Source organism: Cyanistes caeruleus, chromosome 7, assembly GCF_971803275.1.
Source record: "Cyanistes caeruleus chromosome 7, bCyaCae1.hap1.1, whole genome shotgun sequence".
Classification (NCBI taxonomy): domain Eukaryota; kingdom Metazoa; phylum Chordata; class Aves; order Passeriformes; family Paridae; genus Cyanistes; species Cyanistes caeruleus.
The window spans coordinates 15,273,087-15,417,265 of record NC_141707.1 but is presented as its reverse complement, the minus strand read 5'-3'; the positions used below and the strand labels follow the sequence as shown (position 1 = coordinate 15,417,265).

At 40.5% G+C, this 144,179-nt stretch overlaps 4 protein-coding genes and 3 long non-coding RNA genes across 21 annotated transcripts in view; 2 read left to right on the top strand and 5 right to left on the bottom strand.

Moving 5' to 3' along the window:
• The window catches only part of PLEKHM3 (pleckstrin homology domain containing M3), a 92,620-nt gene extending 70,008 nt beyond the window's left edge, over positions 1–22,612 (bottom strand). For 6 of the 10 annotated variants that reach the window (XR_015289142.1, XR_015289141.1, XR_015289143.1 and 3 more), the window contains exons 1-3: positions 22,505–22,612; positions 12,905–13,761; positions 5,634–6,569 (exon numbers count right to left, since the gene is read on the bottom strand). Coding sequence is in view for 4 of the 10 variants with exons in the window: in XM_086897303.1 (XP_086753429.1) it covers positions 5,634–6,569; positions 12,905–13,562 (1,594 nt within the window). In the remaining 6 variants the exon portion in view is untranslated. Of the gene's footprint in view, positions 1–5,633; positions 6,570–12,904; positions 13,762–14,526; positions 14,889–22,504 lie in introns of those variants that run through there. The other 4 variants (XR_015289144.1, XR_015289146.1, XM_086897305.1 and 1 more) reach the window with 3 other exon arrangements.
• Positions 22,613–39,830: 17,218 nt separating this feature from the next.
• On the bottom strand, positions 39,831–72,812 carry CARF (calcium responsive transcription factor). Of its 6 annotated transcripts, XM_086897310.1 has the most exons (18): positions 72,678–72,812; positions 68,898–69,019; positions 67,131–67,352; positions 66,010–66,130; positions 63,662–63,791; positions 63,197–63,281; positions 59,110–59,299; positions 56,836–56,956; positions 55,810–55,953; positions 55,137–55,370; positions 54,583–54,745; positions 53,517–53,592; positions 49,800–49,930; positions 48,414–48,780; positions 47,247–47,944; positions 42,882–42,924; positions 40,938–40,991; positions 39,859–39,882 (listed from the first exon to the last, which is right to left on the bottom strand). In XM_086897310.1, exons 1-15 carry the CDS (start codon positions 72,706–72,708, stop codon positions 47,826–47,828), a joined length of 2,256 nt encoding a protein of 751 aa, XP_086753436.1. In that variant the 5' UTR covers positions 72,709–72,812; the 3' UTR covers positions 39,859–39,882; positions 40,938–40,991; positions 42,882–42,924; positions 47,247–47,825. The 6 variants fall into 6 exon arrangements, with proteins under 6 accessions (XP_023786613.2, XP_086753433.1, XP_086753435.1 ...); XM_023930845.2 differs by lacking the exon at positions 72,678–72,812 and having other exon boundaries at positions 39,831–39,882; positions 67,131–67,397; positions 68,898–68,989; XM_086897307.1 differs by lacking the exons at positions 68,898–69,019; positions 72,678–72,812 and adding an exon at positions 66,962–67,016 and having other exon boundaries at positions 39,831–39,882; positions 67,131–67,394.
• WDR12 (WD repeat domain 12) lies at positions 72,785–82,586 on the top strand. The gene is made up of 13 exons (XM_086897312.1): positions 72,785–72,947; positions 73,029–73,123; positions 74,149–74,243; positions 74,897–75,003; positions 75,835–75,950; positions 76,343–76,497; positions 77,171–77,216; positions 77,412–77,497; positions 77,684–77,824; positions 77,939–78,044; positions 80,646–80,778; positions 81,336–81,408; positions 82,135–82,586. The coding sequence occupies exons 1-13, from the start codon at positions 72,907–72,909 to the stop codon at positions 82,210–82,212; spliced, it is 1,272 nt and encodes a 423-aa protein (XP_086753438.1). The 5' UTR covers positions 72,785–72,906; the 3' UTR covers positions 82,213–82,586.
• Positions 82,587–93,780: 11,194 nt separating this feature from the next.
• LOC111931805 (uncharacterized) lies at positions 93,781–100,407 on the bottom strand. Its single transcript, XR_002865752.2, has 3 exons — positions 100,313–100,407; positions 100,172–100,217; positions 93,781–97,194 (listed from the first exon to the last, which is right to left on the bottom strand). It is a non-coding gene; the product is annotated as an uncharacterized LOC111931805 (long non-coding RNA).
• Positions 100,408–101,572: 1,165 nt separating this feature from the next.
• Positions 101,573–130,424, bottom strand: FAM117B (family with sequence similarity 117 member B). Its single transcript, XM_023930841.2, has 8 exons — positions 129,778–130,424; positions 122,767–122,915; positions 118,048–118,140; positions 117,391–117,504; positions 111,889–112,032; positions 110,664–110,889; positions 109,744–109,864; positions 101,573–107,508 (listed from the first exon to the last, which is right to left on the bottom strand). The coding sequence occupies exons 1-8, from the start codon at positions 130,310–130,312 to the stop codon at positions 107,190–107,192; spliced, it is 1,701 nt and encodes a 566-aa protein (XP_023786609.2). The 5' UTR covers positions 130,313–130,424; the 3' UTR covers positions 101,573–107,189.
• Positions 130,425–134,859: 4,435 nt separating this feature from the next.
• LOC147652211 (uncharacterized) lies at positions 134,860–142,816 on the bottom strand. Its single transcript, XR_015289134.1, has 3 exons — positions 141,680–142,816; positions 139,672–139,807; positions 134,860–139,165 (listed from the first exon to the last, which is right to left on the bottom strand). It is a non-coding gene; the product is annotated as an uncharacterized LOC147652211 (long non-coding RNA).
• LOC147652212 (uncharacterized) lies at positions 134,905–141,968 on the top strand. Its single transcript, XR_015289136.1, has 3 exons — positions 134,905–135,015; positions 135,975–136,091; positions 136,430–141,968. It is a non-coding gene; the product is annotated as an uncharacterized LOC147652212 (long non-coding RNA).
• Positions 142,817–144,179: the final 1,363 nt, after the last annotated feature.

Here is a 144,179-nt window from a genome sequence, read left to right as displayed (position 1 = left end):
TAATCCAGAGCAGCATTAGGAGGGACTGACTCCCTGTGATGCTGGCTTCTGTGACACCTCTGAGTTTCACACATATCTGCCAAATCTCTGTCAAAATTTGTTAGGACAGTCAGGTAGATCCAAATTTTATGATGCAAGAATAAAACTGAGCAAACAGCATTGGAACATAAACTTTGCTTTCTTAGGCAACTAAATTAACAGATGTGGCCAAAACCAACTCAGGAACCTGGTATAAACTGCAACCGCAGAAAAAGTTGTGCAGATGCCTATGCCCTTCTGGGAAGCCAAGGCCTTTAGTAGCAAAAGCTGGCTTGACTGATATAAAAGATGCTAGCCCAACAAATAAAGTTCTCTCTTGCACACAATTAATGAAGAACCTCTGGGTTCTCCAGAGAGGAACTGTGGGGGTGGTGGACAAGTGTTGGAGTTTTCATGCCTGAAAAATACTTCCTTTTGTCCGGATGTAGGTTTTTTCCATCTCAACAAAGGTGAGACTTGGACATTTAGACTCCCTGGTTGGGCATTCTTGTCTTTGCACTCTATGCCAGAAGATCCCTCAAGACTGATTTCAAACAAGAAATGGACCAAAAAGGTCCCCAGACAACCAAGAGTTTTTTGGGGGCAGTGGAACTCATACCTAAATCTACAAGCCAGGAAAAACAAGGCATAGCCAAGAAAAGCCCATGCTTACAGTAGAGACATGCTCACACTCAGAAGAACTGAGCTCACAACAGTACAAAAATTAGCACAAGAACATACTGAAAACCTGCAGAGTTGTTGATGGGGCAGATTAGAGCAATGGGGTCACCTATCCCCATACAGGCAGAAAAGGTTCCCTTCAAGGTTGCCAGGAGAAATACATATATTCCTCAGCCAAGACAGTTGTATCAGCAGTTCCTCTTGCAGGGCTGAGACAAAGAAGTCACTTAAACACCAGCCGATTGCAAAGTGCACATCAGGGCACAGAATAGGCACTGAACTGATCAAGCACTTATCTAAACTGCACTTCCAGGCAGCAGCAGGCCAACTCCAAACCAAATCTCATGAAGACGAAAATCTCACTCTGTGAAGGTTCCAGCAAAATCCCAGGAGGCTGAAGGATCCAACTTCTACCAGACAAAGCTGATAATTTTCACTGTCACTTCTAGTCATGCCATTCTAGAACTGCACTGAAGAACTCATCAATGAAGATTAAATGGCCTCTGTGATCATAACTGATCACAGATAAACAAGTTTAATCACCCCAGGCACGTGGTATCTTCCGATCTTTTTCCAAAACGAGCTATCATATGGCAAAGCACTGTGGCCCAGCAGCCTCGTGTTTTGAAACGTGTAGGTCCACTGCAAATAAAGTGCTCCCTGCTACGCAAATTCCAGTCACCCTTGTTTGGAAACACTCCCCCCCACTCCTCCCAACAAGTCAGTGACCTTAATTAAACATGGTGTATTTTCCAAACACTAACTTAGACATGGTTGTTTCTGCTCAACTGGTTTAGAAATCCCACTGCTAGCAGTGGAAGTTTTAGTTTTAAAAGAATAGAAATAGGGCCTGAAAGTCACATACAAGACTAGAAGACTAAAACCTAAAGTGAAGATACCTACACAATAAAACCTTTACAGTGCAAAACATTCCTAGGGGATTTTACAGAGTCTCAAATACAGGGAAGGTAAAAAGCTGCTGAAGCCTTAGAAGAAAGAGATCAATTGAAATGAAACCAAGCACAAAACAAATACAGCACTTAGAAAAAGCACAATCCTAAAAGCCCTAGACAGGTGAGAACAATGGTTATTCAGAACTAAAATGTGACAAGAGTGCTGAAAACCTTCCAAAGGACCTTATGGTATTATATTATTGTGCTGCATTTTCTATGGTTTATCCTCTAGCATTTTTATTTCAGTGACATGCTAAAAATAAGTGTTGGGTGTAATGACAGTTCACCAAGTATTTGCTAAATTCAAGGATGCTTCTCAACTATCTGTATTTGAGAAGTTTCAACTGTAAGGTTTTTTCAGAAGTTGAACAAAGTTGACATCGCACATAATTATTTTGTTTTGTTTTAAAATCACACTTGCTGGCTTGCAAGCTACTAGGAAATACTTTCTTTTCATTAAGAGGTGGGAAAAAAAAGGTATTTTACTTTTACTGCAGTAAAATTTTTATTGATTCCAGACCAAGGGGCTGAGATAGAGCAGAAATTGCATGACCCACGCATGTTGCACTGGGCTGTCCCCCAGCTACACACATGATCACAGCACTAGGTGCAGAATGATACCTTGAAAGACAACAGCTCTCCACCTGCTGCTTCATTTGACAGACCTGCAAGCTCAGGAAATAGCACATTTCCTAACCTTGGCTTCTCTGCACCTAGTCTTCAGCTCAGCCAGCCAAGTCATTCAAGCAGCATTTATCATTTTGGCAAGTGAGGAGACATGGAGAAAGCGGGGAGGAAAAGACAGGAGGCGCCCCAGAAGAGGAGCAAGGAAAGCCACACAGACAAATGAAAGGGTGCAGAGCACTTTTTACAGAAGGCAGAAATTCCCACATGCATTAGGCCTTGCTGTCTAAGTAACAAGAGTTCTTGGCAGACACGACTGACTTCTCTGGAAAAAATGTCTGTTTTAATAAAGGACAGGGGGAAAGAAAACAAAAGGTGAAATAGAAGAGAGACATCAAAAGAACAGGAGCTATGCAAAAACTGGAGGCAAGGGCAAAGGCCATTTGTCTTCCCCATCTATGGAAAATTGATGCCACATGACAAAGAAATAAAGATAGTGAAGGGCACCTGGGGATATTTGCTCCTTACAGACTTCCAGGAGAACTCATGCATGAGAAATGCCTACCTTTCCCTAAAAGCCTTTCTCTAAGTCAAAAATATAAATAATGGGCACAAAATTAAAAGGGTTTATCAACTCCCTGCCTCTCCACTGCTAATCAGTGGCCTGTTCACTCATTTTTTTTCAAATTACAACAAATAACGCCCTGTCCTCTGTAGTAAAACAGAGTTAGAAATGTGGAGAAAAGCTTTTGTATCTGCTGATCAAGCAAAAGACAATTTTTTTTTTTTTCAAACTGCTGTTCTGACTCCAGGGTATCAATAGTTTGTCCTCCCAGCCCCATGACTACATCTGACACCACTGCCCTGACATAGATCACGAGTTGAAAAGTGCTAGTCAGACTCCAAGACAAACCTGTCAATAGCGAGGCACAGACACTCACATTCTTCCCTACCTGCTTGTGAATATCAGCTGTTTGTCTGGGACCAATTCCTTGAAAAGCTTTTACTGATGAAGAAAAGGAAAGAAGGATGCAGGGAGCATTTCAAACAGAAAAAAAAAAAAAAAAAAAAACCAACAAAAAAACGGGGAAGGGAACCCCACAAAGACTGCAAAGAGAAAATAAATTTTAAAAAGCCTGTCTTCATCAGGTCCTCCCAGCAACCTTCTTTATCAGAGGTTCATTGTCAATCAATTAGCCAAGGCAGCAGGGGTCTGTAGGAAGGGGGGTAGCTCGAGAGACAATGGTCTGCCCTGTTGTATTACTATTTAATCGCTTTTCCTAAATAAATAAAGCAGCCCTGAGGTGCTGTCATGTCAAGGGAATTTATAACAAAAAACCCTTCATTTTTCATTGGTCATTACTTTTCCTTCCCTCCCACCCCTGCAGGACTAGAGAGGGTTATTACTGTAGCCGTAAGTTCCATCTTTGTGTTGCTTGCCTTTGATTCCCACTCGGACCTTGCCGCTTTCTGGCACTAATTTGTCAGGCTGAACAAAGGAGGGATTTGTACCTCCTGTAAGGTCTCAATTAGGAAAGGCTTCTGCTGTATTATGTGCCATTGGGACAGGACACAAAGACGGTAATTACAGGAATTTGCACTAAATGGCTGAAGAATTCACAGCAAAACTTTTCTTCCTCCCCCCTCCTCATCTTTCTCCAAGCTTACCCCTCCCAGCAGCCCTGGGGAGAAGGCTCTCAATGCCTGCACGCTGTAATTACCAACAGCAAGCCCCTCAGGTTAAACAGCAGCCCATGGCCGGAACGGCACAACTGCCCGCAGGGAGCAAGGAACAAGGACAGAGGCTCGGCTTGCCCGTGTGCCTCCTCTGCACGAACTTTCCTGAACCAAACAAGTTTCCCCAGTTTCTCCCAGTTATAACTAAAATTATTTATTTCTTTGCACCATGGTAACAGCTCCAAATTCCAGCCGGCTCTAAGGGTCTCAGGAGTGGCAAAGGACTCGCTCCTACAGAAAGTGCTGTGAGCCCCCATCCTCGGGGACAGAGGATCCCAGTGAGCAGCTTCCCACAGACCCTCCACAACTCAAGAGAAGTTTCTCTGCACAAGAACATTTGTTCAGTTTGGCAGACTAAAAGGACACCACAGGAGTATTGGCAATGTCTCAGGTGTATCAGGAAAAGACATCATGCAGCCCTGGTCAGAGCACCTTATTTTTACAGGGAATACATGAGTGAGTGGAGATAAATTATCCCATGTTTGGGATGATCACCCTTTCCCAGAGAAAAGTCTGCTCCCATACTACATAAAGCAAGACTAAAACCTGTTTCACACTGGAGACATGAATTTTGCCGCCATCCCAGGGCCTGATCCTATTTTAGAAGAGGTCATTGAAAAATTTCACTTGAAACTCTCCTGAACCTCAGTCAGAGGATGAAGCAAAATATAAAACAAATTACATAAAATCATACAAATGTGGCCAAGAACAGAGCTGAATTCAGGCAGAAGCCCAAATACTGTGACCAAGTCAGTAACTGAGATGATGCCAACCCTCATCATGATGCTGCCAGGGGAGTGCCATGCACTGTGGAGAGATGAGCAGGAACATGACCTGCAGGTGACTACCAGAGAAGGATAAACTCAACTGCACCCACAGTCCATTTTGAAGACAGACCAGTACTTCTAGGACCCAGGTCTCCAATGGAAGGGATTCAGGCCAGCCAGTAGGTTCTGGGCCCACACAGATAGTCCCCAGAGTCACGTGTGGTTCCAGAGCAACATGAGAATCACACCCCAAAGCAGCATGGGGAGGAGGCAGGACCATCACAGCTCCCATAATACAAGAGAAAAAGCCTCCAAAAGAGCTGTTTCTGCTTGAGCTGACAATTTCTGAGTGTAACTAAAGCAAGTCAGAGACTGTAGTTTAGGCATACAGTGCCCAAATTTGCTCCAGATAGGTGCCCTTGCTAAAGCAAAATGACAATGAACTGCATTCACACAGGTCCTCTCTATTTTCAGTACACTCCCAAACTGGGTAAAAACATGATCTTCCCTATAGGACTAGAGTCAGACAACAAATTAATTCAAACCCCTTTGATTCTGGACCACCTTTAGCATCCTGAATCAAGAAAACAGCTCAGCTACCCTGAAGGGTAGCCCTGGCCCATGTAGTGCTGTATGCACAGGATCTAATGTTTCAGCACTGCTCATCAAAAGCAAATGAACCTCTGAATATCCCATAGGTTTTTCTCCACATTTGACAGAGAGAAAGGCTAACCACAGCCACAGTGAGAGGCAGGGAACAGCTGCGCTGCTAAAACACACACATGCTCTTTCAAGTAATTTTCTTTTCCTGCAGAGGGGGTGTGGGTGCAGATGCTGCAACCTGGCTGCTCACCTGCACACTTGAAGCTCTGAACTGTGAGCCCTCTCTCTAGAGACAACGTGGTCAGGATGCTCAGGAAGCTGGTGGTCACAGACTGGCGCTTGGTCTTTCTGAGATCATTTCCAAGGGGCCGATCTCCAGGTTTGTTCCTAAGTGTCACCTGTGGGTTTTGAGTTAAACTTCGAGTAGCATTGGCTGCTGATTTCAGTGCCTCCATCCACTCCTGGGCCCTCTGACGGGTCTCTGCGCGCAGGCGCAGCACGTCTTGGGGAAAAATGACCTGAAAGCAAGAGTCACAGCCATCCTGAGTATCTGTCTGGACCGACAGGCACACATCGACATTGTAGCTCAGCAGGGGATCTTCATCAAGCCTACCAGGTTGAAATGCCATGAGATAAGACCTGTTCAAGACAAAAGTAAATGCCTTCCAGTTATTCTGGACAGTTAACCTGTAAAGAGTCCCTGATTTCAGAATATTTTGGTACTCTTTAGTGTTTTCAGTCAAATTCATGGATAGGAAGAGCTCCATAGGCTTCTCTAATAACCCATTAGTTTGAGAAAGGTCACTGTTATTTTCTGGCTTTGGCACATTCTCCAGTTTCTCCTGCTGTCTTGTAAATGCAGGCACAGAAGCACGCACTGCTTCCCAAAGTTTCTGTCCCCAGTCCAAAGTCTCCCATGAGGACTCTGCCTTCAGCTGTAGCTGTGAGCTGTCTGACAGGACAGTATCCACCACCTTGGTTTCAATGCCCCCAGTAACAGTGACCCTTTGAAAACGCATGAGTGGATACACGGTGGGAAGAGTCTGGTTGCCACTGCTGTCCAAGCAATACAGGTACAGTTTGTACTGGGAGAGCTCAGCGTAACAGGTTTGCCAGTAGCTGTCATTGTCTCTTCTAACTTCCAAGTATCCCTTCTTCAGAAGATTTGGGAATACTGTCTTGTGTTCTGGAGAAAAAAAAAATTAGAATGTTACAATTGTTTTTTTTAATTGTCTCAAATTACTACATCATTCTGGCTGCTACATCCCTCCTACCCATACACAGCATATCTGAGGATAGGATGACAGAGAGAATCTTCATCTAATAGGTTATAATTATCAAACACAAGCACTAACTCTGTATTTGAGCCATCAAGAATACAGCACTTTTTACACAGACATACCAAAACACCTTACAAAAACGGAACAAAGAAACAGAGGGACAGAGAAGCAAAGCAATTTTCCTGAGATAGCCAGAATAACAATGGCAGAGCAACAAAACACTGCAGGTCTCCCAGAACCTAGTCCAGAAGTGGACAATACTATCAAGAAATCTATTGCTAGCTAAAATACACTTTGACAGTAATAAACACATACAATTTGAAACACCTTACCCTCTCTTTCCTGCTTATTCCCAGGCTCAACTTCATGTTTTCACACACACCACCTCTGCCTCCCCCATCTTAAACAGCTCAGAGGGAAAAGGAATAGTGGTATCTGGTCAGCTCCTCTCAGCTCCCTCCTTCTCACACCTTTCCCCTGCTCCAGCATGGTCCTCTCCAGGGTCTGCAGTCCTTCAGGTTAAATGTATTCCTGCATGAGCTCTCTGTGGCCAGAGTTCCTTCAGGAAATCTCCACATTCTCCAGCATGGGGTCCCACATGGGCCTCCAGGGAGATCTTGCTCCATCCACCACGTTCTCTCCAGGGGCTGGAGCACATTCTCATCCCTCTGACCCTCAGCTGCTCTTGACACAGCTGCCAGTGCTGTGCCCTTGCCCAGATGCACCCTGCCATCTGTGGCTGATGGGCACAGCTGTGTCCTGTGGAGGGACTGCTGGAAAACCCTGCTGCCAGCACTGGGTACAGCAGCTGGCACCTGGACTGACCTGCGAATGCAGAACTGTGCCCAACACAGCAATCTCTTACATTTCAGAACAATCTGGGACCAGAACATTTTGTGCAGCTCTGTTTACTCCAGAGTTTTGCTGATTTATGAGAATCAGGCTCAGGAGTAGCAGACACAACCAAAAATGAGAAGTGAGAGGCTGCCCAGAGGGATTCAAACACATACACCTGAGCATCTCAGCACTTCAGGTGCTTTGGAGCAGACCACAAACCCCAACCCAAAGCAAAGTCAAGGGGAATTTTCTTCATCCATGATAAAAGGACTTATCTAAAGCATTTCTTAGTTTTAAAAAAGGGTTTCCATACAAAATTTGTTCCAATCTGATTTGCACCACTTCAGCCACCACAGGCAAGATTCATATTTTCACCTTGGGTTAGGCATGTGGCTCTAGACAGTTCTTGCTGGTCTCTGTATAAATTCAGAAGCATTCACTTTTACACCGTAATACCAACTGTAACCCTTGGCACCCCAAAACAACCCAGGCCTAAGGAACAAACTCTTACCCCATATGAGTTCTACTTCACCCTTCCAGTAAGGGTACCTGTGCTGGGACTTTACTTACAAACAGAGACAGAATTAGCAGACACAAGTAAAGGTTTCTGCCTCCGATTATCTGTCTCCCTTGGAGTCTGCTATTCCTGGCAAGGTAGCCACCGGGAAACAGCTCCTCATCCACGGCCCACCATAATTAGGTCACAACAAAAATCAGCATCAATTGACCTTAACACACAGTATTACAGACCACAGCAATACAAGAGCTGGCCTACTCCAGATTTCCACCCTAGGGCTGACAGCCTTTGGAACAGGGATAGCTGGAGGCATAAAACATTTTCAGCATCTCAGCTTAACCAGTTACACTCCTGTTAACAAGCCACACTCTAACAAGCTTTAGACATCAACTCTGAGTATACTGAGGATGTCTGCAACACAGAACTAAGAGAACAGAAATATCTAGACTAGATGAAGCTTGGAAACAAAACCAGGCCTGTACAGAAACTACATCCCCAGCTGTACTGGCCTTCCCAGCTAATACAGCCAAGATTGTTGGCCAAACTGCTCTCACCACTGCTGGCTAAAGGGTGAGTCTGTCTGTCCTCCCAGAGCACAAGGAGAGTCAGGGACTCTTGAGTATTTGAAGAACTTAGTTACTGTCCAGGAGCTTCTGATACCAACTGAAGCAACTCTGGGCTGTAACCTTCATTCTAAGAAGATGCTCCTGCCTTTGGCTGGAAGTATGCCTGTTGGTAATTCTCAGTTTCTTCTATGGGCAGGAGAAAGAACCAGAATAGCAGCAGTGTAAAAGGTTTTGCCAGCTCTTCAGCAAAGATCAACTTTTAAGGTTTTATAAGGATTAAGGAGACAAGCTAAACTTAACAAACATATATGAAAAGTAATTGTTTGATGTACTTAATGTTGGAATGGAAATTTCATGGGGGTTAAAAATGGAGGAAGGATGCTACCTTGCAGCCACCCTAACAAAAAGGAGGCACTTAGGTTTCGCCTAGACAGCTCAGCTTCAGCTTCCCCATTCACCCACAGAATGGAGCCTACTTTTAACACCATGCTCAAAGCACTCCATCTACAGAGATTTCCTGCAGATGTGGCTAAAACCGTAACAACCATTTTAAAAATTGCTATTTTGGCATTAGGTCTAAAAGGGTCAGTATAACTATACCTTGCATATCAATAAAGTACTCAAGAGTATTTCAGCTAAATATGAAAACTGAAAGCCTAATCTATAACCCAAAATGGTAGAGAAAAAGCACACTTTGATAGCCCAGATGGATAGATGTGCACACACATGGACACACTAAAAGAGAGACAATTTTGTTCACTGTACATCTCTGGCCCTGACATTCATTAGTATTTCTGCACTAACTCAAAAGCCATTAATTTCTCTGAAACCCACACTAATCCCTTTGTAGTGTAGATAATGGACAGCCATTCTAGAGTCATCTTCCCTTTCTATTAATCCAATCAGGGAGGCAGCGCTTCTGCAGCTCCAACTGCAATCTCTCTCGCTTCCATCAAGTACAGATGACCGTCCAAGCTTCTCCATAATAAGACAACTCATAACCTTCCCCCAGCCACCCCTCCTTCATCTGCACACAGGTTTGCTTGTCTTTTGTTGAGTTAGAGAAAGGCTATCTCTTTCACAGGGGCAACTCCTCTCCCTCCTTCACCCCGCTCCTTCCCTTCAAGCTCTGTGAAATTGGCTCCAATGGCTCTCGCTCAAACTGGGACAGAACCAGCAGCCACCTTGATTAACATTCAAATGCCTCGTATTGTTTAGGTCAGGGCAATAGATGCTGGCAGAGACAGGTTGAATCCACATGCTGCACATACACATATTAACAGCTCTGCTCCTTTATTTCCTCCACATGCATTGTGCCAGATAATACCTTTTTACTCACAGAGCAAATGGTACCATCTCTCTATCCACCTCCCAAACAGAAAGTGCATCTCTTTTCCTCCTTACAGAGACAGGCAGAGTAAATTGAGGAAGAGAAAAAAACCTGAAATAATCACAGTAAATGGCCCACATCTGAGCCATTTGGAGTTATAATTTCAAGGAAAGAGGTGGAAGAAGGCAGAGGAAAACAAAGAGACTCAGCAGCTGGGGACAGAGTAGTATCTTCCTCAGCATCTCTCCTCTCCCTTGGGAACGGCCCCTCATCCCAGCTAGGAGCCCTGCACACAGCACTGAAACCAGGACAGCCTAGCACCCACCTACCACTCACCACACTTAGGGCAGCTGCTGCAACCAGCACCTCTGGAGAGAGACCAAATGTTGTACCAGCATGTCCAGAAGATACGCACTCCGGAACAACTGACTGTACTTGCATCTCAGGATCCTTTTCAGGGTTTTAATCCTTTTCCTGTACGGCAGGAAAGCTTACTCTGTTTTCCACCACTGAAGCATTTCTGACAACAGTCATTCCAAGTAACTTGGAAAAGAGCAGAAGCAGAGATGCCTAGCTTGTGAGGAGTTTGCATCTTGACGGGGCACTCCTCTCTGAATTCTCTAATGCTTAGTAAGTGATGAGTGTAAGTTAGAGAGTTTTTGTCATTAGTTTTCCTCTCAGATTTTTACAAAACTGAGCATTTTTGCAAAACTTACGTTTGGGACTCTTTTGGGTTGGGCTAGTCACCTTCTTGGAGGGATTTGCTAGATCAGGGGAAAACTGTGCCTCATATCTACAATAACCACTATCTTCCTACTTAAAAATACAGTCTTTTCTTCCCACCTGAGCCTGCAAATATGTATCTTTCAATTTTTCAGTGTGTAGATGCTCAACACAGTGACAGCTCTGGAGTTCCCCAAGCTTACAGGCAAACAGAGCAGCTACCTGGAAAAAGTACTGTAGTATCCACACTGTCAGGAGTGGTGGTATTTGAATGACCATCAAGCCATGATGTGTTTAAAGCACTGTGTTTTAAAAATCCAAGCCAAGCTTCACTGTATGTTACAGAAGCAGTATTCTCTCTTTATTTGCCAGACCACATGCCCAGAAATACAAAAGCCTGCCTTGAATTTGCTTACAACTTCTGTCTCTGCTAGCTCTGCTTCCTGCTTGTGCCCCAGAGCACAAACAGAGTTTATTTCCAGCACATGAGCTCTTTTACCAGCAGGCCTAGGATACTGCCCCAAAAACCACAGCTTCTTTTCAGGTCCTTTTCTTTCTTAGCACATGGAAAGGATTCAGTGTCATATTATTTGTATTATGATTTAGTGGTAGAATTGGCAGTGCTGGATTAACAGCTGGAGTAGATAATCTTAAAGGTTTTTTCCAGCCTAAATGATTCTATGATTCAATAAAAGAGCAAGCAGCAAGAACAGATAAGCTCACAGTAACCGGTGTACTATGATGGTAAGGAAAAAAAAAGTGAAGAGTTCATCTATGCAGTAAATGGGACAGCTTTGGAGGACTGGGAGACCTCTGCAGGCTCCAGAGGGAAGTCCTTTACAGCAGTGAGGACTGACAGGAGTTGCTGAAGGTCCTCTCTGTATCTCACTGCACTCATTTAATTCATTCATTCTAATGCATTAATTTAATTTGGATTGAAACCCTGAAAAGGGATGTCTTTGAAGGATGCAAACACTATGACCCCTTTAACAACTGCAGCAGGTTTTATCCAACCTCCAAATATGTTCTTCAATCTTTTTGGAGAATAATTTGTAGCCACAGATACACATCTGCAAATCCTACTTTCTTGCTTTTGTGCTTCTCTTTTCAGCTCAGCTCACAGTAGCAGCAAACTCTTTGTGAGGCACTCTTGTAAACACAGAGGGAAGAAACAGCAAAAAAAAAACCAAAAAACTTGCACAGCAGCTGAACAGAACAGGTAAAGGAAACAGGTTTAAAAAGATTATTTTCAGAGCACAGAAGCTCCCCTTCCTCAAAAAAGGTACCCCAGCCTTTCAACATTCCATACAGAAAGGCTCTTGGAGGGCACACAGTAAGCACTGACAACCTGGAGAAGTGGGTCCATGGGAATTTCATATCATAGATTAAGCTTAAAACACTAGGAGGGACACGTAGGGATCTTCAGTGGCTACATTTCAACGGAGTTTCTGTGGGCATATGAAATTTTCACGCATCAAGTCAGGAGATGCCCAAAATACAGCTGACAAAAACAAAGAGCTTTGTCTCCAGGCTTGTGGGTGCATTTCTGCTCTGCATCCTTTCCAAAGAAAGGATGTAGAACAGAGACCTCACTCTACAAGAAGCAATATATCCCCTTAAACAAAAATAACAGCAAGTATACTTGCCTTTGTCAACCCAGAACACCCTTCTTTGGGATACAGCAACTATGTAACAATGTAACACAACAACCTACATGTTTAGATTAATATTGACAAATTGAATGATTTCTGTTAATTGTTTATGGACTGAAGAGTCATTATTTAAAGAAAGAGAGCAGACATCTTGGGCCTTACAGTAAAGCTCTGTACACCCTCTTGCTAATGGCAATACTTTCACTTTATGAAAAGTGCTTTTGTTTGCATTTGCCATTCTCCTAATAGCTTTAGCATTCAAAGCTTTTTTTTAAGTTTGGGAAAATCATTCAAGGAAATGATCAGAAATACACAGCAAATAAATTATTTTTTCCTGAGTCAAACTGAACAAGAAGCAAAAATTAAAACAAACTTTGTTTTTTAAACCATAAAAAGAATAGAAATCAAGGTAAGTTTAAAAAATGATCCTTAAGCAGGCAAACACACAGAGCACACATCAAAGACAAAAGAGCCATACTTATTTCTCTTCTTTTAAGAGAGATGTCACAGTTGGGTTTTGAGTGTGTTTTTTAACATCCAGATCCTCTTTCAAGACAGTTATTAAAACTAAATAGGAAACTCCTCATTTAAACATAAACAAAGCACCAGCACAAACCTGTGTTTCCTTGGATGTCCTCTCCCTTGGTTAATGCCAAGTAGGAAAGCAAAGCACAGTTATTGTCCTGACCAGGTGCAGGTGGCTGCTGCAGGGAGGTGCCTGTGAAGACCACTCTCCAGTTTACATGGCTGATATCAGAGCGTGACCTGTTGTGCCCTGGTTTGAACATGGAGGCTTCCTCATTCTGCACCAGGATGTCATTCACTGAACGAGGCCTATCTCTCCGCCGCTGGCAGATCTTGAAAATATTAAAAGCTGTGGTCTCCCCTTCCCCTGCCCAAGCAACATTGTCAGCAGCTGTTCCCCTCTGCACCATGCGTTGCTCTTTGACAGGGAACGCTGTCTGAGCTTTGGTTTCCAAGAGGCCATTTTTGCAGTGATCCCAGATGAGGCTACTTTTGGCTAAGGAGGCGACGTTCCTCAGGTTCCTGCTCTCTGTTATCTGATCAAATACCTCATGCCCAACCAGTTCAGGGACCTCCTGCACACCGTACACCTCAGAGGGCTGCACAATCTTTTCAAGCTTAGTATCAAAACTATTGAAAAAATCTTCAGTCACTTCCAAGGCAGGGCTAATGTCATCCACTTCAAGAGCCTCCATATCCTGTGCTGTTGTGGGCTCAAGGCGTTGCGAGGCGTTAAGAAGATACCACATCAATATGGAGCTAAGGACCTGCTTCACATCTGTCCCTGGCACACCATTAACTCAAACGTGGTGGGCAAACAGTCACCAGGCCCAACACATAGTGGTAGAAGTAACCAACTCAATCTGTCTTCAGAGGGAAGATCTAACACTCACTGGCCAAGTGGGCTATGGTCCCTGTATGAAACAAGTCCATAGTGATGAAGAGTACCTGCAAAGAAAAGCACAACATCACATCAGTAGGAGTCTATTCCCATAGATATCTAACCCATACATATTAAATATGTTTAATCACATCATTTCTTTCACAATAATCCCCTTCATTTAACTTTCTCCTTCAAGTGGCACCAATACTGTTGTGTATGAAGAAACCCTTCATTGTTTCTGTTGTTCACTCTGTATGGACTCTATAATTCCTTTCTGAACTGAAAGAGCAAGATGAGGCACTAGATGACAGGAAACCAAAGTGATACCATTTGTTAACCAAGCTTTAGAAAGATGCATTGAGAGGTAGCCACCTAAGGAATGCTTCATAGAGCTTCCCTTAGGGTTCTAAGAAAAAGTTGATAGACTACAGGGTCATAAAATAGGTTAACCAGCCTCAAATTGTTTGTCTTTTTGTCCAAGATTGCTTGAACTCACAATTTTATGGAAACCAACACAGGTTTTAGAGTGGCTACCTTGCCTACCTGTCTGCATGAACAGAACTGTGACACTTGCCAAATAAATCAATTCTATGAGGCTGCTGCACCACAGTCCACACAGTTTCTTTCTAGAATATCACTGTAAACCTAAGTGAAACCATGTAGCAACCTAAGTCCCAGAGACAAAGCATCCTAATAGCAAAACAGAATACACCATATCCTGCACTGTGCCAATCTGCAGATCTTTACTTCCAAACTGCTGACTAACTGGGCAAAACATAAGACCAGCAAGGAGATTTAAGGCTAGAACTATTGATAGCTGTATTGATCACCTGAGCCTACACTTGTGAGGAGGAAGGAAAGGGAGTTTCTATTCCCTATGGAGGAGTAAGGGGATGTCCTGCCACACCAAGTCTGCTGCTGTCTAACTTCTCAGTCTTGAAGCTCCATCCACAGTGCTGCCCTGCTGAAGGGAAATGCACAGTAGGTATGTTTAAATTTGGATTAACTTGTCAAATGTCAGAGTTCTTGGGACCTGGAGACCGGGCATTTGTACTGGCAGGAGAACTGCAGTACCCAGAGCCTGTACATGCAGAACAGCTTAAAGTCAGAGTTTTGAACACATCAGCTCAAGTCCTAGAAGCAGCAAAGCTGCATTAGCTCAGAGCTCTGCCTAGATTAATACACTCTTAACAAAACTAATTAGCTGGGGTGGGCCGATAATTAGCAGCTCATTAGCTTGCAAATGCTGCAGAAGTGCTACCAGGATCCATGAAGATTTACACTAAGCAGGAAAAAACATCTATTAAACAGCATCAAAACCAATCAGATAATACTTCTATTTAAGGTGGGTTTTTTAAAATCCAAAACAGTCTATTAAACTGATTTCTATTAGGAAAACTGCTTAAATAGGCACCCTTTACTATAGCAAGCCAGAGGGAGAGAGGAAGGTGGTCAGCAAACACCCAAGAAGGGAGCACAGAATTCTGTAGCACAAACCAATCTCCTCCACAATCCCCCAATGGCTTCCTCCTACCCCGGCTTCGGCTGTAGCCAGCCATGACACAGTTGTGCTCAAAAGCAGCAGCTCACCCTCCTAGGAGATCTGCAGCTCAGACTATGATGTCCACAAAGACACTCCAACTAAGTAACTTCCAGTCACATACACAACTCTGGAACATCAAGCCTCTACACTGACATCTTTCTCCCCTCAACTTTTTGCAAGGATTCACTTTGCTAACCTCATAGTGAACCAGGGGAGGATCAGCTTCAATTATATTAATATAAAGACACTGAAGATAGAGACAAAACCACAAGCAGAGGGCTAAACAAAACAGACCTGGAGTTATTTCAAATCAGAACAGTATGGGAGCAGACTCCTCACAAAGCTGTGCAACTATACCAGTTGACAGCAGTGGGAAATTAAGTCATCCTGGGCACATCTGCATTGTCAGCTTAATGCAGCATGGAGTTTACTCTTGAAGCTCATTCCTGACAGCAGCCCCAGAGTGTGTCCTGATCCCTAGTACCACAGAGCTTGGAAGCTCAAGGAACAGCCTAAGGGACATAATGTGGTGCAACCTGTCCACTTTACATCCTTCTGTAGCATATTTTTACAGCAAGAATGGTATTTTGAAGTTGGAAATTGCCAAGAGGCATTCACTTGAACAAAACTAGCACACCAACAGAATCACAGGCCTGCAGCAAAGGCTACAGCCTGGTCCATTCATTCTGCCTCATGGGGATTGGCAGAGAATGCAGCCTTTCACTCCCTCATGCAACTGGAGCAGCAATCCCTCCAGAAGGGCTTGTGACGTGCCACTGCAGCATTCTAGTGACAGCAGATACAATATTGGCCTGTTCTTTATTTTAAGCCACTAGGAAAGGTGGAAAGCAAGGGATAAAAATTGACACTTACATTTAACAAGTTCATTTTTAAATGCCGGAGGCTTCAAGCAGCTGAACGTTTCTCTGGATCCTGTGAGACTGGAGCTATCCAGAACCACCCAGCCAAGTGTGGTGATGCCAAACTACAAACTGACCTCATCTCCAGTAGGATGCTGAATCACATGGTCATGAGAAGATGACAGGCCCCTATATCACATGGTTCACAAACTGCAGCACTCATACCTTCCCAACTAGTCTGTTTGCCCAGCTCAATAAAGACGTGAAACGTGACATCAGTGGTGGCAGGCTCATCCTTTCCTACACCACTGAAAGAATTGTGCCAGTAATTCCCACTAGCACCAGGATCCTCCAATTATATATCCTCCATAAATGCAATTAGGCACCTTCTGACAGCGGCACTCAGCAAAAATTTAGTTCAGATGTCTGCATGGATTTGGTGCCAATTGAAAGCAAACTCTGACATGGCAGTAAACAGTTTCATCAGAATCTCCTCCAGGGGAGAAAGCAGTAAAAATCACTTCCTTCATGGGCAGGGTAAAAAAAAGGCAAACTATGGGATATGTTAAACTTCTTTTAAGTCACCATAAAATGCATTGCTTTATGTATTGTTTCTTGAAACACCTTACATTTTCCAAAGACATTCAGTCTAAGGCAGTGAATATGAGAGGAAGAAAGAAGCATCAGCCCAAACTATTACAGACTGATGAAGCTATGGGCAACTATAAGCTTGGATTTGTGCTCATCTAGGCCCCTGGAAACTAAACTTAGTGAAAAAAAGGATGAAAGAATACGCCACATTGTACTCAGCAAAAACTGCTGTACACAGGGATTGCAGCAGATGAAAAACAGTTTCCTGTATATCTGCCCAGCATGAACATGCAGCTGTCAGATAATTAACGTGCACTTACAACATGAGTAGTCTTTACTATCACAAGTTTATAGTGGCCCCATCATTCACATGGCTAAGGTAAACAGCAAGGATTACTGGTCATAGCACATGAGACACTGAAGTTCAGTTTAGTAAAGATTACCTCCCTTGGAGAAGCCACATGGATTTAACTTGGGTAACAGCACAGTCTGACAGCAGAGAAAAATCATGAATGACAAACACCAAGGAATATACACCAGAAGAGATCATTTAGCTTCCTGATACATTTTCTGGATCCTCATGGGTCACGGAAATTATCCAAGCATTGCATGGCAAAATTTAAAAAGCACAAAAAATGCTGTGAAGCAGAGGTGAAAAGAATAAAGGAAGAATCGAAGATCTCACACAACTTGATAAGCAATCTTGTTGGTTTTGGTGCTCAGGGGACTTGGCACCTCTATTCCAGGTAATAGAGATGCTTAACATAAGTGATACACAACAGATAGAGACTTCCCCTTTCCTCTTGTACTTGGAGAGAGAATTAGAAAGGAACTATCAATGATGTTCAAGAGGAAATGCATATGAAATGCACAGGAGCTCTCAGTCAGTAGAAGGTAGCAAAAGACAGGTAAAATTAAAAGTCCCTCAAGTCTCATTGATTCTTAATGACTCTTAGGCTCAAATTCCTGGCAAAGATTAGGGTTTCTTAGAATTTTATCTCAAGAGCACAAGAGGAGTTTTACAAGCTAGCTGTACTCAAACAAGAGAGCAGGGGTGCCTCAAACACTGGGAAGCTTGCCCTATCCCATTCTCAACACACCGGAACCTTCTGTGGGAACCAGCTGTGCTTATCTCACACTGCATTACAACTGTGGGCTGAAACTCCAAAGCCAAGAAGGAAAACAGAGAGAGATTCTTTCAGTTGGGTAACAACTGGGTAGCAGAGCAAATTCAAGCAGCCTAGGGACTTTTATTTCTGCTATGCTGTAGGCCTGGATGACTACAGTCCAGTTTATGGGCTATGTGTTGTTCAGACAAACCTGGTTTGAACAACAGGTCATCTGAAGAAGAGGTGGATGCACTGTCCCTTTGAATAAAATCCACTGGAGCTGGCACAGCTAAGTACCTATTGAGCTTTTCTACCTGTCAGTCTGAGCAACTTCAGACTGTTACCTGAATGTCTTCCAGCAGTACCTGAAACAATCACAACCTACAGGTTTTGCTGCTACAATGATTTCTGACCTGCTCTGTAAGTCACATCAGACAAGTATTGCCCTGAGTCTGAACAGGACACACTTAGGTCAATGATAGTCCTTGACAACCAGGCTCTGCTGTGCAGAATCCCTGGAAAAAGCTGTGAAGCTGATGACTTAGGTGCTACCTGATAGTTAAGAAGTTGAGCTGTCTTTGTCAAATGGGCACACCTGAGTGGACAGAAGAGGATGCACAGATGAGTCACACACACAGCCTTTACCATTGCCCATGCAGTTCTGCACAAGGTGCTTGTACAAGGAGCTGAAGAATCCTGCAAAAGTCCTGGCTCAAGACACTTCCCTTGGAGTGGTTATGACCCCCCCCCAGGCAATGCAGTGGCCAGCTCTCTGAGCAGCTGCTGAAGGCTGTACTCCTGCTTGCCTGTACTCGTCTTGGAGAGGCAACTGATAAGGAGGAATTTCACAAGGAATAACTGCAGAGAGTGAGCATCAGCTGGGACACTGTCCCTGTGCAAACATCACATTCTCTTGGATCCTAGCTGTATTTCATTCCCATGGCACGAGGCAAGCCTTTTCCCAAGTGATTCCAAAACCCCAGGTGACCTATTGGGTCATCAAGTGAGACGAAGCACATAAACTTGTTAAATTCACCATTTCGATGGCTGGAGGAAATTTACGGTGCCTTACAAAGAAGAGAAAACTACAAGAAACTTCTCATATACAGGGAACCACAGTTTCAAAAGGTTGCCATATGACAGTTAATGGTTGGTTCAACATCACCTGGGCAATTGCCCTTAGATCACATTTTTAAAACCTCTCTCCAAAAGGCTTCTTTCCTGGACAGACTGAGAAATTAATTGCTTAAATTTTTCAGATTATCCCAATTTTAAAATGTCTCACAAAAATATATTTTGACTGATATTCCTGCACAAACCCACTGGCAATACTCAAGAAAAACTCACAAAAACTGGAGAAAGAGACTCCCTGGTCAGGAATGCTTGGCTACAGGGTCAAGAAAGGGTAGCTGAATGTAAGCATAACCATTTCCATGTTGCAAACCCACCTGTCTGCCAGTCTCATTGCCCTTAAGGATGAAATTAACTGCCAACATTTATCAGTGAAGAAGAGCTCCCACATCCTGTCTGCTAGACCCAGGGAGAGGCAAACAGCAGGAACAACTGTAATTAACTTGAGGCCTAATTACAGTCAAGCTAAAAGACAGTGATATTTTCTACTCTACAGAGAACAAAACAAAAATAAACCACTGCAAAAAGATGAAGAAATAAGTGAACCCAGGTAGGAAGAAGAATGCCATGTTCTGTGAGGGGAAGCAGACCCTTAGCAAGTCTGTGAAGCACGGATTTTCTTCAGCTGCTGATCTCACCCAGTGCCTCTAACATCCATGCCAAGCATCTTCCCCACGTGGAGAGCTAATAGATCACAGCTCCAGAACACCTCATCCAGTGATGAGCACACAGCAATGTACAATAAACACTGCTTACAGTATACATTATCTTTAATTTTAACTGTCATTTGTAAACAGTGATTAAAACACAAGAAACACTAAGCTGCAAAGAGCACAACAGCCTGCACTAGAACAAAGTGGGGCCAGAGGCTGAGGAGCACCCAGGAGTGTAGGAAGACAAACCACCAGAAGGATTTCTTTTCCAGAAACTGACTGCTGGACAGCACTCCCAAGATCTTTATCACTGACTGGTTTGCCTCGAAGCCATCTGACACACATCCCTCCTGTCTGGGGAGCACCACCAAGTAATAAAGGGCTGTGTCACTTCCTGGGGATAACCAACCACTTAAAATCTTAGCAGCTGGGCTGGGATGAAGGATGAAGTACTTCAACAAGGAAAGGAACAAAAAGCCAAGCAGACTGACCACAGGGGAGCAGCTGGTGGTGACACATAGCCCAGGTTGCAGCCAGCCAAATGCATCATGGGCACTTTCTTAGGTCACATCAGACTGAAGCCCAGACCACCCCCTCTGCATGCTGCCTGGTGGCTGCCTGACCTCGCAAAATCCACAGGGACAAAAAGAACAAAGCAGTGCAGTAATTTGGCCCAAGACATGGATCTGTGGTTTTAAACACACCTGTAGTCTCAAATAAAAACCTGAGAGAGTAAATTATTTCTGTGCTTACGTTCCAGTTTTGTCCAAGTTGTCTAACTGGGATTTTATATGCTGTCCTTGTCCACAAGAACACTGCCTGTTGTGTCAGGCACACAGACACCACAAAAGAAGCTTGTCACCTCCTGAATTCAGCACAGAGTACAGAAATTGTCAAGGAACAGGATATCCAAGAGGAGCGATACAAACTCCTCCAGTACAAGAGGAAGCATGATTGAACTAGACAAGTAGGAAACTACAAACAACATGACTCAGTCTAATACTTCTAATGGTATCTGCCTCTATGGAGCAGCTTCGTTCCTGCTAGGATGTGGAACAACTTGGTATATGTCAGGTGAATAAAACTTCTCTTAAAAAAAAAGAAGAAACATTTCTACTTAATGTAAACTGAAATTTTTTAAGTATCTCCTCACTCCACATTTTCTAGGACTAGGCTGAAGAGGAAAGACAGTCAGTCCTTAAATGTTTGACTTTTTTTTTTTTTAAAGTTCAGAAATTAAAACATTTTCAATTCGTCCTTGTTGAGCTGCAAACACAAGTAAAAAGCAAAGCTGGGAATAACAGCTTGCATTTCCCCAGAGGCTCAAAAGAAGATAAGAAACCATCTCCCACAAGAGAATGAACAAAACACTGGAGACCAATTCCCCGCTGAGGTCCCAGCACAGCTGTAAGAAACACACTTGATACCCAAATCTGTACTGTACAGGTTTCTGACTAGTCCTGATCTGCAGCTGGAGCTAACTCCTCTCTCCAACTGTAGTACCTAAAGAATCAGCTGAGACAGTCGATTCACCATTCTACAGTGAGACCTGGATTTCCCAGAACTGTTAGTGGTTGCGTGCTGACATTGAGGGAAATACAATCACAAAAAAGCTTAATCACAACCTCATTTCATACCTCCAACTAAGCTCTTCTCTTGTTTTTCAAACAGCCAGAACCCCAGTGCATTGTCACATAAACTGGCAGGAGAAGAAAAAGAAGCAATGATCCAAATAATGCTTAAGTTCGACAACGTACCACAGCAACCCAAATGCTCAGGTCCTGGCAGCCCTGCCACAACAGCTGACCCTGCAGGATGGCTGTAACCACAGGCACAACAGAGGTCCGTGACTACCCAGCACAGTCTTTTCCAAACTGAACTACATCTTCACTACAGAAAATCTTAGCAGAAACCCTGTAGGAACCTCAAGGCGTCTGATGATATTGAAATGCTAACAATAATCTGACTTCAGTCTGATAAGGTCCTGCAGGAACAATGTACCTAGCTACTACAGACTGATAACTTTTATTCCCACTGTACAGTGCTCTGTTTCACATTTTAGATTTCTGATTTAACTCCTAAATTTATTAATTTTCAATAATTAAGACATTAAAGTGGCAAGATGAAAATTACAGTTGCTTAAAGTGTATGGGCATTAGACCAACTAAGATTCAGATGCCTTCTTATTCTTACTGCGAGTTTTTGTAGTCAAGTTAGTAGGGTATGCAGGGCTGAAAGTGAGATTTGTCTGTAAAGCTTTGCAGGATGAGGGCCATTTGTGCATATTTGCAGAACAGCTCAGGAGCAAGTCATGGTGCCCTACAAAAACTCGAGTAGGCTCGAGTTTCTTCCTTTACCTCACCTCGCACGGCCAGTGACCCCACATTTCTGCTGATACTCCAGCCAGCACACATTCATTCCCACACAACACAGACTCTCCTGTCAGGCCTATTTGACTCCAAAACGTATAACTCCACTGGCTGTGTCTGGGTGCCTGCTCCTTAAAAGAAGCAATTTTACTGCAAGGTAAGAAGACCACGGCAATATGTCACGCTCTGGGCTATTGAAATAGAGATGGGCGTCAGCACCCCGTGCCTACACATACTGGAGTCTGACTCGAGGAGCATCCAAATTCCTAGCGAGACCGTGAGCCGGGTGGGGAAAACGAGAGCGCGGGGCCTTTTTATGCAGAGGGGAACATGTCCTTGCAGACGAGCACATGACTACAGGCGTGTTCGTGCTGTAAATGCAAACGCGGCCGCGCCCGGGCCCTCGCCCTCAGCCCCGCACGCTCCGGCGGGCAGGCAGCGCGGCGAAGGCTGCGGGAAGCCCAGCCCGGCCGCCCGCCCCGGAGGGGCCGGGGAGCCTCGCAGCCCCTCCGGCCCCGCCCCGCCCGCGGACCAAAGGGAGGATTTATTTACCTGCGGCCGGGCCGCGCTGTGCCCGCGCTCCGGGAGGGGCCCGCGCTGGCCCTGCCCGGCGGCCCCTCCTGCCGCCGCGTCCTGCCGCAAAGCCGTCCCGGCCGCCGCGGGAAACGGCTCCGCCGCACCAAGGTTCCTGCCGCCGCCGGCGCCCGCCCAGCGTGGGGGAAACCCGCCACTCTCACTTCCCTTAAAAACACAGAACTGGAAAAACCACAGGTTTTCCTATATAAACATCAAGGGTAAAGTTGCACCTTTCCAAGTTTAAAGCGGCCGAGATTCTCAGGGAGCTGGCGCTTGGCTTCAGGAGAGATGGGAAAGGCAAAATCCTAGCGGGATTCTCACAGTCCCGAGTGCGAGATCGCTTACCTAGGCGCGAAGGCTGCAGGGAGCAGCGTGGTGCATGAATCCAATAGCGCCACGGGGCAGCAAAAGGAGCTCTAGCAGAACCTGTTACCCGAGGAAAACAAAGAGTTACAAGACAATTACAAATGGCTTGTTTCAGGTAGCATGGCAACCCACACGGCGATACTGGTCCTGCAAAAATAACCTCACGGCGAGAAATAGCCGCGTCTGGATTAGGGGTGCACGTGGATTTTGATGTGCCGTGTACACAGACCACCTCTCACTAGCACCATGCACAGGTTCAGGCTCCTGGGCACGGTGGTGTCTCGCTGGCTGTGCCGCAGGGGAGTCGGTGGTGCTGTGCTGAGCAGCAGAGATCGGGTTAGTGCTGAAGTGGAACCACAAGATGTGGTGCTGAATTGAATCCATCAAGTGGATTCACGATCCACAGCCAAAGGCAGGCGTTAGGTCAGCTTCCACCAGCTTTCATCTTCTCACATATCAACCATTTATGTATACTGTAAAACGCAACTAGCACAATTAACAAAGTGGTATTTGAATGGGTTATCTCACTTCAGTGGCAGCAAGGGTAAATGAGAGCCTTTGGCATATAAAATACCAGATAATCTGGCTGAAAATTACTTACTCTCAGCCTTCAAAAATAACATATTACTAGACCACCATACAGTCCAGGTCCCGCTCCCAAAGATGAATGATTCTTCACTGTTTTGTAAAGAAGGCAACAGTCAAGGATTGATGTTTTTTATTCCAACCCAGCTGTATCCACCTAGATCCCACAAAGGACAAGGCAGTATCATTACCTGCCATGTTGTTTATCACTATCCAGCCTTTTCTCAAATGGTACTTAGACATCTCTTGGGCTCCTCAGAAGGAAAGAAACTCTCTAGGACTCCTGTGTCTAACAGTGTTTCAGAACTTTGCCTCTCTTCCAGGTACAAACTAAAAGTTTCTTTTCAGGCCCAACCAAATCATACACAGGATGTGCCGGTCCGCTCCCTGTGGGGACACAGCTGTCAGGGGAGAAAAGCAGGTAGCGTGCACTGTAAAAAAAAAATTAAAAATCTATTTCTTCCTTGCTTCTGATTCCTCTAGTCAATTTCTCTAGTAGACATTTTTCTTCCTGCAGTCTGTGTGCCAATGGAGACAGAAAAAAACCACCCCAATTATCTACATTATGTTTCAAAGCTCCAGTAAAACACTCTCAGTTCTGAAGAAATAGGAACCTTTGAAATTTTTTTTTGTTTTTACTATATATATTTCAGAATGCAAGCTTCAGATTTTGCGATTTTCATTGTTTAAGCATATCATTGTCCCCCAACATGAAATTACAAGCTGTTTCCAGTAAGATATACTGGTTAAAGACATAGTGGTGGCTGTTTATCAGAACCTTCCACACAGCTTGACTTCCAGCTTTGTCCTCATTGCTCACCATCAGCACATGGCCTAACACTGAACTGTTCATGGAGCCATATGGTGGTTACATGTATGAATAAAATAATTGTATATTATTTGTCCATATGACAAAGACACAAGCCTGGGACACATGGATTCATCTTCCTTCTACTTGGAATGTGTCAAATGTCATTTTTCTCCTTAGTTTCAAAACTGTGTTCAAAGAGGGAAAAAATGCCCCTCTTTAGTTATACTAGAAACTTAGATGCTTTCCTTTTGGAAGAGTTTGCTGGACCAAGTGCTCCTTCAGTCTGAACATCGTCTGTGAGTATTCCAGAATCATCTTCCAAAGACCAGATCATTGCACCATGTGTTCCTCAGTTTGGCTCCTGTTGACAAGAATCCAAACCTCGTTCTCAAACTGGGAAACTCAGCAACTCTCTGGGCACATCCTTTGCTGGCATAATGTGGAAGGAGCAATGCCCATTTATTTTGGCCATTGACTGACTTGACAGCTCATACCAGCTGAGCATTAGACCCACCAGTCTTCCACTGCCTCTGAAAAAGTGGCCTTTTTTCACACGTTTTAATTACTGACTCCCTACATAGAAGCTATTTCCTCACAGAAAGGCCGTTAACTGGAGCGTTCAGCAGAAGATGAAGCCTTTCTGATAATAGTTGCTTGAGTTCATGTTTGTGAAAATAAATATCATCAGATGATTAAACACCACAGCCAGCCCAGCTATACACTATTTTCACTTATCATGCAGAAGAGGAGATCAAAGAGAAAGGCTCAGGTAGAATTATTCCAACTCTTCCAAGTTTGGCTGACAGCTACCCATTGAACACACTAATTAGCTTCCTGCTTGGGGTGTGCGGCTCAAAATTAACCCTCCCAAAATTGGCTGGTATAGCCATTTTCATGCTCTGTAATCAACTGCATGCAGAAGGATGAGTGTCTCATCTCCTCTGTAAAGCAGCAGCTCTGCCCGATTCTGATTTTGGGGGCTATTGGGCCTCCGTCCTCTTAGAATTTTGTGTGGGCACAAAGAGAGCTGTGCCTGGGGAACATGAGGAAAGGCTGGAGGCACCCCAGTCCTGCGGGATTTCTGCTTGCCAGCTCTTCCCTCCCCTTCTGTGAGCAGCCATGCAGGAGGTCTCTGCGCTCCTGCAGTGAGTAGCAGCACGGCTCTCACAAGCCCCCCGGCACCGGGGCTGCTTAAATAGGGAGATGGTTTCCCAAATGGAGTTTCGCCCAGCGCTTGCCTGCTTTGCTTCCTTGGGCCCTGAAGGGCAGGGGGAGAGGAGGAGAGCGAAGCAGTGGGCAGCGTAGTCTGTTCCCACTGCGAGCCCGCTGTCCTCCCGTGAGCACACACACCCACACAACCAGAAAGCTCTGCTATTCTTCTGCTAATGGGATTGGCACCGCTTAAAGCAGTCTGCGAGGGTATTGTCTGCAACCACAGCAAGAGAAACATTATTCAAAGGCTATTCAGGCTCCAAAAGAAGCGGCAGAGCAGAGTAATTATCGAAGACTCTCCATTAACGAGGGCATCTTTGCTCTTTGTCTGTGTTGGTTTAATAAGGGCCACTAATGGGGCCGGGGGAGGGGCTCACTAATGCTTCTAAACAAACCTCCTTCCCTTCCCCACCCCCGCGCCGTGAGGAGAGCTGCCTTTATGGGCACTGACAGCCGGGCTGGGAGTTACCATATTGCAGAGTGACCTTCGGGAAAACTTAGTGTGAACCCAGCCGCATTCAGCTCCATCCCCACCGAGCCGCTTGGAGCATCGTTTGGGTAGCTGTTCTCTTTTTAGCCTTTCCATGTTTCCCGATGCTCGCCAGACCCTTTTGTAGACCCCCTGCCCGACCTCTCTCATGTCATCTTGTGACCCTTCATGGCTGGACACGACGGCACTGAGTGGCAGTAATGAGGGACGACAGTGCAGATTAAGTTCTCGCAGCAAAACCTGGGGCTGCTGTCCATTATCCAGCAGCTGTGACTGGGAGATGCTGCTGGGAAGGCACGACTGGAGCAGCCTTCCCTTCCCACACTGCCAGAGACGGCAGGCTGGCTTTTAGCATGGGCCAGTGTCTCCCACCTTCTGGCTGTGGGCAGTTCTCTGGTGATGAAGAGATGGACTGAGGCAAAAACAAGCATGAACATCGATCCCAGCATTCTTCAGAGCCACTTTTGGGAGCATGCAGCTAAAATTCTTCTGAGAGCTCTGAAAAACTGTCCCCATCTTCAACCACCAGCTGTAAGGGGCCAGCAAGTTTTTGAGGCAATTTGAAATATTACAGGGTCAGCTGCATGCCGGTCACTAAAATGGTGAAATGGGGCCAAGAGATCTCAGATGGTCTCTGCAAAAAACAGCACTGAAAGAGAGAACTGCAATGTACACACAGATAAGAATATTGAACAATACAGCCTGTTCCAAGGTGTTATGGATACAAGGTTGAGAACTCCTAGATTCATTTTTAACCAGTGAGGAATCTCAAGAACAATAAAAGGAAATTATTCCCCCACTGCTTGGGAAGATCTTTTACTGAAGCCAAGCTATGGACACTGTGCTACTCTATCTCACCTTCAAGTGGATGGTTGTACTGTACAACCAGTCCATGGACTGCAGAGACAAAGCAGTGCCTTTGTGCCTGTAGGCATGAAGAGTTCCTTTAGCACTCTTGGGAACCTCACAGCTGGGCCTCTTTTGTTATGGTAAATTATTTCATTCAGCTGAGGTATGGAATGACAAAATTCTCTACACAGGCAGTCCTGTCCACTTAGGCAAATATCCTGGTGCTAAAGGCTTATCACCAACAGAGGAAGAAAGATATGTGGGGACAGACTCCTCACTTAAACCACATGACTCTGGTTTGAAGAAACAGCCTCCACAAAGGAGTTTACCCTTCTTTCCTCAGGGCTTGGTAGTTTTGAAATTTTCAAGATTTTGGCCTTTTCAACATTTCACCAGTAACTGTGTCTCTTCTAACAAAAGAAACTTCTCGGAGGTGGTCCTCTGAACACCATCTCTATAGGATCAAAACATCTCAGAACAATCTTGCAAGTCAAAGAAAGAACAATCACCCTTTACACACAGAGAGCTAAGCCTCGGTGAAATGAAATAATACCTGAGGTCATCTTACCATGGCAGAGCTAGGAAGTCGATACAGTTCTTTCTCCAGAGTCTTATTGCAGTGTATGAAGATCACTGGTATTCCCTCACCCTCTTTTGAATCACATTTCAGGATCATACTCCTGATACAGAAAATCCATCCTGTTTTCAGCATTTCATTATTCATGTTAATCAGTTTCTGTTTATATTATTTCTTCTTCTTTTTCTTAAAAGAATAGTCATTAAACATACATAAAACAATGATTACTAGTAGCACAGGACCTGGCCTCTAGCATGAGTTTTGCTTTTTAAGTGTCTTTAAAAGTCCTCCTTTTCCACTAGCAGATAATACTGCCAGCTTTATTGCAAATAAAGACAATATTTGAACAAAAACAAAGCAGTGATTCAGAGGGAAGAATTGAAATCTCATTGATATCCAAAGCAAGGGGAAATTAACAGGAAGGTGGAAAAAAAATGGTTGGTTTACAGCTTAGAAGATACAGATACCACAAAACAACTAATTGCAGCATGTAAAAAAGGGATGGTCAAGGCAGAGATTTGTCATGAGAAGGGGAGTCTTGAGACCCTGCATGAAAGAAATCTCAGTGAGCACCTTGTGAATGGCAGGCTGAAATGAGATGGTCCTTTAGAAAGTAAGAGAGCTCACAGTATCTTATCTCCTAGTGACAGAGATAGGATGGGCAGTGAGAGACTGTGGAACTTTAGCCAGACTAGGACAGCTGAAGGTGAGGCATCAGGTACAAAAGAGATGGAAACTCAGCAAGTAAGGTCCTGGAAGCAAAGCGTCAGTCTAAGAGCCACCATCTTGTCTGCAAGTCTTTGTCCAATTTATTCTCCTCCAGGTCTAGTTTCTGTAGTGAGCAGGGAGTGATTACATCAGATCTCATCAAGCCAATTCTATTTAGACTTGCTCATTAACACCTATAGTTTAGTACAGAGATATTCTCTCACCACCCTCCCCCTTTATTTATTTATATTATTATTAATAATTCTACTGGCATTTGAAGCGAACACACAATGAGCTTAAGTGGATTTCTCCAGGTTCTTTTATTTCACTCTACTGCTGTTATCCTGTTCCACTTTAAATAAAATATCTAACTGAGAACTGGTTTTAATCCTACTAAAACAATGAAAAGGCCTTCATTGGCTGTATAGTTTTGGATTGTGCCCCGAATTTTGTTTGATCTCATTTAATGTAGACTTGACCCATTTATTCAATTGCACCTGTGTCTTGAAACCCAGGGGAAACTGGACTGGAGTGAGAAGTAGTATGCATTTCCAGAAAATCCTTTGTGTATGTTTGCAAGGAGAAGACATTATACGGGACAGGAAAGCAGCTATTAATCTCTGCAAGTGCCATCCTGGTTTAGTTCAATGCAACTTCCCTGCTTTGTCTCTGTGTCCTTAGAACTCTTCTTTCTCTACTAAACAGGTCTTGTTCTGCCAGCTTAGCAAAATCCTGTCCCTCTAATGCCCTCAACTGGTGTTTCCTGCACCTCCTTTTCGTTCTTGCAGGCCATTCTCCAGGATAACAGGAGTGGTACAGAGAAGCACTCACTCAGCAGCCTGGTAAATCAGGGGTCCACTAGAATAGGGGGGACAGTAGCAACTGTGTGACATTTTTGCCTGCCCATGCAGCCCCATTTGGAAAGGCTTACTGGCAGGAATGTCAGATTAGGGTGGTGACTTTCTTCCTTTACTCCTCTGGTATGCCACGGGCTTCCTGTGTGAGTTTAAGCAAGCTGCTTTAGCCTCCACATCTCCATTTCCCTGTCCAGAAAGGGGAATGCTGCTGCAAGGGTACATTTGAGAACACTTAAACTCTACACTGATAGGGACAGAGAAATCAAGTTTTTATGAACTCCTGTCCTGACCAGGAGTGGCTTCTGTATCCCTGAACCATGTTTGGCCTCCCCATCTTATGGGGGTATAGGCAGCCTTAAGGTATACAGCTGAATGTTCAGTACTCTTTGTTTCATGACATGTCTTCTGCTCTGCTCTACCTGCCTATGAACTCTCCCTGCCTGCCTTTGCTCCAAGCCCATCTCTCTCTCCTTGTCCTGACCCCACACAGTGTTTTGGCCTTTTGTGGCCTGTTTTGGTGCAGCCCATGGTTTTTCCAGTTTCCCAGTCATGGGCACTGACCATATTCTAGTGTCAGGACATTGCTCACTCGCCCTGTGAGGCATTTAATACAGCAGAAGAGGGGAACATCTATACCATGGGAGGCAGCTCAGTGCAGCAACTCCCCTATCCAGCACCAATCCTGCCAGCTTTGGGACTGGGAGGAACACCGACACCTCAGTGCTGTGCAATACTTCACTCACCTACCCGTGGGGCCCTGTGAGCAGCCATCCTGTACCCAGAGCTTGAGCCAGTCCCTCTGCATAGCAGCACAACCATCTGGAGCCTCCAGCCAATTCAGGGATGTCTCACAAGACACTGCTTGCATTCAGTGTGAACAGAGCCTATACAAGCTCCTTGCTGGGATGCAAATGCCATGGGTAGGAAATACTGAAGCTGGAGCGAGATGAGTGAACAGATGTTACACAGCAATAACTTCCACCCCAGTCCCCCAGGAAAGGTTTGGATAGACAGCCCTGACCCAGATCCCATCTAAAAGAAGTCTAAGATGCCAAAGCTTTCACAAATAATCTGTTGACTCTACCTTAAAAAAAAGTTTACAACTGACCACTTATAATTGTTGCTGCTAGCAAGTTGTTTTTATTTTCTCCTATGAAGTTACAGCCAGACATTCAGAGTCTGCCTCTATATTTCTCTACAGTGACTCTTCACCTTAATGCTAATTTAATTAGCAAGTAGCAAAGCAGGGAACTCTTGCAGATGTTTTTGCCTTTCAGGTGCAGCTGCAGTTCCATGGAAGCTAGAGCAGTCTCAGGGCTCTTTTTCTCTCTGGTATAAGGACTAGAGCTCTCAAGACCATAAATGTGGCCCACAGGTATAATTTGCCCATAGCTACAACTGCTATATAAATCCTATCCTGAGAACTAAAATCCTCTTTACTCCATCTATCCATCATGGTACTCATGTTCAAAGCACATCTAAGAATACGGTCAGCCTCAATAGTATGTGTTATAATAGTCCCAGCCTTTTTCATTTTAACTTTTAAATCTAGGGCAGAAATAAAAAGAAGGGGAAAAGGCTGATAGAATTAACAGGGAATCCAAGTAAATAAAAATGATGTGTTGGTGTTCATGCAGGTGAACCTCTTATGTGGTAAAGGAACATAAGCTTGCCTTGGACAGAGGAGTCTCTACAATGTCACCTATGAGAGAGTAACAGTTTTTAGTACTTACTGCATCCTGTAAGAGTAAAGCCCAAGCAACCAGGCTTTAGACAACTGTGTCACAAGATACAAAGGAGAAAGGCTCAGGCACTCTGAGTATACCCTGAAGAGGGCTGAAGTATCTTCAGTTCCAGAAATCAGTCTCAGCTGTAAATCAGAACTGCAGTTCAGATAGGTATCTATGAAGTCAATGCCATTGTAATGTCTTCCCATCTTCAGCCCTTTGCAAGAGCCTCATTGTCTGGCTTCTTTAACAGGGTCTATGTCCACACCAGGACAGCATGTTTCTGGCAGTAACATGCCACTGAAATACTGTGACTTGCATTTGAGTGATTATTTTGTGTCGTATCTCATATCCACCTGTCTATATGGACCTGCCTATCCAATATATTACATTTTCCCCACCATGGCTACTCTACTGGAGCACATGGCCAGACATCATTGCCCTCTCCTGGGCAGAGCTGCCCCAGCACAAACACCAAGCCTGGCTTGCCAAAGCTCTGCACAGCAAGCTTGCTTTTGCCTCAGGCACTGGAGCAGTGTGATTGTCCATTTGCTGTTACCCTGACACCTAAAGTAACCTCACCGAGCATTACAGTGACAGCTGAGCTTCTTCTGAAGGAGCAAGTATTTGCTGAAATATAACTAAACAGATTAGAGGTGGTGCTCACTAGGATTAGAGGTCCACATGACAAGAACTCTGAATGATGAAATGGGTGTAATGTAAATTAAAATTTGTTCTGATTATGGAAAGTTTTCTTAGCTAATGTATTTAAGCTAGGCTAGTTCAAGTGTGGCTGCATTTCAGCCTCCAAAGACCCTAAATTCTGGTTGCTAATGTGCTATCAACTGCACTGTTACAGATCCCTAGTGAAGAACGAGGAAATGGCAAAAGAGTCAGTCAATATGTTTCATGATGTTACCTTGTGTTTTCAAGCCTCCTTCTGAGTGCCTTGGAGAATTTTGCTTGGACTACTCAAGGCCAAAATTGAGATAGCCATGAGAGCCACAAAAGGGGAGCTCAGGATGTGCTGGGGTCACTACTATCCTCTGTGCCCCCACTTTAAGAGACAATAGCACTAACCTTCCTACCCTACCTCTCAAGTACCACAGATCCATGTGAAAGAGACCACAGCCTCAGTGTCACACTGGTCCCCTTAAAAGAACAAGTAGTAAGAAAAACACTATAGGACAAAGCTGTCCAAAATTTCAGTACTGCAAAAATGACCAAGTGGACTTCTGTGTGAAGGTGTATTTGCTTCAACACAAGTGGGAAGAATAAACTGAAATACACTGCAGACGACCAATATCTTCTGGCAGATGGAGGAAAAATTCCTACTTTTAAATCTACTTTTAAAGAAAATTCCAGAGAAGCTCTAGCATGGACCTAGAGAAAATGGGACTTTAAAATGTTCTCAGAAATCACTCCGGCAAGGGACTCAGTTGATCAAAAAGCCTCAAGGTTGAGTTAGCTCTCTTGCTGAAACATGTTGTTTCCCCACATTCTGCTTTTTTGAAGCAATGATTTTATTTTATATGTTTTCACCTCCTGAATGGTCATGGGCAGTGTTGTGAAAGCAAGTGAAATTGTTACTTTAAAATCAGTGACTAAGAGGACACAAGTTCTGTCCTATGTAGCGCAATGGACAGAACAGACTAGGGAAAGCAGACTCTGTGTCTATCCCTGTGTGTGTATATACACACACATAGTAGCATGAGTGCTCGCAGTGTCACACTTCCCGTGTATTCATAGGGATATGAGAGACAATTTATTTCCTCAGAGGAAGTTGGGAAGATAAATCCAGTCACAACAGCAAGGTGCTCAGATAGGGAAGAAACTGCAGCTACAGCATTTAATTATCTGAGCGTCTCTGAAAGCCATGTGTAATTTCCTAACCAGATACATTCAGCCCTTCTATTTTGCCAGTGATGGAAAAAGGTGCATTATAGTCATCAATAGCACTTTACTTTCCATCTGTGTTTCCTCAAGAATTGTGCAAGGTATCATGATTCATTCTGACTGCTCAAGACATGAGCTCCCTCTAGCATCCAAAAGGATTAATGCAGTTGGGTACCTTTGTCATCCTAAAGGGAAAGAGAGCAAATACAAGGAAATTTCAGTAAGATGAAGGAAGTCTGACCATTTTCTTCTTTTTTGACAAAAAACCCAAAACCAACCAACCACAAAACAAAAACACAAACCACCAAAACCTCAAATCCTCTGAGCTAGCTACATGCATATAGCGAAACACTGTCACCCTAAGAATGATGCGGCAAACACACAGGACAGGCAAATGCAAGATCTTAGTTTACATCCTAATCCATGAAATACAGGTACAGATTGTCCAAGTCCACTCTGGTTATCAGCTTTCTCAGGAGGCCAATATAAACTGGCAAGATGATGGTTCTGGCTTTGAAGATGTGCTCATTGTTCAGACAAGCATTGTCACCAGAAAAGAAATATGAACCAAGAATGAATGTGAATATGATCCAAGGGTGAACTTGGATAATAAGCAGGTGAAATAATCCTTCAGAGTACCTCAGACCACAATACTCAAGTTGGGCATTTAGAGATTCTCTAGTCTTTCCTTCTCTTTTATAGCATTTGGGAGCAAAACAGGATTGCTTCAGTGGTGTTAGCACTCCCCTACCCCAGGAGTAGGGGATTTACTTAAATCATATGAGTGAGAACTGCATCGATGGGCTACAGTTTAAATCTTCCAGACTGTGTTGGCAAGTTTCCCTTCCCAGACCCAGGGAAAAAAGAAGACATGTAGCCAACATCTTTTTTGGTGGCATTTGAGAGTGGTTTTAGAGGTGACAAGCAGAAACATGCTAAAGCCTCTGTCTCTGCTCCATTGACTACAGTATTTCTGTCGTGCCTGGGGCCGAGGAAGCCTCTCTCTATGGCACAGCAATTCTCTCAAAGCACAGAGAGCAAAGAATGTCAGAGTGAGGCAAAACTCCTGAAAAGATAGGAAAGTTCAAATGGATTTGCTGCTATACACAGTTGCTGGCCAAAATTGCAAGCCAAACCAGTACATAGAAGCAACACAAACCTTTACACCAGTGCTCAGTAGTTCAGAGAGCTCCTTCTCCCATGTCCAAGAAAGTCACAATTCTGTAGTCCAGAGAGACACTGCAGACTTCAGTTGTTTGTGACATTCCCAATGACTCTGCACTAGTGTCTGCTGTCCTGTCTTTGACATCCAAATCTTGTCCTTCACACACATCACATGCCCATCAGTGCTACCAATATTCAATAAAGGTCAAGCACCTAATTGAACTCCCTATGAGGCTTCAGTTTTGAAGAGGCTGGTAACATAAAAAGAATCTGTCTCTCTGTTAAATCCAAACTGGTCCAGTCTTGCTGGGAGGATCACAGACTTCATTCCATGTTGCAAGTTCCAGAGTAAGTAGCACTGAAGGTCCAGGAACTTCTCCTCCCTTCATACAGCATCTGAGATGCTTTAACTTCACACACTCATGTTGTGGCCAGAGAGTCCCAGTGACCCATACACAAAACAGATCTGCTGTGGCTTTTCTTAGGAAAAGAACAGCTTTGTGCTGAACACCCTCTGCCATACCTCCCTACTGCCAGGGCAGGGAGAAAAGGCACAAAGGGTGAAGTCCAGGGAAATCAGCTGATGTGGAAAACCAGGTCAGGCCAGGCTGAGATAACCACATATCTATCAGTGCTGATGCTCCAGAAGTGGTGCCTAATAATGTTGGTAATTGCACAGTGCTCATCTACATTTAGAACTTTGGCACTGCCTCTCCCTTCACTCAGTGCTACTTTTTGTGATGTCTTACATGCACCACCTCACAGATCCCCTGTCTAGGATTGCATGGGCCACCCCACTGCAACCCCTCTCTCTCCACCCGTTTGCAGAACAAAGCAATGCCTGGATACTGGCTGACAGAAGCTGAAAATTAATTTTTGATGCTAGCTGAAGAAAGCAGTGTCACTAATGGTTCACAAACCATCCAGACCCTTCCCAAGGATTGGACTTCAAAATTCACTGAAGACTGTTATTGATACAGTTGCTAGTGATTTCATTACACTTCTTAAATTTCAATATCTTACTAGAATAAACTCTTTAATTCTTCTATAATGCCAGCTTGACAACCATTTGGAGACTGTATTCTCTAATCAAAGGTAAAAACCCCCAAATTTCTGAGTACATAATTATAATGTAGACATCAGTGACTACCCAGCACAGAAACAGCAATACTTGGTAACAGCCATGCAAAATGTTTAAAATTCTTTTAACACAAAAGCAAACCAAAAATAAGAAATTTTTATCACTGTCTTTGTCAAACTGCTGTACATTCTATAAACATTTTCCTGTCTTACAAGCTCTTTGCTTTTCATAGGATGACTGCAAGCGGCTTTTTTCCAAGTTTTTTGTAGCAGTAACTATTAACAAATTATTACATAGTTACACGTGTATGTGCACTGCAGGAGGCACAAACACAAATCTCAGGGGTTTTGCAGCCTCCAGAAGTACAGCTACTTCCTAAATTTGCCATCTCTTGATGTGCGCAGATCAAACTGCTGCAAAAAGAACTGGCAACATTTACAAGAACTGTTACTAATATTTGTTGTCTGAGCAGGGTGCACTTAGCCAATGTCCATCTCTTCTCATCTCCTGTTGGCCTAACTGGCATCATCCCTCCCAAAGTCAAGGGCTAGGGAATGGATAGCCTGGGATAGAACATATTCCTTCCAAACAATCTGAAGGAGGAATGGGAAAGTATTCTCTTGCTTCCAATGCTACAGAAGTAGCTGGATGACTTAGTGGAGTTCAACCAGATGTTATCACCAAGCTCCTACCTCTTTCTCTTGCAGTGCTGCTCATTAATTCCCCTAGAAATCTTTTGATCTAACATGGTAACACCAGAAGAAAAACATCCATCTTCTATTTCATTCCTTGTTCTCTCATCTGCTGGATGTAAGGATGGTGACCGTGTCCCCTGCCCACACCCAATAACTCTGCAACTGTTGTTTTCCAAACAGCAGAACCTTCAGGTTATCTCTTCTGCTTGATCCTGGAGATGACAAAAAGTACACAGCAGGGCACAGACCTTCCAAGGAAAGAATGGGTCCTAAATGATTATTGTCAGTTATGTACTGCCACTCAAAACAAACAAAAAATTGATAAAAGCCAGCAGAAGTAGTTTTGGATGCCCCATTCTGTGCTAATTCTCTATTGTCTGACACTGCTTCTCCCTGTATAAGTGATCATGTTATAAATGTGGATCAGAACATCAAGATGTGCATTAGCAATGAGAACAAACCATCACAAAAAAAAAAAAATTGCCTGCTTTCCTTATACAATATATTAAAATATACAGCTCACATAAATATAGGTAGGAAATTAAAAAAAAAAAACTAACTAAAAATTCCAAAAGAATGGTATTTTTTGTCCTAGTGCTTTAAGGCATTATGAGCACTCCTTTTTGGCACATGTCTTCTGAAAATTATCAAGAATATTCAACTTCTATTATTTGTTAGAAAATATGTGGCATATCATATCTTGCCTTGAAGTACTTGGGTCTTCTGCTCTAAGTATTAACAACTAACTTATTTTAACTTACTCTATGTAAGAGATCAGATAAAACAGACCCTGCAATAGATATACACAGGAATGAACACCAAGTAAAAGCTTGACAAAATCAACAGAAACCAAAACCACCACAGACTGGCATTTTACAAAGTGCTTTATTTCCCAGTTCATTCTGCAAATGGCTCATAAACATTATTTTTGTTTGCAAGATCAGAATAAACATCAGTGTCCCACCAAAAGTATTAGCCTGTAGTTAACCTCTGAAAGATCTTACCTTACTAATGTTAATTATGCTGGCTGACTTTATGGTACATTTTGTTACCACACCTGTTCTCAGTGAAACTTTTCCATTTTTGCAGTTATTAGCTAATCTCACTAGCGATCTCTCATTTTGCAAAGGAGTTCAGAAGTCTGAAATAAGAGAAATGAAGATACTTCTGTTCATAGATTAAATTAGATTAATGAAAACATTTCACTATGAAAACATCAATCTTTTTACAATTGCAACTGATGAACCCTATGTCACAGCTCCTGAAGATGCTAAATTTGGTTCTAGTGTAGTCTGCCTTTTTTTTTTTTTTTTAGATGTCAAACTCACTTTGCCTGATCCAAGGAAAAATCACAAGTTTATGGAATACTTTTTGGTATTTTTTGGTAGCTATGGAACACAGATAATCATGGATTTTTACAGAGCAGCTGGTGCCTAAATGCAAAATGAAGAATTCTTACCCCTTTTGTAAAACTTCAAAGGAAAAGAGAACTGCCATATGTATTACTTCCATGGCCTTGACATGGCCAGAAAAGCTTAACAAATAAATTATACAGCAAATAAACAGTAAGACAATAATCAATAGTGAGCAATATCTTTAGAAGAAAATACTTGAAGTTACAGTGACAGTGCAATTCTTTCCAAAGCTCATCTAATTCATTATCAAAGAAGTCCTTTTCATCCAACTGTTCACAAACAGTTTTATGGACAGATAACAATTCACCATGTTCCCTTTAACAGAGACTCTTCCCTTTATAGTGAAATGTGAAGAGAGAGGACAAAAAAAATGAAGATTAATTTAGCTAATGTTAGGAAGCTATCCATCATGTTTGTATTCCAGTGCTCCCATAATAAACCAGTAAGTGTGTCACGTCACCTAGTACCCTGCCTAGATACCCTTGGTGTCCAGTGCCAGGTATTTTCCAAAGGTGGTGAAAGAACATACATATAAAACTTATCCTCTAAAGGAAGTTCCCTTCTTATTCTTATTACTTATTATTTTACTTATTACTTTACTATTACTTATGATTCTTATTACTTTTATTATTTTCCTAAATAATCTCTGAAAAGCACAAGAGTATAAATCCCATTCCCAAACTCTGCTTATTTCTTTGCCCAAAGTTAACAGCACTTTCACTGAAGATGCCACTCACCACAAACTTTGCCCCATTCTGAAGCACTGCTAGACAACACTGGGAAGATGCCACATCCTTAACACCTGTAAAAACAGCTTTACCAAAGTAAATAATGCTGCAGCATCATCTCCTCAGAATGACTCTCCCATGCTCAAACCTGTAAAAATATGGCTGGTATTCTTTTCCAGCTGAAATGTAACAGATTAGACATGTTCCTGAGTTATTTCACCGCCGAGATCTACTCTAGTGAAGAGGTGAGTACACTGAACTTGAAAGGCCTAACCAGAATACATCCAGAAATGTAATTACTGATTCAGACAAGGTACACTACTTTCTTCACACAGAATGAATCCTTAAAAATTAAAATTTGATTACTTAAAAATTAAAGGCAATAATGACTTGCAGTGATCAAACAGAAATCAGGATTTTCCACCATGACTGGCATCCAGATGTAAATTTCAATATTTGAATCAATATGAGGAAAGCCAATTTAATTTTTTGCCAATTAAAATAGATTAAATCACTAAGAAACAAAAGCAAATTAAAACAGCACATTCCATTCTGTTGCCCTCTTTTACACTTTGAAGCCCCAACTTCTCTGTCTCCCCTTGTCCAAGGCAGCACAGGGCAAAGTGGAACATGGGTGTTGCAGTCAGTCTGTAACAGCTTCTTTCTGTCACTCCATCATGGGCTCTCTCCACAGGCTGCAGTCCTTCAGCAGAAGCCTGTTCTGGCATGGCTCCTCTCCACAGACTGCAGTTCCTTCAGAAAAATCTGCACCTGCTCTGGCATGTGATCCTCTGTGGTCCGAATTTCCAGCACCAGAAGCAATTCCTCCCTCTTCTTCTTTTCTGACTTGGGTGCTCAGAGAACTCTTTCACCTTCTTCCTCACTCCTCTCTGCCATGCAGCATTTTGCCCTTTCTTACAGACACTGCCACAGAGGTGCCCCAGCTTCACCGATGTGCTCAGCTGTGTCCCATGGTGGGGCTGTTGCTGAGCTGCTTGGAACCAGCTGTGTCCTGCACAGGGCCAACCACACCAGGGCACCTGAACTCAATACAGAATCACAAACTAAAAGTTGAACATTAAGAACTTTCTGGCTGTTTCCTGTGCTCTCTTTCAAGCTGTGCCCAAAGAGTCATTTGTGGGGACACAGTGGGGCAGACCCACAGACTGATCTGGATTCACAGCAATAACTTTGTACTGATAACATGCTGGTACACAAAGAGCATCAGCACAGTTCTGTGCTTGTGCTGGCCTGTGTGGAGATACAGGTGCAGGAGCAGAACCTGTGGTAGGTAATTCCTCTGAGGACTTCTGGAGTGAAGGGGGCAGTGGAGCCCATCCCAATATTTCCCACTCCTTAAGCAAAATATCTTACATTTCAGTCATGTAAGAAATCAAAGTCCAGCACAATAAAGCAAAGAGAAAACCCCAAAGCATGGGAAACTGAGGATGGAGAAGTTTTTTTAAAGTAAGAAATCTGTTTCTGTGCTGCTCTGGGTATGAGAAAGAGGCAACAGGAGAAAGGCAGAAAAGTAGAAAACGAGAACATGTTAAAATGATTGTCCCATTCCCAAAAAACAATGAGTACAGTGGTAGGAGACAATAAAAAATATGGCTAGGCCAGTGAGAGGTAATTTTATGGCTTCTATCATGTACAAAGTTAGACACGCACAAGCACCTGACATGAAAAACATGTACATGCACCAAATTATTGTGAGGATATTGATTTTAAACTGGTAAAGCCCTCTTTCCACAGATCATCTGTTCTCAGTAGAAATAAGGTCAAGAAGGTTCCCACTTCCTCCATCTCCGATGTACAGAACACCTCAGATGCGATAACAGCTTTGTCAACAGCCAAAAACATGGGGTTATCAGACCAGTTTACATTCAGAAGATAACTAGTACACTGAAGATAAAAGCAAAATACACAGTTACCATTCTAGCTTTTATTAGATGTGAGCTCAAAGCGTAAGCAGTAACAAAATGAACAATTAAAAAGTATATTAAAAGTATATTAAAAAAATATTTACCATCTAAAGTGAGCCATTTCAGCCATAAGAAATTGCAGTCTTCAGCTGTAAGTTTGAGAGCTTTCTATCTCCTGAAAGCAGCTTTTTGCAAACTTCTTTTCCTCTTCTATTCTCTGCTCTGGCTTCTTGACAGTTATCTGGAGTGCTCTCAGAGGTAAGTGATCCTGAGAAAACAGCCAATACATATTGAACTAAGAGATAAAAGCGGAAGACAAGGGGGAAACACCTGCACACTTCAGAGAACTGAAGTGTCCTCTATAAGAAACAAAATTTCCAATTTTTTCTCACATTTAATTTTAGCTTTAAAAGAAACAGCTATGTGAAAAAGTTAAATTTATGTAACTTAACAGTGACCTGACAAAGCAAAACTGAACTCAGATCTAGGATAGACTTTTAGGCCCAACTTGTGATTAATTTGCAGAAGCACTGTTAAACTTTAAGCTGGCAGTGGGAAGAAATGGAAATTTGTTTCCTTCTCACTGCTGACCAGTGTTTGTCAAGGAACATATTTAAGAAAAGGTATTGTGTAAGGGCAATGCTATGTAAAGAGTAAGAATGCCTGTTTTTACCATTATACTCTTCAGTTGTTTATTCCTTCTACCAGCTCCTATTCCTAAATTAAGTACACTTGAGGGTGACTCTTCTAGATGCTCCCAACTCTCTGCACATTTTCCACCAAGTTTTCATATACAGAGACTTTATCTTCTCTTAAGCTGGAAAGCAGAATTCCATGAGCCATCCCTCAAGAGATTAATATGAGCAGCTTTGCATCAGGCTAAAACACAAGTGCACCTGTTCTTAGGAGCTGGAAGGTTTTTCTTCTGCTCAACAAGCACTGCAGAACACAGGGGCAACAGAGGCAGAACACAGCCTCAGAATTTGCTCCTAGCTCAGACAGAACTCAGACTAAGATCAAATTCACAACAGAAGGCACTCAGTTCATGAGACTTGACCATTTTTGACATCACTAGTTTCACTAAACCAATGCAAATTCCATGCACAAAGAAAATTGGCCACATCTAGAACTGATGTGACAGGTGTTAATCAACAAACTGGTTTGCAGATATTGTCATTGATATGCTGTCAAGTGACCAGGTAGATTCTGCAAATGAAAAAGTGCTTTAATGTGATGGGATAGGTATTAACTATGGATTCTGGTGTTATATGCAAGAGACAACACAGCACAGATGGAAGATCACCAGGAAAAAAAGTGCCAAACCTTTCAGGCTCTGAGCATGGTGGTTTTGAGGGGCAGTTTGAAATACTTCATGTTCTGGATAAAAAGAAAAAAAGGTGAAAAGGCTTTGGCTATTTTAGGTTATTAAAGGGCTAGAAATATACAACATTATTAAGTTAAAGCTTACTCTGTAAAAACGTATATATCTGAAAGGACTCTGGATAAAAGCTCTCTGTTATTTATAAAAAGATATAATTTATATAGATAGATATAAAAGATATAAGATAATTTATATCTCTGCTATTATAAAAAGAAGCTTTCATTTACTTTATGAAAACGCACAAAGACAATAAAAAGATCAGGAGGTGCCACTGGCTTACAGTTTCAGTATGACATGCAAAGACAGCAATGTATGAATGAGTATTCATTAACATTTTGGGACACACTCATAAAACATTGAGACCTGTCCAAACACTAGGCATCTTGTCGAGCAGACCAGAGAGAGTCAGCAATAATACTAATATTCTGAAAAAGAAGATTTACTTTTATTCGCTTTTGGAAAATCCTCTTCCTCCCACCAAAGAAAGTGCATTATATAGAAGTCACATCATCAAACTTTAACCCCCTCTGTTTCATTCCTGCAGGTCTTCTCATAAGATCTTACACACTTTCATGCTCTCCACGTCCCTTGAAGGCTTGTAGAACTTCTTGAGTGGGCAAGTAGAAAGAACAGCTATGTCAGCACACAGACAATCACTGTTTCTCAAAGGTGCTTTCAGGACTAGCACACAGAATGTTAGTCTGGCACAAGGACACTGGGACTGAACTTCTCCTGCTCTCACTGACCTGCCAACACACACCTCTCTGTTTCTGACTCTCCTACTGCCATTTGATTGCCACACCTAATTATGTTTTAAATAGTATCTACAGACAGAAACTGTTGTCCAAAGAGCCTAAGTATTCTTATGATCTTTCCTGGAGCCACTGAACTGTCAACATTTGACCAAGGGAGAGTGTGGAAATTTTTACAGTATTTTAGTGGCAGCTTATGCTGTATTGACACTGCTATAGAAATCCAAGTACATTAGACAAATGTCCAAATGGACAGATCCAACAGTATCTAGCTCCTTCCAGAAATCCACTCTTATGAAAGCACTATACTACAAACAGATTTTCATGATGAGCCTTATCAATCCTTATTAGAAAAAAGATCAGGAAGAGTGAGAAATTTAATTTGCTTAGAACAGCATGCTCTTGTTTAAACAGGCAGAATGTCATTAACAGAAGCCAGTACATGCCAAATGACCAACTGAGCTGTGCTGCAGAGAGCAAAGGATGGTTGTAGTAAAAACATGAATTCCAATTATCCACATTAAAAGATCTGATTACATGTGCCCTAAAATATCTACATCATTTAACCACAGATAAGTGTAATTAAAATGGTATTAAAGAATTATGTGCAAACAACTATAGTCATGTCTCCATTTTATTTTAAGATACATACATCTATATATGTATCGTACGTATTGTACAACTATTAAGTGTCCAAAGGTAATTTGCAATAAGGGGCTGTCATATACATGCTTTTTGCAAGGCTTCCTCTATCTATCAGAGACTAACAGACTAGTGATGAGAATTACCCCCACAGCTCCTATTTTCCTGTCCAGAGAAGACTCCTTAGGATAAGGACACTCAGTGCTTGTCCTTGTAAAGCTTCCCATGCTTTTGAAAGCCCTTCTGTACAAGAACAGAATGGGGTCCTAGTTGACAAACATGTACTAGTAGTTTGTATGATACAGCAGCACTATCTCTGACTGCTCCTTTGAGGACTCTCCAGAAAACACTTCAAATCCCTACACGTCATTTGCCATGTGCACCAGAAATGGAATGGGAGACTCAGATATAAGAGCTTGTATTGGAAAAAAAAAAAATTCATGCATATACACTCTTCTTATTTGCTCCTCTCCTTTCCCCCCCAAATCGTACCTTAGCTGCTGTTGTTGGGTAGACCAACTGGATAGCTTCTGACCTAAAAAAATTAACACCATCTGTTTTACACAAGGCTTGTTTCATTCATTAATGCAGTGCACTGTTGCTGGGAGAAGATAATTGTTACTGATAGGATAGGCTCTCAAGTCTATTCCTACAAAAGCTTTGTTCAGAAAGGCAATGCAGATCAAAGATTATTTTCTCATCAGAGACCCATAAAGAACAGTAACTTTTCCCAGCACCATGCTCAGCTGTATCACACTTGCTATTCCTAATGTAACAGATTCTTCCTACCTAAACATCTGAGAAGGCATGTGCTTGAATAGGCTTAAGGGAGAAAATTGCACTTTTGCCAACAGACAGACAACTTAATGGGCAGCTACTATCCACAGCCAGAATCATCAATTCAAGTGGTATGAAAGAGGCCAGCCCTAACAGCTGGCAGAAACCATTCTTTCCTCCCTGTTTTATCAAATATTTTCAGTTGCTGTGAATGTAAATGGTCTGTGAAATGGTGCTCCCTCATATGCATCCCAGTAATGATGATAAACCCTTAAGCAAGCAAGTAAAAAAAACTTAATGCAATTTAAAGGAACAAATGTACTTATGATCATGGGGAAGGAGGGAGAAAAACTGATGGGGCAAAGCTCACCAGTGTTTACCTGTGCAGTGAACTCAGCAGCTCCTTCAACAGTCCAACAGTGAAACAGTGAGAACTGGAGGGCCTGAGGGCATGGGATTTCTGTGGAAGCCTTAATAAGTATGGAGAGACATTTGGGCAGATACTGAACTGCAGTCAGTGGGATGAGGAAAGCAGCAGGTTAATTCAGTTGGGAAGAAAAGGTTTGTTTTCCTTGGTAACAGGTAAAGAAAAAGAGTCTACAGCCCTGGGCTGAAGCTCCAAGAGGAGCTTCTTCTTCATATTAGAAGCTAAGAATGGGCATCTCAGACTATGGGGAGTCATTTATCTGCCTCTAGTGCTCATCAAAACTCCAGCAGCTTCTCTGCTTTTAAGGGCAGGGCAGGATTCCCTTTTTTTCCATATCTTTAATTTCCTACCATGATCTCACACTATCCACTATTGGCATAGAGAGGACTATAGACAGAATCAGGAACTGCACTGAGCCTTTGGGCTCTCAGCCCCAGAACCCTCCAAGCACAACTCCCATCAGTCCTCAAAGCAGGATCCTTGTTTTTCAGGAACTTCTTCCATCTGGTCTCCCTGGAGCTCTCCTACTTGTGGTCCATCATCTCTAAAATCCACTGCCCTGAAAGTGCTCTTACATTTCTCCCCATGAGCCCCCACAGCCACAAAATAGACCATTACTTTAAAAAGAACAAGTAGTTTACATTTGAATATAAATATTATACAGTAAGTTACTATAGAAAATATATATATATATACACATATCTACAGACATTTGTGCCTCTACATTTTGTAGAAACTGCAATAATTTTGTACCAACAAACAGCAATCATTTCTAGTACTGGTTTCCATCCAAGAGGCCTCCAGCCTTGAAGAAGAGCTATGGATGTATACCATTTTACACTTCCTCTACATTTTACCAAAAGGTTATTTTTGCATGCACATACAGAAGCCCATCTCTTCTTGTAAAGCAACCAATCACTCTTACAGACAACCAACAAGGATAACTGGAGAATCAGTTGTTCATTTACACTAGTGTTGAAGGCCAAGAATTCTAGGTTTGCAAAGTAAGTGCTTGCACACGACAACCACAAGAAAACAAAGTAAGCATCAGAAAAACATCTACAGTTCCAACACAAAATAATAACCAACTACTTTGCATCAAGCTACACAGATTACTCTGAAAAATCAGCCTTGAGTATTCTATTTAAACAATTTTAGCCATTGAACATGGCAGCATTTACTTTGATTTTTTTCAGATACTTAACTAGTCTTCTCTATAAAATGTAGGTGGCTATTAGTGAACAAAGGCATTAAATTAAATATAAAGACTGGACATGGAGATGAATTCATGTTCCTCCTTTAGCAATATGCACAAAACAAATGTAAAACACATACTTTGAAAAAGAAAGATTACATTACATTAAAAAAAATAACACAGTAATAAGATGAATTATATATTTGGAAGACAAAGAAATTAAATTCAGCAAAAATGAAGAAAACTGAAGACAAAAATGTGAGTATTGAGTGAAGAATAATTTAAAATAAATTTTCCAATAAACAGAATTGCAAGTCTAATCCTCAGCTTTTGAAAACAACTAATTCTTTATTGCTTCTTTAAAATTTTTCCAACTTTTACTTTCTGTTGTTTTCAGAGTACCATGCAAATCAGGATAGAATATAAAATTCATTTCAGAGCCTGCAATTCAAGATGGACTAAAAGAGTGTTTCCTCCAGTTGTAAGCACTAGGTCAAAACCAGAAACACTGTCAGAAATACCGTGCAGCACAGGATAAGACTATAGCTCATGGTGGAAAGAACCATGTTAAAACCAGAACTGTTAATGAGGGAACTAAGAAAGAGCTGATGGAAATGGAACTCATCTTACTTTAAGCTTTTATTTCAATCACAAATGTATTGTCTGCTTTGAAGAGAACTAAAATGGAAATAACCTCTTGCTGGTGATCTTTAGCTGTAATTTATTCTTTTGAAAAGAAGCATTCTCAAAAATGAGGAAAAATTCTCACAAAAAGAGAAAGGGAAAGAGAATATGGTTTGGAATGCATTAGTTTAAGAAAAACTGATGGTGATGGATTATTGAATACAGCAGCATGGAAGGAGGTACCAATTCTGGTATGCAGTTTTTGAGTTGGAAAAGAGAAGGGGACTGCTGGCTGAGTGCTCCAGAACTAAGACTGCAGCAGAGAACATCCATTTGGGAGATACTTTGACAATTAGCAAAATAACCTACCAAAAAACCAACAAAAAACCACAAACAAACAAACAAACAGACAAAAACAAACCCCAACTAAATAAAATACCCCACAGGTGAATCTTGGGGGATTTTTCCTAGCCAGAAGTAAGTACAGCACAGCATAAAACAAGTCAGTGTAGACACTAAATATGAGAGGCTCCAAAAAAATGGAGATTTTTAAATGCATTTGCATCATAAACTACTGGCTCTTATTTAATAAGAGCATGATCCTGCTGGAAAATCCTAATGGGACTTAAGCCATAAAAATTAGCTTCAAACAAATAATGTTTACAATGCTAGTTAACCTCAGAGAAGTTAATATATATTAAGACTATGATATAGCACCTAACAGATTTTGCACATAAAGACATTTGGAACACAAGTTCAATGTAAAGCTTTCAAAAGTTTTAGCTTTAAATACTCAAAAGAAAATGAAAAAAATAAAATAAATGGCCATTGTTTAGAAGATGTTTGTGAATGCTTGAATGTAAGGTAAAGTAACAATTTTAAAATGTCAATATTTTGGTTCATATAATATTCACAACACTTTCTTCTCTACATAAATGAAATAGTTTTTCTGGGGTTCTTTGTTCATTTGTTTTCAAGTCCGAAAAAGAAAAAAGTCCTCACACTGAGTTCTTCCACAGCATGCAGGAAAAACAACCCCTATTTTATGATCAAGTTCTCAACTACTTAGTAGGAACTAATAATAGAAAGGCTCCTATTGCTGCATACAAACTACTCTGAATTTTGCTTTAAGAATTCAACATCTGAATTGCAAAAAATGCAATTTCCTAACTTGATATCTATGTTGGCATCAGTTTCATTTCATTTACAGCTTTAAAATGATTCCAAGTTATTTGTAGCTGTGATTTTTTTCTTAAGGAAACAGCTGTTACAGATTACACAGCTCAGTGCTTGTCACTTACTATGGCTTTAACTCAAATACTACTAAACAATGATTTTTAACACATTCAATTTTCTAAAGATTCGTGGTAATTATTTTAATTGTATGGACCACTTAAGTCTTAGGATACGTCACTTTTGAGAAAGATGAGTTTGTTTTCTGAATGTTAAGGTGAAGAACACTTGGACATTGCTTTGATTACTTCCTTTGTTTTCTTGGGCTTCTCTTTGTTAGGAATGTATCCACAAGCCCTACATCACAAACAGCAGTAGGTTAAATCACATTTGTCTGAGCTGACAGCTTTAAGTGCACAAAGCAAGAGGTAGATAAGCTGAAATGGCAGCATCAATCATTTTCCATGAGAAAGACTCCTGCATTTAGTTGTTATGACCAACTGCAAATACAGTAGCACTGCAAAGGAAGGCTGCATGCATCAATGAACCTCATTATAAAGCCAGAACTTAAGTTGAAAGATGTCAAAATCAAAAAAATTCACCATTACAATTCATACACTTTGCTTTATCATACAATTTTATGTTCACCTGGCAACCTCACCTTTCTCCTCTCCTTGATCTTCACACCATTAACATTATGATCAGGTCAAAGCTGCATTTTCTTAAGCATCCATGTCCTTTATCACTTTGAAGTTTAGCAACCTGGACCTTCTTTTTGTCACAAAACCATTGTCATACTGATCGCTTTGCTGTTGGATTCTGTGATCTTGGAGCTGACAGATTCTATGGTCTCTGTAGTGCAATAAGAGTCAAGGGTCTCAAGAAGAAAATGCAAACCCAGCATTGTGATCCACATTCTAAAGCTAAGGAATTAAATTGTGGAAGACCTTCAGAAACAATTAACAAAACAGGCCATTTGGATAGAATCCAAATTACTCAAAACTTGAAACAGAAGAGAGAGGTGGTGTTCCATGGGGCAACTGAATGACCTGGAGTTGGCAGTGAGCCACATCAGTCAAACCAAAACAGCTTTCTGTCATAACTACTCTAAAATACGCTTAGTCCAAATGTCATAATACAATTAAAAGAGAATGGCAGTACTTTGAGAGCACCTGCCTTTCCTTCCAAGACATTTAGAGTTCTCCAATTTGAAAAATCCTTCCAGGCTTCAGGTGAAGAACTATGGTGAGGAACTGTGGCAGTCTCTGATTTTATCTGTCTCCATAGACAATGCTTTTTCTCTTGGCTCTTGTTTAACTTGGCTCACACAGGTAACAACACCCTCTGTATTTTCTTCAGCTTAAAAACAAAACAAAAATCAAACACTGAAGTTCAAACTCCATTGACAATGCTTCAGCCCCAATAACTGTGCATTTAAAAGAAAAATATATCAGTAACTCAAGCTAACAGTTAAGGTATATATGAAGTTTACTGCTTTTTTGCTTGATAGCCAGTTAGTTATATCACCTACTGTGCTCTAAAACTCTGCAAGTTGACATAAACTTACTTCAGTAAGGCTCCCCTCAAATAAAAATATTTAAACATATTTATAAAAAATAATAAAGTATTTGGAGATATAAAATCACTTTCACACAAAACATCTTTCCTCTTTTACATGGACAAATAAAAAAACTAATTAGAACTGGCTGAAAGAAGTTTGTCTTGGAGTTTCCCACTATCAACACATTTGTCTCCTTTCTTCAAGACACACAGAACAAAATAATATGTGAACAAATATTCACATATTATTGAGCAAACTGCAACTTACTAAGTGCTGGCTGGCTGTCCACAATCTGTACTGGAATAGTCTGCACATCTCCCAAGAGAATCTGATGCTCTCCTCCTTCCAGGCTTCTGGAGTCATCCACCCCTTCAGCTGGTACCAGCTGGCCCATGGCAACCAGACTCTGATCAGGGCCAGGCAGAGCCCCAAAAGCAGGTGCAGCAGCACTGTCCTGTGTTAGGCCAGCACTTGCTTGCAGACTGTGGGTCTGATTGAGTGCTAGAGAATGGCTGCTTATTGCACTCCCCAGGGAATCCAGGAGACTTGAAGGGCTGGGAGGGGAATGGTTATTTACAGCTAGCAGGGCTGTTGATCCATTTGTCGAGGTAAATGTTGACTGCAGCTGTAATCCCTGTGAAAGAGAAGGCAGAAGTACCAACATAACAGTATTTATAGCAGAAGGAGTTTGCATTTAACAGCATGTATTGTCTAGATAGCTTCTGACTTCCTACGCATTAACTCTTCTGAACACTCAATCCCAGCAACTCTAGGCTCAAAATATACTTCAAAACAATTAGGACAATGGAATCCAGCCGCATTTAGAAGAATGCTTAGAACCATAAAGCTCTAATTTTGGATTGATATTCAGTTTCAGATCATTCCCCAGTACTGTTCATTCCCACAAGAGGCAGGTACTACAAGCTAAGCACACTGCATTAAATAAAATGATATGAGGTGGAGCCAGGCTTCACCAGGTTTTCGCAGAAAGACAGGAAACAGCAAGTAGAGTAGAATCTTACTACAGATTGTATTTCTAGGGAAAAGATCATGCATTTCATTGGGGTTCAGGAAATATGAAGGCACATTTTCAAAGCAGTTAAGTAAGAAGGATAAGAAAGGCAGCTTTGAAGGGAGATGAGCTTTAGAAGCTCTTTTACCATAACATTCTTATCCCTCCCTCTTCAGCCTTTCAACCTGCAAGTTTACAGCTCTGAGCTAGGAACAGTTTCAGGATTTTAAGATATTTTCTTAAGAGGCTGGTGAAGGATTTAAAAGGAATAAACAAGACTGTCTTATCTCCCTGCAGTTTTGCAGCATTTTCATTATGAAATGACTGGAGCATGTGGAAAACGAATAGGTACTTGGTTTGAGGTAGAAACCCACTGCCTTTATCCTCTTGGTTTTCAAGAGAAAACTTCACAAGAGACCCTAACTTCAAAGTGTCAAAAGATGGTAGTGGGATCCCCTGCACCACAGCTACATGCTAAATGTGACATGCAAGAGCAGCCAGAGTAAGAGCTGACAGCTACTTCAAAGTCTGTGTTTCCCAGCTACGATTGGGATCAGCTGAGAGGGAACTTGCTGTTCTCAGCTTGCCTTCAGCACTTCCAGCACAGCATGTTTGATGTTCTGTAAATGACTTGGCTGTACCTGAAGTTGTGCAAATATCTTGGGCTGAAGTGAAGAGAGTGAAGACAACAGATGAGCTGTTTCAGGTATCAAGGACTCCCCACTCTGGTTGGATTCTGCTTTGGTGATGACTGACTCCGCTCCTGAGATCCCTATGGTATCAAAGTGAAGAAGCAGTTATGAAAAATCTCTTCTGTTTAATAAAAGCCTCCCCTGTGAACCAAACTTCCTTCAATGTCAATTACAGATATACAGAAGATGTATATATACATACATATATGCAGTTCTCTTTGCAGAACTTGGACTAAAGAAAAAAGACTGGGTGTGACAGAAAGGCAATACTGCAGGAAGTCTGCATGTATCTGTACAGAGCAAAAACCAGAGGCACCAATAAATCTGTTCCTGAGAGCACCCTACATTATCCTTTGAATTTGTAGTTATAACATAAAAGCTGAAACACTTCTAACAAAGCGGCAAATAATTTAAGATATCTATACCTCAGTAAGGACTTACAAACACACAGGTATCAAAAGAAAAGGTTGTCTTTCAAAATAAAAATCTACACAGGAAATTTTCTATGTTTCATCACTCCCTTCCCATCTTTGTGAAATCAGTATAACTTCTATGCAGTATCATCTGAAGTCCATTTATCTGGAGGTCTTTCAGCCTGCAAATGATATCATATCCTCAAAATTTTTATTTCATGCAAGAATGATGGACTTCATTTCCTGAAGTTTTGTGAAAACTGAGATTCACTTATAACAATTTCTGCAAGAAAACTTCTCATGAGATCATTCCATTTCCTGTTGGAGACACCCAGAACATTTTGGTTAAGCTTTATACAAGCAGACATTGCTCAGCTTCTTATTTCTCAGTTCCACTTTTATGGAGGTAAAAGAGGAACTTGCCCTGTGAATGCAGATTATTCTGGTGAATGTAAAAAAAAATTGAGAATGGTCAATTGCAAAATATTTTCTATCAGAAAATCATAGGAAAAGCTTCCAGCAATCTGAGTGGAGATAGATTTTTCAACATATATAATGATCTGCAGACTCTTAACTGCTGTAACTGATTGGAAGATACATACAAATCTGTGAGTCTTGAACACAAGTACTTCAAATATTTAGACTCTTGTGAATATTATACAGAGATCACATATGCATATGTGAATATTCACATGAAGGAAGAGATAGTAGCTCTCTCCCTGGGGTGTATTCTACAGCAATACTCCTGGGAAAAAAGGTAATAGTTCAACTCCTCCTCTACTTGCTACAAAGAAAGTTATATCACATGAGATAGGGAGTTCTGCACAAACAAGTTCTGTTACTGCCTGATTTCTTAAATGTACAGTTGTCTCCATTTGGCACAAGCTGAAATTTAAAAAAAATATGTATACAAAGAATAGTCTGAAAAGTCAATGCTGTTGTCCCTTGCTACCACTTTGCAAACATTAATGAAAGTTCATTTTTAGGAAGTCAGACTTCTTTTTTGTAATACAATTATAAACGTGCTGAAATGTGTACAAACACATATAAGGGGAGATGAGACATGCTGCAGTTAGAGTTTCTGCTTATATTCACTGAGCTGGTTCACATGCGCAGAAAATGAAACAAAACCCATACTTTTGCTTCCTGTAAAATTCAGTATGTCACTGGGTGGATGTTTACACATTTGATAGGCTACTTTGTCTTAAAAGATTATCTGTGTAAAACAAAGAAAGCAAGAATTGGTCTCTTTCTGAGTGTTCTCCAGCACTCAGTTCATATAAAAGTCATCCCTGCTGAGCTCTACCACAGCTGTTGAAGACAACTATTCTGTGTCTCTCCATAAAAACACAGTAATGGCAATACTCATAGGCATGCAAGCTTAAGCACAGTAAGTCTGTTCACATTGCAAATTTCTTCTTTTCCTAAAAAACAAGACTTCCTTAAAAAAGAGGGACACTGTTCAAGCTGAGTTTAAAAATTAACCTCTTCTTCTCACACAATTGTAAAACACTGTAATTCTTGCCTAAAAGCATCAAGCATACCTAACAATTTTCAGTTCAAATTAATCTATTGCAGCAGCAGCCGCCAAAATAAAGTTAAAAAATCCCAAAAGAAACAGTGCCCAACTTTTTCCTTTTTTTAACAGTAAATGCACTGGTGTACATGGAACTGATTCACATAAATCAGGTTCACCAAGCTGTTGAGAACTCATGCAGTGAGCCAAACCCCTGAGGCTTTATATTTCCTGCTACAACAAATAAGCAATTGGCCCACGTCACTCCCCGACCTAAGGGGAAAGGGACACAAACACATCAGGACTTCTTCAGGCAAGAACCACAGGATAACTGTTGACACAAGTAAATCCTAAACAGTAGGCAGTACCCTTTTGGTCCCTGCAGACTTCTCCATCAGCTGTCTAGAACAAAATGTACCCAAACACCACATTTTGGTTAAATGGGGAAACCAGCTGGCTCTGCTGCTGAGGTTAAAAACATCTGCAAAGTCTGCAGCATGATCTGAACCTGTGCAAACAATTAGGCTTTTCCACCTCACTTCAATCATATCCCTGCTAAAAGCCAGGGATAGTTCTGATGAGTTTCACATCAAACCTATTAAACAGAGAATGGGGAAAACATCAACAAACATGAGGAAAGGTTCTTCTGGTGTCACACTAGACAAAACATTCTTGAAACAAGGATGGGAAGGGAAGAATAATCTAATTTTAAATTTATTACCAGCCACTATAATGCAACAGAACATCTTAGCCTATGTGTAATTCTATCTATGTGGGGAGCAAGTAGATCTAGTTACAAACACCTGTGTTTTGTCTTAGTCATGTTTTGAAGTTGAAGTAATAGTAGTAGGAACCCATTTTCAACAATGGAAAACAGCATAACATCTTCAAAAAAAACAGTCCTTCGACCAAGAATGCATAAAAGTAAGATTATATAAAAATATATCATATCTACACTCTAGTTTTCCAGCAGACTGGGAAGAAGTTTATCACATTGTGGCTCAACAATTACTGGGAAGAGATGATACTTGGGTGCCACATTAGTAAAGAAGTTACATCACAAAGATCTGAAGAAACACATCTCTCAGCCTTGCTACCACTTAACACCCGTGTTTCTAGTTCTGTTCTAAGCATCAAGCAAAAATGGAAAATATTGCTCTCAGTTCCAGTAACAGAAATACAATGCTTGCTGTTCAGTGCCTGATCCTGGCACTGGAATTCATCAGGCCAATGACTTCTGAGAAGCAGGAGCGTCTCAATGTGCAATGAAGTCCTTTTCAGCAAGACGTTTAAACATGTGAAGCAGAAACCACCTGGAACTCAAATGTCCTGCTGGATCCTGAGTACTGTGTCCCCTAGCAGACATCTCTGTTCAGTAGTAACTTAATTCTCTCTAAACAGGTATTATTAGCACCTTCATCCAAGATAAAATGTTCTTTCCAGACATGCTATTAAACCATGCTATTAAAATTTTTGTTTGTTTGAAGATGCTAAAGAAAAACCAAATTTATAATTTTAATACTTCTGCCAAGAACATCATGACTATGCATATTTTTTCCACATATGCAGTCAAATAGGAAAAAAAAAGTTAACCGAAATAGTTATAGCAAAATAATCCTTCTTAAGTTCACCTGAGTGACAGGACATGACAGCAAACTCCCTGTAAAGAAACTGAACTTCTCTGACATAGCTAATAAAACTCATTTGCAGACAGATTGGTTATACATGCAGTCCTACCATCTGAAGGTGGTGAGGCAAACGCAACAGTCACTGTTTCTGTGAGGACATTCCCACTGTCTGTGGTCCATTGCAGCTGAAAGGAAAAAGAACTCAGTTCTCAGAAAGGGTGCAAGCTTGTCTACGGGAACACAGGCTCAACACATAATATAAGAAATATATGATATATAAGAAAACAGCATCTAAAACTACATTTTCTTACTTTTTCATAATTACGCATTTTAGGACCGCTTGATTCACAAAAAAAAAGTACTGTAAAAGATTTTTAAACATGCACTGTGTATGAGGAAGGTTATCTGCTTTATCTGTTCATGACAGTTTAATGATTTTAAAATAGGAAATAGTCAAACCTGTTGGCTAACTAACAAGCACACTCACTCACCTGGGCTGTATCAGTGTAGGGAGAGGGAAAAGCTTGATGACACGGCATGATTTAACAGTACTGTTTGTCAAAGCTGATTTTAAATCAGCCATTTTTTAGCATTTAGTCTCAAAACCAGGGTCACTGTGTACCCTTTACTACTCAATACATGGAAGAAAATTAAGGAACAAGATTTAAGAGTTACTGAGCATTTGGAAAATTCAACTCCAAGCTCACTGCACTTACTATAAAGTGCATTTATTACTATTTATACATTCAAAATGTTTAAGTCCTAATCTAGACCGCATCTGAGACTTTATCCCCATTTTTTTCAGCTACAGAAGAGCAGTGAGAACTTCTTCTAAACATAGACAGTGACAAAACCATGAATAAAATTTTATGCCACATGTAAGTTTTTCTACACCAATGTCTTCCAGTCCATGCAGTTATCAAGAAGTGCTAATACTGTGTAATTTGTCAATCAACTAACAGCAGTCTAATGCTGATGAGATAAATACCGAATATGGTCAGAAGGTTTTATTCACATTTAATCCAATCTTGCTCAGCCAGAGATTCCACTGAAAATATTGCTGCTGGAAATACAAAGTCACAGAGAATTTTGGATGAAATACAGTTAGGTGGTAAAAATTAAGATTTCCAGTATTTAACTCCAAAAATCAAAAAGATACACAAAGGCCAACATACCGTTGCTGGGATACTTTCTGAATTATACACCATCTCTCCATTTCTTAGGGATTTCTGCACTTCATGAATGTGGTTCTTGATGTCATTCACAGTGGGGAAGAAGGACAGGTTATGTCTTTCTGGCACTTCATCAGGCGTGAACAATTCTCTTTCCACATACTTCCTGTCATATGTAAAAGGACATTTAATACCATACCTAAATATATTCCGCTACTTCCCGCTGTAAAGAGACACTGCAATCTTCTCCCTTCCCTTGTTGCAATGACAAGACAAAAGCAAGCTAGATGATCTTCTGAGCCAGTTCTTTGTGCATCTGCTACAGTTTGGAATTTAAAACCCCCATTTATTCAAGTAACATTAAAGAGTACAGCAGCTCTTAGTGGCTATCTACAATGATATGAAAGGATGTCAAAAGCTGGGAAAAACAGACTCATGACATCTGAGAATTACATTCAGTAATGCACCAGCACTGCCCTTTAGCTGCAAACCAAATTAACTGAATACAAAAGTAGATATAGCACTATAGACTGAGAGCACTGCAGACAGTTCTTTACCTTAGTTGCTTCCTCACTGCATAGACCTGCTCTATTCCCTGAGACACCAGTTCTCGGATCTTGTCTGCCACTTGAGGATGAAGTCGAGAAGGCAGAGTACTGTTCTCATCTCTAATGACTTCCTCCTCCTCCTCAGGAGAAGACATAGAAAGATGGGATGGTGAAGGAGGGAGGCAGGAAGTTTCCATTTCATGATATTGGTGGGCTTGCTGAGTAGGTAACTGTACATACCACCTAGCAAGGAGGAGAGAGTTTGTACACACAATTCTCAAACAAAGGCAAAAAATTAGTGTCTTGGGGGAACAGTATGACAACTACCAACAACCTACTCAGTCTGATAAGTTCTTACAGCCCCTGAGCAAGAAGATGTCTTTCAGAACTCAGGGCCCTCTCACACCCTTCAATTCAAAATGAACTATATGAAACCTAAAACAGTACAACTATTTCTATCGATGCCCTGCATGGAAACGCCCACTAGAGTTCCATAGCTTAGTGTTTAACATATTTACCAAATTAATACTTCAGTGCCATAGAAGTCTTACTGTCTTATTGACATTGTGGATTTTTTTACTATTAATAAGTGACCAAGTAAAAAAAAAAAAAAAAAGACCAAGTAAAATACTGCTCTTTTCCGTTTCATTTGTGAAAATAAAGAAAAAAGTGGAAGTTTCACCTGAGGACACCACCAGCATCTATCAAGTTCTTCTTCAGCATGTTGAATGCTTTCTCCTGCTCCATTCTTATGATTTTCTTGTCAATTTTAGGGTCAGTAGGAACCCTGTATTCTGGAAACTTTTGAACCTTTTTAATATAGATCCTTCCAAGGAGGAATAAAAAAAATTCTCCATCAGTATACTTTATTCTTGGGAAGGGAAAGGCAAAAATCCCACTTATTTCATAACAGGTATTAATATAGAAAAAGTTCAAGCAGAGTGATGTAGAGTGTGAGAAGTCTCTAAAAGAACTGTAAAATTCTTAAGGATACATTAATAGATATGGATGCAGACAGACACACTTCTGTTCTGAGCTGGAAGCACTCAGGCAAAGTGATTTTACTCCTCAATAAAAGCTCTCGTCCCTCAGAATAGTAAAAGCACAACACCAATCGTGCTGCAGTTCACCCAGCTATGCAGAATCAAGCATCTACAGACCCAGCTGCAACTATTCATCAAACAAATTCTAAGCTCAGTAAAAACTGAACAAGCACCCAGTAGAATGCTCAAGGGTGAGGAAAAAAAACCATCAGTGTTGAAGAAGGAGAAAATACCCAGTGAACAGGAAGAACTGTAACTCCTTCAGCACACAGGATGTGTTAAACTAGGATGATTGACTGATATCAGTGCAATTAAAAGCCTGAAGAAGAAACAACATATAAGATGACAAAGTTTTAGGAGCAGAAATAGTCACTAAAGGACACCACAATAACTTATGAAAGCTCAGGTAGATAATGAATCCCACTTGTATTTCGCAGAGTGATGTGCTACCTTGCACATCAAATTTCAGCCTTATTCAGTCAAACAGGACAGCATCTCCTCCTTACTACTAAATGAGTATCAACCTCAACCTATCAAGGAGATAAAGCTAAGAGTGACAGTGGGTATGAGCTACCAACCCCAAACCAGTGCTTTGTCATGGCTCACAGAGAGAATGCTTTCTTAGGATGCTCAGTCACTCTTACAGCTTTATCTATAATTCTTACCTTGCTGGACAAGTAGCTTTGTACAGCTGGCCAGAGGTGCTTTCCTGCTCACCAGATTTTTTGGGCTGAAATCCTTTCCTCCTTGGCCCATACTGGCACTCCATTACAATGGCTCTGCTTCCTGGAAACAGAAAGTAATACACTCTGTTCAAGCAATCACTAAATTCATTACAGTGAAATACTAACTACAGAAGAGATTCAGAGAGTTCTGAAGCAGAAGAATGCCTTCAGACTCTTGAGAAGGCAGAACCCTCTGGTACAGCAAGCAAATATAATGCAAACACTTCTCTCCCAGCATGTAAGATGAGCACTTGAAACCATTTCTCAAACTTATTACACATCACAGCACTCCTCAGCATATGAGAAGGCAAAGAATTGAACTTCATCCTGGTGAGCACCAATAATACTTTACAAGATGAGAGGTCTTGCAAGCTACCAAAGGAGTAAAATACTGGTAATAAACATAAAAAGCAGAACCCCCAAAACAACAGAGAAAATCTCCAGCTGAAATCAAAAGTGTGATGGTTTTGGCTGGGATAGAGTTAACTTTCTTCACAGTAGCCAGTGCGAGGCTGTGTTGTGCTGCTAACACAGGGATGTTTAGTTACTGCAGAGCAGGGCTTACACAGAATCAAGGTCTTTTCTGCCTCTCACCCCACCCCACCAATGAGGAGGCTGAGGGACACAAGAAACTGGAAGGGAACACAGCTGGGACAGCTGACCCAAAATGACCAAAGTCATATTCCATGTCATAATGGCATCATGTGCAGCATACAGAGCTGTGGGAAGCAGGAAGAAGGGGGGAGGCACATTGAAAGTTACAGTGTTTGTCTTCCTAAGTAACTGTTACAAATGATGGTGTCTTGCTGTCCTGGGGATGGGAAGGTGAATGAATTCCTTACTTTGCTTTGCTTGTGTGTGTGGATTTTCCCTTATCTTTTAAACAACTCCTATCTCAGCCCATGAGTTTTCTCACTTTCACTTCCCTGATTCTCTCCCCCATCCCACTGGGGGAATGAGTGAGCAGCTCTGTGGTGATTTCCAGCTGGGTTCAAACCATGAGACAAGGTCAGCAGCCATTTCCAGCCTCCTGGCTTAAATCAAAACTTCAGACCATGCTGTCCCATAAAAGCTCAGCCTTGTAGCTCAGAAATCTTAACTGCTAAATAACACAGTTTCAGCACAGCACACCCACACAAAACCAGACAGGCTCAAACAAATATTGCTTTGCTCTAAACTCAAACTAAGTGACTTCTTCCAGTCAGACCTCTAACAAAAGGGATTGACAAGCAAAGCATTAAAGTGGTCAAGAAAAGAACATCTTCCAAATTTCTTCCACATCACATTTAGTTATCTTTTATTTATACTTCATGTACTCTAGTATGCAGGCAAGGAGTTGCCTATGCCACAAGTGATATACCCAGAAACTTTGTAACAGCAACATAATCTGTTTCCATAAGATACCAAATCATCTAGATGAAATTAAAGATGTCTCACGCTGGGGGAAAAAAGGGTAAGTTACTTTGATTTTATTCTTAGTTTTCTTTTATCTCAGAGTTTATGGCTGAAGCTTTAAAATTGGTGCTAACATTTCCCTTATTCAGCAACTTTCAGGGAAAAAAACCCCAAACATAACCTACATTCCTGTCACTCATTTTCTCTATGTAGCAAGTAAAGCCCGTTCATTTTATGTCCAAATTAAACTCTTGGTAATTTCATGTATATTGTGCATGAGCTAAATATGTAATTACCAAGCTGTGAAGTCTGCATGTGCATTTCAAAAAGAACCACAGACATCAAAAATCTCTCTGCTGAGGTCTGTAGATGTTTAGCTTGCTGGTTTGGTGTTTTGAATTTATTTCTTTATTACTTTAATGTTTGTAATTGAAATAGTTTATTGACTCCTGTGGAACAAACTCTTCTAAAGATCTGCAAGTTAGGCAAGAATAATCGAACAAGCTCTTACCCTTACAAAAACTTTCAAGTCTTAATAGAGCAGATGGGACCTCCACCTAAAGCCCTCATCACAAGAACCCCCATCAAACGGTACTTAGCTAATCTCTGAAGGACAAAAGGGAATAATCACAGCAAAACATAAAAAAGGAAACAAGTTCCTTCAGACTCTCACAGCAGCCTGCAAGCTGCTCCTTTTTTTATGTTTGTGCCTTGACCTTATCAAAACTAAGGAACAACATACAGATTCTTCTTCTTTATGGCCAGTTGGGAGCTGATGTTGAAATTCTGAAAGTAGTTATTAAAATAAAAGTTAGTTACCTGCATTGACAAAGGGGATCCCATCATATGGGACATACTGAGATTTCCACATCAACCGTGTGGCAGGTTTGGCTGGGCTTGGAGACTGGCGCGTCCCCCACACACTCTGTGTTTGCTGCTTGTGTAGCGTGAGAATGCTCTCTAACTCTGTCTCGCTCACACAATAGCCGCGGTACGAGTCCCCAATTCTCTGCATGGAAAGGATGGGAAATAATAGGATTATTCACCCATCTGATTGCTGAACGTTACACAAGAAAACAATAGCAGTCAGGGACTCCGGCAGGTGAGAACATAGGCCCAGATTTTTGGCATTCCTTGTTTTTTGTCCCCCCCAGTAGTATCCTCATAAAGAGATTTATCATAGGATCTAACAGAAGAGCAGTCCCCACTGAGGTTAGGAGTTTGTCAGCCATCCAAGACCCTAAGAACACTGCCAACTCTTTTTCCAGAGGACAACTTCACTCCTGTGCTTTACCCCCAACACACACTTCAGTTGCAGTCACTGACTAGTCAAATTAGTATTAGATGAAGTTTTTCACTTGCCTTCTATAGAGAAATCTCTAAATCACTAATAATTGTCTCTGCATCTACTGCAACACACATGCTGCACTGAGCTGGAGCAGAATGCACCTGCCCATACCAGCAGTAACTGTCTCACCTACTTAGTGCACTAAGTACTTTAACTTTGAACTGAATGTCACACAGCATATCCCTCCCAACCTTCGAGGCACTCTTGATACTCAGCATTACACAGAAACATGCTATACCAGATTTGCCATGCACAAAATGATGATGGTTTCAATGAACTCTGCTAATGTCTGGGCAATTCCACAAAAACTGCATCTAACTTGACTCAAAGTAGTTATCCAGCTACTCAGTGCCAACACAGTTGGTTCAGTGCTGGTCTGCAAAGACCAGCCATTAAGCAACAGAATCACTGGGACAGGGAAGAAGTCTTCATCCAAACTCAGAATGAAACACTTGCTTCTGCTCATGGGCAGCTCAGGGTCAGGATGGCCAACCAGCTGTAACAGCCAGAGTAGTTTGCCAGCTTAGTCTTAAAGCTGGGACAGACACATAGTGAATGAGTACTAAGGTCTGATAGATTTGTTTTGCCACCTTCAGGGACAGAACAGCATTTAAATAATACTGACAGCAAAAGAGCAACAGTGTCTTTCCAAGATTATCACACAGATAACTTAGGAACAACTGCTTAAAACCTACCTCACATTCATCTAAGCAAAACAGAATGTCTGTGGTTAGCAAGTCAACAATGAACCAGTTAAGATCTTGTGAATGAACTGGGCCAGTGCAATGCTGCTGCTAGTGCAGGGCCAGACACAGAGGGTTGTGTGTGCACTGGGTATGAGTCATTGAGACATGAGCTGTTCACACCTCAGAGCTCACTGCTCTGCAGGCACTGCTACAGCACCTAACCAAGTCTGCACAGGCTGCACTCACACAGGGCAAGAGACATTGGCAATTATTTAACTAGAAGTTAGAAATAATACTTTTGAAGAAAACTTGATCTGAAAAATTCAGGAGAAGCAAAGTGGCCTGAGAAGTGCTTCTTTCTTTCCAGAAATCTGGGATGCTGCCTTTCAGAAGAGGGATTACAGCACCACTGCACATAATAAATACTGCAAAACCAGCTGGGTTTTTTTTCCCATACCTTATACATGCCACTAAATATAGGTCATTGACCTTATTCTAGACAGATGAGAAGACTGATAAAACTGTTGTGCCAGAAGAGTAGCAAAAAATGTTAAGGTAGTCTCTCCTATTCTGGTTTTATTTTTGTATAAGTTAGATCATTTTCCATAAATCGATGGAAGGGGAGGAGGAGGACAAGAAGAAAACCATACAGCATGTAAGATCCCTGCTTTCAACAGGCTTCACAAGTAGGAAAAAAATGGACAAATGAGACTGCATTCTTCAGACAAAAAACTTAATTTTGTACATTTAATTAATGCAGTTTTCAATTACATTTTATTTCAGTAGGCTGATACATGCAGGAAATGCATTCTGATCAGACCACTGAAAACTAAATGTAAGTTATTGAAGGAAACTGTTTTAAAATTAACTCTGTAACAATGTAATTACCTTGAAGTAATTACATACTCTCTAGCCCTTTAACTCCAAGGTTCAAGCCAAAAAATTGTGTAATTCTTCCTTTCTCCCCTGGCCTTGCCTCAGCAAAGTACATAAAAGCTTACCCTGAAGTACACACACCAAGACTGCAGTTTTCCTTGGGGAAACTCACAGCAGCAGGGTACCAGAGGCACTTTGCAGTCCAGACACAGCAAATGTAAGCTGAACATTTCAAGGCAGTCAGCTTTTACTGGTCTGTGTTTTCTCACAGTACTAACTGCCAAAGGAGTCACTGCCCTTTGGAGCACCTCCTGACACCTTGTGCCAGTCACAGAGACCACAACACCGTTTTAACTTTGTTTCAATTCTGACAGACAACTGAAAGAGTGGAGTTGTGAGCTGACGTATTTACTAGCATCTCTCCAAACTGGATCTCCAAATTTCGGCAGGACCCTTCAGTTCAGTTAATGGTAACAAAATATTTTGACATCTGAAAGATAAATGACACCTCAAAATCCCAATCTCTCTAGTCTGTGCCCAAAAAAAAAGGCATAATACATCCTAGCACTCTCCGGTGGATCACAGAGGATTAATGTATACAGTCAACAGTTCTGCTGAGCAGCAGAGGGAGATGATTGTGTCCTCAGAACATATTTAAATAGAAATTATTTCCATTTCCTTTTCTTTAAAAATAAGAATTTTTCTATAAATGCCACTGTGAATTTTAAATACAGCAGGTGAAATTTATTGTAACAGAGAGACAAAGCAGATCTTAAGTCCTCCAATAATATGATACCAATAAGAAATGATTCAGGTAAGCCACATGGATGTTAAGACAGGAAAGAATGTACCACACAGTGCTAAAAACACAGTGAACTCTATGAACTAACTGGCCAACTGAATTAAGTGACTGATTCTATAAAAATTCTATCTCCACCATGGAAGAGTTCATGCTATTAATTTTTTGACTTGGTAACATTTATGTGGATGTAAGAGTGGGTGGCACTATTTGTATTAAATAAATGGCATAACACAAAAGGAATAGATGAATATATTTAATTTTAAAATTGTTCCTAAGCAGATACAAAAAGAAATTAAATTTATAGGTCCCTCAAACTGCAACTTCTAGTTATCAGTGGACAAGCCAATAGGAAGAAAAAAAAAAAAAAAAAAAAAAAAGAAGTGGTAGAGGTATCTAAAGAGATTAGGCAGCTACAAAGTATGATTTTTCCTTATGAAAAATATTAAGAAAAAATAAAATCATCTATCAGGAAGAGTCTGGCAGCAGGAGGAAGGGGTAGTTGATCTCTCAAGAAACTTCTCATCTCCCCTCCCTTCCTGTAAAGGGACTTATGATGCATTTTAGCTACTGATAGCATCCTAGTCATCAGGACAGTTCTGCAAGCATCTAACAAAATCCAAAAAAGGAAGAGTTCCATTTAGGTCAAAAGCTATCACAGAACATAAAGACAGAGCATTTTTTAACTAAAGAGAAAACAAGCACAAGTAACCCAACTTGCTGGGACAAAAAAAAAAAAAAAAAAAAGAAATCAGTAAGAATATCCAAAACAGGAATCCTTATTGATATTAGGGAGCGTAAAGTCCCAGACTTGACAGTGGCCAATCACATGCATTTTGATTTCTATGTGGTAACATAAACCACATGAACAATTGCAGAAGTCAACAAAGTTTGCGTTGTTGTTCAACAGCAAAGTCCAACATGGCACAACAATGGCTCTTCCCAGCACTACAAGGTAGCAAGTTTTCAGCAGCACTTCTTTTACTTCAGGAGCTGTTGATGGTCAGGTATGCTAAAATTCTCAAAATAGAAAGGGATTTCACAGCATTTCATGTGTTTAACTGTGATAGCAGTACCAGTGCTATATACCAGGAAGCTTGAATGCTTCTACAGCTATGAATTATTTCTTTCAAGGAACAGGAACGCTATCTCGGAGCAAGATGATAAAGCATTAAGTCGGAATTCTTTGTGGCCTACCTCACAGTTCCTGAGACGGCGTGCCCATGCAGGCGTATTTAGTGGCAATGGCTGAAGAGGGATGGGAAAAGAGTCTTCCACTACCCTGAAAAAAAAAAATTTAATAGAAGTCTATACAGACATTCAGAAAAGCAACAACTTAGTCTGAACTACAGGTAAGATCAAATCAGTGTATTATGTATAACCCTAGAACATATGATCAAACTATGGGTATTGTATCAACATGCCTTAAAAACCTGTGGTTAATTTTCTTCATGTTCTATTTCATTGTTAAAATAATTTACAGTGAATAAAGCCCCACTGGTTTCTACATTCAAGTCCTCCAAACATTCAGTGCAGTGTGCATTCATAGCCTCTATTCCATGGTAATTTTGTGATAACCATTGCAAAAACAAACTGCAAGAAAAAAAGGCAGTGCTAACAGTGGATTGAAGTGACTGCTCATCCATTTAACCCCTGACCTACCTGGTGGCTGCTTTTTTCGATATGGTGAGAGATGCCTGTGGATGTAGAATGTAACTGCTTGCACTGTCTGCTAGAGAAGCCACCACCACAGTCTGCAGGTTCCCATCACTCCGCTTTTCTTCCAAAATATCTTTACAAAAGAAAAAAAGCAGCTTATTAGTTTATAACTTAATGTAGAATGGAGAAAAAAAAGCTATGATAAAACTTTGTACGCTGCTAAAGCAAGCCTTTTGACATAGGAAAGAAGTTTTATAGATTACAAAGTCGTCTAATAGTTGTGAATCAGTGCTCAAACTCCTGGCACACATATGAAGGTACACTTGATAAGGCTGCTTCTATTTAAGGACTTTGGTAATTGTGCTACTGCTTATGAATCCTTCCACAACCAGGCAAATAATCAGAACAACTTGCAAGTTACTCTGCTTCCAGGAATCCATCTAGGATTGCACAAGGGTTTTGTTCAGCTGCAAGTCACATACTGGTTACTTTTAAAATGAGAAGAGATGAGGTAATGATACTGCTTTGTACTGTTGTACTGCTTTGTACTTAGAAAGAACACTTAAACAAGAAAAACAGGCCTCTTGTAATTGAATCTGACATGCTGTTAGAACAAATGTTTTAGCCTTTCTTGGTAATAGGGAGCAATCCACAAGCCAAAAATTTCTCTTAGATTGAAGTCTGTGTGTACAGTTAAACAAAAACATAATGGAAAACTGAAAGCAGACGTTCAATATTTTGGTCTCAACATAAACATGCGAGGTCTCTTCAGATGAGGGACTTTTGCCCTTCAGTTATGAAAGCTTCTTTCCCTCATCCAGAGAGAGTGGTAAGCTATTGACACAGTACAGAAATGGATCCACACAAAGCTCCATAAGAAGATTCATAAGTGTGCACTTGGATTAACACCACTCTGGCTCAAATCATTGGTTCCTCCTACAGAAATGTGCCCTTAAGACAGTACAGGCTACTCTGAAGTCTGCACCATTCCACACATTACCACCACATACAGACAAGTGAAACTCAGGAGCTGACAGGCCATTCTCCTTTCTCTTTCACCTCCACAGTAAACTGCTGACAAGTCTCCTCAACTGTCTTTTAAAGACCAAATCTCTACAGAGTCTTTTACACACTAAGTCTCTAGAAAAAAACAAAACAAAGAAACCCCCACAAATGACACCTGCAGCACTGTTGTAAAACATATATTCAAACACTATGACACTGAGCCCCATGTTGAATGAAAAATGTAAATACAAAACTACTATTTACTGTTTCAACTTAGTGCATACAAAGAATAGAAGCAATTATTTTCTAACTAAATAGCTAGTCGGCTTTAAAGTAATCTAAGACTCTGCTGTCGCCAAACCTGATTTTACCCCTGCAAGAGCTGGGGAGGGAGGAAAGGTTGATCATTAGGGTAGAAACAAGTCTTTCAATGCAAGGTGAGGAAACCATATTGCATCCCTAAGTGAAACAGGCTAGATCATTACTTGAATCCTAAATCTTTCTTCTATCCACCCAGCACCAGGACTCTATTCTTCCTCTGAGCTGTCATTCCACAGGAACACTTAACCAGTGCTCACACCTTGAGAATTTTACAGAGAGAATGAAAAAACAATTTAAAAAACATCTGAGAGTTTAACAAAATGTGACCAGCTCATTCTCAGTCTCACTCTGTTAATGCAAACTGGTACACAGTGTTTTGCCATCCAGCAAGGATTGCAGATAAATAATCAGTGCTTTCAGGTTTCAGTATGTCCATTTTCTAGAGAAAACCTTAAAATTCATGCTTCTACTTGTGTATCTCAGCACATGCTTAAAATGTGACAACTAACACATTCCAGTGAATGGAAAGTTACATCTTATTTTCCTTGCCTGGGAACTGAATTTCTACATAAGTGATTCATTCCTGGCTTTACAAAAGATACATCATCAGTGATCTCTGGAACAGAGGATTTAATGTTCTTCTGGCCTGTCTACACTACAGGAATTAACTACTTCATTTACAGTGAAGTAAAAAAATACTGAAAATTTGGAGCTGATAGTACAGCTGATGGCACAAATACCCTTATCAAAGGTAAATAAGATAAGAAAAAACTCTTGGTATGTCAATCTACTCATCACATACCCTTCAGAAAGGGAGCATAATAGCTCTCATAAGTTTTCATAAGGTTTTTGCCCAACAGAAAATGTGTTGTGTGAGGCACCAGACTCACAATCAGAAAGCAGATTCAGTGCATATTTTGTCTTATAACTGATTAAGGAAAGGAAACAAGGTGCTTAAAAAAGACCATGGAGGATGAGCTTAGTCACAGGAGCACAAACCCTCAAGTCCCACAGGTTAAACTCACCCTGAGTGCTGGTCACATCCAGAAGCTGACCTGGAGGAATAATCACTTGGGTCACTCCTGGCTGGGTAGAAGGAATGACATGCAGCACCTGTCCATTTTCTGATTGGCTGGCAACAATCATCTGTAAGGCAGTCACACAGAAGCATGAATGGCTCCAGTTTGTATGGTGATCATGCAGCACAACTGGGTTTGATTATTACCAGAACAAGAAATCTTCTGCTTAGAGTTAGGGCCTGTATATTTACTTGACTTTACATAATAAGAAAACTGTCACTTTATTGTCAAGTTCTTAAAATTACTTTCCCCTTTTAAAATAGGCCTTTAATTAAGGAAAAAAAAAACAAAAACAACCCACTACTTTACCTGATTCTACAATGAATGACACATTTATTTGAAACTGACAACTCTATTATTAAAGCTCTCAAACACCTGAAAGCCATTCATAGCTGGAATCACTGTAACTCCATTAATGACTAGCAGAACTAATAGTAACAGGAAAATTGTGACCTTGACTTCTAAGAAACTGACCTCTGTGGGCAGCATTTCATGCAAAAGCAGAGAGAAGAAAAGGTCCAGGGCTTAAAAAAACAATACAAGTTAAATCACCTGGGATTCTGAAAAACTTGAACAACTCTTTATGGTCTACTTTTCCATAATTACAAAGGACTCTGGGTTACTTTTTTTACTAAATAGATGTTACAAATGACAAAGCAACATTTTAAGAAAATTAATTGAGGGCTGGGAAAAAGGTGAGACATAATGATTTAGCTTACTACTAATGTTCTGATTCCTCCCAAAAAACACAGAGAGATTTATCCAGGGAATATAGAGAAAGCAGCAGCAGTAGAAATACAAGATCTTATCACACTACAGTATCCATGCTAGATACTGACAGAAGACATCAGTTGTTGTTTAATAAAATTAGTAATGGCTGCAGACAGGATTTGCCTACCTGAAGAAGGGCAACTGGAGCATGAACTGTACCACTGAAAAGTTCCACCTTGTTGCTAGAGATAAAGTCTGAATCAGCTGTTGCTACAACAAACCGCATGTAAGAGAGTTCTTCACAGAGCTCCCTCACCTGTGAGCACAGCCCCAGCCCCGTCTGCAGACACACTCACCATGGGTGCACTGGGCCCTCCCAGGGGCTGCAGCTCACACAGGGGCTGCCTGGGCTGCTCTGCCAGGTGCAACTCCTCTGCAGAGTGGGAGTGTGGCTGGGGCGGCCGCGTCGGTACAGCCGATGCTGGAGGACTGCCCGAGAGAGGGACTGTGATGGGCAGGGCTGGGGGAGAGTCGCTCTGGCCAAACAATGGATCCCTGGAATCCATGCACATTAGTTGCTTTCACAGAGGAAAAACCGTAAAATGTACTTTGAGTAGCAACTTCTACGAAGAAAAGAAAACAAAAACAACAAATACAAAAAAGAGAGAGAAAAGAACATTTAAAACCAGTGCTATATTGTATACTTAGAGGAGCTCTTGTCCTTCTGGATCAAGAGGCTAACACTAGCAGTTCTACTTTCGTTTTCTATTTTCATGCTGAAAAAGTATTCATCTTCCACTTCTTAGAATGAAGTCTCTCTACTAAGGCAAAAGAAAATCCCCTTTGCTCAAAACCTGCTCCCCAAAACTACTTAGCACTTTAAAACATCTCAAGTCTGCCCAGAAACTGAGAAGACTTATACCAAAAACAAAACTGTAAAATATTCACCAACTTGATTTGACTTCAGAAGAAATCCTAGATACTATTCCACTTTGCCTTTCCATACATGCATTTAGCTATGAAGAAAAAAATCACTAAACACTTTTAAAATTCTTTACCAGAGAAGAAACACAAGCAACACAACCTTCAGTTCAAAGCCAAGAACTGTGCAGCACAAGGCAAAGATCAGATTTACAAAATCTTAAAAAAACAATGTATCTTTATCAAATTTGCAGAACTGAAGTCTTAGAGTACATCTTGTTTTCATTAAATTTAAGTGCATAGGCACAAATATTTGTTGAAGCTTGTTGAAACTCCAACAACACAAACATTAAGTATATAAAAATAATGGAAAAAACAGGCAGTCCTTGTGTACAATAACGTGTCAAGCTGTCACTTGACCAATGCAAGAAGGGCTGCAATTTGGTGTATCTCGCAGCAACTGCACAAACAACTCCAATGTTTTTGCAACAAAAATTAATATACTACAAATCAAAGAATGAGTTTCTAAATTTTATATAAAAGTCAGATTTGATCTAAATAACCTCATTAAAAATTCTGCAGGTATAAATCTTCTGTGTTGAAACTGTCTAGTGTGAACTACCAGAAAAGCAGCAACAAACAAATGGCACCTGTTTTGTTAAAGACATTGTGCAGAGACCATGTGCATACAAGTAAATCACTACCTGAATAACATTTAAACAAAGAAGCATTCATGCACAGAAATCTCCCCAGATAAGATCTGGCAAGATCTGATAAAAACAGACACGAAAGACTCCCCTCCCTCACTACATACACATGTGTCTTATGACCCTGGACTCTTTATTTGTCACATTTGGTCACTAATAATGCCATCTGATTTTCACCTGTTTTAAACCTCTCCTATTTCAAAACATCATAAAGTATTACTTTTTTTAAAGGGTTAACAAAATAAAACATGCTTTTCTTCAGCACTGTAGCAGGACATAATTACTGAACGTTGTCATTACATGTAACATCTGGATAGTTATCAGTTCAAAACTGAAGGGCACAGGAATCCAAGGGAAGGATGAACATTCTTAAAAGACACAATGTATTACTCTAAAGGCAACAAAAGAACCCTGCACTGATGAAATAGCATATTTTAAGCTCATCAGAGTGGATGTAAAGGAAGCATCTACAAGGACAAAGCATTCATATCTCACCTGAAAAACCTGATAATTTGGTTCTGACTCTCCTGTACCATTACAGCTGCCTATGAACAAATCATTAGATCCTTCCATAGCAATATCATGGTCAGCTCCACCTTCTTCCATTACAAGGTGACCTGAAAAGGTTATAAAAGTTCATTTTAGCCTTCTGTCAGGAGATTGCTGCAGGTATTGCCTTTAGGTCTTAAAAATTTAGTGTTACAAGTTCTAATGCTGTTGCAAGATAATAGCAAAGTTCTCAAGAAATCCTTGCCTCCTTATCACTTTATTACTCACTGCAGAAAATTTCCAGCGTGTTGCTCCAGGAGTACAGCTTAGCCTTTTATATGAGACAATTTGCTTGATTTGTCATTGCATACACAGATACAAAACACATACACCCTCCCACCACATTCATCTGAATATGTCCAAAAGCACTGAACTAACAACCACACACATCTAGAGAACACTTGATATTTAAGCACATGCCAGCAGTGCTTTAAAAATACATTAGTCACCTTCTTCCATAATCACCAGACTGAATTTGCATTATACAAGTCTGTCATGCAGACATCTTAAAGTAAATCAATTTGGTTTAAAGGCTTATAAGACAGCATATAAATTAAAATTATTATTGTTAGTCTACAGTGGTATGCTTTGGGCAGCAAAAATCACCAGAAAAGTAAAATTTGGCATTAATCATGTGGTGAAAGACAAAAAGAGAGGGCTCCCAGCACTTCAGAGATCTACCTCCTATCCTACAGAAAGCTTGAAGATACTCAGCTGGCCATTACAAACCTTCAAACAGACAGATAATAACGGACAGTGAATAGCCACGTCCACAGGATAATGCTCTCATGAACACAGCACACTCTTTATAGCAGTGACCAATCCCAAACATTCACAAGCAAAAGGACAAAATGACAATTAACTTAGCCCCTACCTAACAAGAGTATACATATATAAGACTACAGACATAACATACCCAACTGAATAGAAGAAAACTTCTGTAGTTTGGGGTGAAGGAGGGGGAAGGGTGGTCACGATTTTTCCCTTCAGTATTTATTTAAAGACAGGCTGCATTATATTAGCACATGACTCCTACCAGCTGTATCTTCTTCACCACACCATGCAAGTAAACTCCTCAAGATGGACCTTCTTGGCTGTGGTATTTCAACTGTTTACAGCTTTTATGAGGAGACTGTAACAGGCTAGAGAGTGACTTCAAAAGAACAGTACAACTCTTAAAGCACAGATTTATTCTGCCTCACAAAGGTATAAAGGACAAAGGCAAAGTAAATCCACATCTCCTTGGCGTTTGAAGCTGAATAAAGCATCCTGCTGATACAAACAACATTGAGAAGTTAAGCTGCTCATATGGCTCAATATATTAATACTTTAATCTAAAGCAGATTTATTTTTCCATTCAATTTTCAAGTGATGACACTTCAGACCAAGTTCCAAATGAAGTTGCCTCATGTTTACCAAATATTTTTGAGCTTTGGATCCGAGAACAATTATAAGATGTTTCAGTTACAATGTCTGAAGCATCTTAGCAGCAAATGAAAAAAAACAAAACAGAAAACTAGATTTCATCATCACTCAACCATTTCCTCTCAGCTCAAAGATGTAAAGAAGCCACAGCAGTTTTGCGAAAGCAGCACATTTAGTTCTTTGAGATAAACTGAGTTTGTTCTAGAGATACTGATGACACGTACTCAGAGCATGCTGGAACCCAACAAAAGAACACAAGGACAGCTCTATAGGGACAGACCAATGCCCCAGCCAGCCCAACATCCTGTATCCAACAATAGTTAATAACAAAGCTCAGGGGAAAATCCAGCAGTAGGGTAAATACACAGTGATATTTATCCAGCTTCCTTCCAAAAGCAGCCCAGAAATACATGAAGTTTTACATTTGTGTTTAAAATAATTCCCATGGTACAATTTTGCCCCATGATTTTGTCTAATCATTGTTGTAACCCAGGCAAACCACTGGCACATACACCACTTGGAAAATCAACTTCATGGTTTAACCATCCAGGTTTCATTAACATAAGTGCTTGTGTGCAACCACAAATAAAGATTATTATTTTTTGTCTTAAAAGAAATATGCTTCTACAGAGGTGTACAAGTATATACACAGTTAACAGATCTTACAGTCGTATAAATATTGCTGACCCATTCCCCAGACAGGAGAGTTAAATCCTGTATATTTATGTATACGCACAGATATCTTGTCATGAACTTGTAAATAACATGTAGGCATCACTTCATAAGCATTAAGTGACCACCACAAAAATTCCCACTGTAACAGCACTGTATCACACATTTAACAGTCAGCTGAAGGAGAAATGTGGAAGTTTAATGTTAGTGTACAGTGGGAGCAAGATCTAAATCCTCAAACCACACAAACAGTTCTCTATGCCTCAGCTTTAGCCTTAACACAACTCCACCCCCACCACTTTATAGGCTGCTCCCCAAATCCAGCACTCCTGGTTCCAACACATGGGTTAGTGTACTTTAATGCCAGAGGTCTATTTCCTTCCCCCTGCTTCCACTTGGGAAGCACTTTTCTCAAGTAAAGGGAAATCTATGGCCATTGTTGCCCCCGGCTCCTCTCTACAAAGAGAGCAAGTAGCCACACAAACTGCTAGCACAGGCAGACATGATAACCATCATGAGCACTGTATGCAGGGTGTCAGTTATACCTAACAGAAAATACCTACAGTTGAATGCTTCACCATCAATCTCTTTTGGGTTTTCTGAAAAACGTTGCAGAGGTTTTATAAGAAGACTTTAGATAACTGCATAGCATACAGCAATCAAAATACACTGTCTGAAAAAGCTCCCTCTGAGGGCATTTCTCACACACTGTTCACAGTGGCACAAATTCACAAGGGGATGAATTACAGTAAAACATATCAGGGAGGAAATTAGGGCATAGTGATATTCCCCACAAAAGGAGTTACAATTAGCTTTGTCAGCCTGTACCGGGTTTGAAATTTAGCATTATCTCTATCATGGAAGAGGCAGATACTGCTAAGAATACAGAGAAGATCTGGTGACTCACACTTAAAAGGTTTCTCAAGTCAGTTTTTTGTAGACAACACCAATAACTGGAAAATACACCTGTGTCAATTTCGCTGACAAACAACGTTAGATCTTTGAAGTATGCTTAAGAAATAAATGAGATTTCAGAGTCTCACGAAACAGCAAACCCTCAACACCCCGCCCGCTCCAACAAGCGGAGTCACCAAAACCCGAGTCCCCACTCAGGGAAATCCCAGCTGCTCCCCAGAGGCCACGAAGGACTGTCAAAAAGGTGGAGGAAAAAAAATTTACGCACAACGTAAGCACACAGAATGTCCTCACACAAGCAGCCTTCTCCCAAAACACCAAACTCACTTACAGCTTCTTTTTAAGTCCACCGCGCGCTGGGCTTAGCAGGCACTTTATTGTGGGTGTGTCACTTGACATGCAGAGAAACGCAACCCCAGTGACTCCAAGCACAGCCCACCGCTCCAGCGACCCTGGGCGCCACACTGGGCACTGCCCCTGCCGGGCACAGCCCGGGTACAGCCCGGCCTCGGGAGCCGCTCCCGCCCCTGCCAGGGACCCCGGAACGCGTCCCCCGCGCCCCAGCCCTGAGGAGCGCGGAGGGCGCCTCAGCCCCTCAGCCCGCGCCCGTCGCACCCCTCGGCACCACAGCCCCGCGGCGGGGGCGGCGGAAGGCGCCGGCCGGGGCCCCGTCGCGGCAGCCCGGGGGGAGATGCCGGAGGCGCGTTACTCCACCTGGGCTCGGCTCCCGCAGCCCCTCCGCCATGCGCGCCTCCGCTCCGCGCACGCGCGCCCGCCCTCAGCACGGAGCGGGGCGGGGGCGCGCGGGGGGCGCCGGGAAGGCGGCGGCGCGCGGCCTCTCGGGAGCGCGGCGGGCGCGCGGCACGCGGGCGGTGCGCGGTCCCGGGGGGGGGCTCGGCCGGGGCGCGCGCGACACGTGCTCGGTGCCCGATCGGCGGCGGCGATGGCGCAGCTCACGGCGCGGTTCCGCACCGAGAACCGCAGGTGAGCGGCCTCCCCTCCCGGGCCGGGGGCGGGTTCGGGAGCGGGTGACGCAGAGGCGGTAACGGAGCGCTGTGCCCGCAGGTTCGCCGTGGAGGATGTGCCCTTCTCGGTGCCCGCGGCCTCCGAGACCACCGACCTCAGCCACCTCATCAACAAGCTGCTGGCGGCAGCGCACGGTAGGTCCCGCGGCGGGTCGGAGCCCGGCAGCCCTCGTGTCCCGGGCCCGGCCCGGCCCCGCGCGGGCTGTCACAGCCGGGCCTGCCCCGCCGCTTTGGCCTGGCTGCCGGCGGTGAGGCACTCCTGGAACTGCCTCTGAAGGGTTCCGGGGCTGCTGGGCATTCCCAGGAGAAATGGACCAAGGGCTGGAACGCTGTGCGTGCCCGGCGCCACAGGCCAGGCTGCCACAGCAGATGGGAATGCAAGGAATGCCTAAAACCTGGCACAAGAACTAATAAAACCAGAGGTTTGGTTTTTTTGGCAGCCTTTAAGAAAATCTCAGCTATTCTGTCAGTGCTGAAATGGGCCGAGTGACTTGAAAGCTTATCTATTTTTTTATCTATTATTATCTATTATTGAGCTGTCCAATGTTGTTGGAAAATCCCATTTTCTATAAGAAACTGGCTCAGTGGTATACCGTGCTTCTTGAGCCTTTTTCGAGTTGCTTTTGACCCCGTGACATTGCAAACAATCTCGAACAGAAAACTAGTGCACATTGCAGTGCTTCTGCCAAAATGCAGAGCCTTTGTCATTTATGCCATTACAAAGAGAGAAAAAAATTCTTAGGGTTTTCCTGCTGCTGCCACAATTACAGGGCTCTAGCAGGTGGTGACAAGTGGCAAGATCTATCCAGAACAGTCAGGAAGCACTGCTGGGGTTTGATTACACATTGCTACAGAGAAAATACAATGAAAGGCAAACAACTCGACAGCAAAATTTCTTTCCTCTTAACTTAAATAATCCTGTGGAAGTAATGGGCTGCCCACTTAAAACTGGGAGAAGAAACTAATTGGTTGGGGGTTTTGTTTTTGTTGTCATTTGTTTTGGGGTTTTGGTTTGGTTTTGGGGAGGTTGTTTATGTTTGGGTCTTTTTTTAAACTCTTCCTGGCTCCATTTCCCTGAACCAGTCACAAAATGATGCCGTTCTTCATGGTATCAAATAAATAGTGATACCTGAACATTGATTTTTCCCAATTTGTTTCAGCGGATCACAAGTATGTGGAATTTGACTTCCTTATCAATGGCCAGTTCTTGCGATTGCCACTGGTCACCCACATGGAAATGGAAAATATTTCCACAGTAAGTCATACTCAATATCTCTCCTTCTTGGACAGCAGAACAGACTTAGACAGTTTACTTTAATCAGATTTAGATATTACACTGTTAGCTAGGTAGATTTCCTTGCTCAGTTTCATTTATTTTCTGACTTTCCCAGGAGAATTCCCTGTATTTTTAAATCCATTGTGAACTGCAGCGATTAGAGACTACAGACAGAGCAGTGCAAGGAATGTTATCCAATCTGTTGTCTGTGTACAGTTCAGAGGGGAAATTCTTCTCTTATTCAGTTCATCATTAATACATTTTTGTCTTTTATGGTGGGGTATAAGGGAGATGTTTAGTATTACCTCTAGAAAATGTTGCAAAGTATTTTAAACACTGGTTTTGTATTAGCAAATATAGAAGAAGAGGAATGTAAGAAGAGTGAAATAACTTGCTTTTGCTTCCAGCTTGCTAATAATAGTAATTTGATAAGAATATGGAAAGCAATGTAATTCACACTTTTTTTCTTAATACTTTAGTTCTACTGATGTGGTGAAGGACTTGGATATCAAGACCTTTGCTCAATAAACTTGTATATTTGTGTCACAGTACAGTTAAATTTTACTGATAGTGATTAAAAAAAACCAAAACCACACTGCATCACTAAATAAGTGTTTTGTCTGTGAGCTCAGGAAGAAGTGGTGGAAATAGAGTATGTGGAGAAGTACATGGCCCCTCAGCCAGAAGAATGCATCTTCCATGATGACTGGATCAGTTCTGTTCAAGCCACTGAAGAATGGTACCACACTAAGCCAGTTCTAAGTTTTGTCATGCTTATTCATGTTCCTCCATGGTATCAGATAGAGTGCTATTCTCTCTTTAATAATCCCTTGCATGGGTTTTTTTCCCCTTTGCTTCATTTTTCTTTTTTTTTTTTTTTTTAACCTGTCAAGTGAGTCAACTACTTGCTTTTGTAAGCAGTTCACTGGTTACACTGTCATGTGACAGTGAATTTAACACAGCAAACAGCTAGAGACACTGAACTGAAGATACTGCATATATAAATGAACAAAACAAATGCTGTTTAGTATCCTTTTTCTTAAAGGAAAGAAAGTTTTCCTCATCTCTCTTTTTCACTTAAACCCTTGACTTCCAATGTGATACCCATTAGCAACAAATAGAATAGCATACCCTTCTGCAGATATTTTCCTGAAAAAAAAAGCCAAAAATGAATAATTGCTTTTTTTTACTGTATTTTCACATTCGTTTCCCAGTCAACTAAATAATGTTTATATATTAAATAGAGATTTGAAAATGCTTGAGAACCTCCAGCAACATACTAACAGGTTTTGAATTATGTAAATTATATAAGGGATCTTAAGTCCCACCAACCAGAACATGCAGTACTCTTACTGCTTGTCTTTCTAGCTTGTACTTTTGGCCTCCCAGTTACCAGATTTTAATGAAGCTTTGCTCTATAGCAAAAAAATATATTTTTTCATCTTTCAAGCTATTTCTTTTAAACCAGTTACTGTGCTAATAGTTTTCCAAGTTTCTGGTTGAGGCTTTATTTCATAAAAACGTTTGTTGGTCTTAAAGACAATGATGTTTCCAATGCTGTACGCTGTAGGATATTAACTGGTTGCTACGATCAGACTGCTCGGATCTGGTCTGTGGAAGGAAAATCCATCATGACAATACCTGGGCACACAGAAGTCGTGAAGGATGTGGCATGGGTGAAGCAAGGTCAGTGTATATAGCAGGGGAATAGTAGTTGTTTGATTTACTGGGGAAGAAATGTTAGCATTCCTTAACTATCTAAATGTATCTAAATTATCTAAATGTAATTACTTCAATCTCTGTCAGTGGTGTAAGAAATGAAGTAATGGTATGCCTAAAATATTCCTTTGACAGTAATGAATATAGTTACTTTATGATTGTCTGTCCACTTTGCAGTCTCCATTAGCAAATCCTGGTGTATATGTAGTTATATTAATTGTGCTTGCAGGGTAACATGACATAAACTGAAACACACACGAGTTTCTGTCTATCTACTGTTTCTTCTAGGATTAGAATAATTATTTACAAAGACTTTGAAAAGTTGAGTTAGACGTGAGTGTAACTTTTTTCTTCCTCAGATAGTTTATCATGCCTGTTACTCAGCGCTTCCATGGACCAAACTGTTCTGCTCTGGGAGTGGAACGTGGAGAAAAACAAAGTGAAAGCCCTTCACTGCTGCAGGGGACACGCTGGCAGTGTCGAGTCTGTGGCTGTTGATTGTACAAGAACCAAAGTGAGTGACTTCTGGAAAGAAACCTTTGTGGTTTGGGATTTAGCAGCCTATACCTCAAAAATCCCGGGTTTGTCCTTGCATGGGTATTCATCATCATGATTTTATGACACAGTGATAATTTTCCAGTCTTGTTGTAAGTGGTGGTTATTGAGAATTAGGAGTGTTACATCAATGCTAAGCCATAGAATCACAAAATCATTTAGTTTAGAAAACAAGTTAAATTTTAAAGTGTATTTTACTTTAAATGCATGAGAATTTTGTGCTATAATAAACTATTTTCGAATTTGACCTGAATTTTCACAGTGGTTTTGATGGGAAAAAAAATTCCAGAGTTCTTGGAAAAAGCAGGTGGTAAAGAGGTTCTTTCCCTTCATCCAGGAATTCAGCAGTCATGAGCACCACCAAAGGTGGAGTCATTGCTCCCAGCTTGACTTAATATCAGACAGATTAAAGTCAAGCTTTTTGGTGCTGAAGGAAGTAGGTATTTTGTAGGTATTTTTCTTGCAAAGGAAGTAAAAAGAATAATTTGATGTATGCCAAACATTTTGGGGGGAATTTTAGGAACCTTGCACTGTTACTTGTATGTTCTAACCCATTGAATAGTTTTTCAAGCACGTCTCTCATTCAGGGACTATCTGGATCAACGTTTAACAAAATGTTTCTGTTCATACAGTTCTGCAGTGGATCCTGGGATAAGATGTTAAAGATCTGGTCTGCAGGTAAGATGTAAGTTTGTAAAGCTATCCATAACTATAACTATGCTGAGTTACTGGTTTGGTTAATGATACAATTTCAGATCTTGTTAACACCTGCATGATGGTTGCAGGTGCCATAAATATGGGTATTTGCTTCATTACTTACATGGAGATGGAATTAAAAACCTGTAGCTCAACTCTGCCTGTCTTCTGTCCCAGTACCTACAGATGAAGAGGATGAAATGGAAGAAGCAGCTAACAGACCACGGAAAAAGCAGAAAACTGAACAGCTGGGGCTAACAAGGGTAAGATGAGCTCTGGGTTTGTCCAGGATTTTTCTTTAGGAGTGTAGCCAGAACAAATAATTTCCTCTTTGCTAAAGGTGACTTTAAAACTTCTGTTGGTATGTGTCAGGATAATCAGACTTTTTATTTGTTGAAATAATAGATTTTTTTGATAACTTACTCAAATCTGTCACCATTAAATTCTAGACTCCCCTGTCAACCCTCTCTGGCCACACAGAAGCCATCTCCTCTGTGCTGTGGTCAGATGCTGAAGAAATTTGCAGCGCGTCATGGGACCACACCATTAAACTCTGGGATGCTGAGACTGGAGATCTCAAATCAACTTTGGTGAGATCATTATACTCTGGCTGTAGGTTCAGCTGAAGCCCAGCTCAGAGAAAAAGAAAAAGCTGTGTAAAATAGTAGCTCCTGTCTTAAAGTTATTATTTTCTTTACTGACAGACAGGAAACAAAGTGTTTAATTCTGTCTCTTACTCACCCCTGTGTCGACGTCTTGCATCAGGGAGCACTGACAGACATATCAGGCTGTGGGATCCTCGCAGCAAAGGTGAGTTTAAACATGCATGGTCTCAAAGATGTTCTTCAAAATCAGAACTTTGTCCTGTTGAGCGTCATCTCACAAACTTTTCTGGTCCCTCTGGGAGTGGAATGTGGCTTGAAACGAGCCATTTTGGGGGCTTTCATTAAATACAAAGCTTGCATCTATTTTCTGTATTCTGGTGCAAAGCTCGTTTTAAATTCTTACCTAATAATTTAGAAATTATTCATTACTTACTAATGAATGTTCAACTGTGCAGTTGCAGAATGGATTTTTTTTTTTGTAAGGTTCAGATTGAGGCTGTTCTGATAATCATTAAAGTGAAACAGCAGCCATGGGACATGGTACTATATTTCATAAACAAATGGAATTACAGACATTAGGACTGAGCCTACAGATTTATTTTCATAGACTCTTCCCATAGAATGGTCTGGGTTGGAAGGGTCCTTAAAGATCATCTAGTTCCAGCCCTCCTGCCCTAGGCAGGGACTCCTTCCACCAGAGCAGATTTCTCAGACTCCTACCCAGTTTGGCCTTGAGCACATTTTTTTGTAGGTTCTGTTCAGGTACTGGAAGGCCACAAATAGTAAATAACATTTACTTGTTTAGCTTTGTAAATCTAATCCAAAGTTCACTAGCGTATTACATGTTGTTAATAAAAGCAATATTTTTCTGTTTGCTTTCAAAAAAAATCTTTGAAAAGGAAGAAATCTTGTCTTTAATGACAAGAAAAAACATTTTTAGGGGTTTCGGGTTGGTTTCTTTTTTGTTTTGTTTGTTTTGTTTCTTTGGGGTTTTTTCCTTCCCCAGAACTTTTGTGGCTTACATTTTTGTTCACTTAAAATAAAATTCAATAAACACTTGAACTGCAATCTGTAGTGGGTTCAGTGCTGGCTAAAATCACTAGTTCACTTACTAGAATTATTTCTTGCTGTGAGATATGAATTAGAAGGAGGGTAAAGCAGGCTCAAAACTTAAAAAGAATCAGAATAAAACCTTCAGAACACTTCTCCCATCCCCACAACTTCTTTCCTATGGACAGTGTAGAGACAAAACTTGGGATTTTCAGTCAGTTACCACCTCTATAACAGTCTTTCATAAGTTCTTGCAGGGAGAGAGGAGTTTCTCTTGCTATGCCATGGAGACTTCTCCACAAGAAACAGTTCTCCTGTGGCTTCAATGTCACAGTGAATCAGCCACCCAGGAAAGGAAAATCTGTTCACAGTGTGAAAGTCCCTCCCATGCCTTACAGCTTTCCCAAAGCTGCTTTCATGGGCTGTGTACTTACGGGGTGCTATTTTTGAGGACGAGTTGTTCCAGTGTAAAAAACCTAAAAGTTCTTCTTTTTCTCTCTCTGGGAACAGGGGCTTTTCTTCTTGTATCCCATGTGCAGTTTCTCATCTCTCTCTGTTCAAGCTTCTCATTGGATTACAGCTTTTTGGCATGCATATGCTGCAGCACGAGTGCCCTTTTCTCTTGTGCTGTGGGTGAATGCTGCATCCCCCCCATGCACTTCATGAATTACAGGGAAAAAAAAAAGTCTGATATATCAAAAATATATCTTCACCATAGCCTTACAAAGAGAATTTCAGCCCAGGACCAAGGTATCTCCTCAGTCTCCTCCTAACTAGAATTTGACTCATTCTTTACTGACCTCAGTGTCCCATGTTTTTTTACTTACGTGTCTTTACCTTTTCCTGACTTGGGAGAGAATTGGTATTTGTAGGTTCATTTGCTCTCAAGCTTTATCAACTGAAACAGTTTTATAGAGTTCTGCAGCACTGAAAAGTAGCTCTCATCCAGGCTGTGCATCAGGGAGATTGTTCACCGTGCTTCTCACTGCTGTTCACGGGGTCTCTACCAACACCGTGTGAACTGTGCCGGCCACCAGCTCCACTCGGCGCTTTTCTCCATGTGGAGTGCTGGAAACAAGAAGAGCTGCTGCTGCCATTTTTGTCCTTCTGACCACAGCATGGCTGGCTCAAAGCAGCTGAACAAACAGAGTTCATTGTGAGCCATGCTGAGGCAACCACTGCCGTGTGCTGTTGTCACGCTGATTTTTTAGCCCTGCAGTCCTGGCCACATGGCCGCTCCCAGCCATTCCCAGCATCGGGGCTGCTCACAGTTCCAATGGAGACTCTGGCCAGCAAGGCCCAGCAGTGCTGCTGGAAAAGGACCCCACCAGGATGGAGCCACTGGACTCCCCAGTGAGGGGCTCAGCAGCTCGCTCACCACCCCTCAGCAAGCATAAAATCTCAGCTGGGATGTGTTGGGCCAGGTTGGCCAGTTACTCTTGCAAAAGTTGGAAGCAAGAGAGAGATTTCCTAGGCTTGCCCATCTTTAAAATGTGAATTTCACAGAGGCAGACCCAGCTTCTAAATGGTTTAATAGGTTGTCAGTTTTCAGAGCTAGCCAGCTATTGGTTTTGGCACAGAGGAAGCTTTTAGCAGCTCCTCCCAGAAAAATAATTTCTGTGGGTGGCTTCTTGCCTTCTCACTAAATATCAATTAATGCAAAACCAGCACACAATCACACTGGATTTTGGACACATCTTCAAAGTACTGGTTTTAGCATCTGCTGATGTCTGTGTTTTTTCCTCTTTCTGTTCAGATGGCTCCTTGGTTCTCCTGTCTCTGACTTCTCACACAGGCTGGGTTACATCTGTAAAGTGGTCACCTACCCACGAGCATCAGCTAATCTCTGGTTCTCTGGACAACATTGTGAAGCTTTGGGACACAAGGAGGTAAAATAAATCTGTGTTTGTTGCTGTTCAAAGGCATAAGCTTTTATTTTTTACAGGGTGAGGTACCCCTCATGAAATAGCAAAAGCAGTCAGAGACATTCAGTGGAAACACCTGTGGCATCTGTGAAAACCCTCTAGGTTTTGGAAGTCAACCATATAATAATTTGGAAGTCAACATTATAATAAAAGGGAGAAAAATACTTGTAGTCTACCACAGGGCTGGAAAACATAATGCTGTTGAGCAGCATCTACACATGGAAGAGGGAAACTATACTAAATTCTTTCTAACAACTGATTGAATTTCAGTCTGAAATTTGTTAGCAAGCAGATGAAAAATGTTGCTATTTTTCTCTCTGGGCATGTAGGAGAGGATAATATTAATGTGATTGGCTCTGTGGAAAGCAGAGGAAGTGTCACAGATGGTCGATGTCTGTACTCTCTCAAAGTGTTTATAACTGATTGATCACATCTGTTTGATAGCATTGGGATAGCATTTCTCCCTGGGACCAGTTGTTGTCTGTGATTGCTCACATAACTTCAAACCTGTTTTTCACTAGCTGCAAAGCTCCTCTGTATGACTTGGCTGCTCATGAAGACAAGGTTTTGTGTGTGGACTGGACAGAAGCAGGGGTAAGATCTGAATAGCAAGTTACTTGATTTATACTAATGATGTTTAAGAAGAGAGCTAAAAGAGTTATGGGCTGTTACTTCCTTATGCTTAAAGCTAGAAAAGAACAGGCACAAGTTGTAGTTGTGCTGTGTTTGAAGTCTGGGTGCTGGTGTCACAGGCACTGCAGCATGTCCCCACACTCTGCAAAGGGAAAGGGTGGGGGCAGAAGCTCTGTGGCTTTAACTGAGCATTATAGTGATATTCCAAACAAGGAAAGATGAGAACAGCACTTCACCTTTCTCTGAAACCACATGTTCCAAGATAGTCTTCTGCCACTGGGACTAAAGCAGCAGCATGAAGTAAAGCTGGAGCATGGAAGTCCGTACATATAGAGGGGGGAAATTGTATAATCCTCTATAGCAAGCTGCTCTGCTACTGTACTGGTACACGCATATTTAAAAGTACCAAAAGCCCCCATTCTGTGGATGTTTGGTTTCTCAGTGTGGCTCCTGTTCACTGTAAAAATCAGGAAAAGCTTTAGCAACTTTCCTATACAAGTTTCACTTCTAATTTTAGGAGGAGAGTAAGAAACAAAGTTGCTTCTGCGCTTTGATTCCGGGTTTTAGTCTTGCATGAACAGTTCATTACTCACTCCTACTTCTTATAAAGGAAAGAAATTGAGTCCTTCATTTTTGTGTACTTATTTTGCTTAGTTCTGATATTAATCAATTTCCTTCTCTCATCAGTTGTTACTGAGTGGAGGAGCAGACAACAAACTGTACTGCTACAGATACCCAGCTACAGCCTCTGATGTTGGGGCATGAATGTCAACAGCCAGAAGACTTTTTTTTAAAAACAAAGATTTTTGCAGCAGTTGCTCTCTACACAATCAACTTCCAAGGAAAGGAGGAGCTGTTTGTTGCTCAGAGCTATTCCTCGTTTTGTATCAGTAACCTATATCCATATTTGCCACAGAAAAATATCAAAGTCCAAATGGGATTCATGTGAAAGCAAAGGTAATTTCCTCCCTTTTTGATGGCTTTGGATTAACATCTTTTTAATAACTATTTGTGTAGCCCTTTTAATAAGAAGAAAACTGTTTGCTGATACTTACAGAAAAACTACTCACTAAATTATTTTTTCAGTTTATCTGCTTTCCATTGGAAAAAAAAAAAATAAAGCTTTTATCAACAGTTAATTGGTTTAGTGTGTCATTTCAGATAAAAATGACATCTCAGCTCTCCTCTCAGTCTGGTTGTTGGTAGTTCTTATGATTTGGTCCTTAATTAAGAGTCCAGGCTTCTTTCTAGGATGAAGACTTGGTATGTGTACAGTGGAAATAGCATGATATAGAGGAACTTGACAGATATACTGGCAGATGAAATATTCCATATTTTGGTAGCTCATAAATTAGGGCTGTAGATTATAAGAAAGCCAGCCTTGTACCACAGTACCTATTGTGTTGCAGTACAACCAGTGTGGTCCTAAAAGCAGGTATGTAGAAACAATGGTGGATCACACAGAAAAGGCAGAAGTAGAATTTTTTCTTAGAACAGATACAAAAAGTTGCAATAGCTTTTAAGTTGGTAAAGGATAAGCACTATTGAAACATGCTCAATTTCTCTGCTAGTGGTTTTGCTTTGAGTTCAGCGTTCAAATGAAAATGCTATTACTGCAGCTTGTTGGATTACATACATGTGATGTAAAACCAGCACACTCTTAAACTATGTGGAGACCACACTTGAATATCCTCACCAATGTCTTGGCTTTCAATCAATGTAACACCTGTACAGCACTAACAAGTCAAGTGCTTAAATTAATAATTCTTGAAGAGTGAGAACTCTGACCTCCAGGTTTATAATATAGACATATATGTATTATATATAATTTTATATAGACTACATATGTGTGTGTATATATATATATATCTAATATATACACTACATATATAGTTCTGAGTAAGGAGCTTTAAGAAATATCAAAGAGCAAAACTGGTGCAAATGGCGAAGGACGGGAGGGATCTCGGATCCCTGTGCTCTGCAAGTGAAGTACTGCTATTAACAACTTAAGGCTCATGAATGCAAGATAAGTAACCTTAATATGGTTTTCTTGCCTTTCCAGAAAGATTTACAAAACACTTTTTAAAAAGATCATGTCACCTGAGGTGTCGGTTTATCTTAGACTGAATTATTTAGAGTCAGGAAAACCCAACTGACATCAGTTGTTTCAGTTTCCAACAGTGAGTCAGATCAGATCTACTATCACCTGTAAAAAAATACACAAGATGTATCTAAAAAGGTAGGTTTTGGTGGACCACAGTGAAAAGCAGGAGCATTTTTATACCCTCCTCTTGTCTAGAAAAGTACCATGGCAAAGAAACAAACTAAACAGTATGAGCATGAAGTGATACCAGTGTAAGTACAACACATTTTTGGAATATATCTTTATTACCACTGTTCATAAATTATCCTGAAACCAATACTTTTTACACTTGGCTGACAGTTCTTTGGATAATCTTAAATAAAATGTTTTAATAAGACTTTACTTCTAAACATGCAGTCCTTCCATTTGAAATAATCATGTGAAATCAAAATGGTCAACGTGAGTTGATCTTAAAATTGCAGAAGAGCTGAATGAAAAATATGGAAATCCAGAATCAAGGTGCTGATGGTGACTCTACTAACAAAAAATACTTTTTTTCCTCCCCTAAAAACCATTTCTGCATGTAGTCTAGTGCTACTAGTAGCATAATATAAATCAGTAAAGAATTTTTATGTACTAATTGCCAATTTTATTTCAATATAAAAGTGATACTACAAGTGAGGGGAATAAAGACAATAACCAGCTACTGCAAGATTGACCTACATTTGTTTTTTTTTAATCAATGGGAGGGGGGTTCATTTGTTTGTGAGAGGCTGTGCAGTACACATTGTTCTGTTTCTAGCTTTTCATTCTGCACTGACACCTGACATAAACTGTCCACCAACATGTGCTGCCTCTGAGCACAGTAGGCATTAAGGCACACACTAAAAGCATTAGTTCAAGACAAGGGTTCACCTGCTTGGTCCCTGGCTTAATGTCAGACTTGCTTTTTCTGTTCATGTGTTTCGTTTTACCCAGCTGGTTCTTTCAGCTTTCTTCTTGCTTTGAGAATTTTGTCTTTGCTTCTGGATGGTTGCCATCCCTTCCCTACAGCCAGCCCTGGCAGAACACTGCTTTTTCTCTTGCTGGCATTTGGTTAATTTTTTAAATCTCAGTCTTCTCTCAGATGGGAGATTGAATTAAAAATAAGGGAAGGGGGAAGGAAACAGTAAATACTCCAGTGACACACAACCCAAACAGGTGTGTGTGTGGGTAATGTGGACATATGAGTTTGGGCCAACAATGCAGATATCCAGCCAGTGCTGCTCTGCCTGTTCCTTTCAACCTGCAGTCCAGAGCCCAGGGTGAGGTTTATGTTTAGAGAAGATTAACTTACTGAAGTTTTAATTGGTTTTGTATATGTTGATAAATTTCCAGGATAAACTCGACATACTCCTCTAGATTTTAGCCCGCATACCTTTGGAAACAGATCTAACAACATATGCTTTAAGTGACTTCTACAATTTAAACAAAACTGTTTTACAGATCCCAGAAGGAAACACAAAGATAAAAGGATACACTTCTAATGAAAATTCCTGAGATACGAGGTTTTCTCCTGAATTTTCTGATGTTTCTGCAAGAGAAAGCGCTCGAGATTGGCACATGCACAGATACCCCAAAAGAAAAATACAATTATTTTTACACTCTTAGGTTGATTTAAATCTTGTTAATTATCAACTTGTTACTTAAATGTGGATATAACTTGAAGAATTCCAGAATTTTTAGGGTTTTTCTCATTACTGAATTAATGGAGGGTACAAATTATCTCCAAAATCGTGTGATGATAAACGTGATTCTCAAAAAAGCAAACAACCTCTCCAAACAACAACAAACAAACAAAACTCCCAAACAAGCCGTGGATGTGATTTAGGCTGATCTGTTCCACGTCCTCTAAAATTTCAGCATGTGCTCTTTTCCCTTGCTGTGGGGAAGGCAAAAGGTTTTATCAGACTAAAACTTGATTAGTACTAGGTTAACACACTTCAGATTTCTACTTTCTGTCAGAATGGGGCTGCTAAGCTGGTCCTGACACACCCAGTCCAGTGTGGTTTATGGATTAACACCCTGCTTGAATTTGAGAAGCACAAGGCTACAGTGACCTGCACAAATGCTTCATTGGCTAACAATAAATTGTAGTATCTTACGTTGCAATTTATATGCCAAAAAAAGTCCAGTCAAGTTTGAATCACCAATTTTGTTTGATGTAAGCTCATTGGCAGAGATCTCAAAAGATTACAGGCAAAACTTGGGTTGAAATTAATTGTCATGAAAACCAATTTAAATTGTTCTGTAAATTGCATGGAATAAGTGGCTTTTCAGCTGCCAGCTGGCCAAGTCTGGTGTAGGACAGACAGCTGCTCAGTCTGGATGAGTCTATCAAGCCATCCAAATCAAGACATGTACTGCAGGGAATGCTGAAAGCATAACTCAAACCACAAAAATGTAAATTTCTGTAGCAATTTCAATATTCATACTCAAAACTTCAAAATGTTGATTTTCCATGTCTTTGCAATCTATTCCATTGGACAAATAGCAGCCTCTGACCAAGAGGGGATCTTGGTAGAAAAACACTGTAGAAGTAAATAAACATTGAAATAAATTATCTGTGATTAGTGCTTACACTTTCAGGCTATAATGTCTAATTTAAGCAAAGAAATTTCTTTAGATGTTTGAAATGACCTCTGGATGCAAACCAGAACTCACAAAAAGCTGTATGGAGAAACATGATAAGCCAGCTATAGCAAAATATCCCAATAATCTTTATTGCTTATCCAAAAGAGTTACCCCCATCACACTTCCTACTGTCTATAGCCTATAAATTTAGAATAGGGAAGTATAGCTCTTCAGTCAGACCACAGCTGTTCTAAACTGCATGTGAAAGACAGCTGAAATCCCTTGGAAGAGCCTTCAGGAAATGCTCAGTGAATTAATTCCTCTCCTTTGACTCTCTCTCTATTCCAGTTCCTGAAAACTATTCAAGTCTGTTATACACACACGCACAAACCAGAAATCTCCCATGGATTTCTGCTCCCAAGACAGGTCAAAAAACCAGCTGACAAAGTACAGAAGAAATACTGGAAATTGAAACATTCACCAAAGAATGGAGCCGGCAACGTGGTAACATCTGATGCAGAGCTGGATGCCAAGTTAGTGATAAACCTATGGACTATGAGGAGAGTCAGCATGAATTGATAGCAAGAATACAAATTCATGAAAATGACTCATTCTTCCTGCCAATAACAAGTATTAGTTACTTTCAGCAGGGCATCCTCAGTTGTCTGTATCATTTGAAAAGCCAAAAAAATGTTATCAAGTGTTAGAATGGCATTGTTTTCTGAAGCTGTTCAGCACCAGAGAGGAATACAAGCTATTTTCCCCTCTCAGTGGTGTCACCACCTTATCTGTGCACACATCCCTGCACATGCTTACATTTGGTGGAACAGCTTGGCAGGTCTGAGTTTGCTGCAGTAACCAAAGTGTGACCACAGAGTCTGGCAGCTAGGCTGGGAATTCTTTGTCATGTGGGCTTGTCTGGGGATCAGGAGGATGACAAATAAGCTACAGTCTCCTTTTTTAAAATACTTGCAGCATTGAAGGCTACCAGGTGACATAAATTCCTTATTTGTGTGATTCCAAGCCTTAGGCACACTGCTGATTGAAGAGTGGATGTGGACACCCAGAGCCATCTGCTCAAAACACAGACTGAACCAAGGTCTGAAAGGTGTGGTGTGGCTGTGCATTAGTGGGAAGTGTTGTTCATACTAGAGTGCTTGGGATTCATAACAAACACATTTTCTAATGTCCCCCGTTAAAGCCAGTAATTCATTTTCTAATTTAAAGAACACAAATTTCCATCTCTCTCCCATTCTTTTCCTCTCAGTTTTTGCATAAACTTTAGCCCAAGTGTGAAAAGGTTTGTGCAAATTTGCAAAACCTTTTTGATTAAAAAAAAGTCAAAATTTGACAGAATTTCCCCGAGTTCCACTGGGAAGATCTCATCTCTCAGGTCTCAGATTGGTAGTTTGTTATTTTGGTGGATTCTGAGCATAGGATGAGGTGTTAGAATTCACTGGCAGTAGATTTTTAATACTTGGAGTAGAAATCAAGACTACTTTTGATATTACACAAAAGATCTTGTTTCCATCTTACATCAACATGTAAACAGTCCTTTCAATATAAGCATAGGATATGAAAGAATAATGGATTTAACCATCATAATGTATTGCCTTTAGGTTTAAGAGTATACAGAGACCTTCAATGGATGTTCTCTGTTGCTTCTCAGAAAACAGTACTTACCCCCTGCAGCTACAACACTAAACAAAGTGCTTCCTAGATCTAAACAGCACAAATTTAAATAGATCCTGGTTTCAGTTAACCTGCTCTAATTCCACAGCATTTCAGTTAATACAGCAAAGACTACCCAAATCAATGGCATTAATACAGATTTACAGAGGAGCTTACATGCAGCCTACCTGCATGCAATTTACAGTAATTAGATCTTCTGTCTTAACGTGGCTGAAAACTGAGTCAGAATCAGTCTCCAAAAAATCAAATAGTCCAAGTCAGTGAAGTCTTTTCTGACAGGAAATAAATAAGATTTGTCTTCATAGTAACTAAGCTTGGACAGAATGGTGAGGGGGAGGAGATGATGGTTTCTCTCCCCTTCTAATCCAATCTATTTAAACAGAGGAATCAAAACAACAGATGTTTAGTATGGTACTGGCGCCACAGAATCCGGCATGAACTCACCGAAGATGAGGAGACTACAGTTTCTCTATTTCAGCTTTCCAGTCTCTAGACTGCTGTGAATTTAAATGTGCAAGTCCAAATGGCCCTGTCAAAAAGCAGCTGTGACTTTTGCCAGGAGAGCAGTTTCCAAGCTGGGCACCATACCATCCCTCTGAACCTCTGCAGTATCTATAGGTATTGCCTCTTCCATGTAAACAGAGGATTATGAGACAAATCCAACCAGAGGTCATTGTTGAGAATAACATTATACTACATACCAGAGAAGTCTGTCTTAATGGAAGAAATCTCTATTTTTAATATTTTCTCAGTCTGCTGCAGTATACTGCAGCAACTGAAAAATATTTTCACTTCTGGGATGTCTCAGTTGTAATCTCTTGTATTTTGGCTGACATATTTGAAGGTAGTAATTTTGCTTAGCTAGCTCAAGTATTGCTTTTGCCATTTCCTACCATCTTTCTGTATTTACTTTTTGTAATTGTAATTTTTGTAATTTGTTGTAATACAACAATTTGCAGGGCTGCTATTTAAAAAAAAGTTGAAGAGAAACTTTTTCGTTTCCCCCTGTAGCAGTATCTTCTTGATGTTTACTCTCTTTATTTTGCTACCCACTCCCTCATTTATTAGAGAAGTATCTAGTTTCTTATTCCTCACAGGAGCATCAAGATAGTAAAATCTTCCTCTTTTTAGATAGACATTTAGGCTAACACTCCAGTATAGCAGACACTCTGGGTTCCCAATGCCATGTCACCATATTTCTCTTCCTACACTAATTTCTAATCCCTTTCACTCTTGGTGAAAGGCACAAGGAGCTTGGATCACCACCCTTCTATGACTTTTGTCTTGGTAACGCTTCATAAAATGTATACAAGTAGCACTGAGCATTTATCAGTAGTGAAGTTCCACTCTTGTTTCTGTTCTTCATGTTGCTGGGAAGCTTGATTGGTATGAGATAAAAGACTGCTTCTATATTTTAAACTTTCCAGTTTTACATTCATACTGCTCATTTACATGCTTATATAATTAATAGTTGACCTGATTATGTCCACGAAATAATAAATCAACAATTACCTTCTAAAAAGTGTTATTTTTTGCTTTTCTATTCAAATGGCCTGTACAGATATCTACTATTGAGTAGTAGAATACTGATGGGGACTTTATGGGACAATATACACCATATACTATTTTCAGGTTATTCTTTCTTTTCTCCTTCTTTTCAGCATTCTTGTAATTTAAATAAGTACTGAATATGTAACATTAGGGATATACAATATCTATCTCTCTCTAGATATATATTTATATAGTATATAACATCTGGGTACATTAAAACATTTATGGTTTCCTGAAGGAGTCACCACTTGGGATTGAACACAGAGATTAGGTTTGAGATTTCATTAAAAATACATTAATGCTGCATTTTCACAACTAAAAGAATAAAGAAGTCCTCTGTTAAATATTCAATCTAATTATACTTTGCAAGGCCTATTACCTAAGCTGTAATTGTAATGAAGAAAGAATTTTATAGTGCTTGAAAACTTCAATAGCACATTATACTGAAAAATAGTAATTATGGATTAAAGAAGATTTTGTCTTTCCAATTAAAAAATTAAATGCCAGCATAATAATATGTCATCGCTCATGTGCTATTCTTTATAAATCATACAGTGTAAAATGACAACTAACATGGAAAGACTGTTGAAAAGAAATTCCCCCTCTATTGCACCTTTATCTCTTAGTACTTAAAAAAACACCACCACACCAGAAAAATCACCTTGGGGTAGTAAAATCAATATTTTACAAATATATTACAAATATTTATGGGAAATCTGTTGGAAACTAATATTTAAAATTACATTACAACTGCATAGCCTTTTAAACTGCTTTTTGCAATGAGGATTTCAAAAATGTTAATCAGAATTATCTTAAAATGTTTCATAACATATACACAAAATCATATAAAAAAGTGGTTTTCCATTTTTTTTAGCTTTTTGAATTTTGTGTTATTTTAGGAATTATTTAGATATATAATTTACATATATATTATAATTTACCCATAAATTTATTTAGATATTATAATTTTTTTCTAAGCTTCTGTAAGTCGCAAGAAAAAGAACAGAAATTTTACCTTATAAAATTCCTGGAAGCATTACTGGAAACTTCTTCTTAAATCCCGGAGTTCAGTTAAAGACATTTTAGTAGAAACCCAACTAACCACAGCATGTTTAATAATACGGTAAAATATTTACATTTATCTTCCTTTGTATCATACCTATATACCCCTTAAACATTTTTTCTTCCCAATGCCTAGCATGCTGCCATTGTTCCATATGAAGTCTGACATGTCCAGTAGTGATTCACTTTTTTAGTTCACTCTTCTCCCACCCACAGGTACCCCACATCTAACTGCAAATGTTGTCAGAATCTGAAAGCTGTCTTATGCACCTTAGCAATTTGGAACAATATGCTGGGTTTCTGCCACCCTCAGAAGTTCTCATGATAAAAATTGTCAATAAAATGGAATTGCCACAGATGTTATTTTTCAATTACTTTTTCTTTATAGCTATATCTGAGAAGAAAATAAGCTGGTTTTTGCTGTGTTTTGATGCAAAGCTGTCCAGAAGCAGGCAAACATGTTCCTGTTTTTGCTGTAAATTCTGAGCTGCATTTATGGAACATGCATCTCTGGTACTTTTACACTTTGGGGCATAGAATGGCAGAAAATCAACCTTATGCGCCACCTTCTAGCTTTAGCATTTATTATTGTTCTTGCCACGTGGTGAAAAAGTAGTGAGGGACAGCCTGTGTGTGAAAGCTGAAAAACATAAAGACTAAAATCTTAATTTTTACTATTTTGTAGCTACAGTCCATTTCTTCCACATTTCTTCAAAAACATTCTGCTCACTTGCACTCTTGCATATTAGTATATTTTTAATTCTTTTATATTTACATTGACCTTTATTTCACCTTTGGCAGGAACTGCCAACATTCTGCCATAAAACTACAATATTTGATGCCTTCTGGCGCAAAGTAGAAAGAAGCAATGAAGAGGATGAAAGATGAAGTTGTATTCCTGACAAGAACAAGCAAAATGGGGAATTCCAAAAAAGTAAATATTCACTCATCCATACAAGTACCACCTACACTGCAGGAAGCACTGGGTGCCAACAAGTTCACTGTGATTTAAGTGGATGCAAAGACATGTCATCAGTAGCTAAAGTACATACTAACATATTTATTGGATCTCAAGGGTGAGCTCAGCAAACAAAATAGAACTAAACTAATCCCCTCCACAGCTGGAGAACAAACCCCTGTTGTTCCCTGTATTTGTTGTTAAAACTGAAGAATGTGCTTATCACCATGAACAAGTCACCATAAGAGAAATGCTGCAATAATTTTCTTACTCATTTAGACAACTGCCTTCCAAAAGCCTCTCCTCCATCTTCTGTCTCTCCAGCAGTTACTCTTTTAAGTGCTTTTTCTGAGCAAACAAAAGGGTGAAGGAGAACTTCTTTCTCTTTTCTGCCTGAATCACTCTCCTCCAGGATGACAGCATAATTATATGCAAAGTGCACGGTTAAGATTCTGCAAAATAAAATAGATCTAAGCCAAAACTGCACATCTACTGCTAGGTTACTGCAAAAGATAACCTTCACTCCTCAGTTTTCACTTTTAGAAAGTGAAGAGGTTATAATTACTATTCAGTATTTCTATTTTTTTCTCCAATAGATGGCCAATGTCTGTGGAATAGACATAATTACATCATATAAGCACAAGAAACTTTGTAACAATAGAAATCTGTAGGACTGGGACTTGTTTAAATTCATAGATTCTCTAAACAGGAACTTTTGCAGGTAGTATACTGTACAGTAAGAGTCAAAGACCGATCTTCTTTTGCCTTTGCATGTTCCAACTTCTAGAGGTTTAGATGCAGACGGAAGGAAGGGTTACCAAATCTGAGTTTGAGAAGCTGAAGGGGTGCAGGCTGGAAGGTGGGCCTGTTTTAAGGCAGCCACTGTATCTGCTGTCACATTCCCTGTCAGTCTGCTCAGACCTGCTCTATCCAGATCCCTTCCTGCTCACCTGCCCTTGCCAATTCCCCATGATCTGAGTGTGCATCTTCCCATGGTAGGTATGGACCTGATGCTTTTGCCTGTCTGTGGGAATGACCTCTCCTGAACTGCAGTCTTGCACAGTTCACTCATCCTTTTCAATAAAAGAGAGCAAATGTAACTTCGGTATTTAAAAATTCATTTCCAACTTAAAATATGAAGAATTCTGCAGAGCCTCCTGGGAAGCAACATAGGGAAATGCTGTGCCCAAATTCCTTGTCTTCCTCCAAACTAATAGTTTTTGTACAGCTCATTCACCCCTGAATATTCCAATTATCCTTCTATCCAAAAACTACATGTACAAGTACCTGGACAAGAGAGCTGCATGCTCAGTAGTGAGTTTTTCAATTTTAGAACATGTGAAGCTTTATGAAGAAGTGGCTGTAAGCTTGGATTGTATTTTTCAAGCTTGGGATGAAGATTTTTTTCAAATTTATTGAATAGGAAGACAACTGTTTGAGATCCACATACTGTAGAATAGAACCAGAGTGTTAAACGCAAATAGCAGCCAGCTTTAAACTAGTTCAATGAATTCTTAGCCTGGGATTCTGTAAACTAGTTCAGCTTATGTCCAAAGCCCTTGAACAGCTTGTGGACTCCCATCTGTATCATTCTGTTGCAGGCAGGCAAACTTCTTTTATACTAAGAGAGTGTCTTTCTTACAGATACAAAGCTTCAGAAAAGGAGACTGTGAATTCAGTACATTCAAGGTCATTCCCCATGAGCATTTGCCAATGTATACAGAAATGCAGAACATTTATTCTCCTTCACCATCACTTTTTCCTCTTTTAAATCTCTCTGGCCATATTGTTTATTAAAATTCCATCTATAAAAGTATTTTTATGGAATTAAGAAATCAAATGAAATTAGTACATGGCTGGACAGCATTGTAATGTAGAAAATGGAATCTTCTTAATGTGACCAAAATTTTGGCATACTATCATCTTCCTGAGGAAATACAAACAGTCCCAGTGTTATGAAGTATAACCAGAATTTCTGTAACGGTTTTTAAACTTATTATTGAAAGTATTTTTGCAAGCAGAAACTTGAGAGAACATCATCAGTACACGCTGTGCACTGGAGTAATCAATAAACTGGAGAGATGGAAGAAGAAGCCAATGTGTTCCTTCTTTCTAAAGGAAGATTTTTTCCTAGCCATTACAGAAGTCTTCCTTAAGCAACCCCAGTAAAGAATGTGGAGAGGAGAAAGATGACATTTCCAGAAATATCAGTAAGCAACAAGCACAAAAAATAAACTGCACTCTAGAAGAACCATAAACATGCTGTACATATTTCATTAGAAAGGAAATAGCTGCTTGCCAGAACTCTTGGAAAAAAAACCCTCAACTAAAAAAAGAGAAATTTCTGATCTTCAACTTGCAATCTTTGATTTAATTTCTTTTTCCTTTTCTAAACACACATTTTTACACTGTGTCCAATATTTTACTCGGCTAACTGAATTGCCAGGAACAGGAAAGTTAACACTTAGCTTGTTAAACCCTTGAAACACCTAAGATAGTGTTCCTGTAGATTGAATGTTAGATTTCAAAGGTCCAGGACCATGGTGATGGGGTCACAAATGACTGCTCTCTATCTTGGGCCACCTCACCCACAGTGCCAAGCAGGTTCCTCTGTACACAGGGCTCACATCTCCAGCCCTTAGAACTTCTTGTTTGTCCTCTCTAAGTGCAATCCCAACTCTCAGGCTGTCTTTGAAGCATATCACAGGTGACTACCCCAGCAGTGGTGATGCAGCACTGGGGTAGAGTTGGCACATGTGAGAGATTGGCTCTGTTTTCACCTGATCCCCATTTGGGAGGAAGGCAAAGAAAACAGTTTTGTTTTTATTCAGATTTCAATAGCAGCTGTCGGAAAGCTGCTCAGCAGTTTGGAATGTCAGAAGTAGTCCCTTTGGAGCTGGATTAGAGGGAGATGGAGACAGCCAAGAGAACTGAGTGGATAGCTGTGTAACCATGGAGTAAAATCTCCTGCATATTCACAGACAGAAAGAACCCATTCTGTGTCACATACAGATCACGCTCAAATCTTGCAAGCAAGGCCTAAGCTAAACCTATTCTTTAGGCTTGTCTAATCTACTTTCACTAAATAACTGTATAAGAAGTACTGGGATAAGAACTCTAAAAATAAAACTGCCAGTCTTATTGGAAGGGAAGCTACAATGTCTGCAAGCCAACAAAAATAACAATTTTTCATTCAACTCACAGTTCAGGAAAAATATTCATGTTTGCCAAATTAAAAAAACCAACAAAGCTGATGGGAACAGAAAATATTTTCAGGCTGAAAGAGGATATTACAAACAATGGAGACTCAAAGTCAAATGTCTCTTTATCCTTTTAAAAGGAACTTTCTGAAATACAACACCCAATTTTTGCAGGAATGATGTAACCTTTAAACAATACTACTCCAAATACTTTGTCATCTAACTTTTATATAATTATTTAACAAATTATGATGGAGCTGACCCACCCATGCCTACATATACGAGAATTTCTTCTGGCCTCCTGGCTTTAATTTTCAGCCCTTCTGGTGGTATTGAAAAAGCTGAAAAAGAGCTGAAAATCTCAGGCCTACTTTTATTTCAGGAGTTATTCCAGGAGTTTAGAATACAGAAGTTCAATGAAGAAACAATATGCAAATAAGCAAGCCTTAAGATTTTCAGATTTAAGCCCAGAAAATGATTAAAAAAAGAAAAGAACAAACAAGAAAAATTGGCTGTACTCAAAATTACTTCTTGACATTTCTTACTATTATTCTTCAGAAGAGAGGTTAGGTAGAACATCTTTTCCATGAGATCAACCTTAATATATACCCTAGGGCTGACCTAGACAGCACCTAGAAGTATCTGCAGGAGTAACACTGGTTTGGGGTCACTTGGTCTGTCCAGCTGGAGGAGAAGCAGCTGAGGGGAGACCTCATTGCAGTCACAACTTCACTGTGAGGTGAAGAGGACGGGCAGGCACACATCTACAGAGGAAAAGCTTTGCTCTGCCCTCTTACAGTGGCCAACAAATTTCTATGCTACCTGCAAGATCAGTTACTCCGAAGCATGAAAAAATTTCTGCAGACCCCAGACTTTCAAATGAGAACATGCACTCATTTAAGAAATGCCAATTGAAATCTAGCAGTAACCAAATGAAAACTTCACTACTTATAGAAATTAATTTTTCTTCTTGAAAGTAGGTTATGATACTGTTATCTGAATAAGTTTACACAAAGACATTACCTGTCCTACTTTACACATTGCTAAGTTTTGCAGGAGAGAAGACAACTAGAAAACTGAAGGAAGTAAAATTCTGTTGTGTTTTGCCAACTAGAAAATTGAAATAATACAATTAGTTCCCAATATATCAGGATAATATTCTGGGAATCTGGATCCCTCACTAAGTCCTGATTCTTTCAGCATTGAAGAGATTAGCCAGCAAAGTGAAAATACATTAAGTATTGGGTTCAGAATTTCATAGTTTGAATGCACACTCTTTAAACACACATTTTAAAATACTCAGCCGAGTTGCTTTTGCTAGACAAAGAAAATAAGAATCAGAAATAGGCTTGGACTGAGTAGATTAAACTGAATTCTTGTAGACTTTCCAATAAATCCACTAAAAATTTTCTCATTTTAAGATTTTGGTGTAATTGTCTTGTATTCAATAAATGTAGTTCTACTGTTCCTCAAGTATGTATCAGTACTTCAATAAAAAAAAAGTAAGAACCACCATCTCTAATTCTTATGATAACCCTAGGTCTTGTAAAGCATGTTTTATAATGTAAAATATGTAGTGTTCCATTACAGTAAAATCAGATAATAGCTGATGCAGTTAATAGTATCTATTGGGGCTGCTCAAAGGAAAGACAGCATTCAAGCAACTGGAATAAGTACTAATTCATAATAACTGAGTCACCACAGGGTAGCCTGTGCCTTCTACTGGATCTAATAGCTCATATTTTACAGCATCTTAATCTTGTAGTTGACATCCAATTCACTACTTCCCAAAAAGTTATTAGCAGAAGTGGTAACATCTGAATTTGCAATGGAAAAATGAAGCAATATATGGCTTCTTGTTCTACAGATCTTTTAGGCTCCCACAAATTCATTTTCCTCTTTCAGAGGTCAACCACATTTGGCACTTCTCAGTGCAAGCACTACACTACAATGTTAGCCAGCAGTACCACACTCTTGGCTCAGGGAGAGGATTTGTTCTTTGCTTTGTATGCTTTAAGTCCCACTACTGCCAGAAAATGTACCAGTAAGAGAAGGGGAAAAAAGTAACATAAACACTCCTATCAAACAGCATTTGACAGTGGCTGTACCCAGTCTCATGTAATGGAACTCAGGCTGAAGGGTGGAGAAAACGTTCAAGCAGATTGCGTTCTATTGGATTATGAAATACTTTTTGTAAGAAATGCTGAGTTTGTACTTTATTAAGACCCCAGTTCTAGGTGATCTGAAACATTCTTTGAGTTGCATTCAGCATGTGAAGCAGCTCAGTCTACAATTCCATTGTATGGACCAATCAATTCAAGTTAGGCCAGCGCTTCTAGTTTGTTGAGACAAGAACATCATACTTTTTTTATTTGTCTACAGCTACATCCTGAGGTCAATTTAAATATTTGATTATTTAGAAAGGTCTTATTGTATTTAACAGCAAATATTATCTTTTCTTCTAGCTGTCTAGAATAATATCAAAACATACCAACATATCTCAGTATTTTTTGCAGATCTGTCTCCTTTCAAATCCAGATGACACTGGCTATTCAGCAGCTGAACTGCTTAATGTTTAGGTAGTTATCCTGTGGGCAGATATTGACAGCATTTTATTACAGTGATGTTTAAAACAGACTCATTTCATTTTATTATTATAAAAGGCTTTAACATCCTGCTACAGACACACACACCATCATCTGGCATGATGGTGAACATTTAAGTTCCAAGAAGAACAGCATTACAGGATCCTACTATGAGTTTTAAGAGAAGAATTGGTCTCTAACACCTTGGGTTTGGGATATTTTGGAGCTGTTTCAAAGCCTATTGAGCTGGTATGGTTCAATGCAGATAATATTTGATTTATGATGTATCACAGAGGATAAAAAGGGGAGGAACTAGATCTAACTAATTATTTTTTATCCCGTGACCTTCTAAAAATAAAATCCCTGGGGCTGCCAGGCAAATAGTAGTTCCAGGAAAATACTCCAGGGCATACAAAGGATTCTTTTTAATTGTTCTATCTTCAAGGAAATCACATACTTATGACTCACACCTGAGACAGCAAAACTATATTTGGGACATAAAAGTGGATGTGATGATGGTATCATCTCCCAAACCTGAGAAAGCCATGAATTTTGTTTTTTCATAGGATCATGTAACAGCTTGGGTTGGAAGGGACCTTAAAGATCATCTTGTTCCAACCCCCCTGCAGTGGGCAGGGACACCTTTCACTAGACAAGGCTGCTCAAGGAATGGGGCATCCACAACTTCTCTAGGCACTTTGAAAGCCCTAGAATTGTTCTGCTGTCTGCAATTTCACAGGACCTTCTTTGGCAACAAAGGTGAGATTGTGCACAGGCTCTCCATTGTTTCTTCTGCAGTTAGAATGCAGATGTGGAACACCAAAAATGAGGCATGGTTGAAATCTTGATATTGCCAAAGAAACACATGAACCACCCATCCAGACTAGGCCAGGATGTAGCCCTTTTATGAATTTGCCCATGAAATGCTTCTGCCTTAACTTGCAATTAAATTCTTGCAGCACCAAAACCAGCATCAATCTCTGTGGGTTCCAGTATGCCCAAGGCCATGGAGAATTACACTGCAGGACAGAGTTTGAATATTTTTTTTTAGTTTATGCAGACTCTAGCTGCTCTTGCATTTCTGATCCTGTTACTTCTGACTGCACAGCAGTGGGTTTTAAAAGCTGTTTTAACTGGGGTTGTGGCTCTAAGAAAAGATTTATGGAACCACTGAAAGTGCTGTGGAAGAAAATAAGAGATACGTAGGCAATACAGCTTTAAACAAGCAATGCAACTGAAGCCACACTTGTGAAACTATGCTTTTCAAGTGGCTGCATTTGATGCCGTCCAGAGATCGCAGCTGAAGATCAGACTCAAGCTCAGGGACCTGTGGCTTCCCCATTCTTACTGTGTGGATGGATGTGGGTGATTTGGGATGACAGCTGTCACACACCTGCACCAGAATGTTGCCATCCATCCTACTCTTGGAGCAAGGACAGCTCCCTGCAGTTCTCTTGCAAGAAATTTTTGGAACCTAGCAAACATCTCCCCAAAACCTGAAGATAACTTTGTGGGCTGAAGACATTGCTTACAACTTGAATCAAAAGTCATCACAAAAAGATAATTTTCTGTCTGAGGAAAGGAAATCGTTCCATTGAAACTGCAGGAATATGCTATAAAACAAGTCTTAACGAGGAATTAAATATCTACAATTCACAAAGGTTGAGAATGTCTTAAAAAAAGCCCCAGAGCAACCCTAGACCAAATGGCTCTATTTAAACAGGAAATAGAAACAAAAACTTAATCCCAAGAGAGAAATAACTCAATTATCCGACTGCTCAGCCTAGTTTGTGATGTCCCAGCTGATGTTAACTGCACTCACTACAAATACAGGTAATTTTGCAAAACTGCATATCATAAACCAAATTTTTCTGTAGCCCTTTGTCTTTCTACACAGCACCTGACTACATCTTGAAGCTGAGCAGCACTTTTATGAATTCTGTATATAGAAAAATAGTTTTCAGACATGATTAAAATCTTGTAAAAGCCACACAAAAGATTTGGGCTAGGCCAGGATGTACCTTCTTTGTTAATTTGTCCAGCACAAGACATTGTAGGTCAGGTTCTGGCCCAACTTGTAATTAACTTCAGAGATTTGGAAATATGAAGGGCAAAGAGAACATATTCTTATGTGCTGCCTGCCTGACACACACAGCCAGATTAATTCTGGCAGTGCTCACTGTTCAGCTACTTGCAGTGGACACCCACTGGCAGGAAACAGAGAAACCTCCCTAACAGCCATTTCCATCAACAGTGAAATTAGTGTTCACAGAGGTCAGCTACACGTCTGTAGTTGGAAAAGGCAGCCACAACAAACTGAGCAAACAGTCTCTTAATCAACAGCTTAATCACAGCAGTTACATCCTCATGCTCATAAGTGTAGGAATTAATGAATAGTGTTCTACTTGCTTGCAGTAATGAGGTTTTAATCTACTAGTGAATCTTTTCTTTACTACAAGCAATGTCACCACAGTGTGAAATTGCTATTGACCACAGACATGCTCCTACGTCAATGCAAGCATCAGTTAAAAGGCCATGGCCCAGGTTACATGAAGCAAGTGTTCTGTAAACAGGCAGTGCAGGAGATGAATCAGGCTTGTTTGGCAGGAGTAAGACTTGAAAAAATGGTATGTGCAGTGGTGATGAATCCAGCCTATTTCAAGTGTGGGAGAACTTCACCTAAATTATCTCCTCCATCCTATTCTAACTTATGTCTGCACTACACAGCACTTAACCAGGACATGTCTGGAAGTGAACAGTGCTTCTGTAAATGCTGTATACAGATGAAATAGTGTTAGACAGCAGCACTTCAAAAGTTTTGAAGTCTGAGTGGGATGACTATCTTATACAATATCCAAATGATGAGTGAAGAGCCAGGAAATAACAAGCAAATATGATGAAACACAAGAAGCCTTGGCTTACAACTTCTATAGTAGTTTGCTATGCAATCAGATCTAACACCAAGGAAAAACTGAGATACCTGAGAAATCTTCCTAGCAGGCTCCTGCCTGATTATCTCCTACAACCTGAAGAAAGAAAAAAGAGCAGGTATTTCACTGAGGAACATAACTGCTTATAACGAAAACTGTGAATCAAGAGTTGGAAGACTGTCATTGCTCACCACAGAGATGCTCTTTCCATTCTCTTTGTCTTCATAGACGATCTTCATCTATGATCTTCATCAAGATCAGCATCTTGATGTCTTTGGAAGTTTTCCTATATGTAATGCAAGGTGTGAAGGTATGTTGAACACCAGATAAAATCATCCTTACATGCATGAAAACATAAATACTAGATTTGCAATCAGTGGTGAAGAACTAGTTTAATGGAGAATGAAATCACAGCCTATTTAATAAAGAATCAGATCCTGTTCATCTGGAGACAAAAAAGCCTCCACAGACAACTGAACAAGTAAGAAAGACTAAAATGTGAGAAAGCATCACATACTCCAAACTTCATTGGCTGTGAATTCCTGTTTTGCATTTCAACCAAGCAGTTTCCTATTTGAAAGCAAACTGACCCACGGTCTCTGGCTGTGAAATGCACACTATTTGGAACAGGATGCTGATGCCATATTTCTTGGCCCAAACTTGTCTGCCACTGGAAGATCACAAGCTAGCCCTGCCTTGAGGAACACACATTGGTAATCCTTCAATTCTTCAAGCTTCCAAGAAGTCTACCTCTCCATTCTGAAATGAAATATAGCTGACAATAATTTTCCAGAAGGGGAATTGCTCCAAGCCTTTAGACAAATTAGACCCAAATTTAATATAAGAGCTAGCAAAAAACCCCAAACCAAATAATTTATCTAGTTTACCACTTCTAGTTTAAAGAAGTCTTGGCTCCAAATTCTGCTCATGAAGAAAGATGCTTGTTTTGAATAAACAGACAGATATATAACATGAGAATATTTCAACAATCAACCTAAGTGCCTCCTAAGGAGGGCTTCAGTAGTTGCATTCTATTGAACAGCAGAATGAACCTACCAGGAATCCAGGGCTTTCTCTCAGTCCTGTTCTCATACCTTCACTCCAGGAGAACACATGCTGAATCCTTCTGTTTCCAAAATCCAGGACTTTATGCACCTTCCCCTAATGGTGGAATTGTAGTGTCCTCAGGAACTGACTAAACTTACTGAAGATGAAGACAGGGAAAGGCAGAATTTTCAGGACTATTCTGCAGGATGCACTGGAGGAATAAGGGTATGAATTAAACAAAGAGTTCCATCCTGATTAATTTTTTCCAAAAGAGTTTAAAAAGCACTTATTTTATTTGTAGTAAATGCCCACTACCCTCAGGGTAAATGCTCAGGCAGATCTCCAGACTGTGAGAACATAAAAACCCCTTGCTACTAAAAATAAATCCAAGATGAGACCATAGCTTGAAGTGACAACTTTTTATTTTAGGCAAAAACAAAAAAAAAGGCCAAAAACATTCCGCTATTGCAGTTTGTAAAATTTTCACTGTTTTCAGTAGAAACAGTTTACAAATCAGAATGCAATATTCAAATAACATTGTGCAAAATTGTACTGGCATAACTACACATAGCAAAAAGACTAGTGTAAATCAAGAATTCCACTGAAATTAGTTGAGCTGCTCCAGTTTTACAACAGTGTACATCACCTCGGAATAGGCCCTTTTTTGCAGAACATCCCTGGAATTCCCCTTGCTTACAAAAATTGCTTTACATGCAACAAGTAACCTATCAGTACAACATAAGCAAGAACATCTCCACAAGTTATCACAGTGTAACAGAGGAAAACATGTCAGCCAATTTCATACAAAGGCAAATCTAATGGCAGTTTTGAACATCCCTTGACTGCTGCCCTCTCAAATTGCACATTTCAAGATAGGAAATAACTTAGAATGAAGCCAAGCTATGTTCTTAACTATCAGTACATTGACAATTAGGATGGATGATGTGTTCAGAAGGGGGTTGTTTTCTTTTTTTAGCTTAGTAGATTTTCCAAAGGGAGTTGTTTGAAGAGTTTGTGTAAAAAATGTTAATTTGCAGTGTTATCAGGCCAAGTCCACTTCTGCTATTCAGATAGACCTGTCAACACTACAGAAGTCTCTGTAGTCAAATACAAATCCCAATGAACAGCTATTAAACAAAGACCATACCTTAAGTATTTACTGATGACATGCAATGAAACCAAGCAAGCAGTAACAGGATTCCATTTACATTTGGAGCATTCAGAAAGAGACCATTGTGGTTCAGCTGGGGTACAGGACTGGAATTTCACTGAAAACTTGTGAAAGGTTAACATTCTCTCCCCACTTGGCCTACAAAGTAACAGTTTCCAAACAATGCATCTAAGTAATTCTTTGTATAAACAGAACACTAAGAGCAGAACTGATTTTCAGAGTTTCTGAATGCCCACAAACTCACATCAAGGAAATACACAGGTACATCTTGCAGTGATTAGTCACTTTGTTTTCCTGTATACCCATATTCAGAAAAACAATTCCACAAGAATTCTTTGATCAGAGTAAAACCAATTGTTCCCCAGTGCTTTTCACCTCCCTAGGTTATGAAGGGCTTAACTTCTATTGCCTTTCCTAAGACCAAACATTGTTTATTTAACATATATCAACATGGCTCAGGTCTAAGTCATCTAATGAAGAGCACAGACCTGAACTATGGAATTACATGGAGAAAGCAAAGTCCTGATGTTCTCAAGTGTTTGGGTGATTTTATTTCCTTTTTGCAGCTTGTATTAATCTCATGAGGACAAGTAAGACCAACACACAATCTTTGCTTTGGAGATGCCTGTAAGTATGCATCAGTTCTGGAAGGGAACAGCTCTGCAAGTCTGTACATAGGAAAAAAATAGTAAAAGGCTCTCAAAAATACCAGCTCTGCCTCCAAGTACACAGATAGAAGAAGCAGACCTACCCAGACTGTATGTGTGCATGCACACAATGAGTCAAATGGAAATCAAGACCCAAGAAGTCACCCTGCAGGAACAATCTCTCTAACTGCAAGTCTCTGGCAACTGCCTACGCATCCTCCTTTGCCCTCACAGTTTGATGAAGAAGCTATCAAGTACTCAGCAAGGAAACATTTAGCAAGGAAATATGGACATCACTGGGTTTCTGTGAAGATATCAGTCAGCATTTTAGAGATGGCAGAGAGAGAAGGTTTCACAGAATTCACCAAGGAATTACTGTGGTACTACTGAATTCTCTTAATCAGCAACAAGAAGTTCAGCCTGAGGCAGAGGAAAAGGTTAATGGATATGACTTTGCTTCCTTCTTCCCAAAAAGCTCAGCCTCAGTGTTTTTCAACAGTCTCAGACTCTGAATTCCAGGAAATTGTATTTTAGAACAAATCAAAAAATAGCCCTGAGACTAAACATACTTTGTAAGAGCTGCTATTGCTTTACATAAATCAAACACAACAATCATTTACTTCTACAGTAAGCAATATTTAATTTTCATTCCTTTTTTCCCCTCACTTGGGATATGTACCTGAAACCAAGAATTTCTTTCCAAGATATATGTACTTAAGCATTGTCAGTTACTTTGCCAAGTACTTAAATACTACAGGATTATGGCACCAAGCAAGGAAAAAATAGCTGATGCAGGTCAAACTTTACCAAAGGATCCCTCTTCTCCTCTGCCTTTAATTTTTTTTAAAAAAAAAAACAATTCTAATAATCACAATTGTCACCATGGACTTCATTATAATGAACTCCCTCCTTGTGATTTAAGTAGAACTTACAACTGGAGAAACATCATTTAGTATATCTCAAGATCAACTGCCAGTGTTGAACACAACCACCAGCCTTTCGGTGTGGCTAGAAGTGTAGAACATCAAGAAGACAAGAACATCAAACGTGTCAAGTTGTGCATAAAAATAGACCTTTACTTTTTCTTAAGCTACAAAGTAGGCAATCAAGGAACTGACTAGGTCTATGCATAGTTAGGATTTTCAGTAAGCCAAAAGAATTTGAATTCTTTCAGTAAAACTGTGCTTGTGTAATGCACAGGTCAGCTCCCCCAACAAATGAACATCCCACTCTATACATAAAAGAATCTTTAAAAAGCTCCATGCACTCTCAAAGCTATTTGCAAATAGATTTAAATACTTTAGCTAACAGCTATGCAATGGCACAAGACAGCACATAAAAAATTTAAGGCTAATTTTTGTCTGCACACATCAAAGCTGGTCTCAGAACAAGAGCTGTCATATTTTCTTAACTCTGAGTTTTTAGTGTGGATTCATAATAAACTTGAGCTGCCACAGCAATAGTAGAGTTGTCCTGCATATAAAAAAGACTGAATGTTGTCCTGAATGCAGTTTTTTTTTATAAAAAGCAAAAACTTCACACATTTACATTTGGTTTTTATCAGAGCAGCTCACTAATTTGTACAGTACATTGTCCAATAACATACAAGGTAAATTACCAGAGAGATACTCGAAGTACTACAACAACAGGTGCAAAAGAAAGTCCTAAGGTAAGAAAGCCCACTGCTGTTTGGGAGAGTCACACTGTGATGAAAACAAACATCAGAATGCATTTTGGTGAAGTCAGTTAAGTGTCAAGGCTGTAATAAAGGCTATTTGTTAACTTTAGCCCTTCTTAATGGCTCTTAACCATTCAGTTAAGATCTCCTAATAAAGCACTAGGCAGTTTGGCAACAATGAAGTTCTTTACATGCTACTGTTACAGAAATAGAAAACAGACTTAAAAGCACTTCCTTCACCTGAATATGATCTGGATTCAGTCACACCAGGTTTAAACAAACCTATCTAAAGCAGTTCATTTTAGACTTCAAATTGCACTGTAGTGTTTCAGAAGAAACAAATTAATATCCACAAAGCTTAGAAAAGAACTATCAACTGGCAAAATTACACAAGTTTGATGCACAAAGCTGCTTATTTTTAAAACTCTGTTCCTCAATGACTCCAGATGACTGATAATGTCAGTGCAAATCAAAACTGTTACTTCAAAACAATCCTGTCCATTTTCATGGGAAGATAGATAGTAAACCAAATTACACTTATTTGCCAATTTAATAGGTGAAATACTTTTCATACCTCCTGGTACAATTTTAATTTATCGATTTTTTTTTTTGCATTATGTTTTCAGAATACTATAAATAGAGAACCTGCACATTCTAGTATGATTTACACTTACTTGCTGAATAAAGTACATGCAATCATAGTTACTAATAAAGAATTTAAAGGAACAGCAAATATGCATCAAAATTATGATTATTATCTGCACACATATGCAGGTGGTTCATTCTCTCAAATGAAATGTTTGCAAGCAAATTCATCATATTAAGCACTGAACAAGACTTTTATATTTGCAGTATCATCTTTAAATAGTTGCCATTATGAGGAGACCTGAGAATACAACTGATCCATGGAAGCTATGTAAATACAGGTTGTGTATATGCAAGCCAGTGAGACCTGTTTGTGTGTAACAGACCAATATTCAGACCCAGACACTGCCCACAATGACACTAACTTTGAAATTACTGAATCTGTTAAAGAGGTACAAGATCAACTTGTTTTGTAAGTGACTACAACACTGGTATTCAGGTCATTGCAGTTTTCTGCATATCTTTAATTCTATGAACTCAAACCCAAGTAATGCACTCCAGGAACACGAGAAACCTCAGTGAAGTTCCTGAACAGTTGCTGTTTGCAGCTGCCTTTCCCCCCCATTTCTGCCTTTTATTGTAATTTCAAAGCAACCGTTAACTGCCACATTATAAGGACAAACCAAGTATCAAAAAAATCCTGTTTTACATGCCAGCCTAAGCTGCTAGTCAAAAAGAGAGAACATATCTGCTGCTGTAAACTTCTGCATAACAGATATCATGCCTGACAAACCATCACCTTCAACGGACACACAAGCACCACTATGACAAAAGGGAGGGAACCATGCACAGGTATTTCAGTATTATGTGGCCACGGTCTATAATACAGTGATGAGTCACGTCAGAGCAAATTTGTACCAAGAGTGATTAATGATTCAGGCTGACTCATAAAGACCTAAGCAAGCCTGTAAGAACCAAGTATTTTCTGAAAGGAAGAATACTGAGTAAGAAGATAATATGTTTTTTCCCTACATCTGCACAAAAATTCTATGGACAAATAGAACAATACCAGGGCAAGTGCTTTAAAATGTAATTTTCCAGCCAATAAACCAACACTAGTAGGAATTCCACGAAGGAAGGAGTTTTAAGATTGTGACTTACCAGAAGCACAAATTTTTGATATAAAAAAAAAAAGTACGCTATATACTAACACTGTTTTTGCATACTCTTCTGTTTTAAAAGTTTCAAATGCATTAACTTGTCTTGCTTTGTTTAGGTCTGAGGCTGTTCAGCAAGGTCACATAATTTGAGACTGCTGTAATAGTCCAGCAATCCTTTGGTCCCATCAGCTGTAAGCCAGCCAAGTATAAAAGAACCTTCCCTACCAAAGGAAAAAAAGAAAAGAAAAATAAAAAAAAAAAGGAAAAAAAAGGGTAGGGGGATCATCACCAGGAAACACCATCTGCTACAAACCAGAAAAGGCAAAATTTTGTTACAAAATACACATTTTCATACAAAAGACATCTTGCAAAACCATCTGATTGCCCCTCCCTCTGCAGATCACAATGGTAAATGGGATCAGCTGGCTGGTCTTGAGACTTGTTTTAATGGGGAAAAAAAAGTCAGAGGACACACACCATCACAACAACTGGTCCTTTAAATGGATAAGGATTATGACAGTCTTTGTTTTCACCAGTGTTTAAAAAAAGCAGGAGAGAAACAAAACCAGAGTCTTCAAAAGCAGAATGTACAACAGCCTATCAGCTGCTGCATCCTCTTGAACTTCTCAATGTGCTACCAAACTGTCAATTATACAAACAGTTTGATTACGGCAGTGCCATAAATTGTTAAAACAATGCATGTGTGTGATCAGAAAGGTCCAGTCAATTGGTTCCATTTTTCCCCGGTAGTTGCCCAGAAGAATGTCAAGACAATCTAAATTATTCTTCAGCTTCCTCAATACATCCTGACTGCTGGAGCAGAGAGGTCTGTGGTATTACTGTACTTGTTCCACGAGAGATCCTGTCTTGATCTGTGTTTGTAGTCAAGGAGGCCATAGAAATGGGCTGTAACAAACCAGGCGTCATGCTGGAGGAGACAGTCAGGCTGTGTGTAGTGCCCTTAAGTGTGAGATCCTGTGTGGGAAGAAGTGGCTTGAGGATGCTGACAAGACAGAAAGCAGAGCCACTTTTCGGAATGAAATTCACTTTGTTCTTGTCAGGGCAATAGAAGGCCGGAATTTCATGCAATGGCTTTGGCCTAGAAATAAAATACACACAATAGTTTTATGGAACAATCAAATTCTGCCAATGGCAGGGATGTATTGCTGAACACATCATCAGAAACAAGTTGAGATTTCCATCTGAAGTATTTCAGCTACTCAGTAATGCCTTAATGACACTCAACACACAGCAAATGACAAGATGGTTTAAACTGCTTGTTTCCATATGCTGCAAGGCAGCAGCATGTTCTTAGGGCAGGTTGTTTCCAAACCTAAGGAACCCAACCAACTTCATGCTTGATTATAAACCCTATCCATGAGTTAGTACATTCATTATATGAAAAAGTATTTTCAATAGTGTTCTCCAGAAACTTTCACAACCCAACCAGTTCTGCCTCACATACAGACACTATACAGCAAGCCCTGTGAAAGAAAGCTGGCACAGCGATGATCCTAATATCGCATATCTCAAAGGGATTCATGATCATCAGGGAATCCCCTTTTCTATACTTTTGCCTTCTTTGCATGTCCACATGAGTGTGCCCTGACTCACCTCAGAAGATGACCCCAATCTTACTAAAAAACTCAATGCATAGAGTAAAATGTAGTTTTCATGATCAAGTACCTATAAACTGAGAAGGAAGTTTGGAACTTATATTTAGATCCTGGCTTGCAGTTTTGCCATCTCATCATAGAACTCAGCCTAAGACATGCTTTAAGAAAAACAGAGCTGGAATGAAAATCATGGATAGCTTCGGAATGCCTTCTGTGTTCAATTCTGTGCTCTAATGCTGCAATGTAAATCTACTTTAGCCAAAGATGGAACTACAGAAATTTGCTTTAAAGTCTCTTTACTGCTTGAAAATAGCCATCAGAAATTTTTATTCACTTCTTGCTGTTGCCAGCATTGTCCTTTAGCCTATAAGCTCTTCCTCCCTTCCTTGAATTTGTAAAAGAGCTATGTTCACTTCTTTGTTTCACTAAGCCAAGCAAGCCAATCTTCCAGTATATTCTTGTAGAGATACTTTATTCTAAAAAGTAATTCTGTTAATGAAATAGGGTACATTTCCATGCTAGCTGATTCTCCCAAATGTCCAGAAAATTCAACCCCTCCTGTAAATTTTCTTCCCAAATGAAAATTGTGTAGGGAATTATAAAACAGAAATTATGTTAAACAAAAGTTGAGCTTTAAATAGTTGCACTCATCTATTCCACATGCACATGGAATTCAAGTAACAGAAAAGATGTTTTTCATGAGACTGAAGTGTCTGAGGACTGCCATAGCCAGGTCGAAACTTCTGTAGAAGCCTGTTTCACTCTACAGCAGAACAGTTACACAGAGAGGACTTCCAAAAAGGAAGGCAAATATAAGTCAAACTGCAATAGAGTATGTTCCTGTAGCAAGTGAATACTAACTATCCGTTGGCAACACAGTTTACACACTAAAATAGGGAAAGGTGACTTCAGCTACTGTAACGCTTCCCACACTGCTATGGGACAGCTGTAGAAACCTCTCAAAATCTATTTGCACAGGTCAACCAAGCTCATTTTTTTTTAAACTAACATTTATACTAGATGGCACTCTTAAGATAGTAGAGGCATAAGAGAATTGTAACCAATCTATACTCCTTGTGTGACGAGATGAAGGTTTTAACTGTAGGTTAAGATTCTTGCATACGAGTGACATGTGGCTATAAAAACTCCTCTGAAATAATTAACAAAACATAACCTCCCAGAATATTCCCAAGTGACAAAAGTTGTCTTATTCAGAATAAACAAAGCATCAAATACTCTGTGTCAAGCTCACTCCTGTCACTACAAGGTTCACAACTACATGGATTGAGCTGAAAAGAATATGGTCTTGTGTAGTAGATGTGCCTGTAAATCTGTGACATACATCAGATGATGCACCTGCACTACAGCCTGTTATTACCCGATTATTTGAGCTCTCCCACTAATTGCCAGGTAAGACACTCCTCTCAAATTATGCTGGTTTTTAAAAAAACATCAGTCAACATTTTCACATTAAATTCCAGCAGTATACATACAGATATGTATACAAAAATAATATAATACAAATATTTTTTATAATATATAAATTTCAGGAAATACATACAGATATGCCAGTATATAGTCCCATCAGAAAACAGAGATCAGGCTGTTAGCATGGCTTTAGCAACTGGACTAATAACTTCTATCTGACACAAAATCAACAAAGCAATAATTAATCTGATTGTTAGATATTATTTCTTATGTAGCAAAAATCAACTTACAAGTTTTCCTCAAAGACTTTCACCTTTTCACAGCCCTCAGGAGGTTCACGCTTGAACATGTAGCTGTTGTTGGGTTTTGGCGAGGTAGCGTATTTTGGCAAGGGAGAATTATTCCCATTTTCTGCAGGAACAGAGTTTCTCATTACTTATATGTGACACACTATAAAAAAGCCACAAGAGCTACCTTTAAATGCCCCCTGAATTTAAAGCCACTTCATTAACAATTAAATTCAAAAACATTTTGGCCTTCAAAGCCTTCATTTGCAAATAAGCTTTCTTATCTCAATTCCTTTCCTTCTTTCAATTTCTCCTTATAAGACTTTCAGGCTCCTCTGCAATCTCTGATCATTTCTGGACATTTTCAGTTTGTAACTGCAAACCTAAGTCTATGGTTCTGTGCTGTCAAAAGAAATAGTCAGAAGCCATATTCTTTAAAAAAATGAAACAGGTTTATGTTGAACTATAAAATTCCCATAGGATCTGTCAAAAGATTTCAGATAAAAATAAAGAATAATTAAACCCTAAACAAAAACTTTTATGGGTGTGTGTATGAAATGCCACAAGATAGCAGATTTTGGCCAAGATCATAAAAAATACCTGACATAAGCAACAGGGCTACTATGCTGTTTCACCTGATACTGTACATTCTTGCTTCTTCAACCTGCTTAAAATACTCAAAGAACCTATTATTTAAAAGAAAAGCTTTTATGGAAGCACACTCCTCAGTCACATCTATCCAGCTTTAATTAATATGTGCACACACAGTATTTAGAACAATTTGGAAAAAACCAGAACACATGCAAAAAACCCCACATTCTACCATTTCTCCATGGATGCAGGGAACAACCCCCTCTTTTACCTATGTAGTTATGGACATCACGCAAGTTCAGCATTGTTGAACTTTTAAAGTGACATGGTACCTTTATCTCTGGAATCACCAAGCAGATCATCTGTAGAACATGGACTTTCCTCACTGCCTTCATTACAGATGGTGAGAAATGAGGTTGGAGATACTGACTGGGAGCGGCTGCTGTTGTTACTGCCCTTGTCTGCTCCACCGGGTGTTTGGGTATCAATGCTGCGAGTGCTGCTGCTGCGCTGCACCAGTGGGGGTGGAGCACGGTGCCCATCTGGAATATCTTGAGGCTGTTAAAAATTAAAGGTATCACACAGCTGCTCTGTCTGGGTAGCAATTTCTTTAAATGCAGTAATGGTGATGGTCTTTTTGGGTTTCATAAAACCATTTGAGGTAGAAAATTTTATTTGTTACATGCAACTCCAAAATAAACTAAAATGTCAGAAACTAAAATGGTTCAGAAACTAAGGACAAACAGATTTCACATCACCACAGAATTGCTGAGGATGGAAGGAACCTCTTGAAATTATCAAGTTTAACATCTCTGCTCAAGCAGACTCAGGTAGAACAGTGTGTCCAGGACTCTGTCTAGTCCAGTTTTTAATATCTCCACAGACAATGATTCCACAACTTCTCTGGGCAACTTGCTCTGCATTTTGCACACCCTCACACATTAAAAAAACCCAAAACTAAAACCCTAACATTTTTAAATTTATGCCCACTATCCCTTGCCCCATCACTGGGCACTACTGAGAAGAGACCAGCTCTCTCCATTTCTGCACGTATTTATGCACATTGATAAGATCCCTCGAGCTGTCTCTCTTTAAGGCTGAACACTCCCATCTCTCTCAGCTTTTCTTCACACCAGACATTCTGCTTCCTTAATCATCTTCACAGCCTGTATTTCTGATACCTTATTACTAAATTCACCTCTAAAAACCATTAAAATAAATTGAACATTAAAAATGGGAAAATTATGGTTCACCTAGGATGGGGACAGTTCAGCATGAGCAAAAAAGAGTTACTACAAAAACTCAAAACAGACATTTTGCTTTTTCCTGTTCTACTGAGATTTCATATTTCTTAGAGGACAAGGTTTGGATTCAAGCTTAAACTCTTCCACTCCTTTTGCTTTCCAAGAGACTTTTTATTTATAAGAAAACAATCAATACAAATATAAATAAAATCAATTCCAGACAAATTTAAAAATGGTGCAAAATAAAGTTTATGACTTGATCTCAAAGCAAAACCAAAATAATTATATAGAGCAATTGGTGGCAGATACATACAACAAGTTGTTCCTCTTTGTCTCCTGTCTCCTTTATTATTATCTCAATCTCCTGATTCAATCCTTCTACACTGTTTCGGAATCGTGACCCCGTTGATTTGGTAATAGGTATCACAGGAACAAGAGCACTCTTTGGGATGGGAGCCTAAAGAACCAGAGACAATAAGAAAACAATGTAGATTTATCTACAAAACAAAGTTACTATTTCTACCCAAAAGTGACCCTTGAAACAGAACAAATCTACACTTCAGTGTCAAGGATTAACACGAAACCATAGTGATTGTGTTCAAATGGATGCTTGAACTGAAGACAGACATTCTGAATTTTGTTTCAAATCAAATTTCTAGCAGGAAAAGCTATATAACCTAGTCTCAAAATCTCCCCCGATATGATCTGCCTCTGGCTTAACATGGCTTTACAATGAATGAAACAGCAAACATGTAAATGTAAGTAATTTTGAAGCCTTTAAAATACATTCACATTTCTCCTAAAGCGAGCTATACCACAATGTCACATCACTCATTGGATTGTAACCACATTAACATTGTATTTTAATGGAAATCTGTGACCACCTGCAATAACATGACACATGCTGAAGGAAAATTATTCCACAAAATGCAAGACTGCACTATGTTAAAAATTAAGACCAATGTATCAGCTACCTTAAGACAGAATAAAAGGCTGACAAAACAACTTAGGGAGACTTCCACAGAAAGAATAAAATCCCAAACCCAAATGTTAATACCTAGTTGCTTCAGAATGAAGATTAACAGTTTAAAAATCCAATGTTTCAAAATAGGCACAGCAACTTGATTCTCAGAAAACACATTACTGAAATTTCCCAAAGCTCCCTTTGGCACACCACAACATCTTGTGATTTCCCATTCTCTCCATTAGCATCTGTTAGCATCTCCTGTTAAAAAAGTCTCTGTACCAGAATACGAGAAGATTCTGCACTCCTTAAGCAGGGGTGTACTACAGGTAATGTAATGTAATACTTCCTGCAAACATTTAGCTCAACTGAAAGAACAGCACAACACCCTTAAGTCACAGTAGAATTCCCGTGTAAAAATTCTGGATGCTACGGCCTAGTGCGCTATGATTGAGAGCAACTCCTCTACTGACTGAAGGGCCAGCATCATCTGGTCTTCAAAATGTATTTTTGTGAGGGGTTTTTGTTTTAATTTTTCCTTTAAGTAACAAGACTACATAGACACTGAAGCATTTTAATTTCCTGTGTACATTCTCAAAAACCACAAAAAGCTTGTCTGGCAGAAAACCCACCTCAGAAAAATTAATGTAAACAAGATATTTTAAGCACAGAACATAATGGAGACTTCTTGTCACAATCACAAATCTCTGCAGCAGCAGAACTCATGAATTATATTGGTTCTGCTTTCCTGAAATATTAGATTAGCCATAAAAAAACCAAACAACTCAAAAAAGACATGCACAAGAACTACAAAAGCTTCTGTTCAGGAAATGCTTGTTACTCTGTTTCTGTCAACAAAAACTAAATATTCTCATAGTGGCCAAACTTGTAAAGAGTTTCTAAAGTCTTGCCTGAAGATGAAAAAAAACACTGGAGAAGAACACAAAAAAGACAGAGAGCAACCCTGCTAATTCTGTTCCAAGCACAGCCTTGGATCAACAATTCAGTAAATTAATACAGGTTGATATTCAGTCACAATATAGATATATCAGCACAAGTTCAGGAGCTAAAGATTATTTATGCACCCAGTTATTCAATATACACATTCTTAGAACAAACTGAGCTTGTTAAAAGTAGTACACTTAAAGATTTCAGCAGCCATTAGCAAAATGTGGCAACTCTTCACCTTTTAAATGTGATTGCTTACCACAGAAACTCTTAGGTTCATGCTACTATTTGAAGAATTCACAGTAGGTTCAGGGGAGTTCAATATAGTTCAGTACAGCATGTTTCACTTGCAAGAAAAAGAATATTCTTTACATGACTGAGGATGATTTCTTAGCCCAGGGTACCAGAGAGTGGAAACATAAGGAGGTATCATGACATGGGTAGAAGAATCAGCCTCAAAACAAGAGACTTCTTATTAGAAATACTGCCTTCACAGAGGTCATGCAGGAATAGGCTACCAACCTTCGACCACTCATCTGAATACCTGGGAATGCTCACCACAAGGCAAGGTGCCAAGCACAGGATAGTAACTCCTGTGCTCATACATTAACACATTGGCACAGAGTTTTCAGTTCTGAAACTTACAGGTATGGCATAAACTCACAAGGTAGGAAAAAGGGGTGATGACAAATCTAAATTTTTCACATGCTTTTCAGGAAAAATGCTCTAAGCTTTTACAATTTTTGACAAGTAACAAAACTTTAAACAGGATCCCAGGACTTGTGATGCTTTTACATCAAGCCACCTCTAGGTTGAATGGATCACGGTAACTCTACTCTAAAAATGAAGTGTTCCACCTACTGAGGTAGTAAGAGTGACACCAAAAAGACCCAAACCCCCAACACTGTAAAGTGCATGCAGTTGATCTCAGTAAAAATAAATTGGTCAGACAATAGGAATGCATAGTTCCCAGGAAAATGAAAGGCACAGGGACCTTGATGGTTCAGAGTGTCAAGTAAAGATGTAGTATCAGCCAAGTGCACTGAGGGAAAAAGCATGTTGGAAAAAAATAATCCATTTATTCTTCCATCTGGTTTCAGTTCTGGCCTCAATTCTAGTTCCTCCATTATACTAACACTGAATATAGAAAGATCCCATTGTTTTGGCTCCTGTTTAGAGATCTAGTACCATGCAATTAATTCAAAATGTTCTCAGAAGCATCCTGAGATCACCTGAGTAGGCTATGACCTTTCTGCAAACTCTTCTTTCAGTTGAGACAGAAAGGAATATTTCTGGCATAATGAAAAAAACCCACAGACAAAAAAACATTCATTTGCTCTGAAAAAAAAATAGCAAGGACTTGATCAAGGTCCTCCCCAGCTATTTCCTGATTGTGAGCAGAGGGTCAGGAACAGCTAACAAGCTTATTCTATAGAAATTGTGTGGATTTCTTTCTTCACACAAAAATCCTATTAGAAAGAAGCACAAGTAAACAAATTAGAAACTTAGTTGGCAAGAACCACAGAATTCTTTTCTATAATTCAAGAATTGTGGTAAAGTTTAAGTAGGGAAGAAAAGTAGGAAATGAATCCACTAAAATGTAACTAGACTTAACTAGAAGAGCATGTAATTTTCGAAATGTTAAACAGAGTTTACCCAGTGTCTGTGAAGGAACTACTGACACAATTTCCTAATGCTTTTTCTCACCTTGTCAGGAATCCAACTCCTTGAGCTCAGAAATCTTTACATGACCCTTTAGAGTCAACAAACACAAAAGTTTCCTTCAAGCTAGGAATGTGATATAAAAATTTCAAAATATTCTAATTACTAAATTCTGGTTTCCACACAGTCCTTCCCACAAATCCTGAAGGAACAGAGCTACTGCCAGAAATTCTAGTTTAGCAGTCCTCAAAATAAGAATGAGAAAACCCAGGAACTTTGCCCTTGATGACTACAGTTACAGATTTTCACTCTGAGTTAAAAAACAGCTGCTAAACGTCATTAATCTAAACTCTTCACTTACTCTTTGAATCCTCCTTTAACTTCTCCCCTTCGCAAGTAGCTTGACACAGCTGGCACGAAATTCACCAAGAAAAACAATGTTTTGTTTTGTAACACAATCCTGGAAAAGCTGCTTTGCTTCAATTTATATTTTATAGTTTGTTTCACAAGCCCAAAAACTAATTATCCGTGGCATAATATTTTTTATTCACATACTATAAAATTGGGCAGAATGTAAAGACATCCATACCAGAAGCAAGATAACAAAATAATTATGATTCTTAAAAAGCTATATACATAATTTAGGGAGATATTTTTCATAATAGCAGCATTGTTGTTCATTTTTGAAATTAAAACTCACCAAGATGATCTGTGCTAAGGTGGTAATACCTTTGCATTCAGAAACTCACAAGTTTGTAGAATGCCAAGCAAACTTGTTAAAATGCATGTAATTTTCCAGTGTAGTAAAGGGCCTACATCAAAAGGTCCTCAGTATACCTTTGGCTGAAAATGTCCTCAGGTTCTACAAACTCAGATGAAACACCTTAATCAAGTACGTTGATCTGTCTTTTGTTTTCGTTTGCTTTTTTTAACCAACAGTTTGACACATTTTGTATGTTGATTTTCATTAACTTTCTCAGAACCCCCTGGAAAGGGATTGGGTCATTTATTTGTCTTTCTTCATTCAGAATTCTGCACTGTTTTGACTCGAGCAGTCAGTTAAACCAGCAGCACAATATACTGCACCCACATTTCAGTAATCTCTAAATTCCTATGTCAAAAAATGTAATTCTAAAAAAAAATTCCTAAATATTTCCAGTAGCAGCGAGTTCAAACTACTGACAAATTGAATTCAAGAGGCACACAAATCCTGAAAAGTCATAACTCCTAATTAAATGTCCTACAGCAGGGATAAGAAGTTAGGGTCTGAGACAAAAAGTGCTAATGACTTTTATACAAAGTAGGAGTTAAGAAGAACACAGCAAAAGAAATTCAAAACACTATTTTCTTATTTTCATTCTTGAAGTAGAACGCACTCAAGGTACCTGACTTTGAAAGAATGACCAAGTTTTTCAACTGGTTTTCTTAAAGTTATTCAACAAAAATACACTTGAAAGAGGATCTGTGTTTCTAGAAGTCTATAATTTTTTTACACCTGTTATCAATTGAGCTAAAAATATTACACCTCTGTCAACCTGACCTCATTAGAAGCCTTGAAATAAAACTGAAACTGCACACAGAACATGTGGTGGCCTAACCATCACAGTTTTTGTAGAAGGGATTATTACTTTAAGTCTCAAGGCATAACAGAAGACAGGGGAAAGAAAGATAAAATCTTAAAAAGGCTGCATGAAGTTATGAAGTGTGTAAACACTTAAATAATCCCATGGAACAGCCTTTTGTCATGTAAGATCTCTAAATCTCATCACAGTGTTAGAGGAGTCTTTGGCAAGACAAAATGTGCTCAGAAGAACTACCTTTTATCTGAGCATACAGTTTTACCAGCAGTTTGCTCCATGCCATAGTCCACATGCAAAGTCATAATTGTTACAGCAACGTGTAATGAAGATGATGGTCTATAGTTTTAAATTTTATCTGTCATCCTTTTGTGGAACCTGCAGAATTCACTTTAAAAACCTTGTTTTAAGGATGTATTTAATTACCTGAAATTATTTGAAAGTGGGAGTTCAAAGCCAGCTCACTCAAGTAACAAAAAGATCTGGGCCCCCACTCACTCAAGCAGCCAAAAGAAAGAGCTCTACTTCATAGAACTCACCTACAGCTATGACATAATTAGCAGTCTGTGGTATTTCTAAGTTCCCTCTAAGACAAATCACAACCTAGAAAGGACCTACAGGTAGTATTAGCTAGCCAAAATGGCCAAAAAGCACACAGCCTTACCTGACTGTGGTTAATAGCTGCATGGTTGCCATGAAAAGGAGACTGTCTTTCTTTGTCCCGATGGTGCCTGCTGCTGTGTTTGCTTCTCTGCAGCTGTTGACGCAATTTTGCAATCTAATGAAGGAAAAAATTCACATCAGATTTCAACAGGTGTATTCAGGTACACAGGCAATTTCATCCATTTATTCCATCACTTAGTTAAAATTATTTACTATCATAACATTCATAATTATTGCCAGCACTAGATTATACTCAAGTTCTTGCAGACCTAGTATGTTAGCTACCAGTTCAGCTGATGCTCAGAAGACACCTCTGGGGGTTTAGTGAAAGAATTTGTAATACATTAAGTTGAAAGTAGTGAGGTCACTGCTGTTATTTCCTTCTTTGATGAAAAAATGTCATCTACATTTAACATTTTATTTCCCACATGTTTGTGTGGGAAATATTAAATATTTAAATATTAAATATAAATATTAATTGACCTGCATTGTTATATTAAATCAGTATCAAATGAACAACTATTTCATATTTTTACCCACCATCTGTATAATTAAACAAAGTAGTAAAATACTCCTACCCTCCTGAAGCATCATGGTATTGATGCATACAAAAAAATACATTTACTCCAAAATTATCTCAAGTAATGGCATTTCTGACCTCCTTTAGTTGTTCATTGCTGCCCCATGATGATGAACGTTTGTGTGAGCTTCTCTTCTTTTCTAAATATTCTTCAGCCCAGGCACTTTCTGTCTGTAGGAAGATGATTACAGGATTAATTAAAAAAGGTAATTGCTACTTTCTGGCAGAATATTTTTGAGACAAATTAGGAAAGAGAACATTTAAGATACACTAAATTCAGAACTGAAAGTGAACAGTAACCAACTAGAAGCCTTCCTCAAAGGTGAAGTACAAAAAAACACCAAACCCACAACTTTCAGACCTAGTGTAATATAGGGATGTGCTGGTTCCCTTCCAAATGACTGAGCATAAGGCAGTACTCACAGCCAGATGTACCAGGGGCTGCTACAGAGCTCTGAAGAACCAGTGTGAGGGTGCAGAACTAGGGGAGATGGTACATTTCATTTCCTGCACAGATGCTGACCTTGTTATTGCTGAAGAATTAGCAATGGGGGCTTGGTGAAAGCCTGCACCAGCACAGCTTCAAAATCATGTTCTTGCTCTCAAGAATGAGAAAATGGAAAGCAAGGCATATAAGCACCACTAGAGCTATTGCAAAGCAGGTAATAAATTTATTAATGCCTCAAAGGGCTCCAGGTTCACAGTTGACCCAGACCAAGCAGAAAGCAACACAGATAATACTAAGCTGGTTTCAGTAAGCCAAGAGAACCATCAGTGTTTAATAAAAAAATCTCACAAACTCATTGTGGTGAGGAAGTTCTGAGAAATGCAACATATTGTTCAGACACACTATATTTCAGGTAAGAAAATGCACAGGCAAGCCTGTGATAATGCTGCAAGCTTTATGAGCAGTTTGTATTCCCACCTAGCTGCCTCCAGGAATGTCTTCAAAAGCAGTGAACTGTAAAGGCTCTAAGAAGACAGATAGTAGCATCTATCTGGAATCTCTGAGCAGTCACAGGAAATACACCTTATGAAGCAAGGGGAAGAATTTCTGGAAGCATTTTACACACTGAAAGAGACAGCAAATTCCTTGAAATTTACTCTTGCCACTATGCAGTTCTTAGCACACAGCTAAGCTAACCTCATTTTCTTGGATATCTCACTTTCTCCTCAAAGCCTCAAAGTCTTCACATCTACAGTGTGCCGTGGTTGTTCTTACACATGAGACTAACAGCTTGCAGAAGCCACATGCTGACCTTTCATACCTCAGCTGCAGTTGTATCAGAGAAACTCAAGTCTTTTGTGGTATTAATCCCTGTTTTGCAGGGAATATGGAGCCTTAACTCCAAATATACAGGTAGTAACCCCACCAGTTTCAGTTACAGACGCAAGTTTCATATAAATGAAACCTTCATTAACAGTACTTTTTAATCTTCATCATTCCAAATCAAAAACTAACTAGGATAAATCTGAATAATAAAGTTAATAGGGTTGCTTTGAAATTCCTATTTCATAGCAAAATCAGAATCCATTACAATCTGTTTTTCTAGAAAAGCACTCACTGATCTTTATCATAAGATAGAATAATTGATAACCCCCATTCCCAAGTACCGGTTTTGTCTAGTCAATTCTCAAATGTCAATCAGGAGTATCATCCTATCCTCTAGCTCCTGGAACAGTAAGCTTTAACTACTAATTCTAGCTTCCCAACTCAGCAGAACCATTGCACTTGCCTACAGGAGAATAATTAACACTCTTAATTAGTTTTTCCCTTTAATTTATATTTAAGACTTTGACTCAAGATTCAATAATTATTTAATAAATTAATATCTGATTAATTTTAAAGCACTCAAGTTGCTTTGATGCTTATCCTTAAAACAAATGGTTAGAAAACCTTTTAGATCAAAACAGAAATGCAATACTTTTTTAGCAAGTCTCCTATTTATTCCCCAAATTTTATTTGTAATACTTATTATCAAGAAATAGACCAAATAACCAATAGGTAAAGTGGGATTTATATTTCTCTAGGTTCTTAAAGTACTACTACTTGCTTATTGGTTGTTACCATGCATAACATCCTCCCTCTCTCTAGAATTGCAAAGAAATTAGTTTAAGAATAAATTTATTGCAGACAGTAGAATGCTTCAGAAAAAAAAAAAGAAAAGTCTAAGAGACAAAAACTTTCCAGGCAAAATGAATTATTTAAGAATTAAAAAATTACTAAGTAATTGTCTCATTTTAACTTGTAAGACAAACATGTTTCATTCCAAGCAAAAAAGACAAGACTATTAACACCTGTTTTATGAGCAATTAAAACAACATGTGCAGGTATGAATTCTAGCCAGACCCTTGAATGCTCATTAATACACCTATTCATCATCCAACAGATATTCTCCATGTACATAATTCAGTCTAATTTTATAGGCAGGTTTCATCAAAATACTCAGCTGCAGGAGGAGTCTGATAGAGAGACAGTCTCTGCATGACCTGGGGTCTCTTACACAGCTCTCAGCTCTGACCCATGGGCATCTCTAGAGAGACCTGCAAGCTGAAGTGTGCCACTAATTGCTGTCTCTTCCCAGTCTGCTTCCTGAATGACTCTACTCCCTGTGCCATAACTCCACACAATTAAGACACCCTGCTTACTCAACTTGAAACCTTTTATAACTTTGCAAATTCAATTCCTGTTCTCTAAAGGCTTGGAATCAGAACACATACATTTCATGTCAGACTTCGTGAAATTTGAAATTACACACTGGAACCAGAGTATCTCACAAGTGAAACTTCATCCAAATATGTCATCTTCAGAAAAGCTGAACAATACAAATGGGCAGCCAGTATTATCTTGGGAAACTAACCATTGTAAGTCACATTTTAAACTTGTCCCTAGCTCTAGTGGCTGCTCTCAGACCCACTGGAAGATTAAAAGCAATAATATCTCATCAGTGTCACATCAACATGAGCTTTGGTCATACATATGTATGTCCATAGCCCTAAATTTTCTACTGGTTTGATAAATTTTAAATTAGGTACTGCAAACAGATCATTCTAGTTCTCTCAGAAATACACTACCATAAATCACCAGTAAGTGTACTCATTCTGCAGAAATATCTAATGCCCTTTCCAGTCTTCCCATTAACCTTTCAAATACATTTCCTCTACAAAAGCCCAGTATCACAGCAGTTAGATGTGTTAGACTTGGAAGAAAAAGCCAAAAGCAAAACGCAAGCCAAAAAGGACAATATCTGGCAAATACAGATTATAAAAGCCCAACCATGATTCAGATTATATCAAAACTAGGCTGAATGAGATCAACTGAACATAGCAAATACTCTGGCAGCAGTACAGAAATATAATTATTTGGAAAAAAGCATTATTCTAAGAAATAAAATATGAAAATAAATTTATTTTTATGAAAATAAAAATGACACACATGCAGGTTTAGTTCTGCCCTTTAATGATGCCTTTTAATAGCTAGGCATGAACAGCCACTCCTTGGATATCACATATCTTCCTCCATCCTCCTCCTCTTACTTCAATTTGCTTACTTATTTCAATCTGTCTTCTAACCATTTTTCCAATTCATTTTCCTGCACAGGAACTTGTTCCTCAGCTGTCCTTTCTTCTTCACCAGCTCCTAATTCCATCTTAACCACATGAGCATATTTCCCTACAAAACACCTTCCTTCTCTACTGATCTGCTCTTTGAATTGTGGTCTGTCCCACAAAAGGCCATGAATCTCAAAAAGGCCCCACAGTAACACTGCAGACTTCATCTGCTCAACACCCTACATGTTCTTACACACTGAAAACTATGTGGATATATTTTTTTTACTGTTACCAAACCTAACAGAGGTTCAAGCACAAGGATGATGCTTGAGGTCATGCTACAAGGTCCTCTTCCAAATGCATTCTGCTTATGTTCTTTGGAATTAGTGGAGACTTCTTGTTGAAACCATGTTCCAGGAATAGGGATTTAAATCTGATATATTTGCCCCTTTCTTTCACTCTGCACATCAGAGAAAGCCACTGCCAGACTGCACCTACAGAAGGAGAAATGAAGCACTAGGATATTTTCATAGGAACAATTAATCTTGAACCACTTCTGCATACAGAGAGGATAACATGTAACAACAGTCCCTTTAAAGGGGAATGCCACAACAACCATCAGGTAATGCCAGCTTCATTCAATTGTTTGTTGCTTCCATTTTTACAGGTGACCGAACCTTTAAAGCTTGTGAAATTTTGTTAAGCAGTTCATGTTTATTGGCAAATAATGTATTTTTTTAAAACTTTCCAGTTGAGCTAGATTTCAACATCATTCACAGTTCAATGAGGCATTCTTCAATGCATATAATTCTATACTTGGTGAATAAAACTCAAGTGTACATTATGGGGCTTTTACAAACAGAGGATGAAGACAGAGACAGACATACATATAAGGATACATCACTAAGTTCTCTGTATAAATCTAAAGTAAACAGTACTTAATTTCAGTGCTATCTGGTGTACTGTAAGAACAATAAGAACACAGATGTACAATGCACTAGTGTTTTCCTGAGGCAAGAAGGAAGTGGAACACCTAAAAGATACTACAGTTCTCAGCCTTTACTTAAGGAATGCAAATAATTGCATGACTACATGCAGTAGCAAAGGTAGGATTCTGGCAATCTGAAAGTGAATAGGAACTTGTGAGCAAGAAAGCTGAAGTGAATGTTCTCAAGGGAAAAGCTTCTTACATTTAAATCCTGTCTTCACACTTAAGTACTGGAAAGACAAAAAACTCTGTCCTACCTGTGTGGCTTTGTCTCTCATACAGGGAGCAGCTTGTCCATGATTATCCCGAGGCCACTGCCCAGCAAGGTACGGAGCAGCAAGCGTATCCAGTGAAGACGTTCGGCGAACAATACTGGAAGGGCTTGATGAAGGTGGTCTTGATTTGTCTGTTAGAGCAAGAACATTTGATTACAAAGAAATCAAACAAGAGAGAGCTTATTCATTTTAATAGTCTACAAGGAATCATACAAAATTTGAACTATGTTATTAAGTACACAAGATACTTTTAATATGGAAATTAAGTTTGCTTTTCCAGGCTCTATTCTGTTTGAATAAGCTTGAAATCTGTTTTTATGGTTTCCTTAAAAGCATCCTTATGCCACAATGATTGCGATAGTGCTTATGCACCAGTTGACTCCTTTAAAAGTCTAACAGTCATTTGATTTTTAAATTATGAAGGGGTAGAAGAAATAAAAATAGCTATGTTTACACACAAATAAAGGTTAAGGAAGAAAAACTGGGTGGAACTTTTTCAGTTTAATAACTGAACTTACAGTTCATCCCTCTAGTCCTTTACCTACTTCAAGGAACACTATAAACCTGCATGTTTTAATCACCCAGCACATGACATATGGCATAACCCTTAGAATCAGAAGTTAACTTTGATAAGGTAATGATTTACATTTTACAAGCTAATTGAGACATCTCCCTCCTTTTACAGGCTACTCAGTAACTACATTCATGTTTGCCTGGTGCTGTATCTTCTGCACCTCATTTGTAGTGTATATATTGGCATCCTATTTCAGAACAATTTAGATACTAAGAGGAATCCTTACTAACAAAGGTTAAATATAACAACCATTGAACGAATATGAGAAGAAGAATATTGTTAGAAATGAAAATTTGTATCTCTCCTATCTGTCAATAATGTCTTAAGTAAAACAGCAGTAAAAGACTACACCACAAGCTATGAAGAATAAACACGGAAGAAAGTTTCCTCAAAAGAGTAGTTAAGGTTGGTATATTTAGGAGATTGATAAGCAGCAAAGACCCAGGATTTAGATATACATACATGCTCACACATTTTGAGATTAAAAACTCAAATGCTACAATCACAATGATCTAAGTTTATTACCATCTCATCTACTCCCCACAAAAAGAATTTCAATTATACTTGAAGGACTTGTGCATTAATCTTACCTATAATGAATAAAAGTCCTAAAATACATGGCTACAACACAGCAAGCATGATTCAGAAATCAGATGGAAGCTTTATAAAAGGGCACTGGAAAAACTCAGTCATGTCCTCTCTCACTGTGCCTTAGGATGAATTCTGCACTCAAAGGAACAATAACATAATAATTTGCATTATACACAAACTCATCTACAGGCAAAGGAAATTGTGCCTGATTTGTGTCTGACTGCTAATCAGAAAATAAAACCACTGACACCAAAAGTCCAAAATTCCATTTCTAAGCTGTTGCAATCTACTAAAAATGCATATGATAAATACTAATAAAACCTGTTAGGTATAGATTTCAATTGAGTGGACAGAACCTAAGTCTATTGACATTCTACACTAAACACCCTAATGCAAATTTATTAGAAATGTACACAGTAAAAATGTGGTTCAATTACAGGGAAACAATTATCAGCACTATTATCAGCCACACTCACACAAAGCAGTCAGGAAACCTCATCTGCTTTATTATTTCTACAAGTACCAACAATGATACAACCTTACTACTGAGCTTATAGCAGATTTGCTCTCAGGGTGTCACAGCAAATACATTTTGGAGCTTGCACTTAAGATTCCTGTATAAAAGAAAATCTCTGACTACTACTACCACCACACAGCACACTGAAGGGTCTGTTTGCATCAGATGACTTCAAAACAATTCCCCTTGTGTCTACTACAGGACAATGTGGCATGCTAACACAACATGTCATCCCTTAAAAATTATGCTGGCTTCCAAAGTCAAATCAAACATGTTATTTGTTTTAGAATTAGCTGCCATATCCTCCCTGTTTTTCTTCTCAGTTATTATTCTTCCTCTTCAAGAAGCTTCTGTCTTCTTACCAAAGGGAAACAGAAAGGATGTGAAAAAAATTATAAATCAGGAAGTGTACGTAGTCAGCCACATCATCTGCAAAGCCACTGCAGCAGACAGTTTCCAAACTGGAGAAGCAGAATCTATTACTCTCTCCTCTCTGCCACAAACAAAACAAAACAAAGCAAAAAACAACTAGAAAGACTATTTTGGTGAACAGAGAATGAGAACTGAAGAGCCTGTATACTATTTAAGTTCAAGGGAAGCTGTTCATTTCAAGGCACAAAGCCTGTAAATACTCTCTTTTCCTCTGATTGAAAAATTCATTTAAGAAATTCTGTTTTCAGATTACTTATATTTAGATGGGGGAATGATGTTTGGATATATTTTTACTTTCCTACCTTCACAACTTGTCTTTATACAAATTAGCAAAGTCTACTACACAATTCTTACTGTTTCAAAACATTTCAATGGGAACATATACAATGTTTTCATCGCACTTTCCCCTACAATACTTGAAGCAAGTGTTCAGCTGCTATTTTTCCTTGATGTGACCTACATAACAAGAGATCTGCCTCCATAGAGATAACAGTTACAACAGCTGTGGCTGATGAAAAACAATGGAGCTGTTTCATCAAATAGACGCTTCTTAAATATTAGATCTTTTTTAATTGGCCTGATTATCTCTCTAAACCAGTATTTGTGATAAATATCAACCCCCCTATCCATCCACCACTAGTATAAATTTATTTAGAAATGAAAGTCTTTCTGCAATCCAGCCTCAAACAAAGCAAAGTAATAGAACAAAACCAAAGAGAACATTCACAACACAAATCAATGAAGTCCATAATGTGGGGAAGTAACAAGCAATCCGCCACATCTTCACCAGTCATTGCTGCACAGGTGGCCAACAGAAGTTGCTACAGGTGACCTGGTATCACACACACCACTTTGGAGTAAAGGCACCTCCAAAGGCAGGGTAAGTTCAGGCACTGTAGCAGCGGGACTGAAGAGCAAAACTGAACAAATATAGATGCTTACCAATAACTAACTAAAATGCATGAAAGAAACCAGAGTAACAGCATCTAATACATACTGTGAGAAAACAAGCAGCAGAAAAGCCTAGGATTCCACTGAACTCACAAAATTCCCTGACAGTTCCACTTGAGGCTTTTTTTATACAAGTGGGCTATCCAAAGTGATGAGAAGGGGTGAGACCCAACTAGCTCCTCTGGCATCAAGGCATACAGCTGACCTTTTTGTTCTGTTTTGATCAGGCTTTCCCCCACAAAGGACATTACAACTGATCTCTGTGGCTTCACCTTCCTTTCATGTTTCATTAAAAGAACTGAACAGACTCAGTGCACTAGGAACAGACTCACCACCCAACTGTGTATACTCCCTTTGGAAGATAACCCTACTTATCATCCTCACATAAATTTAAAGAGAACCATTCACTGGTAATTCTAAGTTGTCACCACTGTAGAAGAATGACTAAATTAGTGGTGTTTCATAAAACCAAACCTCAGAAAGACCAAGATGTTCAAGCTACTTAATTCTAGTAAATGAAAATATTTTTAATCCAAATAAATTTCCCTGAAGTGCTGGCCACAAGAAATGTACAGTTACTGCAAAAATGAATTCACCTTCTTTACATCTACAACTTGTTAAACAGCTTAAGTAAGCAGAGCAGGAATGTAATGGTACACAAAGCCTTCTCTCTTATCCTATAGTAATATCTTTCAAAACTACTGCAAAACTTTGGTTAAGGTTGACAGGTCTGCAGCTATTATTGTGTCACTCACCAGATTATTAAAATAAATAAATCCATGGTGAAATTTAAGAGCGTAATGGAGTTCCATTTCTTCTTCTCTACCTCCAAGGAAAGGTTCACATTTGACTTCTTTAAGACTTCATATAATATTTTCATCATTTCCATTCACACAAGTAGGCTTTAATATTACCCTTTATAGACAAAACAATTACGTTTTCTTCCAAATAAAACTAACCAATTTTTCTCCTTAATTTTCAGAATGAGTTTAGATGTTCAATACAGTCAGCTGGAATATACCAGAAAGTCCAGCACCCAGTAGAGAACTCTCTTAATACCTCAAGGCACCCAAAAATAAACAACTGCTATGGCTCTGGTCTTGACCTTGTTTACTCAGCCTAGTACACTGTAACATTCTCGCAGCTGAGCAGTTCAACTCCTCTAAGATGTGTTTCATATAAGAACACAAATAACAAGATGCCATTAGATCTTTACTCAGTGAATAAACCAAGGCAAAACCAATGAAGATAGAACACACACATTTCTCTATCTCATGTTGCAACAGTGCACTAGTAGGTCATAGAAAATGGCCTCTAATGGGTGGTCTGCAGACCAGTGAAGAGGCATATGGGAAAACTGAACCCAAACTGGAGATTGCAGGACAGATATTGCACTGTACAAATGAGACCTCACCAGTGATGGGAAGGGGAGACCATATTAACAGGCAATTGGAAGCTGAATTCTAGGAAGTAAGTGCTAGAGACTACAGAAAAGGAAAGTAAAAGATGAAAAACAGGTAGTAGCAAGATCTAGGTTCCTGGTCATATTTAAGAGGCAGGGAGATAAGTGTCAAGAAAAGCATGGAAAATAGGAAGTTGTATGACAGAACCTTCTATTTGTAATTATCCCATAGCCAATACAAAATTCAGTTGAGTATTTACAATATTTAATTGCAATTCAGATCAGAAAACCTCCAAAAACCACACCCAAAACCCACAAAAGTCACATTTGTAATTCACAAGTTTGGGTTCCCAAGTGTAAAGCAGGTTCATGAAAACTAAGTTCAAAACTATTCAACTGTCTCCCATGAAAGAAAATATGAAAAACATGAAACTGAGTCTGAATAGATACAATCAGTATCTAAGCTTAGAAAAAGCTATCATTTGTCTAACCTCAAGGTTCATTTCTATCTAAAAAAATACATCTGCAGCTGTAAGAATGAACAAAAGCCATCATTAACTGAAAGCAAGAAACAGAAAAACCCAAGTTATTCTGCAGGAGATTCTGACCAATACTCTCAAGTGTCCTGTGTGTTTGCACAACCATTGCCTTGTTAGCAAAAGAAGTTCCACCTCCATGTTCTCAGTTAACACTGTTTACTCATTTAGATGAAGAAAAAAACTCAAGTTAACTCAGCCTCTATCAAGCACTGGACTACACAATACAAATATTAAGCAATATTTAAGATGTTTAGCTTGCATTTGGGGCCAGTAGAAGTATTGCTTAGAAACTGGAACACGTGGAAGTGATTAAATGGACACCACTCTCCTGTTTTCTGTTTCTTGTAAAAAGCTAGTGGAAATATCTTAACACAGTAGAGTGATCAAATGACTTGATTCATTCTATATGTTATTTCTTCAAAGTAATAAAAAGGCCAGCATGGTTGCAGCAGGCTCCACAGTGACTAAAAGACAGTGCAATTCTTCCACTCTAAGTGATCTGATGCACGCCTTTACCAACAGTATTTGAACCTGGACCTCAAGGCTAACCATGCTCTTCCTTCCTCATTCTCCAGGCCAGCAGATTGCACCTTAGGCAAGAGTTCCACTGAAGTTCACAGGAAGAAGACAGGATTTTGTGATATGTATAAAGTCTCCCAGATTACTGATTAACAAGAATCTCAAATGAAGAATACACACATTCCTCAATCCAAAGCCTTTAATATAGTACAGCCTTCATAAAACCCTCATTACTCTTATCTGGAAAGTGGAAAATCTAACTCAGAACCTTATCAGCCTTTCTCTTACACTAGCAGACTAGAAGGCACACAGTCATCTTGTACCAACTGGTTATGACTGTCTCATTTGGCAGTACCATCCTCAAGAGCCAGGATTGAAAAAAAAAAGAAAAAAACCCAATGTGGTAGTCTGGTTACAATCATTATTTTAGAAAGGGGGAAGAGAACTAGGAGAAGCAGAAGCGTTAAAAGGAGGGCTAGTCCTAAATTTCCACATGTACACTTCTGCATATTGGTCAACTTAACTCTTTAGATTACCACAGGCAATTTAATGGAAATGAGTAATTGCAAGCTTTGATATCTTAAAAGTAACATTTTTTCCTAGATTTGAGGACATGAACACAAAGCCTCACTGATGCATTTTTGAGTAAATTTTTAACCCAAGAAGAAAAACGACTTACATATGTCAACCTTTATTATCCTCAGCTGGAGGATAATGCCGTATCTTACTTACATTCCAGCATTCTCAGTAAGATTTAATTATTCAAAAAGTTAAAAAGCAGTTTGTTACAAAATGTATGCTATCGCCACGCTATTTTCTATCTTCGCTGTGGCACAAACTTGTCATCACTTTCAAGCACACACATTCTTCTGCAGGGCTCATGTTGAATTGAAAGCAACTACTAAGAGAGATATTGAATACTTTTGTGCTACAGCTATGTGCCATGCCTACAGCACTAGTTAGTTCTTTAATTGCAAGCTTAGGGACACTGTTTGGATCACAACCACATACACCATCTGGCACGAGGTGTGCAGAAAAGGGAGATATGAAGGCTTCACAGCAGCCCTCAAACACCAAATTCACCTCAAGTTTGTTCCCAAGCACCTTAAGTACGCCTACCCTCCTGAACTCATTTCATCTGCCAACCCGAGACAGTACTCACGGTACTACAGAAGCGGTCACAACCCCCACATGGCACGCTTGGCTCTCTGTTCCTCTCCTGAAAGCCAGGGCGCAACAGAGCAGCAACAAAAGCAACGCGCCCTTCCACGCACACACACCCGGCAAGCCCTGCCGCCGGCCAGAGAAGGGGCAGGGCGAGCACCAGCCCGGGCATAGCCCTGTCCCTACCTCTGCCCCGGGGCACGGCGCGCTCGAAGGCACCGCCGGCCCCAGCCCTGCACCCCGCGCCTGGCCCGGCCGCCCGGAACGTGCCTTTTGCCGCTGGCCCGGAACCCCCGCCGCTCACCTTTGCAGACAGGGGAGCTGGGACTCTTCCTTTCTGGGGAGCTCCTGCCCGGCTCCGGCGACTGCCGCCGGTGGTGGTGCCGGACCCTGCCCTCCGGCAGCGGAGGTACCGGCGAGGAGCAGGGCGAGGGCCCGCAGCCCGGCGGCGGCGGCGGGGGCGGCGGCGGCAGGTGGTGGTGCCGCGGGGGGCTGCCCCGGGCTCCGCCATGGCCACGCGTGGGGCTGCCCCGCGAGGAGGCGGCGCCGCCGCCGCTCCCCGCTCCCCCCGGCGGGGCCGTGGCGGAGCCGCCGCGCCCGCCGGCGCCGGGGGGCGCCGCGCGTGGGAGCCCCGCTCCCGGGCCGCCACTGCTCCTCGTGGGGCTGCCATGTTGTTGCTGCTGCTGCTGCTTGAGCTGGAAGGGCACCGTGGCCCGCATGGGCTGGAGGCGGCTGCTCGCTCCCGCTGCTCCGCCGCCCGCCGCCGCCGCGCCGCCTCCCCCCGCCAGGGAGGTGGCGGGGGTCGGGGAACCGCCGCGCCTCACGCGCTGGTGGGACATTGTCCGTCGGGAGCCGGGGCTCGCGGAAGGCGGCCTGAGGCGGGTAAGGGAGGGAAGAATGCGAGGCACGGGCCGCACCTCGCGAGGTCCAACACCTCAGGCGGCGGCGGCGGCCGCAGCCCCGTCCTGGTTCTGGTTCGCGGTCCCGTCCCGGTCCCGTCCCCTCCGCGCCGCTGCGCCCGCAGCCTCCGTGCGCCTCATCAACAATAGTGCCCCGGCCGCGCGCCCCGCCCACCGCGCCCTCCCATTGGGCGCGGCGCCGCTCGGCTCGCGCAGCTACGGAGCGCCCATTGGCTGCGGGGCGCGCGCCTGAGTGGCCGAGCCCGCTCGGGGGGCGCGGGGGGGCGCGGGGCGGGGGCAGCGCTTAAAGAGCCGCACGCGGGCGGCGGCGGGGCCGCGCGCTGCCCCCGGCACGTGCGGCGGGACAGCCCCGGCGGGAACGGGGCGCGCTCCCGCCTCCCCCTCACGGCTCCCCCTCACGCCGGGCCGCCGCCACCACGGGCAGAGCTGCGAGCCGGCGGCCGCTCACCCGCCTCTCGGTCCCGCTCTAAAGGACCATTATCCCCACTCCATCATTCCTAGCCAGTGGCGCTCTCCAGGAGGGCACGGGGCTCCACAGCGGTTTATCCAATCGCTTTGCCACCAGCTCGGTGTTACTGATGATGGCACCAGAGACGTTGGCAATATCCAGGCAGACTTGACCCCCTTTTCCCTTAACTGCTGTGTTTACTCTCCTCCGTTAGGTCAGATTAGTTGCATCTTCGTTGTAATCTTTTAATAATATTTGTTAACTGCTGGTATCCTCTTAAGCAAATTTATACATCAGAGCAGTGAATACGTGCATGGAAACAGGCCTTAGTTCATGTGTTCGGTCATTTAGGTAAACAAGGCAAACACATGTTAGTACCCTCAACACAAGAAAGGTATATTGATTCTTTCTTCTGTATTGCAAATGCCTTCTGAGCTGCCAGAACTTACACAAATTCTTTCAATACTGCTCTACAGGTTGCATGTTGCAATTGAACAGCATTGCTATGACACTAATGGTGTGACAACAATCTACATACTCCTCTCGGCTCATCTTGGTTGTGCTTGGGTTTGTTTCTTTCCTCTCTCCTTTGCCGTTTCCGATTGAAGCCCACTTCACTTAAGAATCCGTAATTCCCCTTTGAAGAGCTCCATCCTTGTGGCTGGCAAGTTAAATGAACCTGAAAAGCAAGACTGTGTGATCCTTCTTAAGGATGCCTCGATACTGGCCTAGCTAAAGCCTTGAAGGGCAAAACTCTTGCCAGAGTTGAGAGCTTTTTCTGAGGAATCAGACTGGGAAAAGAGAACAGGACAGATGTAGAGATGAGGTTGTTGTGAAGTAAGCTCTTGCATTCTGAATTAATTACATTTACTTTGAAAGGCATTATGCTCTCACAGGTATCGTAAATGCTAGTAATATGGCCTGAAGGAGAGCTGTATGGGTCAATCAAAACTTACTGCAAGAGGCTGTGCCCAGTCTCAAGAATTACCCTGTGCTACCCCTGAAAGTGGCTGCCAAGGGAAGGCAGTATTAGCCCTATTGTATCCCTTCCCTCAACTGAGCAGTTTACTTGTTACCTTGTGAATTACCCATAGGGACACTTCCCAGTCATTTTCCTGTAGCCATCACAAACACTACTGCTACAATGTGGCAAGGCATCAAAATCTCAGATAACCCATAATTAATGAAATATTTGGGAGACAGTGCTCTCCTCACTGGGAATGGCTGAGAGACAGAGAACTGTATAAGCTGTGTACTGCTATCATTGAAGATTAAGGGATCTCATAGTCCCCTCAGTGACTCCATGTATATATTGAAAAAGAGACATTAGCTTTAAAGCTCTCCACAGGTGAACACCCAGGAGGTAGAAAACCCAGCATGTCCAGAGAAATAAATGGAATCTGTCTGCTGCTTTGTCCTTCAGCAGTTTCTGTGACTCATCTGTGGGGCAACACAGCAAAATAAATTTTTTAACAAGAAAATAATCTGAATCCTTCCGAAAGGCAGTTTTGCCACAACACAAAGTAAGGTCAATGGACAAGAAGAATAAGTTTTTAGGAACTAAATGGTGAGATAACATTGTCAGATCCCAAGGGATGCAATCAATAAATAACAGCCACATTTTCACCAACTGAAACACCATAGCTAGAGAACAGCCCGACCTGGAACCACTGGCAGAAAGCACCAGGGGTTTCAGCTTCTCACCCAGTCCCACCAGCAAGGAGGCCGAGTGGCACAAGAAGCTGGGGGGACACAGGCAGGACAGCTGACCCCAGTGGGCCAAAGGGATGTTCTGCAGCACACAGCAGCAAGCCCAGCACGTGAATGAGGGAGAAAGCTTGCTGGAGGCTGCCGCTCAGGGACTGGCTGGGCTTTGGTTGGCAGGTGGTGAGCAATTGCAGTATGCATCACTTGCTTTCTGTATTCTTCTACTATTGTTATCTATATGTAATATAGATATATTTTATATCTCTATAATATCTACTATGTTAATATCTATTGTCATCATCATCATATACCCTATTAAACTCTCTGTATCTGAACCCAAAAATTTTACTTTTTTCCCCTCCAGTTCACTTCCCACACCCACTGGGAAAAAGCAAGAGAGAGAGCAGCTGTGCGGGGCTACCCACAGCTGCCTGACAGGTTAAACCACAACAGCAGCCCAGAACAATGCAGTTATCCTAAAGAAGGTTAATTTATGCAGCATTTGTTTCACTTCTTTGCTGTAATTTTCAGTCAGAGCAGAAGACGCAGTTCTTCCTGCTGTGACAGCACCCACTCCCAGCACCTGTACAGTTGTGCAGCAGACTTTCATCCCAGTTTATCCTCACCAGAAATACCGGGGAGCAGTATTTCCCAATACTTGCAAGCAGCATGCCATAAAGATAGTTCTAAAGCACAAAATATTCTGAATGCATTCTTATTCCTGTTACTGTTTTGAAGAGGCCAAACATGACAGGTACTGATTCGTATTTATTTTCATGCTGCATGCTATGGAGCCAAGTCACGACTTTGACTGCAGAAGATACCTGTGACAATTATAGTACTTCCCACACTATTGTCACACTGCAGAGATGACACTGCTACATAGAGTAGCTGTGAGAATAGAAAGCAAAGCATTTATGTGCACTGCTCACCATCAGTTGTGTTGCTTTGCACGCAGCAGACGTGAGAGCTCGACATGTAAAGTCATGTACTCAGACCTACTCAAACACGGTGTACTTCTCACGTTCATTTGTTTAAACTGTAACAAATGTGTTACAACAGGATCTCACTCCTACACCTTATGGAAATAATGGAAAGAGCTAAAGCAGGATTATGAACTTGAAAATAGTTTTGAAAGTCTTTTTCTATTACAAAATAATCCAAATCCTCAAAACAAAACCCCAGCCCCAAATAACTTGGAACTGGGATAACAGATCCCCCAGACTCTCCTTGCAATTCACACCTCTCAGGCCCTGGATTTTTTTCAGCTGTCACTTTCCTTTCTGCCTGCACACTTTGCCAAATGCTGTCCAGACCACCTCTGAACAACACATTTCATATGGTTTCATGCAGAACCTCTAGGCTGGGGTTTCTTCAACTCTGTGACACTCTTACTCTGGCCATAACATGGAATGTAATGGTGCCAACAGAGGTCCAAAAAATGGGAATGAAACTCCTCATCACCACAGAGATGGTGTCTTCTACCAGTAGCATGTGAATCTGCCTTTAGTCACCACAGTCACTTTAGTGACTCCAAATGCCCTGGAGTCACACGTGCTCCCCATGTGCACAGGGTCCATCTCCATGTCTCCAGCTCCTCTCTGCCCGGAATTTTTAGCAACCCATTGGCCCTGGGAGCTCAGCAGACACTGATGTGCTCACACACCAGGCTGAAGTGCCACTCCAGGAGGTGGTAAGCACTCCCACATCCCACTGGCTTGGAGGCCCTCGGCACCCATCCAGAGTCCTGCCAAAATGCGCTGCTCTGTACTCAGTGCTGGGAGATGAAGCCTAGGTATGGCAGCCGGCCCCTTATGTGCAAGCTGTTGTCTCTTACTTAAAATACGGTGTGTGGTAAATGCTGCAGATACAAACAAATCAATCCAAAGGCTGAAGCATATTGAATGCCCTCAAGGGCAGACTGATCAAACACACAGAGCTGCATGAACAAATCTGGAACCTGCTGAAAGCAGGGATGTAAACAAGTCAGGAAACTGGTCAACTGCTAACATCAAATGAAAAGCAGAGAAACAAGGGTCAGAGAGGTTTAACTAAACTGAGAGGCCCAAATCCCACTGTACAGCCAATAAAACAGATAATACTTAGGGAGTTTTCTGGTACTACAGGCTGAAAATGTGTGAGTAGTACTGCTCACTGCTCATAGTAATATATATGAAAAATGTGCTGTTAAAATAATTGTAATATAGTAAATCTTACAGAAAATGACTGTACTTCAAGCAGCTTCAAACACACTATTGTCTTGTTCCAAACTTAAATAAATGCAAAGTAGCACATGTAGAGGAGCAATCTACTGCCTGAATTTTTTTTTTTTTTTTTTTTTTTTTTTTACTTACAGTTAATGTAAACAATATTGAAGGTTGAAAGACTACAGATTCTGGGAGTCTAATCTAAACATTAGATTATGCCTCAGGATATTTCACTGCATTTCTCATCTCTCCCCTGCAGAGTGAGTTTGTTTTGCTTGTTTATGTGGGTGTTGAACATCAACTGGAGAAAAATACATTTAAAAAATAGGACAAATATAATAGAATTTGCTTCACACAAAACCTGTAAGAGCCTAGTTAATATTCCAGAATATCTGTGGGGATTTGAGAAGGCAAACAGATTGAAATAAGGTATTAAGATTAAAACAATAAAAAACAACAGATGGGACCTTGGACATAAATCAAACTCCATGCAATAAGAAAAATGCACAATGCACTGCTGTCACATTTTATAAGGTACAATCTTCAAGAAAAGTCGTCATAGAAATAACATTCAGAGACCACAGTGCCTCACTGGCATTAAGATAACACATTTTTGACAAAGAACCTCAGTTCTCAATGCAACACTTACATGCAGGCTTGGGAGATGCTCCCACTCCACATTCCTGGCACACATAATTAATTACCAGGGAGAAGCACAAGGTTAATTTCCTTAGAAGCCAGTGCTAAGCTCACCTACATGTGACATGTTTTTACACACACACAGACCTGCTTTCTGAGCTGGAGTTCAATGTCAGCAGCAGCACTGAGCAGTAACCCTGAGGTGAGTGTCCAGCTGCTGAAGGAGCAACTGGAGTCCCACTTTCTTCAGCAATGGGACCTGAAACTGTTCTTGAATTGGGATGAGGGAAGAGAAAGGGCAGCAGGAAAAGCATGTTGTCCACCACATTCCAGAATCTTTTTTTTTCAGTAACACTGGGAGAAGTGGCTTAGCTCACTCAAACAAGAAACAGTACAATCTCCCCCAGGTATCCTGCAAAATACTGAATGATAATTTGTACATGATTCCTCCCATTTAATAATAAAACTTTCCTACCTTTTAGGAAGCAAGGAATTTATCTTTCAAAAACTTAAAATTTTTAGCTCTTATTTACAAAGCTTGCAAATGTAATAGATTTGTCTGTATTTGTGTTGTGTTTAGATATGTAATGGATTTCTAGCTTCATGTTAGAAGAACATGTGCAAATTACAGAAGGAAATTCTTCATTTACAAACCTTAAACACTGCTCTGGCAAGGCACCAGCACAATTTCAGTACTGTAAGTACAATGGAATTACATACTATAAAATATTTGTTTTGAATGTTGACATTATAAATTAATTTGGTAAGTGACAATATTTCAATAATGTAGATTTTATGACCACGTTGTAGGATGATAAACATCCTGTGTAAGTGACAAATAGACATGTAACTACAGAGACTTAAGAGTGCAGAGAAGAGAGTTCACTGTTCCTGTTTCAGGCCTAAAATCTTGTTTTGCTTCTACTTGTTCATATAACATTTAGAAAAGGTAAAGAGTTGGTGGAAAGCATGCTAGCATAGCTTATTCATGCACTGAGAGGCAGTGACAAAATGATTTTTCTTCTCTCTCCACAGACATATACTAGCTCTGTAGTTAAACTAATTAACTTGAGCAGAGTGTGTGATGAGGCATGAACATGTGATTCTCCAATTTGGGAAAACACTTACTGGGAAAGAATGGATCAACCAGAGTTCTGAATCCTCCCTTGCACTCAGCCATGGGCAGCAGGGGAGGTTTTAACTTGTTTGGTCACATCTGAACCAGACATCAATTTGTCTCTGTGGTACCATCCCGTCCTCATGTACCTCCCATTCAGCCTGGCTGCCTCCAGGAGAGCCAGAGAGCCATCACTGAGAAAGAGAGAGGATGTCATCTTGGAGAGGAAGAAAGCAAAGGTGGGCAAAGCCCCAAGCCCTGCTGCTGTTTTTCAGCCAAGTGCTCAGACAAGGTGTCAGGCTGATTCTGCTCAGCAGGAGCAGGCAGACATCTCCAGCAGCTGTGGCTGGCATGGCTAAGCTGGTGTTTCATCATGGTGAGCCTGGTGGGCGTCTCTTCTTGCAGTCCACCCTGAGCTGTGTGCTGGTCTGTCCCACCTCCCCCGAGGAGGGCCACCTGCCTCATGGCTGCATACTGAGCAAGAACTCAGCCTGCAAGAGCTGTTCTCAGCTCTGCCACACGCCAGCACGGAGCCACAGCTTTTCCAGCTGGCATCCCACCAGGGGCTCATCCTGAAACAACCCTGCCCTTCCTCCTGCTTCCCTCCCCCACTTCCCCAGCAGAGTCCAGTTCCTCTGCCTGCCTCCTGCACCTCAGCTCAGGACAGGGGAAGGATTCCCAAGGCTCCTGTTGGTTTGCCACAAGACAATCTGTGAGCCCTTCCCATTGAGGCTGCTGAGCTGGGGTTGACACAGTGCCCAGATCAAGTCTTCTTGACACTGTTGCTTGCTTCTGCCTGGCTGCAAATACTTCTTGTGTCACTTTCAGTCTCAGTTCACAGCTTATGTAAATAGACGGGAACTTCTTGTCTGTGCCTTAAAAGCACATTCCCATCCCTCATGATCACAGGGTGAAGTTCAAACACATGCTTTAATTGCATTCTGGTTTTCCAGAACCAAACAAATAAAGTTAGCCTGCATAATAGTGATTTTAAGCCAGCCGTTTCTGAGGCCTGATTCAGAATTCTTAGTGGAACTGCAAGAAAATTATTGGAATGGCAACAGAAGTATAGGTTCCCAATAAAGTATTTCCACCTCAGCAGAGACCAGTCCTGCAGGAAATTCCCTGGTCACCCATACACACATTTTCTGTACCAGTACAGCTGATGTGTGCATCAGCAATGCCTACCTCCTGGGCTAGTCAGACCTATACCCTGCTGCAGTGACTTGTGCCAGATCTGATTTTTTAACTAATCCAGAGACCTGGAGGTGATAGAAGTTACTCTTTATAACACATCTGCAGGGATCAATTATTACCTTTCCAATAAGAGGAAAGGGGGAGAGGGACAAAGGGAAAGAAAGGGAGAGATGGAGAAAACAGGTGTAATTTCAATATTACAGCAGACTGGCAAAATACCAGTCACTGCAAAGCACAGACTGTCAGGAACAAAACCAGGAACAGAGCACAAGCCAGTTTTGCTCCCCGTGCACACAGTCCCACATACACGAAAGTACCCTATGAAAACTGTATTTCTAGTCATTCTGATTAGGAAATCTGATGGCTTGTGGCATGAACTTCTCCCAAGCAAAGGCTGCAATAGATGACAGGGGAAAGCAAACAGACCTGTAACTTTCCTAGGAGCTGCTTGCAGGTCTGTTACAAGCAGTGGCACAGGTAAAACGAGCTGTACAACCTCTGTACCCTCTTTATCACAACGCCCTACACTATCCTTTCCTGTTAGCACTTGGCAGCAACAACAAAGAAATTGGGCCAAAGACAAATGCTGAGTTCTACAGCACTGCTGATGCCTGAAACAAATCTCCCTAGCCTCCCTACATGATTTCTCCTTCCTCAAATCCACCTCGTGTACTTGAGGTGCTGCCCATGGCTTTTGTCCATTATCTGCCCAAACCACCTGCCTGCTCTCTACCGACTGCATGTCCTTGTTCTCAAAAGGACTTGATGGACCATGATAGAGGGTGCTGGAAAGCTCCTGTCCTGTGAATTGAAGTGCACCTGGAACAGCTGTTTGCAACATTTCTCAGTATTTGCATCCTTAACATTTTTCCAGTGCTCATGTGAGCCCTGTCTAGAAATGCCATTTGCTCAGATGCTGCATAGTAAACACAGACTTGCTTTCCTTAATCACCTCCCACAGACCAGCTGTCCTCAGGCAGCCTTATTTGTTGTCTTTGTAAAAGAGGCATCAGTGATCCCCAAAGCATGACTTCAGCTCAGATCACCATTTGTGGATTTCTCACAGACTTTCCCTGTGGTACTAAGAGCTGGAAGCAGATCCCCTGACATAAAAGCAAAATACCCAAGTGTGCCATTTAAATTCCAGGAATCAAAACATTTCAACTCTTTACTGGATGGAGAATGACAATGTTTCAGGTAAACATGAAAAGTTGAATTTATACAAATATTTTAGTATAGTTGAGTTTTCCTGCCTGTGAAAAATTAACCTTCTTATCCAACAGAATGTGTTTTGGGTCATGGCAGTGAGCAGATGTCTATAATCTCCCACACGTGGAGAATTTCCATAACATCAGAATTAGCAAGAAGTAAATAGGGGAAAAAAACCTGAATGGAAACAAATGGAAGACTGACATGGCTCTGTTCCACGAAGTAAGTCCTGCAGCTGCATCACTGCTCTGGAACAAAGGGGAATGTAATTATTGCTGTTTTACTTTCATTTCCCATTGGGAAAGAAAAAGCAAATAGAAGCGGTTGTTATTTCTGCAGGGGAGAGCTGGCAGAGGTGAGTGTATGAGGTCACACAGGGAAATTATGAGGAGACTTTCTTAAACCCGAATAGTTGATGCAACCCAAAAAATCTATTTAGCAAAATTCACCATTCACACTCTGTTCCTGCAGGGCTGAGTCAGGCTTCTCATATGCCCTGAGGATATGGCTCAGCCACACCTGCTGGGGTAGGGCAGGACTTGGCTGCTCTCACTGTCTTACAAGCCAAGAATGCGAATTGCTTCTGGAGACACAGCTACCTTTGTAATGCCAGCCCCTGCTCCCAGTGTACTTCCTGCTTCCAGGGAAAGCAAGGCCTGCCATAGTCCCTTCCCGTAGCCAAAGGTTTCTAGGTTCACCTGTAGGGCTGAGATGATTTGCCATACAGGCAGATACTCAATCATACACTACTTGCCTCATTTTGTTGCTTCCTCCTTATTTATGACAGTAAGAAATGAAGCTCCTCATTCTTTCTCCCTTCTTTCTTTGAATTTTGGAGCTAGTTCTTTGGCCAGAGACTTGCACCACTTATTTGTTTGCAAAAATCATCACTGTGGATAGAGAAGAATAAATTAACAATAATTGAGGAGACAAAACCAACAAAGCAACTGAGCTGCAGGATGGATGCCACCAATCTGTGTACAGTAGAAAAGTGTCAGTCAGTGGAAATTTGCAGCATCCTTTACTATAACTGAATCCATTTTTTTTCAGTTCTGCTGAATAGGACAGTAGCTCCAGGCTGGGAAAGCTTCTGCTTTTCAGAATGCCAGGATGTCGCCTCTCCATGGGGAGGGTAGAGTGCAATAGTTTGTGTGGAAAGGGTAGGGGGCTGCTCTTTTAATTCCTGTCCCAGCTGCAGAGGTTGTTGCTTGCTGTGTTCTCCACATGCCTGGTTGCCATCAATCCTGTGCTCTCCCCAGGTGCCAACCAAAATTGAAGGAGAAAAGTATTTAGTTTAATACCTCCTTCTCCTGTTTTCTTTTTCCGCTTTTCTGCATTTACACTTAGAAAGCAGATAAAGTCTGACAAGAGGTCATGCAAGGCCTGCTGCTCTGAACTGTCTGTAAAACCGTGTTCAGTTCCAACATAAGCACCCAACCTGGCTGGCCAGGGAGAAAGGGGCAGAAGGAAGCAGAGACACCGCACCACTCCAGCAAACCCCAGTGATTCCTAATGCACAGGACCGCCTAGGAACAAGGCAGGGTGGGACCTGCTCATGCCAAAGGTGTCTGGAAGTCCTATTCAGCCCTTAGTGATCAAGGAATTCCTCATCCTCCTACCCAATCAACACAGCTGCAATAGGGGTTTCCTCTTCCTCCCATTCCTGGAGCATGTTAGTACATGAACCACCAACAAAAGACCATGCTTTTTGTCATTAATATGATCTTTAATAAATGGAATAATGCACCATTTTTACAGCAAGCCTTTTCTCTCAGGCCTAAAGAATAGCCTTTTAAATGTTCTTATCCAATGTCTCTGTATCAATACAATCTCTTTATTTAGGTTTATATATAACAAAGCAATTCTTACAAGTATTCATAGAAAACTCTGTAGTGGCTTTAACAATGTCAGCTTTCATAGTGGCATCCACAGATGATTAAAAACCAAAAATTAGCTTTTTATTTCATACTCACACTGTTCCATGAAACACAACTTATACAGCATAGCAAGGGTATTGGGCAGCTTATACAAAAGAAATAACTGAAAGCAATTATTTATAAATTCATACATGATATTTCCTCAGTCATTTGAGAGGAAAACCAAAAATACCCGTTAACAAAAGGGTTCTGATGAGACTCCATATTCTAGGATTTCTCCCCCTCTTCCCCCAGAAAAGCTCGCTCAGAAAGTAATGCTCTCTTTACAGTCTTTCATAAGGAAAATGGCAGTTTCACATCTTCTTATTTTAGCCTTTACAGAAGACCAAACCCTAGAATTCGTACTTGCCATATTTATTTTCCTCTTATACTGCATTTTGGGGAAAAATAATTAACAGCGATTGTAAAATGTGATTCCAGCTTATATAAATGTGAATAGAGCACACTTTCCTCTAGAGACAAAAAGCAGACAAGAAACATATACATACAAACTGTTTTAAATACGTTTCAACAGTGTGAAAGAGAGAGAAGAGTCACCAATCAGGAAATTCAAAAGTGACAAATGAGTCAGCTGTAACTTGGACTTGCCTGTTTGTTCTTGTGACTTCTTACAAAGACCAGAAACATGGACTATTTTCTGAATAAACAAGACTGAAGTGTGAAACTTCATGATACAGTTCTGAAGCACAAAAAAAAAGTGAATCAAGTGCTCTAGAAATAAACCTCACACGTTTGCTGTCTTAAAAACAAGTGAATGGGCTACAAAAGTGGAGGTTTGGGAGACCCTGGAAATAAGGCTAATTATTTCTACTTTAAAATAGTTACCAGGCGAGATGCTGCACCTCGATGGACACACTCCAGTGATACATCTGCAGAAGCCTGCAAGGACTGGGAAGAAATCCTTCCTTCCTGTGCTGTGAAAGCATGGTGTATGCATTGAAGTTAACCAACTGAACGATTTGAAAATTCAAACAATTGCTGATGGAAACAGCAATGGGCTTTGAAAAACAGCTGATGATTACGCTATGAATTAGCATAACTCCAACCAGTTCCTGCTTAGTATACACATGTGTATGTTAAACCACAGTGAAATAAACAGAAATGGCCAGAAGAAGTAATTTGTATTAATAACGCACTGTTAACACAAACCTACATGGAGCCCAGATCAACATTAAAGGGCCTTGGTGTAAATGCGGATTTATCTTGAACCCTTCCACTCCCACTCCCCCAATGCAGTTCCACTTCTTGACAAAGCCACAGCTGCCCTGTGCTGACCCAACTCCACAGCCTGAATCCCCCATCAGCACCACCCAGCAAAGCTCAGGAGCCAGGGCTGCCCCTGCAGTCCCACATTCCACATCAGCTTTCCTAGAGCTAATCCTCCCCAGAAACATTTTAACACCAGAGCCAGCAGAACCCAACACTCTTTTGCCCACAATCCAAGGCAGACTCCTGTTGGATTCCAAGTGCTCAGCATGTGCTGATGAGGCACGCATTCCCTCAGAAACACAGGTGCTGAACATGGCATCCATTTGGATTTGCAGGAGTTATTGCAGAAATGGAAGTTCTGCCTCCAATTTTACTCAGTACAGAAGAAACCCGAAATGAGAAATCTGATTTGTTACTCTTTCATGTCAAAACTGAACCTGCTTGGGGGGTGGGTGAGATCAAAAAGGGATGTATTTCTATAGCTACAGTTTCATATGACAATATAGGAGCCTAAAATGTAATTGGATTTAATGGACTAAAATACTATGTTTAAATGGCAACCACATATATAACTATAGCTACTACATAAAAAAGCCTTGTAAAAATTATCATGTGTTAAGTGTTTTGGGTTATTTTTTGATCTTTGAGAGAGGTATTTTAAATTACTCAGCTTCAGATAAAGCTTGCCATGTGCAGGCCCAGGTTTCTCTCTCATAAACCCATTCCACCCAAACAATCAGTGACAAGTCTGTCACAGGAGATCTTGGACTACTGGACTACGTGTCACAGTCTGATCCCAGCTTTACTGTGATGCACTACAGACAATTTTAAAATGGCATATGAAACCTCCCCCCGCGCCCCCCCCCCCATTATACTTTCTACCAGTGCTACCATCTGATGCTGTAACTCACAGAATTTAATCCTGGAACTTACACACAACATACATATGCATCTAAATACACAAAGAGTTTACGTAAAAATATATATATATATCTGGCTTCACTGCAATATGTATAGTTTTTTCACTGAAGAAAGGTTTGAGGTTGAACAAAAAATAGTAAGCACATTTTAAAAAGAAGTTCAATACATTTACCTGTTAAAATGGGTACTGGGAGATCAGAGAGGGAAGTTCAAATAATCCAAATTTATGCAAAATACTAAGTTGTCCAGTCTATGATTCAACTTTCAAAGACTGGTCAATCCAATTTCAATTTACTTTGATGAGCTGCTACAAATCTTCCAATTAGACATCAGGTCATTTATATGCTACAGTGCTTGGCAATTATTATTTTTATGGCTTAAACCCAGCCTATTTCAGCAATGGGACCAGCCATCATTTTTATACAAGTAAAAATTACAACATAATTAATTTCTAATGTATAGACTAAATATGTCAATTTTAACATTCTCCCTAATTAGGCAAAAAATGTTCACAGTAACATTTCAATGGCAAAATAGCTATAGACTTTTGTATTTTTCATTAAAGAAAATTATAATCTGAACTTAGTAATGTTATATTAGTGGATTTTTTTTAACATTTAAAAAAGGAATATCATTAGAGCAAAATGCACTGAATACTGGGACAAGGGCATATACAGTGTATACTTATATATATTTTAGTAATAATTAATGACTATTAAGTTTGGGGCAATAATTTATTCCATACAATTCAAGAACTTCCCTATTCTCCTCTCTGAAGCAGGTAGGATTTCTTTTAGAGAAAGCTGACAGGTAAGAGGATATGAACTTTCCGAACATATTTATGAGGTGGACTTTTTTTGTTGCTTATTTCCTGAAAATTGCCAGCATCTATCTTGCATTGTTTTGTGCCCAGTGCACTGAAAAAAAATCAAAATTTGCCTTTGAAAATAAGGTAATTTTCTATATGAAAACAAGAGACAAACAAGTGCCACTAAGAAAGTAAAACAAGAATGGAAATGTTGTTTCTGAAAAGATCCTGATACTATCTGATGGGTTTTCTTTTAAATTAGGAATACCTTTAATTTAGCTGTGCAGTGTAAGTGCATCTTGGAGTTTCCAGAAAGGCCTCGGTAACAGGAACTGGCTAGCATAAGAAGCTGTAAAGCATTATAAACAAATTCAGAGAAGTGCTGCA

What these genes read in the sequence shown, in the direction of transcription:
- CARF (XM_086897310.1), bottom strand. Translation starts at nt 72,708, where the DNA reads ATGGCGGAGGGGCTGCGGGAGCCGAGCCCAG. An exon ending in GAGGGCCCAGTGCACCCATG is followed by an intron (nt 66,131 to 67,130) that starts GTGAGTGTGTCT and finishes ACTGCCTTACAG; the next exon opens with ATGATTGTTGCCAGCCAATC. An exon ending in GATGCTGGTGGTGTCCTCAG is followed by an intron (nt 55,371 to 55,809) that starts GTGAAACTTCCA and finishes CCTCCTTGCTAG; the next exon opens with GTGGTATGTACAGTTACCTA.
- WDR12 (XM_086897312.1), top strand. Translation starts at nt 72,907, where the DNA reads ATGGCGCAGCTCACGGCGCGGTTCCGCACCGAGAACCGCAG. An exon ending in TTGATTGTACAAGAACCAAA is followed by an intron (nt 76,498 to 77,170) that starts GTGAGTGACTTC and finishes CTGTTCATACAG; the next exon opens with TTCTGCAGTGGATCCTGGGA. An exon ending in AAGCTTTGGGACACAAGGAG is followed by an intron (nt 80,779 to 81,335) that starts GTAAAATAAATC and finishes GTTTTTCACTAG; the next exon opens with CTGCAAAGCTCCTCTGTATG.
- FAM117B (XM_023930841.2), bottom strand. Translation starts at nt 130,312, where the DNA reads ATGTCCCACCAGCGCGTGAGGCGCGGCGGTTCCCCGACCCCCGCCACC. An exon ending in GCAATGAACAACTAAAGGAG is followed by an intron (nt 117,505 to 118,047) that starts GTCAGAAATGCC and finishes TTCCTTCATTAG; the next exon opens with ATTGCAAAATTGCGTCAACA. An exon ending in AAAGTCTTTGAGGAAAACTT is followed by an intron (nt 107,509 to 109,743) that starts GTAAGTTGATTT and finishes TTTTATTTCTAG; the next exon opens with GCCAAAGCCATTGCATGAAA.